The sequence below is a fragment of the Epinephelus fuscoguttatus genome, linkage group LG15 (assembly GCF_011397635.1).
Source record: "Epinephelus fuscoguttatus linkage group LG15, E.fuscoguttatus.final_Chr_v1".
NCBI classification, from domain to species: domain Eukaryota; kingdom Metazoa; phylum Chordata; class Actinopteri; order Perciformes; family Serranidae; genus Epinephelus; species Epinephelus fuscoguttatus.
Window position 1 is genome coordinate 30,539,935 of NC_064766.1, and position 144,179 is coordinate 30,684,113.

At 41.5% G+C, this 144,179-nt stretch overlaps 4 protein-coding genes and 1 long non-coding RNA gene across 6 annotated transcripts in view; 4 read left to right on the plus strand and 1 right to left on the minus strand.

Annotated features, from left to right (window-relative positions):
* Positions 1 to 10,159: 10,159 nt before the first annotated feature.
* LOC125902179 (neurocan core protein-like) lies at positions 10,160 to 73,609 on the plus strand. The gene is made up of 20 exons (XM_049598342.1): positions 10,160 to 10,581; positions 25,444 to 25,523; positions 31,942 to 32,145; positions 34,571 to 34,753; positions 35,353 to 35,527; positions 37,539 to 37,666; positions 39,233 to 39,517; positions 40,043 to 40,186; positions 40,311 to 40,397; positions 40,490 to 40,647; positions 40,726 to 40,888; positions 48,547 to 49,680; positions 54,077 to 54,193; positions 63,602 to 63,715; positions 65,380 to 65,431; positions 65,635 to 65,741; positions 66,141 to 66,223; positions 67,782 to 67,926; positions 70,277 to 70,459; positions 72,427 to 73,609. The coding sequence occupies exons 2-20, from the start codon at positions 25,451 to 25,453 to the stop codon at positions 72,543 to 72,545; spliced, it is 3,654 nt and encodes a 1,217-aa protein (XP_049454299.1). The 5' UTR covers positions 10,160 to 10,581; positions 25,444 to 25,450; the 3' UTR covers positions 72,546 to 73,609.
* A 2,652-nt stretch (positions 73,610 to 76,261) lies between these two features.
* tm6sf2a (transmembrane 6 superfamily member 2a) lies at positions 76,262 to 83,560 on the minus strand. The gene is made up of 10 exons (XM_049599094.1): positions 83,099 to 83,560; positions 81,719 to 81,822; positions 81,535 to 81,632; positions 80,121 to 80,224; positions 79,945 to 80,027; positions 79,736 to 79,860; positions 78,045 to 78,146; positions 77,825 to 77,917; positions 77,611 to 77,730; positions 76,262 to 77,524 (listed from the first exon to the last, which is right to left on the minus strand). Exons 1-10 carry the CDS (start codon positions 83,188 to 83,190, stop codon positions 77,315 to 77,317), a joined length of 1,131 nt encoding a protein of 376 aa, XP_049455051.1. The 5' UTR covers positions 83,191 to 83,560; the 3' UTR covers positions 76,262 to 77,314.
* A 1,062-nt stretch (positions 83,561 to 84,622) lies between these two features.
* Positions 84,623 to 89,649, plus strand: LOC125902612 (uncharacterized). The gene is made up of 3 exons (XR_007451117.1): positions 84,623 to 85,120; positions 85,910 to 86,003; positions 88,862 to 89,649. It is a non-coding gene; the product is annotated as an uncharacterized LOC125902612 (long non-coding RNA).
* An 879-nt stretch (positions 89,650 to 90,528) lies between these two features.
* LOC125902226 (uncharacterized) lies at positions 90,529 to 92,436 on the plus strand. Its single transcript, XM_049598420.1, has 2 exons — positions 90,529 to 90,664; positions 91,914 to 92,436. Exons 1-2 carry the CDS (start codon positions 90,586 to 90,588, stop codon positions 92,144 to 92,146), a joined length of 312 nt encoding a protein of 103 aa, XP_049454377.1. The 5' UTR covers positions 90,529 to 90,585; the 3' UTR covers positions 92,147 to 92,436.
* A 3,473-nt stretch (positions 92,437 to 95,909) lies between these two features.
* The window catches only part of LOC125901558 (myomegalin-like), a 63,091-nt gene continuing 14,821 nt past the window's right edge, over positions 95,910 to 144,179 (plus strand). The window contains exons 1-33 of one of the 2 annotated variants that reach the window (XM_049597244.1): positions 95,910 to 96,129; positions 98,667 to 98,713; positions 98,819 to 98,886; positions 105,720 to 105,830; positions 116,031 to 116,107; positions 119,725 to 119,848; positions 119,941 to 120,098; positions 120,184 to 120,340; positions 121,086 to 121,139; positions 132,449 to 132,586; positions 132,675 to 132,794; positions 132,882 to 132,974; positions 133,071 to 133,295; positions 133,386 to 133,544; positions 133,628 to 133,729; positions 134,280 to 134,417; positions 134,618 to 134,797; positions 135,018 to 135,212; positions 135,294 to 135,476; positions 135,561 to 135,677; positions 135,764 to 135,832; positions 135,952 to 136,058; positions 136,415 to 136,554; positions 139,696 to 139,817; positions 139,973 to 140,124; positions 141,386 to 141,710; positions 142,390 to 142,585; positions 142,701 to 142,817; positions 142,914 to 143,173; positions 143,269 to 143,483; positions 143,638 to 143,755; positions 143,903 to 144,020; positions 144,162 to 144,179. The exon at positions 144,162 to 144,179 is cut by the window's right edge and continues 37 nt beyond it. In XM_049597244.1, coding sequence (XP_049453201.1) covers positions 96,080 to 96,129; positions 98,667 to 98,713; positions 98,819 to 98,886; positions 105,720 to 105,830; positions 116,031 to 116,107; positions 119,725 to 119,848; positions 119,941 to 120,098; positions 120,184 to 120,340; positions 121,086 to 121,139; positions 132,449 to 132,586; positions 132,675 to 132,794; positions 132,882 to 132,974; positions 133,071 to 133,295; positions 133,386 to 133,544; positions 133,628 to 133,729; positions 134,280 to 134,417; positions 134,618 to 134,797; positions 135,018 to 135,212; positions 135,294 to 135,476; positions 135,561 to 135,677; positions 135,764 to 135,832; positions 135,952 to 136,058; positions 136,415 to 136,554; positions 139,696 to 139,817; positions 139,973 to 140,124; positions 141,386 to 141,710; positions 142,390 to 142,585; positions 142,701 to 142,817; positions 142,914 to 143,173; positions 143,269 to 143,483; positions 143,638 to 143,755; positions 143,903 to 144,020; positions 144,162 to 144,179 — 4,453 coding nt within the window. In that variant the 5' untranslated portion in view covers positions 95,910 to 96,079. Of the gene's footprint in view, positions 96,130 to 98,666; positions 98,714 to 98,818; positions 98,887 to 105,719; positions 105,831 to 116,030; positions 116,108 to 119,724; positions 119,849 to 119,940; positions 120,099 to 120,183; positions 120,341 to 121,085; positions 121,140 to 128,806; positions 130,284 to 132,448; positions 132,587 to 132,674; positions 132,795 to 132,881; positions 132,975 to 133,070; positions 133,296 to 133,385; positions 133,545 to 133,627; positions 133,730 to 134,279; positions 134,418 to 134,617; positions 134,798 to 135,017; positions 135,213 to 135,293; positions 135,477 to 135,560; positions 135,678 to 135,763; positions 135,833 to 135,951; positions 136,059 to 136,414; positions 136,555 to 139,695; positions 139,818 to 139,972; positions 140,125 to 141,385; positions 141,711 to 142,389; positions 142,586 to 142,700; positions 142,818 to 142,913; positions 143,174 to 143,268; positions 143,484 to 143,637; positions 143,756 to 143,902; positions 144,021 to 144,161 lie in introns of those variants that run through there. The other variant, XM_049597243.1, reaches the window with a different exon arrangement.

The window sequence follows — 144,179 nt, forward strand, 5'->3', positions numbered from 1 at the left end:
ACAGCAAACTAGCTCAACAACATGGCCAAACACAAGCATGGCACTAAATATTTTAAACTGTGTGGACGGTGTATAAATGAAAGAAGAGGAGAAATCTGGACCCTGTGGCTGGACCAGTTGGGAACCACTACAGTAAGTCACCTGATTTTCTCCTTTGCTCCTGTCATATGAGGGAGAACAGCCTGCAATGCGTAGGTCACATGATTGCAGCCTCCTGGCTCCTGATTACATGGATTATATACAAATCATATTGCATTACTTTTCGTATTGTAGGTATGAGTACAAACAGTGAATGAGAACAGCCTGCTGACAGCAGTAATGAACGCTCACAGTAAAATTTCCACTTATTCAGTGAAATACAAGCCTTTCCACTAACACAGAACACAGAACAGGCTTCAAACCTTGAAAGGAAAATCTCACTACTGCTACTATGTAACCACCAAAAATAACTGAATATGTATATATATGAAAATTATGTCGTATGTAATGGCGATCTACGTGGTCCCACAAATCTATATATAAGCCAAAGCAAACATTAACTAGTCGGCTTGTGGTTAGGCCGTATGAAAGTCTACCATGTGGTTATCATCGGTGCCCCCACGTCTCCCCAACTTCCTCCATGACTGCTCTGCTGCCGCCCAGATGGGGCCTCTTGGCTCACAAACACTTAAACGCAGCATGGTGGCTCAACCAAGTCTGAGCAACTGCTGAGTTTATAAAAACCCAGTTTAGTTTAGACTTCTCTCTACTGGGACATATCCTGTTTCCTCTCTTTTTATGTGGCTTGGTTACTGGCCTGTTTGATCTCCTCCCATTAACAGCATCACCATAAAAGCAAACCCATGAACAAGAAGTCTGCCCAGCAAATTATAAGCAAACACGGGAGCCTAAACACACCACACATCTCTATCTGTGTGAGGAAAATCACGACGCTACTGAAAGCCTCATTACGCTCCCTGTTTCCCACCGAGGGCAGCGTGTATTACTTGGCTGTGTTATTTTGCACCCGTTAAGATGCTATAATAGCTTTCCAGAAGTCATTTTTGTGTCATCATCCTCATCCTGCCTCCCTTGTGTATTGTGTGTTCTCCATTGTGCGTGGATGGCTGCTCCCTTGCTGGAGAGTGATTGACATTGTTTGTCTCTTTGGCGAGGCGCCTGACATTTCTAAAAGTCACAGCTCACATTAAGGCTGAGCCAAGCCGCCTTGCATGTGTGTGCATGTGTGTGCATGTGTGTGCGTGTGTGTGCATGTGTGTGTGTGTGTGTGTTGGTGCATGAATTAGTGACTATGAGCAGAGTATGTGCAGTATGTACATGTTGTAAAACTGTGTAATTCAGAATTTAGTCTTTTAAATGTTGAGCATAAACATGCTCAGTTAGCCACTTCCTGCTGTGAATGTTTGATATTCAGAGTTTAGAATATTTTGCAAATGCTCTGCTGAAACTTCTAATATTTCTCTCAAACATCATACAGCTTTAATGCAGAGCTGGACAAAAACAAACTCCTACAAAGTATATATAATAATGCCAGACTGGATAAAATTAGATAATTTCTCTGACCTTAAAGCTGCATAAAGCTGCATTAATTAATTTTGTTGACTACTTGGGGGAAGCAAAAAGCTATTAACACAACACTTACATATTATTATGTTATAAAGTTATGCAAAATGTACACATCCAGCAGAGACATGGAGCAACATCAGCATTCATTTCATATTCTCAGGCACGTGGTCAATATGGGTCTGATATTAACTGTCGTTTTAGCTTTGTTTTGGTCACCACCAACTCCTGAGGGAAATATCTGCCTCTTAAGCCGCTAAATGCGTCACTATTGGCATTTTCCCACAAATGTGCTGGCTTAGCTCGACTCGATTTGATTCTGCGCGTCAGCCCAGTATGGCAGGGATCTTTAATTGATAATCTACTTGTCTTGAGTCGATGATGTTTAAAAGCAGCGGGCTGACACATGACTCAAGTCCCTCTTATTTTGCTCCTAGTGTTTTTCAATCACAGCACAGCAGTAAAAGAAAAGTTTACCTGTTGGAAGTAAGCTGTTTGCACAAAGACAGCACTTTCTCTAACATCCCACTGTGGCTGTTTCTAGATGTACTCTTCTCCCCTGCAGCAGGCTGTTAGTGGACTTGTTTTTATAGAAGAATAGCTGTTAAAAAAGTTCCACTAGCTAAACACATTTAATTTCCTATAAATTCTTCACAATAAACCCCCTCTCGTTTTTTTGTTACGTACAAGCTTTTATTGTGAGGTAGCAAAATAAGAAAATGTTAGGCTTAGCTGTTTTCCACTAGAAAGCGAATGAGAGACAATAAAATAAAGCAGATATCTGTAGTGCAAACAGGAACGCAAGAGAGAAACTAAACTCCAAAACACAGAGGTTCAGTTAGACTCTACAAAAGTACTGAGAGCTGAACACACAGACATTTTTAAAAAATCTCTCTGGTGTCCTGCACAGACAGACGCAAGTTGAGTCTTGCAACACATGCTTGGGGGTTGACAGGATTTGGCTACAGTTGGCAAGATGTCAGCGTCACCCACCTCAAGGCTTTTGGCCCGACTCCAGTGATGGACAATCTCAGGCACGCCTTATCGTGTATAAACTGATAATGGAAACATGATGGTTTGTGGCCAAAAGTATCAACAGAAAAGCTTGTAATGGTTTTAAGCTAGTAGCTACCTTTGTCTGTCAGCCTTGGTTTTATCAACAGCTGCTTGCTACATTTGGCAATGATGTTGCCGTGAGTTGTGAAACTGAAACAGTAAAGCAGTAACAGTAACAGTAAAGCTGCAGGCTGTAAAACCAAAACAATAAGATGAAAGACGCTAAAATCTCTGTAGAGCTGAGCGGAACTGTGCAGTAAAGGCCTTTGCACAACAAGTCTATATTTTTCTTCTGAAAAAATAAAAAATGCAATCGTGCGTTTTGCAATCTGACTCTGAAACGTTCAGAGCAGGTTCGATAATAATCTGTCATAAGCCTTTCAAGAGTTGTTTGACCAACATACAGTAAAGAATATTTGGCATAACTTGCAGGGCGCATACATCTGCAACACGAGAGAGGAACAAGGCAGAAGTGAACAGGGAGTCAGTGAGAAAATGAATGAAATATATGGAAGCAATATCCATCTTGGAATCTTTCAAGACGAAGAGAAGGTAATCTTAGCCTATCCAGAAATGCACAACAGCAATGATAATGCTTACAGCAGAGTGCAGTTTAATAGCTGCACAGTATCGTTTCATAACTCAAGTAGCCGTGGTGCCAAATGCAAGACACGGGTAGAGAGTGGCAACGGCCTAGGGAGGAATAAAGCAAGGAAGAAAGTGTGTCTTTCCATTTTGCATTGTATTGCGAACAAATAAAAGCATCTGACTGTGTGCAAGGTTTGTGTGTGTAGCAATTTGCAGATCATCTTTTCATCCATTGTTAATATTGTAAGGCAGGTGTCTCTCTCGTATCTTACCTATAAACTTACTAATTACTGAATTAACTATTAAAGGGCTGTGGGTGAAGTAAGAGCACGGGATGGCTTCTCTGGGTAACTTGATCCACTTTAATGTCTGAAAAAGAACGTAGGACAATTATAGTGGCATCTCACCTCTTATATATCACTCCGCCAAACTTAATCATAACTTTAATCACCTGAAGGTAAGGTGTACGATATTAAATAGTTCCATATTTAATGCAAAGAGCAAAATAAATTAATTAGAGTATCTTTATGGGAAATGATGGTAAAATTGGATGTTAGGGGATAAAACAGTCATGTGAAGCTTTAAAAAGTGCTGACAGTGTTTCCTGAATGTTTAGAGACATCTAAAGGCATTGAGACTGTGCTGAAACACTCCACACAGGTTTGAAATGTGATGCACTGTTTCTTTTATAAACTCAGAAAGTGGAGACACTTCAGACAAAGTGAAGACACCAGCATATATATGACACAAATTTATACAGTTTGTTTTCTGGTACTCGTAGTTCTAACACCGAGCTGACTGGAAAGGGTGCGGATAAACAAGGTCGACTGCACGGGGAAAGACTTGTTATATATCATCCGGAAATTGATCCCCTGGAATTGAAGCAGAGGGCAGATTGTCTTTCCACAGTGGCACTGATCTGTTTCCAGTCCACAGAGGTATGAGAGTTTCCAATAACACGTATCGATCCAGTCCATTACTGTTATTGAACGGTGTAGACTTACAGTTTGTGGCCTTCTGACATAAATATTACAGAGATTGATGGACATTGTCTCTTTCTCTGTTCAGGGCTGCAGAATTGACAATGAGGTGCAAATATGGATAAGTGCACCTTAACACAAAAGCTTTTTCTTGCTGTCAGCACATAAATCTACAGGATGGTGGGTGCAGTGCTGAGTGACTCGACGAGACACACTATTTGTGACAACAAAGTACGAGCCAGCCAGCTGAACATCTTCTAAGCAAATGTTAGTTCATTCAACCGTCTAAATACCTAATCATGCACTCTTGGTGTTTATACTTTGTTGCAAATACAACAAAAAAAAATTCTTCCAAAAAATCTCCATTTCAAATGCATAAATTCAGATTAAACAAAGCTGTTTGATGTCTTAGAGAACATATTTTAGTCATATTTAATCGTATTTGGTGTGTAAACATAGTTGCATTTGGGTTTGCCTCTAATCCCGTCGCAACCATCAGCTCTTGGCTTTGCTTTTCTTGGCACCCAAGAAACAATGGTGTATTTTGTCAGACTTTTGTGGGACGGAAGGAGAAAATGTATGCAAATTGCAGTCGCAGACACTTCGGGATCAGAAATACTAACATGGGTTAAAGCCTACCACTGATGCTGCTGATCCAGTCAGTGTGTTTGTTTTACAAGCGGACACAGTTACAGGCCCTCATCGCCGCTGTGAGAGAGTGATGGGGAAAACAGACACAAACAGGGCAGTGGGGGATTCATCCGGCTCTGACTGTGTCTCTGTTTCCCTCTGAACACAACAGGAAGAGGACTGTAAGGAGATGCAGAAGAGCTAAACTGAGAAAGTTTTACTGCAAAGGCCCCTGGGAGCTCTACCTGAACAAAACACCCCTGTATTTATTGCTGAACCATCATATGGAAGTATTCTAAACGTCCTTTTTTTTCTTTACACACCTTCCTCAAAATTCAGCCTGGTACCTTTGGAAACTAGATCTCCACTAGAATATGAAATACAGTGGAACAAAGTTCGCTGTACAGTGTGAGTTTCTCATGACTGACCCACTGGCAGGTCAGTTGGGTTAAAGGTGCAATATGTAATGTGTGGCTACATGCTCCAAACTAATGGTGGGGGCAGTTTTTAACATCCAAGCTGACTAGTGCAAGCTCTCGTAGCTTTTTCAGTCTTATAAATGAACAAAACAAACTCACAAAATGTAAAGGAATAAATATTATTACACATATTTTCCTTATTAAACAGAAAAATCAAAAAAAAAAAAGTCAGTGGCCCTAAACGTCAAATTATAAGGCTCTGGGTACCCTCCTGCATCAGTTTCAGATGCTTAAGGATGGTATTCACGTTTACACTTGTTACATGCATTGTGGCTTTAAAAATAAAACTTCCATTTTCACATTTACAGTTTCCACTCATTAAATCTTTTCCAAATGAATTTAGAATAAACAGAAAACAGCTTCATTTTTAGGTTTACCTCCTTAGCTTAAGGCAACAAGTGCATGGGGTTAGGTTAAAAAAAAACCCTCATGGTTTGGCTTAAAATAAATGGAGCACAACTGCAAGCTAGTTCAGGCAGTCAGCCCGAGCTGCACTGATTGATACACACACACGTCATACAGTACGTCACTCCCCATATGTCATCTACAAAACACACCCTCCCAATATGGCGGTCTATTTAGGCTGCAAAATTTTCCCTACTCTATCTTTGTCTTGTCTATGCTGCTGCTGCTGCTGCCCTGCAACAGTCCTGCTGCTCGCTCTTTCAGCCCCACCTCCACCCCAGCATCCACCTGCAGACTCCAGCTAACGGGGGTAAATATTTAATCATCACTCCCCAATACTCCCTAATATCTCATGTAAACATACAGTATGTGTAGTGAGCGATGATGCCTTAGTCTAGATGCCAAACGCTGTAAACTATATACTGCTGTTTAAATAAAGATTTTAAACGTGAGTTGTCTGATTGAAATACGTTTGTTCCTAACGTAATGTAACATCAGGTGACATACATCAATACCTCAGTATGCTTAGCATACTAGCACACTACATTGATATTAACTGGTTGACTTTTGGTTTCATATGCGGGCGCAACTAGCAGGTGAAAGTCCGGAGTTTGTTTGACACATCCGCCTCCTCTCCCTCCCACTCGATGTGGACTTCTTCACTCCTACTACAGTAGGTGCTCAGAGAATCAAAAAATGCCACTGTGCAGTGCATCTCATACTGCCACCAAAGGGTGCCTTGGTGTGTTTGTATCTAATGCCAAGGGCCCCTGACTAAGCGTCGGTATTTCATGAGTTGGCAGTCAAAAAGGGTTGTTTATTCAAACTCACAAAAACAAATAATACTCACCAAAACTGTGCTTCCACTGTTCCAACAATCCACAACTCTGGTTGGTTGAAGTAAACCCTTCATTCATTGAGTTAGATGAGACAATATTCTGGTTCTATATGCTGTTTCTCCACTGCAGTCTCTCACTGCCCACAGCGGCAGCAGCTCTCGCTCGTTCTTTGAAGGCAGAAAATTATTCATTTTCCGTAACCGCTTATCCTGTTAGGGGTGACGGGGGTGCTGGAGCCTATCCCAGCTGACACTGGGCGAAAGGCGGGGTACACCCTGGACAGGTCGCCAGACTATCACAGGGCTGACACATAGAGACAGACAACCATTCACACTCACATTCACACCTATGGACAATTTAGAGTCACCAATTAACCTGCATGTCTTTGGACTGTGGGATAATGCTAACCACTGCACCATCATGCCTCCCAGTGCAAAATAAAATGTCAAAAATCACCCCAAAAACAAACAACCAATGATTTATACAGCCAGTTGCTGATAGCTAATATATTCATCCAATCATCCAATTGACACACCTTCGGGGCAACTCTACTTCTCTGTCCTTTCACATGTTGGACTGAGGCAGACTGGACGCTACGATGACTCAGTATTGGCTCTCGAGGTACAAGTGGCATTGCAACACAAGATTTCAGTGGATAGCTCTGCAACAAAATACAAAGACATCCTTGACATGACGTCAAAACTGATACTTCTTCACATTCTGTTGATAATCTTAGTTCATTTTTTGAATGTTTTAAATCCTTTAAAGAGAGGTTAAAATTAATGTTGCAAAAAAACCTCAAAACCAATGCTTCATCACTCGTCTGAATGCCTCAGAAGAGCTCTCTCTGACTTTATTTCTTATCACTGGAGACCTTGTGTCTACACTGATAAATCTAGAGTCTGAAAAAACGTTTGAAAGAAACACTTCACAGTTATTCATTCAAACACTGGCTCTCTGAAAGGCCCCCAATTCTCCAAATAAACATAATATTTCAATGAGTGAAATGGAGGCATTTTCCTCAAATAAAGATGTTAACTTAGAAGTCATTGTGATTATCACGATTAGTGGCTCTATTAAGATTCCAAAAACCAACTCCTGCCTCCATTACACAAGGGAAGATGCATAATTCAAAACCATCTTGAGGAACAGACTGCAGATCTACAGTATGATGAATAACAAGGAGTCAGCTGCTCTCCTGCTCACTTTATCATTGAGAGAAATCAGTGTAGGAGCTGAACCCGCGGTCAGAACTGCCACCAGCGACAAACAGGCTTTCCTTTATAATGTGCTGATGAAGACTGACTGTTTGGTGTGTATTGACCTCGCTGCAGTGATGAGATGTTGGCTGTTGCCAGGTTGTGAGATGCATCTGAGGCAGCTGTGTTTTCACTCAGCAGTTGTCACCATGAATTCTGCTCAGCATCAGTCAAATGTTATTCCTGCTTGCATATATTAATAGGGTAGATAGAGTATGATCTTAATTTCGTCTCAATAATGCAGAAGGCCTGAAGGTTATATGTAATTGTTACACACAAGGGCGTAGGTTTTATTTCATCATTGGAGAGGACATATTTGAAACGGGGAGTTTTGGGGTATTCCACATGAAAATTTTGAGCATCAAATACTTAATTTCCAGAGCTGGCCACCGATGTTGTTACTCATTGATATTTAGTTGAATTTAGGTTGTGACATCAGGTGTCTATAATTCAGTGTCAAATCATCTAATGCCAATGACACATGGCAGATGATGTTTCATTCAACGTCCAATCCAACGTCTTCCAGACATCTCAAACAGCAACCTCAAGGGCTGAAAAATGAAGCCAAAGCAGAAGTGCCCAAACCTACACTTCTACAAATGGCCTCTTGAGGCTGGCTCCAGAAGCAAACCAATCCCCATGGACCCCAGCTCGTCAAATACTGCCCCTTCGTCAGTGGACATATCCCTCCTGTGTCTGTTTGTGTTACATGCATTGTGTCTTTTCAAAATACACCTCTATTTTTACAGGAGATGTAGTTTCTGTTTGTTACATGCATAAAGGCTTTTTCAAAATAAACTTACAATGTAGGTGAAACACTTCATTTTTTGGATAGTTTCAGGTGTATGCAACAAAAGCAGGTGGTAGGGTTAAACAAAACATAATGGTTTGGCTTAAAATTCACATGTAAACCAAACAGTGGGTTCCTGGGTGAAAGTCCCGAGTGTGTTTGACCCATGTGCCTCCCCTTCCCTTGGTTGCTGCCCATTGCATTTAAAACTGATGCACCCAGTGTATATCATACTGCCGCAAAAGATGCCTCTCTGCGTCGGTTTCTGACAGCAAGATCACTGACAAAGTGGCAGTATTTGATGAGTTAGGAGGGGGAACAGGCTGTCACAACAGTCTATGTGTCGGACCCACCCCTCACTCCTCCACAGCTCCACTCTCTCCTCCACATATGGTCACTTCTGGCTCCAGAAAACCAAGATGATGAAGGTCAAAATGCCGAGCTTGAGGCTTCAGAATGGGAGTCCACAAACCAATGGGTGATTTCACGGTAGCTATGGACATTATTTTATACAATCTATGGTATCATGCCAACATCAACTTGATGTAGAGTAACAAAATTTAGTCATAAGGTTTGGAGAATAAAACCCAACCTCTGCTAAAGATCATAATGTTAACATCCACTCAACGTGAAATTCTAATGCTGTTAGACACAGTCCAACATCTTTTTGACGACATATTGCAGGCTGTTCGTACGTTTTCCAATGTAAAGTAATGCACCAAAATTCATACATATTCCACGTAATGATGAGCCAGTAATTTGAATAAAGAAGGAAGTGGTCCCGAGCATCCCAGTTAAGGGGTAGGTTTGCATGGTAGATGGGTCAGAAAACACAGGACTTTCCCCAGGAGATTGGTGTTTGGAACTGTGTGAACTTTGAGTCATTTTAAGGTACGTTCTCAACACGTTTCTTTACCTAAACCTAACCACGGTAGCTTTACGTTAATTATTTAATTCTATGTTAAGGACTTAACATCATTTGTGGGGCGTTAATTTGTAAGATATCGTTCAAAATGTTGTGTGTACATTTTCATAGGATATCGTACCATTGAATTGTTGTATGTGGATGTGTTTGTACCGGTGCCAGCTGGGTCCTGCATTCTGACAAATTTTTAAGCAAATTGATGCTTTGTCTGGATCAATTTATGGTGGAAATATCTTTTTTTTGCCAAAATAAAAGTCATCTGCTAGTTTCATGTTTTATTGGGAGGGGCAACTGTCTAAATATTGAGGGGAACATGTCCCCTGCATCCCCCCAAAAAATCTACACCTATGAATACACAAGTTGTGTTGCCTCATGTGAGGCTGTGACATGAGGATATGGGGGGTTTAGCTGATGGTCAGACTGTCATTGTAAGCTCATGGGTAAATTTGAATTAAATTCACAGACACCGGATCAACCTTTGAGGTTTATGTAGGAATCGGATTATGGTCACATATAAAGTGCACCCCCCTTCTCTCTCTCTCTGTCTCCCTCGCTCGCTCTCTCTGACACCCCCCACCCTCCCTCTCCCACCCACACCACCACCCTCTGTTTCCCCCTCTTTGAATGGGGGCGCTGGAGCCGTCTGCCTGTCACCGCTTGCCTCTTTGTTCAAACTGATCTTGCTTCTCTCCCTCAGCGTTGCTGCTGGCGAGGAGGGGGACGGACGGAGGCAGCACCTTGCTCTGTGTGTGTGTGTGTGTGTGAATGTGTGTGTGCATCCATTCCGATCTATCAGTGTGCGAGGATGAACGGCGCATAGTGCTGCTGCTCAGCGAGGAGAGGATAGCGTTGGAGAGGGAGTGAAAAGTCCAAGACGTGGAGCGCTTGTGCACACACTCACCCCGGTCGCTTCTGTCTCTGCAAAGTGCTGTTTCACCCTTGTTTCGTCGTTTTGCCGTCTCTGCACCCTGTGGGGGCTTTGGAGAGCACCTGCACTGAGGCGCAAAGCTCACATTCCTGAGGATTGCACCACTGAGACGCGTCTGGTTTTTGTCAGGAAAAAAAAGGTAAGAGTGAAAAGCACGGGAATGATTTGCTTCGCATGCACGCTTTATGAAATCAATCATTTGGTCAGTGTGTGATATCTCAAGTCACCGGGTCGCAGGAGGCGCCTGAGACCGCTCAGCTGCTGGAAGAGGATTTAAAGTGGTTTCATTGCTTGGATAGAATATAAAAACGCACTTTCACAAACACAGCTTGAAAATTATGGAAATTGTAGAGTTCCCTTCACATCGCCCATCCATGCATTAATTCTATGCATATGCAATAACTACTTCCTGTGGACCAATCAGCGCCTCTCCTCTGGAACGATCACAGACGCACACAAATCGCACCCGTTTGGGATATCTTTAATTATTTACAGGTCAAAGCTTTTAATATTGGTCTATATTTACGAGCCATGTAGAGGCATGCATAAATCATCAACTCACCAAGTAACCTTGTTAGCGTGCCCTTTACACGATTTCCTCTCAGGAAATGTCTTCATAGGAACTTTGGTTTACATGCACGTATACATCTTTTAAATCTTCCTGCCTAAAGAAATCAAAGGGGGAGGATTCCTTCTGCTGAGTGATGCAATTGTGGAAGCAGATCTGAACACTTGAACAGGTGTTTGCCAAACGTATTATGTAAATCAGAGTCCATTGGTGAACAACATGTGTTGAACAACTGCCAAATTCACATCTTATATTGGTCCACCTCCAGAGCTGACACCCAGGCATGACATCAAAGATTGTGTTATGTATAGAAACTGGATTATCAGTGATCACACAGTGTTTTATCTCTGCACTAAAGTCTTTTTTGTCTTGTAAACTAACTCTGCTGTGGTCCTGAAAAAAGAAAATGGCACCAAAGGCGACCAAAAAATGCAAAAATGAGTGATTGCCTGCTGCCAAGCAGGTGAATGGATCCCTGGAAGTCTTGTATTTATGACTGCCTGCTCTGTAAACAAGCGCTGGCATGTACAAATCACAGTGAAGGAGGAGAACAGTTTGGGTCACCTTGACAAATGAGCTGTATTGTCTGAGAATATGAGAGCCCCTGCAGCCCAATAAAGCCCATTCTGTTTCTATTCACCGGCTCCAAGTCTTTTCTTCTTTGGCCTTGTTAGAGCGTCCACCACCAGCTGTGTGTCAGTGCCACAAAGCAGGACGTGGTTAACCAGGAAACGCCACGCTATAGACAAGCCCGAGCTGAGGAGATGTATGTGTGTGAGAGATAACGGAGAAGTAGTGCCTGTGGGATGAGGAGAGAAGAGGAGAATAGTGAGGAATGAGGCTAAGAGACCCAGCTGAAAGTTTACAGCATGCATTTTTCATTCTGTCCGGATGTGTGCAAGTGTGTAGCCTGTTTGAAAGGGCATCCATGAGCCCCGGCACGCATACAGTAGAGTTGTGTGTATGTAAATGACTGCACTCACACGAGCAGAGGGATCAGAGAGCGGTGTTGAGGGGAAATAAAAGGTTTGACTAAAATAGACGAGCTCAGTTCGGCTGCCTTGCTGTCTGTTGCTGCACACTTTGCACTCAATCAGCCTCAGTGTTGTTTATCATGTCTGGGCTCTGAGACGTCTGCAATTCCAGGAGTCACTTTGCTTCGGTGGAAGATGGAAAAAAGAGTAATGTATGAAGCTTTCAGGTGGATGAAATACTGTAGAAGTGGAATGATGAGACGATTTATTGATACGGTGATCGACAGAAAGAACTGGGACTTTTTGAAGTCATAGTTCGAGCAAAGATGTCAAACATTCCCTTGTTTCTCCGCGTTAGTTGTGAGGATTTGCTTTTCTTTGTCTTATTTGATAGCATGGACGACAAATATTCATGTTCTAAATGTTGAGGGGGACATGTCCCTTGTGTCCCACCTGAAATCTACGCCTATATTTGATAGCAAACAGATTTGGGAGGTTTGCTTCATCAAATTAAGTAATTTGATGAGGTTCATTCATTTCAACACTGGGGCAGAGGGATATGTGAAAATGGGGGTTTGCGGTCCTACCCCAGGAAATTCTGAGGGTAAAACACTTTATTTCTCACATTCTGGTCAATTTTTATGCATCAATTTATGGAGGAAATGTTATTTTGTCAAAATAAAAGCCCTTGCTGCGGTCATGTTTATATTGGGGGGGAACAAACACACTTTCCAAATATTGAGGGGTACGTGTCCCCTGTGTTCCCCTCGAAAACTACCCCTTTTTTGATAGCAAATTGATTATGTTTTGGATTTGCTTGAACAAATCCAGCAATTTGATGATGTTTTTCCACAATTTTCTTGCGTTCTATTCACCAAACCAGACAAATGAGCAGCAGCGACTGCTTTGATGTCAGTAATTTCAGTTATTTTTCAAGCAAAAAAGGCAAACATTTGCTTCTCAAATGTGATGATTTGCTGCTTTTTTAATCACTGAAAACTGAATGGCTTTGTGCTTTGTACTGTTGGTCCAACAAGATTTTTCACAATTTTCTGACAATTTATAGACTTCGACAGAGAAAATCATCTGCAGAATAATTGGTAATGAAAATAACACTAAAGTAATGTCATTTTTCAGAAAAAAAGAAATAAAGGAGTTTATCCCTGCTGGTTTTAAGTGGGCTGTTTTGTCACAAATCTTGCCGGGGGTGTATTTTCAGTAGAAGCTAAAGGTAAATCACAGTCAGGGTTTGATATTATTCTCTATGGTATGTAAGTGCCCACTCTAATATGTCACTTGGGTGATTATGGGGTCTGTTCCCCTCTAATACAGTGCTAATAGCTAACAGAATAGTGCTATAAAAATGCAAATCAGCAGCAGCGCTCGCACATAGTGACGATCAAAATAAGCTTCACCTCTGAGTCAGCCACAGGCTTGTTGGTTGTGCTGTCCTGAAAATGTGTTGACTGTGTTTGGCTCAGAATGGGTTGTACAATGCAGCAAATGTATGAGACTTCTTTGTTGCAGCAGTAATTCAGGAACAGCAGATCCGACCAGATTGTGAACAGAAGTGGAGATTTTATGATCTCTTTGAACTTTGTGGTGCGTTTACAGGCAGGAGGGGAATAGACTTTAGACTAACAATGACTTCACAGCGACTAGAGCTAAAACTGTCCACCTTTTCAGCACTGGACAGCTCCCAAATCTCAGAGCCCAACAGTCCGACCAAAAACATTTGTGAAATAGAAAAAGAGCAGTGAGTAGTTGTGTTTTGAGCTGCGGGATGGAATAATGTCTCCCTCTCTCCCTGGAAAATTGAAATCCAAGTGAGTCCCCAACCGCCAAAACCCAAAAGGGATTGGACAAACCAATCTATCAATCAACTCTAGTCTTTAGCCTGGGAGGGACTTAAGCAGCCCACCAGGCCAATCGTTACAAGCGTAGATGAGACCACAGCTGAATGGCTCACCCACACAAAGAGAAAGGTCCCTCTCTTTGTCTTTGGCCAGAGGCTCTCCTCTAAGGTAGTGACTGGTGGAAGACAAATGTTTGGCTTTGCAGCACGTCTCTGAGGCAGCACCAAAGTTTTATCCGCCTCTGCAACAGAGATTAGAATGATTAGTCACTTTCAAAGAGGTAGTTAAGAGTCATCGCAGTTACTTTTTGATATATTTTTTCCTAATGTCACACTGTTTGAAAGACTCAGCACTTCTTTCTTGTTATTGTTACACGCTGATGTGAGGAGGAGGAGATAGCTTCTGGCGCTGGAGATAAATACCTGAAAGACAGAGCTCTGTGTTTTTCATCTTTCCTCACCTTGTTGATATTCCACAGCTCATCGTTAAAGATGAGGAATCTTTGCATGAAGTCCCTCCACTACGTCCGTGTTTGTGTCTATGATTCATTTCACTTCCGACCACCTTTCCCCTGTGGATGAAAATGTGGTTGGTATCCTGGTTATGGAAGCCTTTATGATCCAGTGTGTGTGGAGCCATTTACTAATATACTCAAGATGATGGCTGCGTCTCATGCACCTGATCCTTTATTGACTTTGTTACCGAGAGCTAACCTCAGAACCTTCACCTTTGACCTCTGGTGCTTCCCAGACACAGCTGGTGTAGAGGCTACTTAAACAGTCCCTACCTGCATATATTTGATCTTTGACCCTAAAATCATTATCCCCGTCAATATTGCTAGTTACTTAAACAAACATCTACATAACGGTCACAGGGTTCATCATAAAGAGCCTTAATTTTAAATTTGACTTAAGATTAAAACAGCGTTTGATCACTGTCCAGTAAATACTGTCAAGCATCAACCACATTTAACAACAGCCTCCCAGACGCAGGCGCAGCATGCAACGTGGGTTTGTTTTGCTATTCCCTTGTTTACAGAGTGGGCGTGCAGCAGGCAAACCCAGTGATGCTAATGGTCGCCTGTCCTCATCTACAGTGACACAGACACTCAAGACAGCATTTTAAAGACAGGCTATCTTTAACTTTAACTCTTTACATGGTTTTCATGTGTTGACACACATTATTGGCTGTGTTATTATTTTAATATTTATGCAAACAAAACATGCATAGTGCTGCTAATTTGTGTTTTTTTTTTTGAAACTTGGTGAAATGAGTTCACATTTTATCAATACCGTGCTGATACTGATAACCGTGACTGAGCCAAGCCTTCTTTGAGAATCTTCCAAATTAGCTGTATTTCTCTAACCTCTGGAAGATAAGCAATAAACTGCTGTGGACACCATGTTAGTTCAGATCCAGAAGTCACACAATAACACAAACTAACTGGTTGAGGCAGCAGCAGACCAGCAACTCCCTCATTCTGCCTTGTAATATTACTGTTTTTGTCAAAGGAGTGGCTTTGAAGAGAGCAATTGACCCCGTCCCTTCGTGATTGTCCGACAAGCTGTCAGAGTAAACATGGAGCCCACACTGTAACTAACTGCGCTCCCTGAAGAAATACTATCATATTTTTGAAAAATGAAACAGTGATTCCAGAGAGCAGCAGACAGAGGGGTCTACAGTCTGTGTTTGAAGGATATATCCAGGATGTCAAACTGACTCAGCAGCAACAACAGGTTAAAAAGACAAAGATAGTTAGAAGCTAAAGCCGAACTATAGGCTACAGATCACAGTGTAAAAGTGAATCACCACATCACTGCTGATCGCCACACAAGACAATGAATATAAAGGGAAACTTTGCTGATATTGAACCAGCTGTGTGGCATCGCAGTGTGTGCAGATGAACGGTGTTTGGCTTCACCCCCTACACTTTTCAGGGTTTGATTTTGGTTTTGGAACAGGGAAGAAACGTATATCTTTTTCCAACCTCTCAAGGTAACGAGTATCATTAATACACGACGTGCCCCAGACACAACATTTAGCTCCAAATCCACAAAACCAGCCTGAAAATGAAGGAAATCTGAAACAACTGCATTAGAGTCAATGGAGCACAGTGTGTTGTTGTCGGACCCTGGTCTGAGCCGGCCTGATGCTAAGTTATAATTGGTCAGTCTGCGTCCAGGGGAAATTTAAGACATAATTTAGACATAATACCTTGTACAATCTCACTTCAGAAAATCCAAACTGAGCAGTTTAGTCATTATTTATCAGTGATCGTCGCTCTAACCTGGGTCACTGCTTTTTGCTAACAGCTGAGTGGGTGTATCCATTTGAAAAACCTGGAGAAGAACGCAGATGGACCCACTGTTTATTAATTTAGTACCAGCAAGTTTGTTTGTTTTTTATATCAATACTTACTTTTCATCAGTTTATTTATCCCCACAAAAAATGGCCCAACGTAGAGTCTTCAGAATAGAATCACCTCAAGGACATATTCTTGACAATTTTACACACAAACAAATCAGCTTGATTTTCCTCTGTCTTCCTTTAAGTACAATAAGAAAAAAAAAAACTCTGTTCCAGTAAAAGGTTCACTGGTAACAAATCAATTGATGTGGGTGTGATTTGATCCTTTTTGATGCATTACAGAAAAGAGCGATGATTGATTCCACAGAGGTCGCTGTCTGGCTCTCCCTGGTTTCTATTTCCTCTAAAAGCTGCTACAATACTCCATCCTCACATATTTATGTGCACACTTATAAATAGAGTGGCTCCCTCATATGTTAATCAAATGCATTCAAATTGATTTTTTTGGTCCGACTCACAGTTGGATAACATACACAGTATCCTACACTTTTTGCACATGCACACACAACAAAAACAGACATAGGCCGGTGCCAGAGAATGAATGTGAGTGTGGCTGAGAATCAAAAGGTGGAGGGAGAAAATGAGCATATCTGAGATCATCTGCTGCAGGTCTGTTGAGTGTCGCTCCGCAGCAGCTTAACAGCTCTACAGGAAGCTCGGTAACAGATGGATGTTATAAGAGCTGTCAGTCTCTCACAGGTATGCACAAATTGGTGATACATGCATTAAACATTACATCAGTTTATTTCCTCCTGGGCCACTGTTCAACACTGAATAATTAACGCAAAGAACAGAAAAGTTGTAACTACCTACTTACAGTCACTACAAGTCTCTTTTTTCACTCGACTTGTCTGTTGAGGATCCTTCAGAGTGATCTAAATTGCCTCCTCTCTGCGCTTTACTGCACACACATATAGCCAAATCTTAACTTGGCCTCTCCTAAGCGAGCTGGTTTAAATAACCTCTGTCGCCATGCCCAGTGAGATCAATGGTGTCAGTGTGAGAGGAAGGAGTGTGTAATCTTGAATCGGAGGGACCAGCTTTCCAGAGTCCTCTCTCCATCTGAAGCCAGGGCCAGAGCTGCATGAGTCATTAGTTGCTTTGAGTGTGATTAGTCACCACACAGGCACACCGAACACAATCGGTGTCTGTGTGTGTGTTTGTGTGTGTGTGTGAGAGAGTGCACGATGCATGAAGGGAGCAGGAAGTGAATACCTGATTCAGCTAAGCACTTTCCTCTCAGAGCGTTCCTTTTTCTGTTTTTAATTTCTTCAGCAATTAATGATCATGCACTCTGGTTTAATATCTCTTTTATGGCACCAAATCACCACTGCAACACACCACCACTGTAATTTCTTCTGTCTTTACAGTACATTAAAGAAAATCGCGTCTGCGTAAGAGCACAGAAGTTCAAATTTCAGCCACAAATCTATTCAAGTTGCAGCATTTTTGCAAACAGCAAATTAAGAAGAATTATGGAGCTCTTCTGAAGAGCTTTCATCATGGTAGTGTAGTATTATTACAACGGTGATAAAATGACCTTCCTTTCATTTCTCTTCCTTCATCTTCTTCCTCTCCCAGCTCACCACTTTGTCTGTCACTCATCTGGAGCTGTTATTCTGCTGTTCATGCCGTTGCTCTCTGGAGGTAATAGTTTTGTGAGACATGATTAAAGAAAAAGCGACGGTGAGAAATCACCTTCTCCTGTCAGGCCCCTGGAGGGGGATACAAGACTGACAGTTTGACTCCTTACTGTAAAACTGGCCCTGTTTCTGTCCTGAAGTCTAATAATACAGATTTATCTGAAGTCCTCAGCCTCTCCTCTTATTACGTTTTATTTTTAGACATTTATTCTGTTGCTTCCTCTTGTCATCATGCTGTTGCCCAAGAAAGGTTTTGGAACTTCCTGTAAAGATACGAAAGAAACTCTTGGATTTTTCCTCCATCGGAAATTCGTTTTCCCATGGGGCAAAGAGAGCTCAGACTCTTTTCTGGTGGGTAGAGAACAATATTCTTTATTCTTTTTTTTATTGTAAAAAGGAAAATATTGCATATAAACAAAATCTTGAGAGTTTCAGCCTTTCCAAAACCAAAAACACAAGAGTGCAAGCTTACTTACTCCTTTGTAGAGTGGTAGTCTGACGTGACAGAGCGTAACCTCCAAAGCTAACTGCAATTATAGTCAGTAACTAACTCCAGTACCCTTAAAGTGATACTGATACTAATAGAGTGCTTCATGCAACATCCATATTTTGAATGGAGGGGCGTGTAGTATAGCTATACTTTAAAACATTTTGGTGGCCTCTCAGCACGCTGACTCACCAACTCTGTCAATGCACTGAGACTGACTATACCACACTACAGACTGTATGGGTTGAAGGTGCTGCTGTGGGAGTCTGAGCTCCACGCTGGGACAGTTGTGAGAGTCTGCTGGGCTGCAAACACACAGTGACAGGCCTACTTTTAGCATCACACAGCTAATGTTACTTAATGGTTATTTAATGGTTTTAACAACAGAGTTGAGCTGTTTTGTGTTGGTGTGGGTTTGTTGGGACTGTTTATCGGCTCAGTGTTGGATTTTAGCGCTAATGCAATGTCAGCTGGTGCTACACGGGCAGATTCCCCGGGAGGAGAGCACCTCTGGAGAACGCCTCCAGAGCTGGCAGCAACAGAAAGTTTGCTGATCCGAGTCAGGATGGTGTGGGATCAAACCCCTGATGCAATGCAAGTATTGTTTGACTGGAGACGTTTCAATGCTACTTGGTAGGGAGTTATTTCAGCAGATACCTTAAAGGTATTGAGTACAGATACCCAGATCTAGTTGGAAGTTATGTTCCAAAAAGTCATGTTCATGACTGACACCCTTACTGTCAGAATTTAGGCTAATGTTAGCAGCTCTGTCTTGCTCTTGTAGAATTTGGTTTGGGGGGTTTTGCAGGAAGGTCTGAGGGAGTTTTTCCTCAAATTTGGCACAAAATTCCTCTTGGACTCAAGAATAAATTTGTCCATAACTCAAGAATTCCTCCACTAAATATGACAAAACTTCACACAAATGTCTGATAAAATGATGAAAAAGATGGCGTGATGACATTTTATATCCAAAAGGTCAAAGGTCAGCTTCACTGTGGCATCATAATATTCTGCAAAAACACTTTTCTGACCATACTCAATGTCATATCTCAGGAACAGATGGGGAGGCATTTGACCTTGTGTCAGTTGGTGACACATGATTGGTTTGTGGAGGCATACAACCACAAGGAGGTCATTATAGTTATGTATAATACTGGGGCTAACCTGCTCTACCCTGCAAGAACAATGCCATTCCTTTATTTGTTATCTACATGGATTATCAGCTCATGAGGATGCTGACTTTTTGCCAGGAACATAGCATTTTCACGCCAAACGACTGTTTTTGCAGCATGGATGTATTAGTAGGGGATGCTGAATACTAGGGGGGTAATGATCCTTTGATCTGCACTGATGTATCGATTCAATGATCAGCGATCCAATATCATTACTGCAAAGTAAAAACATTGATCTATATCATCTTTAGGATACGCTTTTATTTTGAAAGTCTGTGTCACAGTCAACCAGTGGCAGGCAGATGGCAAGCAGCCAAGAGAAAGACGATGAGGATGAAGTTATTTACTCAGGAATAAATCAGCTGTGTGGAAATATTTTGGATTTTGGAGAAAATACAGGCAACAGACAAGGCACATGTCGTATGTAAACAATGGGTATGCGGCCCACTAAATATGCGCAGCAGTGTTTCTTCCACTGGCTTTGCCCATGAGTTCCCACTTGGCCCATAAACTTAACATTCTGATGATGTTACAGATTTTTAAATTCGCTTTTCTTTGCTTGAGGAAAGTTTTACAAATAGAAATGGATCAAAAATTCATGATAGAAAGAGTCAAGTCAGACAATTTAAGGTGCCCTTTTAACAGTTTTACAGACATCTCTTTTACAGTGGTGGTCTATGGGGGAAATGCTTTTAGAGCCACAGGGGATGTTTTTGCTACAATGTCATGAGTGGCCACTGGGACAAATTAGAAGCAAGGCTGAGCGGCGTTCCTGTGGGTCTGTGTGTACTATAATGTGTGCATACTGCAGCCATCACATGCAAACAGTAAAAACGGAAAAATTAAGAAGTCAGCTGGAGAACACAACTCATGGATTTAGCTGTAAAGTTAGCTTTTAAAACAGGAGAAAAATCTACACTTAGATCTGAGAAGTCTACTTCTGTCTGCAATCCAGGCCTCATTGTATAAAACATTACTTACCCGTGTTACATGAGATTTGTTTACTTGACTTCAACAGATGAGATGCCAGCTGCCAGTGTGTGTTTGTGTTGGCTTGTGTGTTTTAATATGTGTAGCCGATTTGTTTGTGTACATGCTGTGTGCACATAATGCAGAAGGTGAGATTCAGTGACCTACCTTGTGAATTGGCTGGGGTTTGATGTAGAGCTTTATAGTAGCTGTACCATTACAGCGGCATGTGTGTGTGTCATGAATCAACATGGGACCCAACCTGGCCTGATTAAGTAAACCTTTGCAGTCTGTGAACACACTCACACAATTCAGTGTAGCATGATGGAGGCATTGTAAGCATAAAGCTGTCGTGCTGTGCTCACAAACACAATTTATCCTAGAACCACAGCAGCAGCTGACATGATGTGTTCCATACTTTTCACGTTGTTTTTTTCTTTAAGCAATTTTCCCACCAACTGAAGGAGATTTGGGTCGAGGGGCCCGTCTTCTCTCCTGCGTCATGATGAACATGAGGCCAGTTGGTCTCCTGCTTCAACAGATTGACAGCTCAGTGCTGAGCTGTGATGTAGGTCTGCCAGCATCGTCTGTTAGCTCTCTTTGGATCTCTGTCACTCCGCTCGTCGGCTCTTACAATGAGCTGAGAATGCGTCCTATTCAGACAACATCGTGAAAATGTGTCGGATGGACATCCACATTGAAGTCCACTGAAGCATTTTAGAGACTTCTGGCTCTTTTCTCCTGAAGACACAGCTGTGCCTGTGAAAGTGAAGAGGGGCGATTTAGAGGGAGGCGTTCACGACATCTGATGTCTCCTCCTTAACAAAAGGTGGTGCTGGTTAGTATGCGGCTGGTGTGATTGGATGGTCAGTGCACTGTATGTCGTAAATCCCCTCTGGTAAAACTTTGAAAGGCGGCTGTCTATAGGCACACAGCGTTGTATGTTGTATAGCATCCATAGAGATGTCCACAGGCTGAACTCTGTATTCTGTTGCTGTGGATAGTGGCTGCTGGGCCCCTGCCAGTCCCAGGCCCTTCATAACAACACTCTCTAACACTCTCCGCTTACAAGACTGGGCAAACTTCTCGGTGTCATGACCCTCTCCAAGCCTTTAGAAATCTCTTGTCACCCACCCAGCTAGCTCAACCAATGGTTCAGGCCTTCAACATGCAAAAAGTCCAACGGCTCGACCCCAATCTGTCACAGCCCATCACAAGGTCCTAACCCACCTTCAGAGATGGCATGCCTCAAAGTGTGTGGCACAGCAGGGTCCAACCCGCACCAGAACCCCCTTTTTCCAACAGTCCAGACACCAACTTCTTCTTTGCCTATCATTGAAAATCACTCAACAAATTGTTGTTTAATGACAGTATAGTTTGGCCGAGTGCTTAACTTATCTGAGAGGAATGTTTCTGGTTGCCTCACACACTCCAGTTTTATACGGTTGAAGGTTTTACTGAGCTTTCACATGGTCGGAGAAGAGAGCGACCATTATTCCTGTTATTTATAAAGGGTTGAACTGGTGTTGCATAATCTTCTTTCTAAGCATCAAGGATGCTGGGGCCATGAGTTGCTGTTACCTTGGTGAATGCAAAGAGGTCTTTTGCTTTCCTGGATAAATTATTTACTTTATGTAACTGAAATCCAAACAGGTTGGACTAATTTCTGCTCACACTATTTTAAATCCTTCAAATGATCTGTTGTAAGCCCCTGTTGGTAACGCCTGTGTAGTCAGGAAAGTATAAAGAACCAATATTTTGAGTTATTTGTGTTGCCTCTAAAACCAGCATTATAAAACAAAGCGTGTTGTCTTCAAACAGCATACTTTTCTCTTTGTCTTCATTTCAGACCAGTGTGGGGCAATAAAGCTCCTTCTCAGGCATCTCTCCATTGAGCTGAGAAGCTTCGGGCCCCAAGCCAAATCCTCTGGCAAAGTCAGCAGCTCATTTCTGATGTGTGGTAGGATTTCCTATGTTGTGCAGTAGGAATGCACCAGAATCACTTTTTCACTGCAGTGTACTAAAAGTTAATCCAATCTTTTAGTCTGGAGTGGTTGTCATGGGATCCAATCATGTCTCTTGATTAGATGTGTCACTCTGTGTATGGTTTAACATCAGGTCCGACCTAACAATGTCTGATGGCCAGTTTTGAGACCAGGATGACAATATTGGTATTAGTAAACAGCAGCTGCAGCTCAGGTGGCAGAGAGGGTGAAAAATGTAAACGGCCAGGGACAAAGGCATCTGCTAAATGGAAAGCAGAGCTTGAATACAAGCCAGTGAACTGTGTCTGGGCCTTTAAATGCCCTTACAGATGCAATATTGTTTATTTCTTATTACATTATAACACCAATAAATAAAATGGACATGAGACATTATCCGTCCCTGTCTGTGATAGGCTACTGTGTGCATGCTGTGCTACTAAATCACCTCATTTGCCTGAGACTGGCTTTTCAAGGATTCAATGTTCAAGGCCATTTTGGTGTATTTTATTTTATAGGTGTGGCCACAATGCAATAACTCACAATAAATGAGAGAAAAACAAAGTATGAGTCATTTGCTTATTCAAAAACCTTGTGAAGGTCAGCGTTAGTTTTTGTGTTGTTGAGATTTCATGCTGCTGCGTGAACACCTGTAGATGCCGACTACCTCGGCTTGTGAGAGCTGCTTTCATGGTAGACAGCTCTTCAAGATGATTGACATGTGTTGGCATGTGTGTGAGTGAACATCACCAACAGAGTTAGGAGAGAATGGGGCTTTGGATTTGAGTTGGTTTAATTAGTTTTGAAAGGGTTTTTGCAAACCAGACAGCTGTGGAGAGTTTTTTTTCCAGCACACACAGGAACAAGCTGCCCTTCATCTGTTGAAACACGAAAACCACTGAAACGGTTTCACCTGGCAGGAAAACTGAATTAATTTATATCATACTTTTGCTTAAAGCGCTTTCCAATTTGCCTCTCATTCCAGCCTGTTCTCATTCAGAAATCGTTATATACCGCCACTTTGACAGTGATTTTGGAGTCAGACACCTGCCGCCAAAAGCCACCTTTCGCAGCAGAATGATACACGGCCAGGCGGCATCAGTATGTAACGTGGTTGGACGTAACCTTTCATGTTGTTAAGATACATCACCGGACGGCACCTGTTGTGGTGGTATGATACACCATTCGATGGCGTCAGGTTAAAATGCTGGCTATAATGATGTAATAAAGGGAGCTGGAAAGTCCCTATAGCGTGGGCAGGAGGGGTGGTTGATGGGTCCAACAAAAACAGGGCTTATATCCGGGAGCCTGAAGTTTGCTTCCTAAATGCCAAACTAAGATGTTTTTTCTAAACCTAACCATGTGCTTTTGTTGATGTCCCGGTGTTGGTAACGCATCCTGGAATGTCAACAGCAGATGCAGCAGGATACCTAGGGGGTAATATGTAGACATGAAAAGCCACTGACTAAACAGCAATACAGCATGTGGCAATTTGGCATGAGAATGTGTTGCTCATTCACAATTTTGGTCTTCCAGAAATATGTGAAATGGCCCCAATATGTGTTGGACTAAAATTATGTGCCTGCATCACGGAATCAATGCCAATCTAAAGTCAGTTAGAATCCTTTGTCGTGGCGGACATATATATTCCCTGGTTCAATGTCATGCAATAGATGGTGGTTACTGTTATAACCAAATAAGTAATATAAAGAGCAAGAAAATCTGCCTAGTGGTGGATGGGTCAAACAAGCACAGGACTTTTACCCAGGAGATTGCTGTTCGTGCCCCATGTGAAACTAAGTGTTAACACTGACTTCTTTTACCTTTACATATGTATGTCATTTACGTACGTAGTAACATTGCAACATTGTACATGATGTACTTACGCCACTTTATGTCATACTTAACATTCCATATGTAACAAACGTTTTGCCTAAACCCATTGTGCCATCACCACGTACATTTAACATGTTACATGCCACCACCACATAAGGTTGTGTTAAGAGGTTGTGGTCATTTCATGTATTTCTGTGAGATAATGTTGACTCACGCACCAATGGCAGCAAACTAACACGCAAGGTGAATGAAATTAAAAATTGTACCTTTAAAGGGCAGAAATTTAAATACTCACACACAATATTAGTTACATCAAATTCAGGACATAACATATCCTTAAACTACGATTTGTATGCTATGTTACGATAATGCACATACAGCGGTTTATATGATATTTCACTTATTAGTGCCCCAGAAATGGCATCGCACTTTACATAAAGTTACGTATTTAACATAAAGTTACTTTGGTTTGGTTTAGGTAAAGAGCGACATATATGGTGACGATGTACGTTGAAATAAGTCAAAGTTCATTTGGTTTCACACTGGACATGAGCATCGGTCTCCTTGGGGAAAGTCCTGTGTTTGTTTGACCATCCACCACCCCAACCTTTGCTCTTTATACTACCTTCTTTACTCCCATCAGTGTCCTGTTCACATGATCACAGCCTTCCTGATTGCGTGGATTATGTACTGTATAAATTACTGGCTCATGATTAAATGTTATATATATGAATTCTCCTGCATTACCTTTTGCAGGTATACATACGAACAGTGCATGAGAACAGCCTGCAGGTCAATTCTGGCACACAAACAAACACAATGTTTAATTTTGTCTTCAAGGGCGAAGCACGTTAACAATTAGGGTGACAACACTTGATGGGGATACATTCAGAATTTATCATCTTATTGTACGACTATGGATAAATAAATGTTTATTGTGATAATAGTGCACGTTTGAGAAGCTCAAATAGCTACAACTAAACTGAAAGATAAAAATATTTACAGAACATAAAAAACATGAACTGTATTGTCGAGAAGTGTCTGGGGCACTGTGTGTAAAGTACCGGTATTTGTTTTATTCATGTATATAAAACTTTACTATGAGTTTCATCCTCTTCTGGTTTCTCTCCCTCCTCTCTCTCTGCAGGCCCAGGATGGCGCTCACTCTGTCTGCAGCTGGGCGACAGATCCTCTTTGCTCTGATGCTGCTGCTCTATTTAGACTTGGGTAAGTTGTCTTTCTCCTACAGTGCCTCCACTCTTTGTTTCTGCTGCATCTCCAGGTGCTGTGGAAATTAACCAGCAGCTTCTGATCTAAAGAAAAAATAGCAACAAATAATACCAGCACATACGGAGGCTCAGGAAGAAGAAAGAAGGTAGGAGCAGCTGGACCAGGATAAAGGGAAAAAAATAGTTTCTAAATACATTTTTCTATAGACATGAATACACAAGACAGGTCTGTGCTAATTTGAGTGTTGTTAAGTGAGAGCTGACATGCTGAGGATGTTTGCAGACATGCTCGGTGGGACTGAGCTGGAACACCTCCAACCCATTTATGCAAGTTTAGTCGACCATCTGTTCCATTACAACTATGCATAAAATTCACAATTATGGAACAAAAAGACAAAACATCTCAGAGCTGCAGGTCTCTGGTGGATAGTATCGCAGGTTTGAGGCCCCACATGCAGCCTGCTGACTGCCTGTAGTAAAGATAAGTTTCTCTCCTTAATTACTTTTCTTGCAATTGGCATGCATGACAGTAGCTGGTCAGCCTGGATTTTCATTAAAAGGAGAAACTGCATGAGTCATTTGCAAAATTAAAACATTACCTTACAAGTCATTATGCTCTGACAGCAGAAAGTTATTACTCAACGTTCAATCATGTCTTTGTCTGCGTTTGCTGCACAATCCAGCATACAGTAGTAAACAAATGGATCTACTTATACTACTAAAATACAATTAAAGATTGGAACCTGCAAGTACTGGACAGCAAGTCTATGTTTTAAGTTGTTGTAAAAGCTGTTAAAGCATTTATATTTTTAGTCAGTAATTTGTAGGTTTATCCTCACAAAGTTGACAGTTGACAGTACAGTGCCAGGTTAATGGTAGATACTGTTTATCCATCTCTGGTGCTCAACATGTTCAGCCTGCTAAAGAACAAGTGAAAATTGAAGCTGTTTGTTTTGGATATAACCATTTTTTGACCTTGACGTTACTGTTAGTGATGGTATCTTGACTGTGTATTTCATGACTTTATAAGTTGATATAAATCACCTGAATGATTTCAGTAAACCTTAAAATGTTGCATAGTGGAATGTGGGACACAAAATGCTGCAAGAGATACAACACACCAGTTGTGTAAGGTTGCATCTCTTGAAGTTGGAGGAAGCTCTGAAATGGGATCGTATTATGAGCCTGACGATGTACATATTTCTTCTTGAAGGTGTTGTTTCACATTCTTGCAGCAGCCCAGTCACCAAAATAAAATGCTGGCATTGTACATATCTGCAAACCATCGATGTGTTACATTACATTTCATACATATGATATAGTTCAGATTACATATATGAGGTGAGTTTCTGACCAGGAGGAGTGGGGGATGGTGGATGATATGACACCCTAAGTGAGATGGCTACCAAGCAACAGACAGCAGCAGACCGTTGTACGAGACCAGTAAAAGCGAGTGTTTTTTAACAACAGTTAGGGATATATCCAGCAATGATTGTAGCCACAGATCAGGTTTTTTAATGACATGTCCTGCTGTGTTTGTAGCAACAAGAGCGGAGGACACGGCCACCAATTTTTATTAGCACCAAAACCATTTATTTTAACAACAGTTTGGGACATGTCAGGTAGGGCGGTTGAGCTTGGGCAAACCCATCAAACCCATCACCATCATTTCTCTGATTTTGTAAAATAGCAAAAAACAAAACAAAACATGATATACTTATTATACATAAAACTATGAGAAAAAAAACATTTAAGTTAAACTAAAAATGTTCTGTTTTCTCTGTAGTTCTTGTCATATACAGATATGTAATTATGTTTGCTGGGTAATATGTATGTTCATGTTGTCCACTTTCAAGTATCAAGTGTTCAGTCATGTAATGAGACAATACCATTTACAGTTGCTAGTTTAGGTGCAAAATCTCCTGACAAGTCGGGCACGTCTGCAAGCTGATATAACATAAAAGCAGCAGCAAGACACACTGCTGGTAAAATAAATATACATATATTTACTCTGTGTATGTGTATGTGTGTGTATGCGCTTCATACTAAGTAGTAACTAGGGGGCACGAGGGCCCATCATAATAGCATGCACTGGGACCCATTCTAACTACCTTACGCCACTGCTGCCGTGTTTGTAGCAAAAAAAACCCGGTGTGTTTTTTTTTTAAGTCAAAACATGATTTTTTTCCCCTAACTCTACCTAAACGTTTTTGTGCTTAAACCTAACCACACATTAACCACGGCACTGTCACAACATAAAATTAATGCGAAGTGAAGTTTTTACATATTCACTTGTACAAAAATGTACAAATTAAACATTTCTGTGGTTTGCAGAAATGTACAATGCCAACATTTATACATGCGATTGGTTGCTTGCAGAGAGTACAATGAATATGAAATGACTACTAGTTAGCTTAGCTTAACATAAAGACCGGACCGGTGTACTCTAAACTAAAGGTCGACTTGGCTTTTTCTAGAGCTTTGAACCAAATAACATGTGGAACACTATTGTTTACTTCACGTGAGAATGAAATACTTGTTTTACCTGCTTTCAACAACTTGGCAACTGAGCAAACCGCTAAGGAAGACTGTGAGATGAAGTTAAAAGCTCTAGGAAAAGCTTGTAAGAAGACCTTTAGTTCAGATTTTTATCAAATGATGGATTCCAAAGTCAAAAGTGAACATTTATGGTCAGCATATGAAATACATAGCAGTATTTAATTTGTTGCTGTGGTGTTAGTGTGTTCTTATTTTGTTTGTGAGCAACATAATTTAGCATGAAATGATCAAATTCAGTTAGTCTGCACCATCAGTTCAGTTTAAGAAGCACTGATATCGGCCTTGAAAGCCCTCTTGCAGTGCACCTCACTGGACAGCTCACTGAACTCTCCAAGAGGGCTGACAGGAATAAGAGATGGCATCTGTTATTGATAGAGAGTGTCCTTTCATGTCACTTCCAGCTCCATCTTCCTCTTTATAGGCTGTTTTCTTTTATCCCATCTGTCACCACCATGCTACAGGCTGCACTTGTCACCCAAAGTCTCTTAATTTCCTCCATTCAGTTTCTTACACTCCTTCCTTTCCTCCATCTTCATCTCTGGATTTTCCTCTCTTATACTCTCCATCACACTCTCGTTCCTGCTCTCTGTCTCCTTCAGGCTCTCATGCTTTTCCCTGGTAGCTGTGATTCTGTGATTACATCTGATTTGGGGGAAGGCAGCGGAGGCGTTCTTCAGCACAGAGAGATGCTCTCAGGGGGTTCAGCTTGTGAAAGCCGTCCAATCTAAATGCAGATGGAAATATCTTTTGGGGATTCAATTCTACCTTGTGCAATATTCCAAATAAGGCTTTTTGTTGTTTGTTTTGGTTTTTGTTGTTGTTATTGTTTTTAACACAGGTTCTCTTGTTCTGCTCGTATCAGTTTTCTACAAACTGGTGCATTTGACTAATGTTGAGAATTTGAATGAAGGGGACCAGACAAGAAAACAATGCAAAAATCCTTGAGCAAATTTGCTTTAAGCTTATTAAAGCTTTGTAATTATGTTTTCTGCCTTATTGTTGTTATGTTGCCAGGGACGGTAGCGCCCCACAGTCCATATTACTTTTAGATTTTGTGAGCAGAAACAGCTCATTAACTTATTGTGGATTGTTAACGAGTATATAGTAGTTTGTTTTTGATCATTTTTCAACAAAGAAATTTAACTCAAGGTCATTTAACCAGCGGTTTCTGCAGATTTCAACCCCATCTCGCAGCCTTCATTAATGGATGGAGTATGCTCAGTTGTCATGGTGATAGCTGAGTTGTCATTATGATATGCAAATAAATTACATTTTAAGGAAATCAACTTGGATGGTTGGAAAAGTCTTCTTATGTGTAAGAGAAATACAATGTCAGCTTGCTACTAAATAAAGTATGCTAAAATAAAATAAAATAAAATAAAGTGAAATAAAATAAAATAAAATAATCGTTCTTGGTATGTTACAGCAGGTGCACGGAGGATAAAGCAACAAAGAGGCAGGAGTGTTTTTGTCTGTATAGGTGACACTGTTGTCATGGTTACATTGAACCTGTATGTCATGGCAACCAGACAGAGTTGCTGATATCAATCTGCAGCACCATGGACCTAACTCTCCCGTTGACATTGGATTTACATTGATGCTTCCCTCTGCGTGAAATAACTCACAATTAATTAGTCCGAGTGACAGTCAGAGTCATTTGTGTGAACACAGAGAGAGTAGGTTAGAGATTAAAAGAAATAATTAATTGAAGCCTGTGAGCTGCTGTGGTCACTCGTGTGCGTGTTTCTACTCGTGTGTGTGTGTGTGTGTGTGTGTGTGTGTGTGTGTGTGTGTGTGTGTGTATCTAATTGTGTGTGAGTGGCTGGGATCCTTATAATGGGTCAGCATTATGTTCTTTTGCTGTAATGATAAAACCGGTTCCTTGTTCTCGTGTGGAAACATGAGTGTGAAATTGCTAATGAATCCCTGAGGTCTTGTTACTGTAGCAGACACCTTGGTTAGAAGCTACAGTACAGCCTACACTTTCTACAGTATATATATATCTCCTCTACTACGTAGAGTGGAGAGTACTGTACAGGATTTAATCAAACAGTGGACTTATTACAGAGTGCAGTGATGACGTTTAGTTGTAGGCCAACACTGAAGTTAGCTTCACCCTTGTTCCCCAGCCCGTACTCATTACCTACTTGTCAGTGTTTACGGCCTCAGATGCCGATGCAATAAAGCTTTCACTGTAGTATGATTCTACACCGGGCGGTGGCAGGACAGCATCAGGTTGTAATGCCACCGGACCACGTCAGGTTGTAACACAGCCAGCAGCAACATAATATAAAGAGCTCCTGTAGGGCAGGAGGGGAGATAGATGGGTCCAGCAAACCCCAGACTTTCACCCAGGAGGCAGCTGTTGGCTCCCCATGTGAGTGTTGAGCCAAACCATGATGTTTTTTTCCAGTTTTTACCTATTTTCCTATGTTCTAAGTGTATTTTGAAAACGACTGCATGCATCTAACAAGCAGAAAATGAATATTTCCTGTGAAAACAGAAGTGTACTTTGAGAAGACACAGTGCATATAACATTTGTAAATTGACACGTGGTCACAGAATGTCAACAACAGACACAGGAGGATACCTACCGCATCATATTTAGACGCTAAAGTCCACTGACAACGTGGCGATATTTGAAGAGCTGGGATGAAAACTCGTTGACAAAAAAACAATAGGATTTTTCCATTGGATTTTGGATTATTGCAGACAAGAAGCTCTGTGGCAAATAAATGTTAATGATATTCATTCGGCAAGATAATCATCACAAATTAACACCACTTTTATGATTTTTGAAGCCTAAATGTAATCACCATAAGTAAAAAGTTAACATTAAGCTGAAAACGAACTACACCACGGTTGCATGACTTCAGCATCGCCACCACAATGATGCTGTGTTCAGTGTGATGATGTTCTGTAATCTCTTTTTTTAGACATCTAACCAAAAATCCATTCAAAAAATCCACTGACTTTAAGACAATGGAACCAGGAGTGCTAAAATGCTAACTCATTTTGGGGTTTTAGGACTCATTCCTGCACCACTCTGTCCTTTAAGCGAAGTAGTTTGTTTTCTTGACAACTTATAATGAGGTATTTGATGCTATAAAAAGGGGATTTGAGGTCATGATTGACAGCTGTGTGTGTCAGTTGGTATCAGTGGCACTAATCACAATTGGTCTGAGTGGGAACTTGACACTGCAGAGATCGCTACAGTGCTGACTCTCCGAATGATGTCACCAGCCAAGATGGCAGCAGCTGTCAGGATATTTTGGCTTCATTTTTGTACACTCGAGGGAAGTGGAAATGCATTGTCCATCTTTATATACAATCACTGAGTGAGTTCTTCCAGAGCTTAAGTATAGTCATGCTTTACCTCGAGGGCCCTAAATATCGAATTATGTTTGTCTCTTTTATAAATAAAAATTGAATCACATTGTTGACATATGTCTGTAAGGCCTACTATTTTTTGTAGTGTGGGTTTTTTTTGTGGAGAATCAGTCATATTAATGACTCGCCTCCTCATGTGCAAATGTTCCACCAAGCAAAGTTCCCCTCTGACAGTATTTTGCAAAAGCACCATCACTGCATCCTGGGCCAAGACAATTGTGATTGGTTTAACAAAATATAAACAAGCCAGAGCATTTTTTCCCTACAGCAGAAAGATAATGTGTGCTTCCAGACCTTCTCTAGCACTGACACATTGCTGTGGAGATACATTGCATTGCAAGACTAGTCCAAAGGTAGATACATGCAATACACTGTCAATTGTTTTCCTTTCTTGTAAACAAAATGTCCTCCAATATTTTTAATTGCATATTCTAATTATGTCTTGTTCTTTTGTCTGTCCTCTCTAGGCGCAGCCTCCTCCGTAGTGAACATGCGTAGGATCACCCATCCCACAGTACAACAAACGCTGGCAGGCAAAGCCGTCCTCCCCTGTGTCTTCACCCTCCAGACCAGCTCCTCCAGCCAGCCTCCCCACCTCCTGTGGACCCGCATCAGGGTACCAGCAAAAGGAGAGGGCGCTCCTCTGGAGCAGATTGTGCTTTCTGCTAAAGGTAAGACAAAGACATGATGAACTAGTTTAGCTGCTGATCAGACCTACATAACTCTACTTTGCTCAGTCAGATAACATTTCTACTAGTGCTTAGAGGGTACACCGAAAAGATGCTCTAATGAATATGTTTATATTAATACTGGATCAAATGATGATGGTCAAGGTCAAAGTGTTTATTGTCATATCCACAGTTTGAAACAAGTTTCTCTGTACAATGAAATGCTTTGACGTCCTCTCTGAATGCAGTTTTAAAGACACAGTGAAATGGAAAATACATTTTACCAGTTTTAAAATCTGTTTCCTTGGTTAATTGATCATTTATCTCTTGTTATATGCCAAATATATGTCAGAAAATCAGTATCAGTGTATTGTGACATCAAAATCCCTGTCTTCTCTCTGTCTGTGAAATGGTTTCATATATTTGATGACTCATTCTGCACTCAGGGGTTTTCACAAAAGTTCATCCACTAGTTGGGCAACTAGTGAGACACACCAGTCACTTAACTGTTTGAGGGTTGTAGCCGCAAATAGAGCAATATGGAGAGAGACAGGAAGAAATGTGCCTTTGGATATCAGTGGGCAAAACTTTTCATTTCCACCACAATGTGGCTGATGTCCATTATGTTCACATCTATCTCATCTCTCTGCTGATCTATCAGTTCAATCAATTTTATTTTTATAAAGCCCAATATTACAAATCACAATTTGCCTCACAGGACTTTACAGCATAAAACATCCCTCTGTCCTTTGGACCCTCACAGCGGATAAGGAAAAACTCATCCAAAAAAAACCTTAAACGGGAGGCCTTAAACGGGAGGCGCATGTGGAGCCAACAGTCGTCTCTGCTGGCTCTGCTGTAGCTCAGATTAACTCTAAGCCCACCCACTTTTAAGCAGTCCAATCAGATGTGAAGGATTTGATTTAAATCCCTCTTGTAAATGCACACTGCTCAAATATTCCATTTCACAGTGTCAAAGTACAGAAGCTAAAGACGCTCTTAACTTCCGTTTTAGAGGGACTTTGACAATGAAACACGAGGTATTAAAAGTGAAAAATATGAATACAAGAATATAAGGAAATTAATAAGATAAAAGATAAAAAGGTTTCACAAGAGATAAAGATGTATGCCCCAAAAATACACAATATAAATGCAGGTATACAGTGTGGATATAAATGTGTATGTTCACAGATAATTATCACTCTGCAGCTCTCCTCAGCTTGAGGTATTTAACCCTTTGAAACCCTTTGATTTCTTTCAAAAACATGGGAAGAAGGCAATAAGCAACAAAAGAAGAAATGACCTAAAACATTTGCAAGAAATTAGTAACAAGAGGTATTTAAAAACAAATAAATAGTGAAAAAAGAAAGCTAAAAACAAATAATTAAACAAGAAAATGTTTTCATTATTATTTTCATTACACTTTTTTTATTCCATTCATTTTTTGCAATTTGTGGAACTCTTCATTCAAAGCTACTCTTCTCCTTGTTCCCAATGTTTTGTAAGAAAAGCCAATGTGCTCAGTGTTAAAAGGATTAAATACACGTGAAAGGTGTCTGAAAGCAGCACAAGAACAGTGATGTCGCTCCAGGTTTCAAAGGGTTAATGAAGGCCTCATAAATGAAGCAATGACTGAGAACTCAACAAGCTGACAAGAGCAGCTGCTGGAATTCATAGGAGATAAATTCTCACATACAGTAGAGGTTTTCCACTGTACATGTAAAAGCTCCAAACCTTCCTGAGTGGAAGGATTTTTAGCAAAGTCAAGGCAAGGTACAGATTGAATTCTTCTATCAAGGACCCCTTTAAAGTTTTGATGCATTTCAGTTTACTGTTTTGGTTCAGTCTCACTGCTCTTATCAGCCTGGGATTCAGATGCAGCAGACTGCTGTTTTTAGTAAAAATAAAAGCTCTAAAAAATTGCATTTGGAAGTTGGAGTGAGTGTGCAGTCACTCTAAAGTTAAATATTAATGACTGTATGAGAAGCAATTAAATTTAACATTAGAAATAAAAATTTAATTTGTGTATAATTTAATTTAATTCTCAAGTACAAATGTGCTTCGTCAGGACTGTGTGGATGTAGTTTGAGCACACATTTAGTATTGCTAAATCCTGATTGGCCCACAGAAGTACGTGCTTAACGTTGTTCCAACTGAGTCCTGCCCACTTCCAACCAGTGGGAAAAGTAAAGACAAAAACACAAATACAAAAGTCGATCGTGGGAAATGACCCAAACTGTGTTTGGCAGACAACTGTGTGTTTACATAGGACCCAATCACTAATCGTAAGAGGCCCATTGATAAGTTTTCCAGGCCTTTAACTCAATCTGTGCATTTAGGGCCTCTTATAAGTTTATGTTTTATCTTTAAAATCTGCAGAGTGCCAATAGACACTCATAATGAAGAAACCTCTGTCTCTGTGCCAAAGGTGATGTAATCAAGGTGAATAAGGCTTTCAGTGGCCGCGTCATGCTGCCAGGATACACTGCCAATCCTCTGAATGCTACCATGGAGATCTCCAGTCTGCGTACCAACGACTCAGCCACTTACCACTGTCAGGTTGTCATGGGCAACGACTATGAGAGAGACTCTGTGCCCCTGGTGGTCTCCGGTAAGAGCAGCAGCCACTGACGGGAGATTTCACTGTGAGAAAAGTTTAGTGCCACAGCTCCCCAAAGGAAACAGTTAAACTAAGATGAGACACTGCTGACGGACTGAGCAGTGTTAACTTGAAAGACTTTAAAAATTCTTTTTCTAGCTTCATAGATTTTTAGTTTTTGCACTTCAGGCTTGTTGTGCTAATGTAAGATAGATAAACCTGAGAACAGGAGCACTGCCAACCCTTTTCAGCTTTTCTATTTAATTAAACATTAATAACATTGATTCACCATATCAATATCATAATGACTGACTTAATTAATGTCGCTCACTGCTCTGTTGTTTTTGTTATCTAGTTTTCCACTTGACTAATTGTGTAATTCTTTTAATTAAAGAGTCTGAACTGAATACCAATGCTAATTTTTCTGTGTGCCCATCTGTGAAATTTCAGCTCAGACTCACATCATGTTAGATTGATCTGTTTGTGGCCACATTAACATGCTTATTGATCACATCCCGCTGATTTATTGATTTTAAACTTGGCGGTGTTGGTTTACCCCTCTAATAAATTCACAATCACCTCACTACCTGTCCTTGTGTCTACACGTGTAGGTGTGGTGTTTCACTATCAGGCTCCCAGCACCCGATACGCCCTCACATTTGCTGATGCCCAGCGAGCCTGCCAGGAGAACTCCGCTCAGATGGCCACGCCGGCCCAGCTGTGGGCAACGTACTATGATGGCTTTGCCAGCTGTGCAGCTGGCTGGTTGGACGATCAGACTGTTCGGTGAGGAGATGTTCAATATCTTCCTTCAGCTTGTTGCACCCATGTAGAGTTGCTCACTAGTCGCAGTGAGTCAGGCAGTGCTTTGAAGCAGGGTAAAGATTATGTGTATTATTAATTAATCTGCAGATTAATTTTCTTATTGAATTGATTAGCCCAGATTTTTATATTCAAATTGCTTGTTTTGCTAGATTCACAGTCCCAAACCCAAAGATTTATAATTGGCTATCAAGGAAGCCAAGTGATTTTCACATTAGAAATCTGGAACTTAATAGTAATTTTTGCTCAAAAGAGTTGTTCAACATTTTGGGAAATATGCTTGTTTGCTTTCTTGCTGCGATTTCAGTGAAAGGATTGATACTACTGTCATGTCTGTATGGTCAGTGTAAAGCTACTATTAGCAGCCTGTTAGCTTAGCTTAGCAAAAATACTGGCTGGAAATAGGAGGAAACAGCGAGCCTGGCTCTTACAATTTGTTTTCAGGTTGTCTGTCTGTCCTTCCCATTCTCTTGATCACCATATCTTAAAAACTCCTTGAGGGAATTTTCTCAAAAATAGCACAAACATCCACAAGGACTCAAGGATGAACTGATCAGATGTTGGTGGTCAAAGGTCAAAGTCACTGTAACCTCTCTAAAATGTTTTTGGCCATAACTAAATAATTCATATGCTAATTATGACAAAATTTGGTACAAATGCCTAATAGGGTAAAATGATCACATTTTATATCCAAAAAGGTCAAAGGTCAACTTCACTGTGACATCATAATGTTCAGCAAAAACACTTTTCTGGCCATCATTTAATGCTATATCTCAGGAACAGAAGAGGAGACATTTGATTGAATACTGAATTTGTGACACTAATATTGGATGTACACCTCAAAACTGTGCTGACTGTATAATATTGTATTGTATAAAGATGTGTGTGAAGCATCCATTTTTTAGAATTTGTAGCTTCTTTGCAGCCACATCCATATTTGAAGCATTGTCTACTGTTATGGTTACACATGAATCTGGGCTAGAGCTATACCCAAAGATTGCTGATTAATTTAAAAGCACATGCCCCGTGCACTGTGCTGTCAGTCCTTATAACTTGGTGTAGGTGATGGCAGGACACACTAGATATATAGTAAATAAATTCAGCACACAAGAGAGCTGAATCTCTCTTTTCTTGATTAATCAATTAATAGTTTGGTCAGTGAAAAAAATCAGAAAATGGTGAAAAATGGTGATCACTGTTTTCTAAAGCTCAAGATGATATCCTCAAATCTCTTGTTTGTCTACAACCCAAAGATTTTCAGTTTGCTGTCATAGTGCAGTAAAAAAACAAGAACAAAAAAACAGAAAATACTCACATTTGAGAAGCTAGAATCAGATACTTTTTACCTTTCCTCCTAAAAAACATACACAAATTAATCAAATATCAGATTATTAAATTAGTGGGAAATCAGCTAAGCTAAACTAACTGGCTGCTGCAATCTTCTGTAACGCTCAACAAGAAAAGAGAATATTTGTATTTCCAAAGTTGTCAAACTATAAAAAACACTTGAATGACTTAATTATCCATCAGAATGATGAATCAGTGAATCAACTGCTTGTTTCAGCTCAGTTTTGAATACTACTGTATTTATTGATACAACCGCTAATTCTCCAATTTGAATTTGCTTTGTTTTGTGTACAGTTTGTTCTCTCTCTCCTTGGATCATCATGCTGCCTCAATTAATATTCAGTTCTTCTGTTTTGTCACCTCATCAGCCTCAGATTCATGTTCTTTTTACCGCTGTTGTTTCTTTGCTGTTAATTGTATTTTAATTTATTCTAATTTCTTAACCTTTACAAGAGAATGCAAATAAGAATTTATGCTGAAGTGACATTTAAACTCTTTATGAGAATTAACGCCTTGATATGTGAGCTGAGATAATGCTCATATGGCTAAATGTTCACGAGACTTATTTCCTGTGATTAGTGAAAAAGAGGTTCATTCCCATTATGACTCCGCGTGGTTGTCTCCACAGCTATTCCGTCCAGTTGCCAGAGCTTGGTTGCTATGGACACAAGGAGTACTCAGCTGGAGTGAGGAATTATGGGAAGAGGGACCCGAAAGAGCTGTTTGATGTGTACTGTTTTGCAAAAGAACTGGATGGTATACACACACACACACACACACACAAAACACATCAAAACCTGTCACATCTTTTGGCTTTTACACTGATGTTTGCATCATACTCTGCTACAATATTAAAGGCAATATTCTTTTTGTTAAAGGAGCTGTATGCAACATTCAGAGCGCTCATATTGCAGTAACCCACTCTTTGCTATGTAAAAATAAAATATATAGTAGAGTAATGGCATCCTGAGTAGAGAATGAAGTCACGCTCCCTCTGTGTGTCTTGTAATCTGAGTTTCTCTGTTCTTTGTTGTGGTACAGCCATGTGTACATGTCAGTGAATGCTGGCTCATTGCCACTGCTTTGCACTGCACTCATACGGAAGTTACTGCTGATATTAGGACATCCCTGACACAGAAACGTAGCACCAACCTTCCGGTTCCCCCTGGTTAACACTGTTAGCTCTGTCAGCTGTTGTTTAAGAAAAGATAAGATAGAAATACTGATATACAACTAAAAACAAATGGCACAGATAGAAAAGCAGGTTGAATGGCAATAGAATACTTAAAGATAAAATACAAAAACATACATATCTGAATTAGAAAAGTATAAAATACTTAACTGAGACACAACTGCACACTCAATACTATTTACACTATATACACCATTCACTTATGTACATATGGAAAAAAGTATATGTATATGAATATATGTATGGGTATAGACAAAGACATTTTGCAGTGAGGTTAACATGGGGGAATAAATAAATATTGCACAGAGTTTAGTGCTGTTTGTGGAGTTAGCACCATTAGCTGACGGCCACCAGCTCAACCACCTCCATGTTGAGAACCATGTGGAAACAATACATATACTCTGAATTTTGCATTGAGCCCCTTTAAATCTTACTTACTTACTTAAGCCTCTGGTGGCGAGGGCCAGTTCTTCGGAAACGTAGCAAGCTGATATCTGGGACAAGACTTCCTCTTACATGCAACAGTCATTTCGGCTAATCTCTATAAACAGATATCTGTATATGAATTCAGATACATTTCCAAAAAAGCAAATAAAATGCTAAATTGTCATTAAATCATAGTCGACGGGATGCAAAACTGCATTTCTGCCAATGCGTTCAGCTCAAATGTGATTGGGAAATACTACAAATATGCTGATGATACCAAACTCTTGTCATGTTGCCCACAGATTCTGTATACATATGCAGATATATGTTTGTAGAGATTATTGTTTGAGTAACCCTTGCTAAAAAATTGCTGTTTTAGCAAATTACTGAACCTTTTTAAAAATGAAACTATACATTTGTTCAGTCTGTTTTTAAAGATTTATGACTTCATTAGCAAACAATAGACTGAGTGCTACACAGGGCAGGGAACCACATTGTTGGTTTTGGTCTATTTGTTGGTCCAGATTATCAAAAATATAGACTATAACCAGCCTTATCCCTTAGGTACCAATATAATTAGACATATTATGTGTGATTTTTAAGCCCACAAATGTAGATACAGTATTTAACCCTGGTGTCTCCCTGCTGGAAATCCAACAGACATCATCTGCTTCTTGACAAGTTCTCATGTCTCCATCCTCCAGGTGAAGTGTTTCACTCCTCGGTCCCAGGCAGGCTGTCTCTGTCGTCAGCCTCAGACCGCTGCGTGTCCCTCGGGGGCCAGCTGGCCACAGTGGGGCAGCTTTATCTGGCCTGGAAGTCCGGCCTGGACAGCTGCGCCCCGGGCTGGTTGTCTGACGGCAGTGTCCGCTACCCGGTGACCTGGCCTCGCCCGGACTGTGGAGGGAACCGGTCAGGAGTCCACACCGTCCCACCGAACAGCACCACTGACAACACCACAGCCCTATATGATGCTTACTGCTACAGAGGTACTGAACCATAATAGGAATAGCACTGACTGCATTTTTGTGATATTTTTGATGATGGAAAAATGAGTTACAGCACTAAACGAGAATACAGTGAAACTACAGCATAACCTCAATAATGTTTCATTATAATATGAAATGTCTAAAAGTCAAATATTTATATCACTGCCACCTCACTCATAACAGAAGTGTGTATGTTGCTGTGGAAGCCCTCAGTCCTATTAATGTTGTTACAATGACAATAAATGTCATTCCCACTGTTGTAACTATGGCAACGCTGATTTCTGATCCACATTATCCATCCCACTGTCATATATCTGTGAAACTAGATTGACAGCAGCCGTGGGAGAGAGGGAGAAAGAAAACAGTGTTGGGGTTAAATATCGAGATGCTCAGCCTTTGTTCTCTGTGTTGACTGATGTCGGCCAACTGCTGCAAAATTAAAACACAGCAAATCTCCGACACAAACCAGATAGAATCCGTCAGAGTTGCCATGTGAACAGCAAATCTCTTCAACTTGTTTCCCAGGTAAAGTGAAGAATTCGGGCTCTATCTCTCAGATCTACACCTCCCTGTGGAAGCCCTGGAGCTACCTCACAGGCTCAAGTGATGCAGACTCCGCAGGGACCGGCAGTCCTGACGTGACTACACAGCAAAGCACCACTACCAGAGGTTTTATATTTGTCTACGATTAACAGATCTGTAGAGGCATGAACCAGCTGATTAATCAAAGAATCAGCCATCTAACTGGTAAATACATATACAGCAAGGTTGAATTTGAAACACATCATTGCAGGGTCCTTGGATGAAAGAGATGCTTCACCTTCAAACTGGACAGGACTGGTTGACCTTGAAGAGGAGGACCTTCACAGCACCGATCCATGTAAGGCTGACCTCTAAGATTGAATTAATTATGTGTATTGATCACTAAAGAATGTGGATCTGTGACATTAATCAAACTGATTGTGTCCTCAGCCTCAGACCCCTGGTCTTCAGAGTCTTCAGGGTCATTTGTGACCCTTCAGATAATGCCAGGACAGAGCCTCTTAGACTGGGGAGAGCCGCTGGAGCCTGGCCCCGACTCAGATGAGTTTCTCCGCCCGCCTGTCCACCCTACTCCTGCTGAAAAGAAGGTCAGTCTGGGTTTAAGCTTATTAAATTTATTCTGAGATTTGAGGCAGCATCACTGAGCCAACTGTTTGCTATTTTAGGTGATCTCAAAGATCGTCAAATCCATTTGGAAGCCTTGGAACTACCTGGCAGGGACTGAAGATGAGGAGGGAACCCAAGCACCAAGTGCACAGGCAGGGGGAGAGGAGAAGACTACGAAAAAGACAGATGAAAGGTCAGATCCATCCAGTGTAGCAACACCAGGTGAGTGGATTGATAGTGCCTCAAATGTGTGAATTAATATAGCCTATCATGTGAGGTTAGCCTGGGTTTGGTTTGAAAATCTCTGAACTTTTCAGAAAGGTGCTGGTGTCACTACTGTCACTCCTTTACTGTCTATCCCAAGCTGTATGATATGCCAGTTGGAAACGATCACAACAAAAATAGAAAAGCCCATTTGTGAAGGCAGATTTGCTGGACACTGTATGTTGCTGTTGAGCAAATTGTTAAGTGTGTAGTCAACCCTTTGTTAACCTTGCATTTCGTTGGCTAACTACCTAATATTAATGTCAAGATATTGTTGTCATAGAAACAAAATGGGATGGAGTGCTCCCCTGCCACCACTTTTCAGCCCCCCCCCCCCCAAAAAAAACAAACAAAAAAAAAAACACGAAATGAAACTTAGGGGAAAAAAACTAAGTCCTTGAGCTCAGAGTATGTCATTTCTTCCTATGCTCTAATACAACCCACAGGAGTGTTTCCAAAATTAGTGCTCATACCAGTTAGGTTAGGTTTAGCAAAAATAATTTTTAATTTTTGTTTAAAATAGGTACGACTGCTAACTTACGTACATATATTACGTCACATTACTGACTGAACGTAATGTGATGACATGACGTTACTGACGACGTGATATTAAGTACGAAACATGGCATAATGTATGTACCGTAGTTAAATAATTTAATATTGAATTTTAGTCTTACACAGGACGTGAACAACAGTCCCCTAGATCAAAGTCCTGTGCTTGTTTGACCCATCCATCCACCTCAATTGCCTCCCTTTGCGGACTTTGTCTCTCTTTATACCACATCACCAGACTTCCTCCTTTGCTCCTTTCATAATTACTATGGATATCAGAGGTCGCTGCCTACACTAAACATATATACAGGTCGAAATAAGCTGCTTGTACAAATAACCAATCATGTTGTTCAAAAACAGGCAGAAACAGGAAACAGGAGAAAGCAAAAGATTTTAAGATTTAAAACTTTATTTTTACTTTCTGGCATGTGTCTGGCACCATCTCACCTCCATCCACTATTAGCTCATGTGTGTGCTTCACTGTGGAACAGTGTCCATCAACAGTATTCAATGACATCTTCTAGCGTATTAACTTTTCCAGTGTTAACACATTACAGTACGCGTTACTGTCAGCATAGTATATAGTCTGGAATAGTGGCACAGCTGCAGGATTTGTGTTACAAAGCAACCAAACTCAGAATTTAGGTGAAAAGCCTCTGAGGGCAACGGGCAGTACTTTGGGGGTTCTGGTGTAGCCGGCGATATTCGGGCCAAGACTTCCTCTTTGTGTGCCGCTCATTGTTTACAGTTGGATAAGCAACTTGAGACAACAGCTATCTGCATGTGAAAGCACAAAAATTTGAATAAAGCAAATAACAAGATGGGCGGTATGGTGGACTAGTGGTTAGCGCTGTCACCTCACAGCAAGAAAGTTCCAAGTTTGAACCAGCTGGCTGGCTGGGGCCCTTTTGTGTGGAGTTTGCATGTTCTTTCCATGTCAGGGTGGGTTTTGTCCAGGTTCTCCAGTTTCCTCCCACAGTCCAAAGAAAGCAGGTCAACTGGTGACTCTAAATTGCCCGTGGGTGTGAACAGGAGCATGAATAGTTGTCTGTCTCTATGTGTCAGCCCTGTGATGGTCTGGCGACCTGTCTAGCCCAGCACCGATTGTTTACCTGCATGCAGCCAAAGCCCGCTCAGATGTGATTGGTCATTACCACTAGGACTACATGGAAACCAGAACGCTGATACCAAACTCTTGTCTCATTGCCTACAGATATCTACATCCATATTGTGAGATAATAAAGCAACCAGAAGGCTTGATGACAGTGTATATTTATGAGCACGTACATTATTCTGAACATACTGCTGTTGAGGCACTAATTGGCTCAGGTCTGTGATGTTGGGGAAACATCAGTTGGGCAACACAACAGGATGGCACATTAATTACACTACAAAGAAGCCCCAGGAATGAAGTTCATTAGAGAAACACAGAATTAATAAGGGGTAACTGGGAGAGCAGAGGCCTCGGAGCCCCGGTGTGTGTTGAGGAGAGCAGAGGGAGTGTGTCCAGCACCAACCTTCCCTTCTGCAAAAACTGGCTGGCAGTTTCTCTGCAGCTCAGGCTGGCTCATCTGCAGGCTCACTAATGAGCTGTGATTGACACCAGGTGTGACAGCTGATGAGCTCCAGCTGTGATTCCCTCACTTTGGGATATGGTGTAACTGAATAAGAATCTGTCCTTTTATTTGTGACTGGTCAGTGACCTGCATGGAAAATGTTGCAATAATGATTTTATAATTAAAAATATGAAGGTTAAAATAAACTAAAAGCATTCCTTAAAGCTACGGTTGATAACTTAAAAATATAATATAAAAACAACTTGATGAAATCAACTTTGATGAAACTGTCACTAACTATATCTTTAAGGCTTTGATAAAGAATAGACAAGGTGAATTGTGTCTTATCTATACTGAGCAGCCACAGATCTGCCACACAAGCACTTAAGTCAGTGCCTTGAAAACGAATTAAAATTTTAATTAGATAAGTCTGAGGTCTGCTTCAATTAAACAGAACAAAGTCAGATGAAATCAAATGGTAACACAAGCAAACGCTGGAGGTTAACACTGATGTTTTTAAGAAAGGTCATATTTGCTTTCATTTATTGTGGAACTTCAGTCTGCAGCTGAAAGAGGAGTGTTTATAACTCTACCCATGCCCAAATGAGCAAGACGTCTATTAAAAAGTCTTTCAACAGGGCCTCAGGTGTGACGTTAATATAATCCTGTACACACTCATGAATTAATTTCATAAAATGTGAGAAGAATTTATGCTTTATGCGTTTTTAACTGGCCATTACTGAGCAACACGGCTAGAAGTTTGAGGGAAGAGGTAGCATTTTACAAGTCTGCTGGAAATTAGAGAGATGTACACAAGAGAGGTACAGATGATAACAAAATCAGGATAGGCTGACTACATAGTTTCTAAATAACTCTAGCTATGTTTCCATCCAAAAGTGATTCGAATCATTGGGAAATGCGCATTAAAAGAAATATGAATCCTGTGTGTTTCCATTAAATGTATGGACTTTGGTGAAAACTACGAACTCGCACGAGTTTTCTGCAGAACCGGAAACAAAACAAGTCTGGCATTCTTCTTCTTCTACGTTTTCTGGCGGTTGGCAACCAGCTTGTAAATGCATTACCGCCTTCCCGACCCGGAGTGTGGATATCACCATGGAGCATATTTTAGTTTGTGTGAATCAGGGGATTTTAATTCGAATTTTGGCGTTTCCATCATAATTTTCCGATGCAATACTTCTAGATGCGCATCTAAACAGGCTGATGGAAACATGGCTTATGAGGTACATATGTGTTTTAACTTTGGGACAAACAAAGCTCCTGGGAAAAGAGTAGGACTATTGTATTGGACATACTATAGGCCTATAATCTATGTGTTACTATTGTCAGTGCATATCAACACTCATATGCGCTGACGATAGTCCCTTGAGGACTGAAATGTTTGCTGCTTGTGAAGATCCCCAGTAAAATGATCTTTCATTAAGACTCTTAGTCTATATTTGTTTTCTGTGTGTGAGTCCTTTTCCACTTTTTGACTTTCATCTCTGACTACCACACCAGAATTAAGAAGATTTTGGACTGATGTCAAGTGCGCAGCTCTTTTCTTGCTCATTACTGTGTGTGTTTTGACGTAGGCCTACTTACAGTATTAGGTACAACATTGTACTAAGGTGGCACCATAGACTGTAAAAATAATGGACATAGTTAGTGTGACATCACCCATTGGTTTGTGAACTCCTCGCTTCAAATTCGGCACTTCGACTGTCGCCATTTTGGTGTTTTGGAGCCAGAAGTGACCATATTTGGGCAAGAGGCTGGCACTATGGAGGAGCAAGGGGGGGATCTGACTGAGGAGCCAAGGACACTATCGGCAGACAGACTGCCACTCAAACCAACCTGCACTTAATTATGCATAACTTTAAGCCTTAATAAAATGTAAACAGGTGAGTTATATAAAAATGCACAGTTGGGCATTTTGACATCAGGTTCTATGCAGATTGACTGGCTTTTGGAGCCATTCTCAAACAGCCATTCAAAGATCTGCAGTTTTTGGCACTTCCATGTTCATTTTTCAGCCTCTGAGACCACCGTTTGTGTGATATGGGATATGATACTGTTGTTACACAAGGTGTAGAGCTTTGATTCTCTGCCCGAGCCCAATTTGGCCTGACCTGATCCTTCAGGTTTGGACTGGACTGGGCTGTAATTTTTCAAAATTAAGTTAAGGCAACCCATCCAGACTCTCATTAATAAGGAGAAATGTTATACTATCTATATTTAATATATATGATAGATTTTTGGCTCTGCCATCTGGTAGGAGAAGGCGCCTGTTGGAGATCGTGTCACAAACGTCTGTTACTGCACTGAACTTAACGTGACTTAAATTTATATTAGATATTTAATGTGAAGAAATGACAGCGGAAACTTGGTTCTGGACCAAAACTGCTGCCGTGGTACAAGCTCGGGTCGGGCTTGGATGGAAACTACGTATGTGGGTTCATGTAGGGTTCGGCCTGATTTTTCGGGGCTGATCATAGCTCCAGTGTGTTGTTCGTTGTTGTTACAGTACAGTTGTTATGAAGTCTCTGCAGTCAATACAGCTGAAGTAAAAATCAGGGGTGTCCATCTCAAAGCCAGGGCAACTGTAGGAGATGATCGATTTTATGTCAGTGTAACTGTCATACACAGTGAGGAGCACAAACACTGCAGTCATTGAAAAACTTTACCGAGAGTAAGTCAACAATATGATGATTTCATAACTTTCACACTCAGCACGTCTCCTCTAACAGCAAATTAAACACTTTCAACTTGCATCCAAAACTGAGCAGACGCAATGCCAAACCGCAGGCAACAGCTAAACAAAACATCTCTTCAGCATAAGTGGTGGTAGGATACTGGTATATCCATGCAGGGAAACCATCATGTCGCCTGCTGAGCTGGATGTCCATTAGACACAGGCATCATGGTTAAAAACATCAGGTTTCCTTCAAACATGGATGTGGGCAGATGATTAAAAAAGAGTGAAATCTCATCAGCCTGTACGCTTCTTTCCTGTCTCAGCGGTTCAGCAGGTTCACACGTTTAATGTGGATGAAAGTGGTTACGAAATGGCAGGCAAACTGTGTTAAAGAGTTGTTGATTTAATTCTAAGGCTGCAAAGTTTCATTTTGTTTTGCCTGACTGTGTATGGGTGCGTCTTTGTCTTTATGTGTGTCTAGAGAGGTTTTAGACCTTCACCCATTTTGCTTTCATTTATTTAGTTGTTGTAGTTAACAGAGGCTGTTTTCAAGGAATACTTTACCCACAAAATGACCACAATTTGTAAAGCAATTAGTCATGCTGTGTTACCTTAAATTTGTGAAGAAAACTTTGTTTTTCTCACATGCCTGCACAGAAAAGACAAACATATCGATTCACTGATTGAGTGGAGACCGTGTTTGACAACAGCGAAACTACTTCTAAACATTCATTTACGAACTCCCAAAAAGCTCATGCAGTCGTACATCCAGTACTAAAGTTTTTCAGCAACAATGCATTTCAATCAGGAGAGACAGAAGAATGAAGTAAAGATAATACTTGATACAGAATATGAGTGTACAGATTAACAGATGATTTGTTCTGGTTAACATTTAACAGAAGTCTTTGGTGCTTGGACACCAGAGGGAGATATTTTGTGATTGAGGGACATCTGAGCAATAGCAAGATAAATCCCCCCCATGGAGTCCAGACACTGGTGGTGGTGGTGGTGGTGGCTGATGACTCTGAGGCTGATGAGGCTGATGAATCTGTAAAGACTAGGTGGTGATGGAGAGGTGGAGGGTGTGTTAATACTGCAGAGAAAGAACCATATTTAAAATGAGGACCAGCAAGATTATAGGCTGACAGAGAAGGTGTGTCGCTGTGCTATTGGTTGTTTGTGAATCAACTGAAAACAGCTGATGATCCAATTTACCTACCCAGACAATGACACCGAGAGATAGTGGGTGAGCATGAGCACAAAGAGTGCATACAGTAGCAGGTTGAGAAAGAAACTTACAGCCTGAGCATGAAGAGTATTGTCTTCCTGACTGAACTGTTTTCTAGAGCTCCATGTGTTTGGGAAATACTGATCAAACGACTGGATAAATAAGATTTTATTTTACTGCACAAGTTGCATGAGAGTTTGTTAACCAATCAGGCCTCACTCCAAAATTCAAAATCTGGCACTTGGGGAGTGACTTTTGGCGCCAGACACTGACGAAAAAAGCTGTCCTTTAATGTCGGCATGATACATGGCTGGTCGCTGTTATAGTTTAATGGCTCTTGGCAATGTCAGGGGGAAACTTCAGGGGACTTTCATCTGGGAGAGCGGATCTTCTTTTTTCCGTAACATAACCACATGCTTTTGTTGCCTAAACCTAACCACGTGCGTTAGTTGTTGAAGGGAAAAAAACATCAATTCACTTATGTTCACTTACCATAATGAGTTTATTTTGAAAGACACTGTATGTAAACGTTAAATTTCCTGTGAAAACGCAAGTGTATTTTGAAAGAAGACAATGCATGTAACAGGCAGGACATAACAATCTGGGAGCTGTAAACTGAACTGCCCACACGGGATAGATAAAGTTTTCTGAACTGAACTGAACTAACACGGCGTCCCAGAGCGTCAACTACCAACACAACAGGGGCACCTTTCACATCGTATCTAGACGCGGAAGGTCCATGACCAAACGTTGATTTGTGACGAGGTTGGGGTGAAAATGTGTTGCATGAACAGATGTTTGGAAGTAGATTTGCTGTTGTTAAATGTGGTCCCCCAATCAGTCAGACAAGACAAAATTTTCTTCATGGATTTAAGGTAACACGGTATAACGAACTGATTTACAAATGGTCACCTTGTGGCTGAAGTAATCCTTTAAATGAGTAGTTCCATACAGCTGAGCATTAAGTCCTACGTATTTGGGCTTTGAGCAGAAGTGGCAGTTAATTAGCTGTAATTACAACTTCGATGTTGACATGAACGGCATTTGCAAGTCAGAAACTGGTCGTTACGGTAACTCCGATATGACATGAGCGGGGTGTAATATTGTTTTGAAAGCTCTGTACTGAATGTTAGACCTTTCAAACAAGCACACTCTGCTAATTGGCAAACAATAGAGCTCACCTGTCTCACTGCCTTTGTTTTCCCATCCCTTATATACACTGCTCTCTGGTTATATTTATCCCTGTCACAATGATGTTAAACATACTGTAGAGGGAAATGTTTCTGTAAATGTTTTTCTTCACAGTGTCCACAGAGGTTTGCGTGCTGACGTTGATCATATTGAAGTGTAGACGGTGCCTGTACAGTGAAAGAGAAAAACAGCTGACGGACAGCTCAGACAGCTTAGAAGTGTTTGTTTTGTCTCCCTTGGCAAAACAGAGAGAATCCATAAGATGATTTTTTGCTTTGTTCGTCACTCTTGGCTCTGTCTTTCGCACTTTTCTCTCTGTCTGCAATAATTGCACCACTGACTTCACTCATTCTTTTCTCTTTTTCTGTTGTTTGTTTTGTGCCCTCTGCAGGTCTGTTTTCTTGGGGAAGTTCATGGTTCGACAGTCCCTCGAGGGAAAACTCGAGTGAAGAATCACCCACTCGTCTGGCTTCTACTTTGGCCGCCTCCAGTAGCGCTATGACTACAGAGAGCACCAAGCGCTTGGTGGAGACTTCAGAGATGCACACATCCACTGCTTCCAGCTCTGCACCTGGAAACACCTCATCCAGTGGGGAGACCTGGGTCCGTGTTGAATCAGAGACCACAACCCAGCCGGGTGATAAGAGGGAGGAGACGGTGACCTCCAGAGGCAGCGGTAGAGGAGGCAGAGGAAGGGGGAAGAAGAACAGAGGGGAGGACAGGAGCAGAGGAGAGGAAAAGAGTAGAGGAGAGGAGAAGGGGAAAGGAGAAGATGAGGGGAGCGGAGAAATCACTGGTGTGGAAGCAAAAGGGGAGATACAAGTTTCACGTCGACCAGTTGGGACAAGCAAACCAAGAGAACGATCCAGAGAAAGATCTAGAGAGAGGGGTCACAGGAGGGGACAGTCCACCACGACCACGACTACCACTGCCACTTCTAGTCCTCTGGAACTCACAGTGATGACCACAACTGCGTCAGAAAGCACTGACTTATCCACATCTGAATCCCCATCCACCTCACCAGTAGAAACCCCATCACCATCAAGCTCACCGGAGTCCCTCCCCTCATCTCCAGCGCCATCGCCGTCTGCTACTGCGTCCCCATCGCCTTCCTCTTCTCAACCAAGCCCATCTCAGTCCGTGTTTAAACCCGACTCTCCCCCCTCATCTTCCTCCTCCCCATCGTCAACCACTTCCTCCCCTCCATCCAATTCCCAAACTCCATCCCTGTCAACCTCGCCATCATCACCCCGTTCCCCATTTCAGAGCGCTGGATCAGGAGACCCAGCTCCATCTTCTCACTCAGACAACCGGGGCAGCTCCACTAACCCCCTGACATCGCCTCACTGGGTCCCAGTGGAGAAGGCAGTTGTGAACAGCTCTCTGGATTATCCTCCATTACAGTCAGGACCCTCAGAGCTGGAGGAGCCTGCTTGGTCTCATGCTGTGGGGTCAGGGGCTCTGTTACCTGGCAACATTGAGGAGGAGAGCAACAGAGGGGGAGTCAACATCAGTACCATGACAGGTTAGCATTGTATGCCTGTTTCAGAGGTGTTATTGTTCTGTTGTGAGGCTTTTCTTTATTTGATAAGTGCATCTATGTATTTGTGTATTCATTGTAATTAAGTGATATTATCTACAAAAAGCACTATTTTGATTTGAGAGCCTTGGCGGATCATTCTCATTTATTACAATTTGGGTCTTATTTTTGTTGTTTTGGCCATCATTTCTATTGGCAGTAATAAGAATGTGTGAACCTCACTGCTTCACTGTGAGGACTCAAGCTGGCTGTTGATGATCGAAAGTATCATATCACAGGCACTTGGACTCGCTTGAGTTTCTTGAAGACGTTTCACCTCTAATCGAAGAGGGTCTTCAGTTCTGAACTGAAGAAACCTCTGACTTGGCTGACTGAGAATCTTTACCAACATCTACAGTAGCTGTTGATGGTGAAAATATTTCAAAATCAGAAGTTGGCTGCTTGTAGTAAGTAAAAGTTTGACATTTTGATAACAGGATAACAGATGACAGGAACAAATTTACCTACCAGGCGTCCAACTGAGGCTCCAGAAGGCTCTCCTGGCCAAGAAATCGTTGGGCATGTAACCCCACTAAAGCCCCTTTATACCCACTAACATCTGGCTTTTGTCTTGATTGGGAAAGGTTGGCATTTATTCCTGGGACAAATGACAAATGATGGCAGTATTTATGGGAATTTAATGGCTCCAGCTCTGATCGGCATTTATGAAAACATCACAGTTGGGTCAGCACGCTAATTTTCACCCCATTTCCACCATGACTATTGTTAACTTCTGCAACTCTCATCCACATGTCTGTCTCTATCCAAGCAGCGCTCAGACTTTGTTCCATATTAGTCAGCACCCAGGGAGACTGAGTGAGTAACCATTTTCCCAAAGCCCCATGCTGCTTTCTGCTGTTTACTAATTCCAGCACATTTGTGATGTTGAACCTGACACACCAGAAACAGAAAGACAGGCATACCTGTCTACTGGCAATGGGAAAGTAGACTATCGCCCATTTTGAGCAGGTTTCCCCACATTTAGAAAATCTGTACATACACGCTAATTTGGGTGGAAAAAGGGTACAAGTAGTAATATGATGAGTAGTTTAACAATTGCTTCTGCTTTTAAGTAATTCAGATAACTTTCCCTGCCCAGTCTAAAGGCCTTTACCGGCAAGGTCTCATTCTGAAGTCATCAAATACCGCCACTGTCAGTGATTTCGGCGCCAGACTGTAATGCCACAAGTCACCTTCTGCAGCAGTATGATGCAACACAATGCATTTAACAGGTCTAAATTCACACGTCGTCCTGGACTGTTAACAGCAAATGCAAAATGATACCTAGTGCTTAATATGTAGACGTGAACGGTGCTGACCAAGTGGCGATATGTGACGTAAGGATGAGAATGGGTTGCCTTTACACAGGGCATTTTTTCATGCGATCAATGTGCACATCAGTGTATTTTTTCGCACTGTTGTTTTTGTCATTTCATACAGAATATTATGTAGTGAAAAAACAACTTGATTTTTTTTTCCGGAATGAGTTATCAAAAAAGGCATCAACCAATCAAGTTGTACAGAACGGAAATCACAATTTCATGACAATGGCGGACCCATTGAACTGATGCAATTTCCCATCGCTGCCAGTGTGAATAATTTTGATATGAAATATTAGTTATTTTGGTGGGTAAAGGTCTTAAGTCTGATAGACTGACTGCATGTCTCAGGAATTACTTCGTAGATACGCTGTTATCATACCGATAAGAACAAAAGCAGATGAAAATAAGACCCAAGTTGTAAATAAATAGAACTATCCTTTAAGGTTGCCTTTTCATTTCCTACCCTGACCTTGCCACCGGCTTATTTATTCAAAAACCTCAGTGTGTATTCCCTCGGCTACACACCTTTTATTCCCACCAGGAGCAGAGACCACATTCCCGCCACCATGCACAATCTGTTGATTAAGTCTGCAGCACGGTAAATCTCAGTGAAGCTCCTGGCTGGCCACCTGGTTTACTTATTTTTCGCTTGATAATGAGAGCTCATACAGGGAACATCCTATCACCCCGGCGTTTGAAAGCCCCGTGGGCATCATGCTATCACACATTTCTATGGTGATTTATTTTGCTTCCTTTGAAAGCCGCTCATGTCTACGGCAGACATGGCTGAGCTGCCTGCTCGGGGTGTGAGAAGTCTGCGGATGGAAAACAGCTGTAAACTGTATCGACAAGAAGCCGAGGGCAACCATCTGGGCTTCTGGTGTACAGTACGAGGGTTGATTGATTGACTGACACCCTGGAGTCATGCAGGCAGAAGGCCATAAACACACAAACACACTGTGATATCTTTGCTACACAAACAGGAGAGGTGGATGGATGCGCTCGCAGGAGATTGGAGCTGAGTAATGGCTTGCACCTCTCGCTGTCTTTCGTGCACACACTCTCGTCTCCAGTTCAGTCCCTTGTGGTTTGGTTTCATGGTGGTGGTCAGTGTTTTCTCTCCTGACTGGATCATGGAGCACTTCATCAGTCAGTTCAATCAATGAGAGAGGAGAGAAAAAAGAGGAGCCTCAGGTTAGATTCAGCGACCTTCAGTAGCAAAGCACATTATTCTCACACAGGAGGATTCAGCACACGATGCCATCAACTTTCATTCCATTGTCTGATCTGTTTAAACAGATTTTTATCACACCATCTTTCCCTAACATTTAAATTGCAGCCGATTTCTTTGTTTCCACCTTCTTCTCCGTGCTCATCTGCCCTCATAGAAATGTCAGTGCTGCCTCTGAGGTCTAAAGCGCTTATCCAAAAAAAAAAAAATCATATTTCCAAAGTAAATCGTATTTCCACCGTGGCTGTTATTACTCAAAGCAATGTGTGATGTGTGGATTAATACTCTGAGGTATCACAGCGTTGTCGCTGCCATGTATTATCAGCTCACTGTCCTGTATCTGTAAACTTATTAGTTGGATTTTGCTGTTGCCAGCTTATTGTTGTTGTTTGTGCCGGTGGTGTCGGCTGCTGTGCAGAGCGAGGGACAGTCCACTCTGTCAGCTCCTTCTACAGACTATTGATTTTTCTGCACCGCTCACTTTAATGAACGGCCGATCGCACAGGGTTTATCTTTCACACACACATGGGCACACACACACACACACATGCTGTAGTAAATCTACTTGTCATAACTGTTGGTATTTGTCAAGGCGTGCCATGACCTTGACTGATGCAGAGGGTGCAAGTGCACTTCGGCCCGGACTGATGTACATTAAATGAAACGCATGGCTGGTTTTAGCACCTGACTTCAGCAGAATTCAAACCGTGAGCAGAGGATTAGCTCGCAAAACTTAACATAAATCTGTGGAGCTGACGCTATTGAGAAATCTGGCTCTTGGGATTGAAAACCCTCAGTCTTTTATTTTTTGATCCTTGAACATTTATTTTGCCCAACACAGCAGCCAGCATCATGATGATTCAGAGGATGTGAGTGTGAGATGTCTGCCTCTGGGTAGTTATTGGACGGGATCAGCCTCAAGGCTAATCATAGCTAAGGTATTGATTTTCGCTCATTGTACCGTGTAAACACAAACACACAAACCTACACACACACGCTGTCAACCTCACACACCACCCCCTCCTAAGCAGTCCTCGGTGTCAGAGAAAGAGCTGGCAGAACAAAGACTCCCACAGCCGAGCTTTTGCGGCCACGATGAACGAGTGGTGGTTTTCAAAGACCTTAAGTTGCTATAATGAGCGGCTCAGGGGAGAAACACGTGGTGGTGTGTCAATTGATATGGAAATTTCTAGTTGTGGAAGGAGACCACACACACGCACACATTTAGGGGGTGAATAGCAGGGCAGAGGCGCTCAGCGGGAGGTCTGCTCATTTCTGTTGAGGGTGGCTAATGTCTGAAGTTCTCACGCTGCCCACTACGCTCGCTGGAGTGAGCCAAGGCCTCGCTTTCCATATGGTAACCATGACAACTGTGGCTGTGAGTGGATGGCGAGGTTGAGGCGCTCTGGCTTCTGATCCCTTTGAAAAGAGACAGAGTGTGAAATGGATATGCGTGTGTTGTAACTGCTGGTTCTGGCTGAGCTGCAATGATGGAAAATTAGGATGGCGTGTTTGTTTCTCTGAGTCATGCCTTTATTTTATTTTTATTCGAAATCAAAGCAGCAGTGAGGGAAATTGTGTTCAAGCCGTCCAACTTTAGAGGATCACCATGGAAATAAATACTTGAAGCTTTATTCAGCCGGTGAGCTTAGATACACCTGTTCTGTCCTTGCCAAAGTAAATCACATTTACAAACAAACAGAGCATTCTCCTTTACAGTTTCACTAATTAACTCCCTTATTTTGAATCCCAAAATCTCCCCTCCACCCCCCAACCGTCTGTCTCTTAGACGAGGTGGAGCCCTGCGTGACAAACCCGTGTCTGCACGGAGGAAAGTGCCTTCCGCAGGGAACGGGCTACAGCTGCTACTGCCCACAAGGATACACTGGGGAGAACTGTGAGATTGGTGAGTGATGCTTACACATACACCCACATCCCACACAAGCACACACACACATGCATCCACACAGCGGCATGATCGTCAGCCCTGCTTTAGTACATATTGACGTAAGGCTTTCCATCGGCCCATTGGCAGGTCAAAGGTGGAGCTGTCCATCATATTGAAGGAGGAGGTGAATGGAGGCTGGGGTCAAAGATTAGGATCAGACCCGCAGAGGAGAGTGATGATATGGCTCCCTCAAGGTCAATCTATCAGAGGATCTTACTTTTTTTTTTTTTTTTTTTTTTTTTTTTCCCACAAACAAAATTCCTGTAGTGTTAGTGTCATGTAGCCAGTGGTGGGTAGAGTACTGAAAGTCTACACTCAAGTAAAAGTGCAATTACTCCTATAAAAATGACAGTGCAAGCTAAAAAGTACATGGTTGATAAAACACAAAATGAAACAAAATAAGACAATCACTCAAAGTGTAAGTTACCAGAGGTGGTAGCAAGAAAGTCTCAAGTCTTTGCACACATGTCCCAAGCCCTAAACTTTGAGTTTCAAGTCCTTAACTAGTCAGAATGCACATTTCACCATATGTAGTAATATATAAGATTTAAAAAAAATCATAAATACTTTTTAAAATTGTTATTAATTTGGTAAAATAAGTGTGTTGGAAGTTGTTGTGTCTCTGTATAGAGAAAAAAAATATATAATATACTTTGGTATTTTTTTTTCCAGCTGGCATTCGACATTAGTTTTCCATTACTCTCTCCTGCAGCTTGACAGGATCGGTTGAAACACATTTGATCGATGGAATTAAATGTCTGCTGGGAAAAACAGCGTCAATGTTAGTTGCCAAAGGAAAAGAAAGTAAATGGTAAATAGACTTGCACAGCTCCTTTCTAGTCTTCCGACTGCTCAAAGCGCTTTTTACACTACGAGTCACATTCACCCATTCACACACACATTCATACACTGGTGGCCAAGGCTACCGTCTTTAACACACTCACACACAGATGGAACAGCCACCAAGAGCAAATTGAGGTTCAGTATCTTGCTCAAGGATGCTTCGACATGTGGGCCGAAGGGGCCAGGGATCAGACCACTGATCTTCTAATAAGTGGATGACCCACTCTACCTCTGAGCCACAGGTGCCCTGAAAGGATATTAGTTAATTTGTGGCACATCTTCGGGCTGGGAGGAAGGTATCAAGTATTTTCAAGTCAAAAGGTTCAAGTCCAAGTAAAGTAATGAGTCACTGGTGTTAAAGTCCAGGTGAAGTTGCAAGTCTCTTTGATTCTGTTGTGTCAAAAGCCATCAAATTTGTGAGCCTGATTTGAATGCAATCATGTGACTCAGGTCCACAGTGCTGTGAATTTCTTTATATTGCAAAATAATAGACAAAAAAACAGCACTCTGCCAACCTCTTACTCATCATAACAAAGTTAACATTAGTTATTATTTACTACATTTACCTACAGTATGTGCAGCTTACTTCAACGAGCTTGCAAAGGTATAAAGAGGATTTTTGAAAAGCAGAGATTTCAGTGTTCTTGGGGAGGCACAGCGAGCACATCATGTACTGTAGGTGTTGTCTTTTTCAGATTTTGGCTAAAAAAACTTGGCCAGATGTGGTTGGGCATTGTGGCTGAAAGCCGCCTCTCGTTCTGGGTTTTGCTCCGTCATTCTGGCGTTGTGGTCAGAAGACAGGTGGTGCTTTTCTTTCAGGCAGCTGGCAACTTGGCATCTGCAGTAGAGGTCCTTCTCACGTGTTCTCCCCCCTACACTCAATCCCCATATTCAGAGCAGATTACTTGTAACACAGGCGGGAATGGCAAGTAAAGAGTAGAAGAACAGTAAAAAAAAAAAAAAGAAAAAAAAAGGTGTTAATAAAAATGATGACATTACACATGCAGTACCCTGCATGTAGTGAATTAAAAAAAAGATCTGCTTGAATTTTTAAGATGAATTGATTTCTTGTTCCTGCAACAATACCTGAAGGAACCAACTGAAGGCCTCTCAAAGTTTCGTCATCGGCTGAAAAAATCATTTAATGGCGGAAATCCCAGATTCGGATCAGCACCAAAAAACAAATCAATTGTTCCTCACCCGAAGGGCTCTTCACCCAGCAAGCTTCACAGTAAATCCATTCATAGACCCTGATGATATGCTGCTGACAGAGGGAGCAACCAACAGCAGAGAAGACATAACCTTCTTGTGCAGCTATAAAGACAGCAGAGCGGTGGTGATCACTGTTGTGTGTGATGACACCTGTAGAGATTAGATACATTTCACTGCAGGAGGTCAGGGCCAACAGGCTGCCATGTTTCACAGAGCCAATTGTGACCTGCATGAGTTGCAAGACAAAGAGGGAGTGACAGTATCTAGATTCAGAATCTTCCTTCCTGAATACTTCTTTATCTACGTGCAATTTCCTTTCTTTGTCTCCCTCTTTCTTCACGCTGATTGCTCTTTTGTTTTTCCTATCTGTTCAGCTGTAGCACGGTAAGGACTGAATTATGCATCTGCATAACTATATTATGCTGTAGTCGTATCACAGAGCCAGATGTGATCCTGTTTCTTCAAGGTGAGAATAAACATTTGCAGATAACCAGCGGACACTGTGGTTATCAGGTGCACTCCAAAACAGGCTGATGCCACTCATGCTGTCTGTAATCGATAGCTTCATGCAGCATGTAAACAAAATAATATGTGTACCAACAGCACTGTAAACAACACAGACTTATAAACACGCTTAACATGGCTTACTCTACTGTCTATGACAACACATGAAATCTGTAAAAAGCATCTCAACTACGTGCTGCAGTTTGATGTTTGATCACTGATGATGGTGACTCAGTGTCGTACCTGCTGCCTCATGAGCTGCTTGTACTTCTATTTTTTCATTTTTGCCTTTTATTAGATAGTTATTAATGTAGAGCCAGACAGGAAATGAGGGACGAGAGAGTCTGGTATGACAAACACCAAAGGTCCTTGGCCAGAATTGAATAACAGGCGTTGGCGTTTCTATGATTTGCACCTTAACCATTCAGCTACCACCAGTGAACCCACTGCGCTCCGCCTGAGTGCCACAAATTCTACTGCTCACATAACTCCACCCACAGACTGTCAAGCTGTTCCCATTGCAGTTTTATTTGCAGTTTGTTAAAATGACTGAGCCTGATCTACACACACATGCACACACACACACACTCAGGTGTTTTCACTCACTTCTCCTGATAAGACTTCTTCTCAGGTTATGCTTCATTGGCCTTTTTCAATGAAGACATTGTTGATTTTTATTTTTAAAATGTCTGCTGTGAAAAAAAGACCAATTGACCTAACACTTTTTTCTCCCATTGCACCTGTTTGGGTGGTAAAACTTACAACTTTAACGTCAGTCACAAGTTAGGGAATGCAGGCAAGTGACCATCACCTGCCGAGAAAATGTTTATGCTGGACTCCTGGATGTGACATACATGGAAAGCTAGCATGCTAGCTTAGGGTGACCATATTTTGATTTCCAAAAAAGAGGACACTCAGCCGGCCGCAACATAGCCTACTTAAATGATACCCGCAGCTTACTCAAAGATGCCTTATAATTTTAATATATTTAAAATGTATATGTATGGATAGAAAATTCAGTTATATTACAAAATAATATCTCTCAAAGACAGAAATTCAGATAGGCCCCAATAGGGGACACATACACACACTAGAGTGTGGCGATCCGAGCCCGATGGTACCCGACGGGTCGGCCGGGTTTGGTCAAAAATGTAGCTATAAATTGTATTCGGGCTTGGGTCGGATTCGGTCAGCTTTCAGTGAAAATGTAGTGTAAAAATAAATAAAATCCTATTGTCTGTCCTGTTTATTGCTTGGGCATTGTTATTTACGTGACAACACCTGAACATAACACACAGAGACACACATTGGCTGTTTGTTTCTGTCTCTCCCCTCTCTAGAAGTCTCGGACCTCCAGCTGCCCGCCTCCGCCTTGATTAAACGCTGAAAATAAAACAATAATAATTGTTTTGTTTTATTTCTCCCTCTCCTCTCGCTGGAAGCGTCAGACTTCCCGCCGCCTGCTCCTGTCTCAAACATGGGGGTCTCCCTCTCTGCTGAGCACGCCCGGCCTGTTAAATAGCCTGTAACCGTAACAACTGCGTGACACAAACTCAGTGCTTTGGTCATTAAATAATGTCGGGCTCGGTTCGGGTTCGGACAGAAATACACGGCCTGTGCCGCGCTCTAACACACACATACAAACACACGGAAAATTGGACATTATCATCAGTTTATAAAAGACGTGAAAAGTGGACATGTCCGGGCAAAAGAGGACGTTTGGTCAGCCTATGCTAGCTAACAAATAAATGCTAGCCAGCTTGCTAATAAAGACAGTGAAATAATATGTTTTTAGTACATTTTCCAGTTTCTTTTGTTCTCTGCCTCTGTGTAAACTGTTTGTATTTTTGGTGGTCAATATCATAAAATACTGGCTGGTTAGACGTGGCAACGATCGATGTCTCCTCATCTTAGCTCACTCCAAAAACAACAGCCAGTTAAAGTCAAACAGGGTCAACCAAATATATAATACTGCTTTGTTATGCCTCCATGTCTTTGATAGCCTTAGGCGTTACGTTTTGAGGTTGTTCGTCCATCTGTATGATTCTCATAAACGCAATATCTCAAAAATGCCTTGAAGGAATTTCCTGTAATTTGGCAGAAATGTCTCCTTGGACTTAAGGATTTCTTACACTAATTACGACAAAATTTCACACAAAAGTCCAACAGGATTTAATGATGAAGTGACGATATTTTAATACAGAAGGTCAAAGGTCAACTTCACTGAGACATCACAATGTTCTGTGATAACATCTCACTTTCCTGTCCATTATTCAACGTCATAACTCAGGAACAGAAGGGGAGACATTTGGTCAGATGCTGAATTGGTGAATCTTGGTTGTCCACCTTGAAACTGATTGTGTAGATTTTCTGTGCTGGTGGGAGGAAGATGTATGGGAGGCATTTATGTTTTTACACTGGTGCAACTCACCAAACTTTAACTGCACATGATGTGAAGAAGCAAATTTACTTTGCCACTGAAAGTGAATGTTTTATTTGCCCAGTCGCTCGCATTGAATGGAAGTGAATATTCGCACATGTTGAATTTGCACGTGTGTGACTGTACCCCTATTGGTACATGCAGTTTGGTAATATAATGTACTGTACTTGTGCAGCTCTGCCCAACTATAACTTGAGCAGAGGTTGCATTGAAATAAAAATACCTTTGCAGGTGTGCAGGGGCTTTAAGTCCCTGGACTGGTATAAAAATGTCTAATTTGATGTAATGGTTAATTGTATTGGGTCATATTTAAATCCCTATTTAATTCATACAGTTATTCTGTCAAACACATTAAAGGTCACAATGATAAACTGTGACGGAGATCGCTATCCTCTCAATATCTGCATTTGTAGACCATCACATGTGTTGGAATTCAAAGAGCATATCTTTGCACTAATGTAAAGTATACATTGTTTTTCTGGGTTTATACATTACGTACCCATGATTACTTATACTGTGATTAAAGACTTTATCTATTCATATGTATTTCTGATTTTAAAACCAAACCATGCCTCTAATACAGTGACGCTTTTGTAGAGCACACTTGTACTGCAACACCTGCACACAGAGGTGCTGTGACACTTTGACATGAAGGTATTAATCTGCTTTAAGAATCCCAATTTGTTCCTTAACATATGCTCGGCTCATTAGGCTGCCATTCCTGGAAGAAGTGATCACTTTATTAATAAGTGTACAGTAACACACTGGTGAACACCTTAATACTTCCTGAGTGCCAAGTTTTGTGTGTTCAGTGTCACAGAAAGACAGACGGACAGACAAACAGACAATCAAACTGACAGCCAGCAGCTGATGCGTGGGTATGCTGGAGGGCTTAGTTATGGATTTGCAGAATTTGCAGTATTATCTCTCTGAGGAGCAGCTTCCCCTCTGCATAATGGATGAGAGGGACGAGGGGATCAGACTTTTTATGTCGAACAACAAAGAGCTGGACGGATTTTAATGGGGAGAGAGAGATGGTGGTGTGTGTTTAACTATGAGCTTACACATCCAGGGGTCATTGAAGGTCACGCTAGGCATAAGTAGCCAGGGGGCATTTCATGTATATATGACATATTTTAAATCATATGTTTGGTTTGTGGTATTATACAAACAAAAAAACTTCCTAATCACTTTGCAGAAAATCTAGCCTCCGCACTTTTTGGTGAAACACACTCATGTGTGATTTTCAGATTAATTTTCTTTTGCCTTGAACATTTGGAGATAAGGTAGCATCACTGTGCCCAAAATTTCATCTCTAATGAATGATTTATGTACAAATCAAATTTAAATCCACAAAGCCTTGATTCAAGTTATCAGAGTTGTTGTGCAGTGTCACCATAGTTTGGTAAATCTATGAAAAATTAAACTGCGCTGTTACTGTATCGTTCCTCATAGTGCAAAACTAGGACATTTTCAAATTCTCCACAGAGCGGCTTTAAGTGATTTAAACCAGTGAACCGAGCTGTCAAAGAAGGCTATTTCTTCAATAAGAAAAGTGACATTTGAGAAACTCTGCAGCTACTTATGCTCTTAAATTGCTATTTGATCTTACAGACAAACAACATTGTTTGATGGATCACACAGCTTCGAGCTTGTTGGAAGAGAAAAAGCATTAGCATAAATCTCTGGTTTCACTTCCTATATTTGTCCTCAAAAAACCGCCTCGGCTGCCATTTTTATAAACAGACAGACAGCCTCTGCTGTCAGATTAAAGTTAGATCAAACCTTAAACATTTTGAAGCCACAGCAAAAATGGGACTGATGCAAAAAAAAGTCCCACACTACAGCACCAGCCTGCAACTTGCTTTATTGATAAACCTCGATTTAGTCCAGAGTAGAAATGAATGTTTGCTTTTGCAGCCACTCCTCAGTCTGTCAAGTGAAACCAAGGTGAGCAGCACTGTCTCCTGAAAATTCTGTTTGTATACAACTAATGTAAAACAGCAAATACTTTGTGAGGGAAACGCATCAACGTATCTGGCAAGTCGCAAAAATGTTGATACTGAATGTATCTGTAAAATGTTCACTGACTAGATATTGTTTTCTGCCAAAATAGGGAAAGCTGCAGCACTGTAAATACACTAACTTTTTTATGAACATTTAACTGAAATTACTATCTTTCTCTTACCTCAACTTTGTTCCTGAAACCTAAGACAACCATTATCACAGTCTCACCGTAACCTAACTCCCTAACCGCACCCAAAGTGTGTTTGTTGCCAATACCTAAGACAGGTGTCTCGGCATGAATCCAAAGTTCTGGAGCCAAGGTCTTTCACTGTGTGCGCCCACCATCCTCCCCAACCACCTCCTGGCTGGATCCCACCTATCCCAGCTGACACTGGCCGAGAGGCAGGGTTCACCCTGGACAAGTCACTGGACTATCACAGGGCTGACACATAGAGACAGACAACCATTCACACTCACATTCACACCTACGGACAATTTAGAGTCACCAATTAACCTGCATGTCTTTGGACTGTGGGAGGAAGCTGGAGTACCTGGAGAAAACACACACTGACACAGGGAGTAGAAGCAGACTCCACATGGAGGGGCTCCCCCACCCTGGGAGGGAGGAACCCTCTTGCTGTGATCTGACAGTGCTAATCACTGCATCACAGTGCCGCCACAGTTTAACATACAAATAGAACTTCTACTGTAGGAGACAGGGTTATGTCACAATAATACAATATTCACTTTTCGTGGTCAGCAGTGATACCCCTTTATTCAACGTCATCGAAAAGGTTTCTCTCCTTGTTCCTGCACCTTACTTTGAAATATTTGGAGAATTTCAACCAAAAAATGACTTGGTTCAAAACCGAAAAGTTTGTTAGCTGTAATGAAAAATAAAAAGCAGATTTTTCTTGACCCGAAATGTGACGACATGTTACATTCGGCGGATTAGAAAGTCATCTACGTGGGGCACGGGTGGCTTAGTGGTAGAGCAGGTGCCCCATGTACATGGACTCCAGCCTGTGGCCCTTCGCTGCATGTCACTCCCTCTCTCTCTCCCCCCTTCACGCTTGTCTGTCCTATACATTAAAGGCTAAAAAGCCCCAAAAAAAATCTTAAAAAAAAAGAAAGTCGTCTACGTCTTCTTATCATTAATAGTTGGTCCATGCTTGTTTTTTGATAAAAACAAATATCTGGTAATCAGTGCGTTCTGCCATCTTGCACCAAAGTATTTTGAGCATTATACCAGTGGCATAAAATGGTCCTAAAATGACAATAGCTTTTATCATAATCATTTTTGGGACAATATATCATCCACCAAAAGTAGCTATGAGGCCTCGACGACAGTCTGAAATGAACGTTTTGTATAAGACCAAAGGTCATTTGAGTTTGATCTGTCTGACACATTTCGCTCTTTACAGCCACTGACCTTTTTCAGTGTTTTCAGCGTTTTGCTTTGAACTAAGTAGCCGTAAAGATTTGAGCAAATAGTTTGAGGTGAGTTTAAACTTAAAAGGAGCTTTCTTTGTGCTCCCTTGCTGTGAGTTTTAATAGATTTCTGCAGTCCTGAGGTATATCTGTTACTCCGGGTCCAGAAACCCCCCACAGTGGTGAAAGAAGATTACATGCCCTCCATTTACAATGATAAAGTGATATTTCATTGATCCCTGTGGAGAAATGTTCCTTTTGCTTGCTTTTTTTCCCCACAGAGAGGTTAGAGAGCACAGCAGCTCAGCAGCCCTGGAGCTGGTAGGGTATCTGTTGTTACTTAAGGCTTCTTCAGCAGGGTGGACAGCTGCCAAAATGAGGGCTTGAACCCAGATCCTCCGGTCAGGTCCATCCTCTCTGCTGACTACTCCACCAAATTTATGTCTATACTTAAACTGCTTTGAAGGAAAAGCAATGCAACGTGCTATTTCTCCCTCATGCAGCCTTTTTGTAAATGGAGACAATGGAAGAGAGACAAAAGAAGAGATTAGACGCATATCAAGCTAACCTTACATTCTGCAAATGCATAGAGAAGGATGTAATAACACTCAAAGGGCTTTTAGCGTGTCTCCCTCAGTGAGAGAATGAGGACAAATAGGGAATGTAAAGGGGATAAGACTGTGTGTATTCTGCTCACACCGTTTGAATTACGATACTATACTCACCAACATGGACGCACATCACTGTGTAAACCAGGACTAATGACCAGCTCATCTTGTGTTCACATTTGAATGGCAGCAGACGCCCACACACTTTCTTTATGAACAACACGTCTTCAGCAGAATGCATCCTTTCAATCTGAACTCTAATGAGATCTGCAACCCTCCTGCTCTTGCTGCCTCTTTTCTTTTTTTTCTCGCTCCTCACAGATGTTGATGACTGCCAGTCCGAGCCATGTGAAAATGGAGGCACTTGCATTGACAAGATTGATTCATTCCTCTGCCTTTGCCTGCCCAGTTATGGAGGAGACACATGTGAGAAAGGTGAGAGTGAGCATACTGCATCAGAGCACCGCCGTGTGTGCAACCACAGCAGTGAACTTGCTAAGGTTCTCGGTCATCTGATACTTGCAGGAAAAGGTTTGTCGCAAGCTGTGCTGTGTGTGGAAATAATCCTGATCAGTGTGCAGCATCTGTTACAGCTGTATGTCATAACACTGTATCACAGAGATGCATCTCTTGGCAGCTATCAGACACAGTGTATCTGTGTGTGTCACAGGGCTGCAGGGTGACAGATACTGACTGAAACTCCTGCAGGCACGACAATAGACACACTGTTTTCCAGGCATCAGTTTTCAGTCAGTATCCTGCATACAGTGCACGCACACAGGCTCATATGTTCAAGATATGTGTTTGGTGTTTTTGTGGTTCAAGAAAATTGCTGTGACTGTATAATGCATTGTACGAAGTTTAAAGCTGTTCTGTGGATTTTTGTTCAGGGTTGGGTGTTGTTTGAGTTTTTTCCTGATGCTGGTGCTAAAACAACACTTTAAAAAGGGTACCAGTACCACAACAGTGCCTAAGCTGAAAATTTAAACAAAGTAGAGCACAAAATGACGGTGAATTTATTGCAAAAGCAAATTCATCCTTGAAGTTTTATTTATACAACACTTTCCGAAACTGAATATAAAAAGTGTTCTGTAGGATACAGAAAATGGGAAAGAGGGAAATAAGACAATACATAAAAACAAGCAGGGTTAAAGGGACAACCCACAAATAAAATGTGTAAAATTAAGACATCAAGTCAAATAAAGCGTGCTTTGGAGGTGCTGGTTGGCAGATTTTGTGAACGTTGGATTGAGCCAGGCCAGTTGTTTCCCCCTGTTTCCAGTCTTAATGCTAAGCTTAAGTATATTAAATAAGTGAGTAAATAAAAGTCACAACCAAAGATGGGAGGGCACAGAAACAAGCCAGGGAAAACACGCAGGCAGATGGCAGTGTTGTTAAATACAGTACAAAATAGTTAAATGGAAGTGATCTGATATCAAAGACAATCAGATCAGGATTAGCATGAGGTAATCAAAGAGGCCTGCGACAGCAATCAACCCACCAATATGGGGCCGGCAGCCCATAATATGCATACATAGCATGAGGCAAAACACACGTGTGTCTGTTTGGTAGGTGGCGCTTATCACGTCCCATACCACACACTCACACCAACGTGCACACATGCGCTGATTCATCACCTCACTGGTTTCAGCCATCTCCAGCTCCAGATATGTCCTCCTTATGTGTGTGTGTGTGTGTGTGTGTGTGTGTGTGTGTGTGTCCCTGCCTTGCACTAGTAGTAATGAGAATTAATGAATATCTAACCTTTCCAGTTATAAATGAATCCACAGGCTTTGGTGTTATTAATGAATACTAATAGTGCAGGGAGAGGGCCACATGTGCTGTGAATTGAAAACGAGCCTGTGTAATTACAGTTCATGTATTTAGCTTCTCAAGATGCCAGAGTCATATATTTTAGTCTTTATTTGCCAAATGGGATGCAACGCTCGGTTTAAAAAAAGCTTCTTCTCTCCTCCCATCTTATACAGACCATTTTATCTTACTTGGTGTTCCCGCACTTAACTGCGCTTTCATGTGCCCTTCAAGAAATTATTTCAGCTTCTCTTACTTCCCCTCCTCTTTTCTCTTCATCTTCACAGACGTAGAAGGTTGTGAGCACGGTTGGCGAAAGTTCCACGGCCACTGCTACAGGTAGAAATGATGAAAAACTGTGCTGTTGAAATAAATATATTTACCTGCAACCACAGGTGCCTCATCTCTCTGCATTACTCTTTTATACCCTGGAGTTATCTGTGATATACTCTCCGCAGTGCTCTGTACCATTTAAAGTTGTCTTGCTGCGTAATGCATGAAATATGTATTTTTATATCCACTTTCACTGCGCTGTCCCACAGGTACTTCACCCACAGACACACCTGGGAGGACGCAGAGAAAGACTGCAGAGAGCACAGTGCCCACCTCAGTAGCATCATCTCGGCTACTGAGCAGGAGTTTATCAATGGTATGTGTGTATTTCTTTATTAAACAGCCTCCACATAACACACTTGTACAAATATTCACAAAGCAAAACCAGCATAAAAGACACAAATTCAGTCAAGGTTTCTGAATGTAGCTGAATCTTGATCTATTCAAAGCAAAGACAAGGTGTTGTGCATGAAACTGAGGCAGGAAACAGAATAAAAACTAAGAGTTAATTTATCTTATTTCCATAGTCCTGTGGATTTGTTATTCTACTGTTTGATGCAGGGAAGACAAAGCAAGACGAGGAAGTGAGTCACAGTAACATTATGCACAAATGGAGAGATACAGACATAGAAGGTGGAATAATGAAGAGGGCGAAGAACAGGTTCAAACAGATGGAGACAAGAGCGAGAACATGTTGTCTTGTTGTTTTTTACAGGTCTTGGTCATGACAACGCCTGGATCGGTCTGAATGACCGCACAGTGGAGGAGGACTTTCAGTGGACTGACAGCAACGATCTGGTCAGTGATCGGTTTTGAATTAAGCCGTCAACTCCAGTTACAAAGACTTGAAGGATTACTTCACCCCCCAACTGAGTATTTGAATATCAGTTGCTCACCACATGTTACACTGAATTCAGGAAGAAACCTTTTCTTGCATACCTCCACAGTGAAAGAAGAATCCAAAAATGGAGAGAATTGTTGATGAATTGAAGTCATAGGGGGCCGAAAGCAAGACTCCATTGACAAAAACAATCATTTTAACTCACAGAACACGGGAGCTGGTGGTCTACGGCTGCCTCGATTATTGTGTGACCTTGATAAATCTAAATCAGTGGTTCCCAACTGGTGGGCCGCAGTCCAAAAGTGGGTCTTGGGTGCATTCTGAATGGACTGCAAGTGACTCACGAATATGTCAAGTTTGAAATACAACGAATTTTTGGTGCATAGCTTTAATTTTGAAGTGCCTGAATTTCCTGCTGTAGAGTGAGTGACTAAAAGACAGCTACTTGACAGAGGCACCAAATTAGCTAACCACGACATGGCCAAATGCAAGTAAGACACTGAATATATTAAACTGTGTGGACCTTGGACTAATGACTAAGGAGAAATCTGGATCCTGTGACTGGACCAGTTGGGAACCACTGATCTAAACTATCCCTTTAAAACACTTTGGTCACATAATAACTCAAACAAACTAACTGATCGGGCATTCATAGACTAGCAGCTCCTGTGTTTAGCGATGTAAAATTGCAGTTTTTGTCAATGGAGTCTGGCTTTGAAGAGTTTTAGATAGTGAGGTTTTAACAAAAATGCATCTGTTTGAGTAGTACTGAGCGTAAGACTGGATAAATGAGACTTGGATCGTACTGCATGAGTTGTGTGAGAATTTGTAAAAGGCTTTTTTGATATATTTTTGCTGTTGTTAAACGTGAACCCCTATGACTTCAATTTATCAAGGATTTTCTGTTTTGGATTCTTCATTCACTGTGGAGGCATGCAAGAAAATCAAAGTTTGTAAGCTTTGATTGATTACCTTAATGACTAAATTAGTAATAATCAAAGCTAAAGTATTGAGAAAAAACATCCTTAGTTATAATTATTATTGATTAAATTATAACACTCAAGAATGATTGATCGGATTTGATAGACAGCCTTCCAACATCAGCAGACAACCCCACAAATGGCACCAGATTTGTGACTAAAATGTTGCTAAATCCTGAGCTGGGCAGAAGTACTTCAAACCATTGAGAAGAGCACATAGAAAAACACAAATTAAGAATCTCTTGTGGAATAGCCAAAACTGCTCTTACATTGGCACAAAGTTTTGTATTCACAGAGGACCCAATTGCTCATAGTAAGAAACTGAAAGAGAAAATTTGTTTTCAAGGCCTTCAAAGCTTTTCATTTTTAGCATTTTAATTTAAGCTCTGTCCCCATTTATGTGCAAGATTTCATGTTTCATATTTCCTCTTAAAATGTTCATCTCTGCTTTAAACAAGATTGGAGCCTCCCAGTCTGATGGTGCTGACAAATGAAAGCAACTGCAGCTGAATTCTGTTGTTTTCCTGTCGTGCAGGTATATGAGAACTGGAGGGAGAGCCAGCCGGATAACTTCTTTGCGGGTGGGGAGGACTGTGTGGTGACCATTGCCCATGAGGACGGCAAGTGGAACGACGTGCCCTGCAACTACAACCTGCCCTACATCTGCAAGAAAGGCACAGGTACTGAAATACTGCCGGACTCAGTGTAACCAAACAGCACACCAAAAGCTTGTTTGACACGTTCAGGTCCAGTGTGACTTTGTCAGCAAATCAAAGCCCAATCATTTCACGAGGAAAGATTTTTTTTTTGCTGTCCTTATACAATGTGGTTGCGTGTGTGTTATTTCTGACCAGCTGGCCACCTGTTAGTCATCACTGCTCATCATCAGTTTTTGTGCTCTTAATGCAGAACAGATTGGTCAGACTTCAGTAGTCGTTTCATATCACTTGCACCCTTTCTGCATTACAGAAGTATTTCACTGCTAGAAACAGTTTTCATAAAACTGAACTGTCTATGCAGCAGAAGGACACAAATACTTATGAAACTGGTGCTACATGACCAGAGGAAACAGAGAAAAGGGCTGTGGCAGCCGCTTCTGTTCAAGAGGTAGAAAACCTGCAGCTACCAGAATGCACTGTGCTGCACTGAACCAATAAACTCTTGTGCAGGTGGGTGACGTAATGCCATTTGGTTTTGGCTTGTCCGAAAAACAATATGGCAGCCAGCTGGTAACAAATGATCTCATATTATAGTTAAAGAATATGCTAAAATGTGTTTCTGAAAATATTTAGGTGAGAAAACACCTTAAGAGGTCATACACATGATCGCCAGCTTTCAAGAGTGCAGCAGCAGGTTGCATCTGAGGTTGCTAAGCAACCTTAACAAGCACCATATCATAGCCTGTTTACCTGAAATCCTGAGTGCAGAGCTGATCTTCCTCCAGGCGCTGTTAATTAGTGTGTAGGCATATCATCCGAGGGACAGATGAAAAGCTCTGAGGACTCTGCATCAAAATGATCAACATTTTCATATTTACCACAGACTGAATATTTACAGATGAAGGGAAAGATATCTGGCTGTGATTGGTTGTTTCTCATCACATGACATGCAGTGTATGCTGCTGTGTTCCAAAAGTTGAACTCTGTTTATCTCAGGGCGCAGCCATCTCACCCTGAGAAACAGGCACTCTCCCCTAAAAGAATCTTGCTTTATATTTGATCAGTGCTGGCTAGTTTCAGTGTTCGACCTCATTTTTTTCAGCCTCCGCTTTTACAGTATGGTACCCACTTCCTGTTCACAGATTCTCATAATACAGCTAAACAGTGCACTAACATGTGTTTCCAAAAACAATTTAGATGAGAAATAGGCAATACAGTTACAGGATCTTGGTTTATGTTTGATCAGTGCTGCCTAGTCTTACAGTTAGATCTGAGTTTGAGAGAGACAGAGGGGGATGGCTCTCCCTCAATCTGCTTCTATACTCTTTGTGTCTGTGGTGGTGGCAGGCGTACATGAAACAGCCCTAAACAACCCTAGAGCCAGCTAAAATCTGCCAGATGACGCAGGGAGATCTGAGTCTTGGCAAGATGGAGGGAAGTTTACCCTAGTTCATTTCAACATACTACCCACATTGGTATGATACAAAGCTGGTTGAAAATCGGCAAGATATCTCTTTAAAGGCCACAGCTGCAGATGCTCCAAAAAAAAAGAAAAAAAAGAAAAAGACGACGAACACAATCTTAAGTGAAGATTGTGATTCAGTCTCAAACCTGTATTGATTTCTGAGAGCAATATCAATCTCAATCTTCCTCTTATTGCCGTCTCCCTCCTCGGGGCTCACTTACACTTGTCCAGACAGCAGAAGCGTTAGTTGCAGTTATTGCCAATTACCGTCTTGTTCACAAATATGATCTGAAATTCCTCTCCTAACACTCTCCCACACCTTCCCTCTGTGACCCGACTCAGACAGCCTCAGTGTGAGGGCAGTGAGCTTGTAGGATGCAAAGAAAAGCTAAAGACCAGGATGCACTGCAGAGACGGAGAATGGTCAGGAGGAATTAGATAAAGATGGAAGAGGACATGGAGAAAAGGATTAAGTAGTTTAAGAGTGTTTGTTTGTCTGGCTGTGGGCTCGTGGCTCTGTGGTTTGGCTGTACTCCCTGTCTACTGCAGAGACCCATTACCTCCTTCTGGCCTCAGCACAGCTATGCTCAACATTCAGACACAGCAACAAGGCTGCCATCTACAGGTCAAACACATCCACAATATTGTGCCTTGAAAATTTAATTTGGTCAGAACAGAGCAATATGGACAGCGTACAAATATTTGTCTCTTTTGCTGTAGTCTATTTATATAACAGATGCATAATAAGTGGACAGCTATGATACGGGGATTTTCAATACCGAGGGTCATACAAATTTTAGATTTTTGACACCATATACATCTCAGGATTTATGTGAGATAGAAGCTGAATATATACCAACCTTCATCTGTATGATTTATACAGTTTGATCTGATGATTTTCTGCAGTGTTGTGTGGGACCCCGCCCGCAGTGGAGAACGCCCATTTGATAGGTCGGCGGAGATCTCACTATGACATCCATGCAGTGGTACGCTACCAGTGCTCTGAGGGCTTCTTTCAGCGCCACATCCCCACCGCTCGCTGCCGGGCTGACGGGAGCTGGGAGAGACCCAGGATCATCTGCACAAAGTGTAAGTGTTAAGTGTCCATTTTGATCCTTTGTCATGTGTCATGCATGTAAACGCTCTTTTTTTACAAAGTGGTTGGAGGTTAAAAATTATCAGTATTCGTTTTTTAATCAGTTGTAATCAATTAATTGCTCATCTGATAACCTTTTAAACCCTTTGCAAAGTTGTCATTGTAAATAATTTGTTTATGTTGGCTTTGTGGTTGTATGTAGCCCCATTACTGGTCTTTAGGTGTTATGATGCTCATATTCAGAGCAGTGTACAATACAGTTAGTGTAGCAGTAAAATGTGATTCATTCCTTTGAGTCACTGAAATTAGAATTAACTAAACTCACTTGTCACTACATACTGGCCACAATTCTTTATAAATGTTATAAAAAAGATTTAAAGGGTAACTTAGTATTTTTCAAAGTGGCCCCTATATACATGTTTTTGTGTCTAAGTGACTATTGGAGACAACGATTTTTTAAATTGGTCCAATCTGGACAAATGAAACAGGCTGCAGTGTATCCACTCGGGGCATTTGTGCATTGGCTTTTACGTCCACTAAAAGTTATTATTATAAGTGTCTGACACCATTATGGAAAGGACCCTACAGAGAGTAAGATTGTGTCTTTTCAGCTGAGAAACAGCCCCAAAATCACTACCGTCAAACCCACCAGACTCCATTTAAATAAACAGGAATTTTAGCTTATATAGAACCAGCATGATTTCACATCTGACTGGGCGAATTTAAGATTTATTTTAACCAAACTAGAGTTGGTGATTGTTGGAACAATGGAAATACAAACCAAGATGGTTCGGTGAGTTTTATTTTGTTTCTTTTGAGGTTGAATGAAGTGAGTTTTGTGATGATAAAATTACTGTTTATTTAAATGGAGTCTGGTGGGTTTTGACGATGGCGAATTTGAGGCACTTTCTAGTTAGACGACAAGGATCATACTCTTTAACAAGACATCTATCTCTGTGGGGTCCTTTCCATAATATTGTCAGATACTTAAAATAATCATCTGAGCCTGTCAGCAGCAAAAACAGGCACTTTAAGTGGATGTAAACTGACAGTGCACATTTGAATTTATTGAAAGGATAACCCCTTGAACTGTAGCTTCTCATTTCCAAGGACAGACACAGACACAAAAACATACAGACAAAACTGCATTACATCACAAACATACACTACAAATACAGACATCTTGCTCACCATCTTCCACCCACACCCCCTGCCCTCAGCTGGTGTACATAAAATTAGAATTGGACATCATGACCTCTAATAGTTACATAGCAGTTTTCAGTATGACATTTTAAAAACATGAGCAGGTTGTTTTGAGATATGAATATAAGGAAGTCCTGAGGCAGCGGAAAGAGGTAGCAGATCTGAAGAAAAGAAGATTATTAAACCAGTCAGATGGAGCTTTGTATTGGAAAGACCTTCGTCCAACTTCTTTGAAAATACCGGGGACAAAGGTAAAGGGTTATTGCGTATGTCTGAGTGGATATGAGGAATTACATGGAGTCAAAAACTGTTTCAAATACGAGGGGCAATCGAAATGAACACATTTGCAAATGAATTGAATCCAGTGAAATTGCCATCTATATTTAGGCTGCAGCCAGTTCACTGATTCATACATGAAGCAATGATGAGCTCAACATGGACACCTAACAGCGTAGCGATGTAGAGAATTATACATTAAAGGGTTTAAGATGAGTGTCAAATGTGTTTTGATAGACAATGTCAGTATAACCAATGATAGGTAACTGTGAAATTATTCTTTTCCTGATCTGAAATGTGAAACAATTAATTGATCGATAGAGTGACTCAGACAACCAGACACTCTTTTAATAATAAAGTGAATATGGGGCTTAAAAGAGAGTTCTGGGTCGATCCAAAGTCCAAGATATTTGAACGAACCTAGTTGTGTATCTACCACAGTATATGTACAACATAAAACCCATTTGTTTCCCTCCTTTAGCCCGGCGATCACACCGGTACCGACGCCACCACCACAATCAGCACAACGAACGCCGCGGCCACAGGAGACACGGAGGAGAGGGACACAAGGCCAGAGAGGACACACACAGCTACTACTGAACCAAATAATATAACATCTGCAATGCCTAGGTGCTAACCATGGCCCATAAATAAAGACAGTAGTTCACATCACCCTCATTTCCTTTCCTGCTTCTACAGTTTATCTCCATAACCTCTATATCCCCGAGTTTGGGTGTTTTGATGCTTCTTTTTGTTTTCCTGCTTCCTTTAACCGAGGTCCATGCGAACACTAACTATAACACTAACTCTTATTAACGCCCTCCCTCCATAACATCTCAGTACAGTAAATCCTCCTCCTGTATATGAACTAAAACCCTCCCTCGGTCTGTCAGACTGACAGCAGTGTGTGAGCGTGTGTGAGCGTATGCATGTAAGAGAGAAACTTAGAAAAGTGTGGAGTCACTTTTTTTTGCAAAGGTCTGCTTGTTCTACATGAAAAATGACTCTCATCCTAGTATTCTGTTTACAAAGCACAGATGTAATTGATGCAAGATAGCATTCAGTCCCTGGTGACCCTGAGCTTTTTGTATGTGTACTGTAGCTGTTACTTTTTTCCATAGAGCACCTGAATAGCTGGTCTGTTTTATTCTACTGACATGCTTTTTTCTAATATTTGCTATGTTTTTGTGTTATGTTACTATTTATTATGAATTGTTTGCTAGTGAAGATGCTTTCTTTTTTTACTTATACTGCAGAGAGCCGATGTAACATCATTTTTCTATACCAGTATATAAGTCCAACAACGAACAATAAACTAAATTAATCATTTGATTGCCACTAATCTCTGTATTGTAAATATTGTGGTGTTTGTTATTGGCTGATCCCTGATCAATAGCTGGACCTTGTCTAATCAAATAGATCCCCCCTCCCAACCTCATAAGCACTCTCAGCTAATGAATATGTCCCGTTGGCATAGATAGTGTGGATGGGATTATACAATACTTTCTGAGATAACCACTTGATTGTATCTGAATTGCTAAATCTTTCAATCTTTGCACGGCTATATATTTACATGATGGGTAGAATGTCACTATTTTTTGTCTTTGGTCCCTTTGATATTTGATCGGTCATCCACTTTTTTGGTGTTCTTATGACTTTTTGTCCTGCTGTTGTATTCCATTCTTAATAAAGTGAAAAAAATGAACAACAGCACTTCTGATTGTTTTTATTTGATTTTTCAATTCAAGCATTTATCATGCGCATTTTTTTTTAGCACTACAATATTTTGGATGGATTACCATGAAATGTGGTAGATATTCATGGTCCCCAGAGGGTGCTGCAGTCCTTAAACTTAGAAAATATTCAATGCTTCTAGACTTTTGGTTCCCTCGTGCTAAACACGGAAACTCCTTCACCTCCATTACAGTTTTGTTGTGTCCATACTCACACTCTCATAAACTATATTCAAACTTTCCAAATTGTAGATAGGCTATTTTTCAGTTGTAGTTAAATTGGAAGCTTCGTGTTGGTGATGAAGTCATGCGATCATGGTCTACATCTTGTTCGTTTATAGCCTAACATTAGCTTTTCTGGCAATTGCATCTTCGCAGTGATGATCCCAGTCAAAGACGCTCATTAAGGCCCAAGCTGTCCTACAGTAGCTGGAAGGGGCCCCACCAAGGGAAGGTTTGGGGCAGCAGTAGTGGACTGCAGTGGTTCCCAACTGGTCCAGCAACGGGGTCCAGACTTCTCCTTAGTCATTAGTCCATCTTAGTCTAATACATTCAGCATCATACTTGTGTTTGGACATGTTGTCAGGCTAGTTTACTGCCTCTCTCAAGTAGCTGTCTGTTAATCACTCACTATATACCAGGAAATGGCACTTCAAAATAAAAGCTCTGTGCTGGAAATTCAGTGTACTTAAAAACTTTTTACAAACATGACATGTTTGCAGGTCACTTGCAATCCATTCAGAATGGACCTGTGACCCACTTTTGGACCATGACCCACCAGCTGGGAACCCCTGGTGTGCTTTATAGTGACTTATGGGACAGTTGTCATTGCAAAATGTGCCAATATCAGAGGCAATCAGGGGCCCCGTTTCCTAATTGTTGTCTTTTTGCATCTATTCTTAAAACCTTTTTTAAAAAAGTTGTGTTCATCTGTAAAAAAAAAAAAAAATGTTGCTGTACAAACAGTGTAGGTCAAGTTTCATAAACTTTAGTTTGCCATAGAGCTTATTTTCTACAATTAAAAAAACAAAAAACGTTGGGGCATCCAGTAGGCTAGTTTACCTGGTAGATTGGGCACCCCATGTACGAAGGCTATGTCCTTGCCGCAGCAGCCATTGGTTCAATTCCAACCTTTGGTACTTTGCTGCATGTTGTCCCCTCCCTCTTTCCCACTCACACTCATCCTGTCCTATCTAAAAAAAAAAAGGCAAAAAAGCTAAGCTAAAAAAGTTAAAGTCATTGCTGCAGTACTCTGACTTTGGTGATACCTGGCTGACCACTATGAGGAAATATGTTATTTTGAGTATAAGATCTCAACAATACTGAATGGATTGTCATAAAATTTGGTACAAAGATTAATTGCCCTTACAGTATGAATTATTACATATGTGATTCCCCCATTTTCCCAACCATAGCGTCACCATCAGGTCAAAACTTTAATTTGTCCAACATAACAGCATTCAGGTAGCTGAATGTAGCTTATGTTTGGTGCCGCTTAGCAAATGTTAGCAACCTAAAACAAATATGGTGAACAAGATATAAGCTGATAAACATCAGTGTGTTAGCATAATCATGTTAGCATTAGCATTTAGCTAAAACACCACCTCCTAGCCTCACACAGAGCCAGCAGCATGGCTGTGGACTTTAGTTCTGCTGTAGTGGAGTGTGTACAGGTCCCATAATCCATTACTTTGAGACAGGAAAGTGCTGTTGTGTTTAGAGATTGTTTCTATCGTGTCACCTTGGTACCCCAGCAGATGAAACTTGATCAAACCCCTTTATTTTGGCTTTATCTTTCCGAGCTTTGCTGCTCACTTCATATTGCACTCTACACAGCCAGCAATAGTTTCATCCTGTTTGCTTCACAAGGCAATTTTCTCATCTCTGTTGTGTCTGTGAGCAGAATATTTTAAGAGAGAAGGATGGCCCACCAGGTGAGTAGGACATAGAAGACTGTTTGCCAGAATGACTCACAAACCAACAGAAACCCTGCTGTCAAAATAACCATCCAGTTTTCTTCTGGTGAATTACAGTTTGATTTGAATCTGATATTGCAGCCACAGAAGTCAATCTAAGGTTCCTCCCTCTGTGGTTCTTTGCTTATCTCTGAACGGGATTAATTTAGGGCGATATCTTGGATTTAATAACACTTTTAATAAGTCCAGGCAGCCCCTCTGGCCCCGTATGAGAAACAAGAAACTCATTAACATTTTCTGTTATCTTGGTTTTTTGTTTGTTTTTCATTTAAAACCACTTGGATGCCTAGTGTTTTTCTACTTGTCTAAAAGCTGATTTTCTGTTACTTTCCTCTCCTCTGCCATATTGCAAAAACGTGTTAAATTGCTTTATTCATTCATGTATTTCCTAATGTCGCAATTGCCAAAGCCATGGACGGCTGACTGACATGTCTCGTGATCATTCGTGCTGCTGCTGTGTGTGACAGTTCACCTAAATCCAGGGTTCACCTCTTATCAGCAGCCTCAGCAGAGTTAAGTGGGCCGGCAGTTCACCCTAAGGGTTCACCGCACATAGGGCACGATGACATCACCATCCAGAGACAATATTGACAATGACAACTTTATTATTTTAAAGTGCAGACAAACATCAGCTAAGGCACTCACAGATAATACTCAAATAATCTGTACCCCATACAAAAACAAGCCCAATTCAGTGCTCCGTTTGTTTTTATTGTACAAAATAAAGTGGGTTATGAAACATGGAAACTTCTCTAAGATTCAGTTACAACTAGAGCTGATAGCGAATAATTTATTAGTTGATACACACGACTGCTTTGAACTGTTTCAGCTTCTCCAGTGAGGGGATCTGCAGCTTTTTTTCCCCATTTCATATAATTGTAAACTGAATATCTTTGGGTTTGAGCTGTTGGGTCAGACAAAACAATCTGAATATGTCACCTTTGGCTTTTGGAAATTGTGATGGATATTCTTCATTATTTTCTAGACTAAATTAATCAAACAATTAATCAGAAAGTAAGTAGGTAGTTGCGGCAGCGGTGACATAATGTAGGATCGTCAAATATTTTGCACAATATAAAGGCACCAGGTGGTGTATTTCCTTCATTAAATTCTCCACTTAAATAACATTTGCTATTATTTCCCCTAACAGAAACTCTTCAGCCTTCACAGCATTCAGTGTATCTTCTTCTTACATTCAGCTGAACAATGAAAACTCTGATCGTTTCCACCGACTGTCGATATTAGATCAGTAAAAATAAACTTCAAGCTGTGAGATGTGATGTGGATTTCTGCTCAGAAACAAGAATAATGAGGACTGTCGCTCTCCAGTCGTGTGTTGCCAAACTGTGATCCAGTTACAAGATTCCAACTGGGTATCTACATGAGTCACCTGAAAGCTGATCACAGTCCTCAACTCCCATCAACAGCCTTCTTATCAGGGTCCAATAGTCCATGCAGGGAGTGCTGTTGCAGCTGCTGCTGTGCGAGGTGACTGATTCTGAACAGTTGACTCAGAGAGTAACGTTTTTAGATTTCCTCTGGGTTAAAGCTTGAAAAATTGTGTGTTTAATGCAGTTTGTGCGCCAAAGAGAGTCCCCAGAAAACATTAGCCTTGTCACAGCGTGAAGTATTCCTCGACAGTCTGTGGCTGGTGTGTGGTCTAGTTTTTCTTCTTCTCGTTGTTGCTCTGTCCCTTGGGAATAGGTTTCATAAAATAAGCGGGGTTAGTGCGGCAGCGTAGGGCCAGAAGAGCCGGCACAGAAGCCAGCAGCACATTGAGGGTGATAACAGGCCACCATTTGTCTGCTGGGACTCGGTACGTGAAGGGAGTGCGGGAGTGCAGAGATGCTCCGATATGGCACCACTGGGTCTGAGAGAACAGCAGGAGGAAGTCAGCTTTATGCTGTATTTTGCTTTTTCAAGGAATATTAATAACAGCAAAGACGTAACAGTTACCTGGGACATGGCCCCAGCGAAGAAGATGGTCCAGTCCAGCATCCAGGTGCAACCAGGTGTTTTCAGACCATAGATAAAGACAGTGAGCAGGGGCAGAGCATAGAACAAATACACCAGCATCTGCAGGAGAGGTACACAAAAAGATCACTCAGCATTTTGAACAAAAGCATTTAGTATGTTTAGTTTAATTTGGTGTATTTCTCTCCAGACTGACCATAACCCTGGGAAAGCCAACTGGGTCTTTGAGGTAAGGCTCATACTGGTAAATGTAGGTGAAACAGGTGTCCAGAGGACAGTCCAACACCACCTGGAGCAGAGCAGGAGGAGCGAGTTATACTAGCAATACTGCACATGTGACCCAATGTCTCGCTGAGTTCATTCAGAAGCAGTAATGCTGGATATAAATACAAAAGCTCACAGGTAGTTTTACTCACAAAGCCTCTGAAGACAGAGAAGGCCATTGCTCCGAGTAACACAAGAGACAGAAGCAGGTCAACAGGTCGAGACAGCAGGCTTTTCTTCTGCTCCATTGAAATCTAGTCAACAAAGGAAAAATTTCGGTGCATGTACCATACATTCAGTCACTTAAAGATTCTGTATATGACATTCAGAACACTAATAAAGCAGAAAACAAGCATTTGCTATGTAAGGATACAGTGGAGTAATAGTGTCCTGACCAGAGAATGAAGTTGCGCTCCCTCTGATTGTGCTGTGATCTGAGCTTCTCTGTTCTTTGTTGTGATAGACGGTCCATGTTAGTGCATGGGAGTGTGTATCCCAGTGGCTAGCTAATCCCCGCCACTTTGCACTATATTCATATGGAGGTGATAGCGGCGATAGTGTTGTCACAAAGCTGTATGGTCTATGTGTTGGTCAAGAAAAATCTTTATCACAGCTCTTTTAAAAGGGAAATTTCAGGTTATTTCAACCTGTCTCCTATCATCCTAAATTTGTTTCAAGTGACTAGTGACATAAAAATAATAGTTAGCATGTTAGCCGTTAGCCTAGATACAGCCGGGGCGCATTAGTAGCGTCAGACCTGTTAAAATTTAAGTGAACGGGCATACTTAAAGTGCAAAGTTAGTCCACTGAACAAGCTTTTTTTCCACAAAGACCACCTCATATCGTTAGGATAAATGTCAGAGAACATATAGAAAACGACATCTAAACGTGTTGTCTTACCTTACCGGTGTGCTGCTATGTCGCTATGACGCTACTATGCGCCCCTAGGCTAACGGCTAACATGCTAACTATTATTTCTATGTCACTAGTCACTTGAAACAAATTTAGGACGATAGGAGACGGGTTGAAATAAACCGAAATTTCCCTTTAAGGCCCAGACTGGCAAAAAAGGCAGACTGTTGAGTCGCCTCATGTTGCCAAAAAGTTGCACTCAAACACATGGCAAAGACTGCAGCTAATGGCCAACTAGCACGTACATTCTGCGCCTGCATAAGAGGAAATAACTATCCATTCAAGATGCTTGTTTGCTAGTTAGCACATTAACAACACAACCCAGCATTGAAATAATAAATGATATGTACCGTGAGCTAGCGAGCAATAACAAACAATTACGAACCATTTCTGCTAACGAGCTCAGTGACTAAAAAATAAATAAATAAATATCGATATCAAACAACAGCTGACCGTTGACTGATGTTTCAGGGCCCTTTTACGTCCTCGTGTGGGACAAAATGCGTTTAGGTTAAAAAAAACAAAAAAACAACCAATAATATATTTGGCTACTCTATTTTTATTGCTCACAAATTCAGGCCAATATTGGCATCAGCCTCAGAAATCCATCATTAGTCAGGTTGTGATATAATCATGCAAGCAAATAAGCACATATTTGTCATTCTTCTATGGCAGAGGTTCTCAAACTGGAGGCTGGTACCCAGACAAGGGGGCTAAAAATAACAAATGTCTGCTTCACAACATGCGGTTTTATTTCTTGTACGTTTGTACCTTTGCTTTTTTCCGACTGTAAAGATTAATGCTGCACAGTTCTACCTCTTCAGTCTGCTGACAATAGCTCAAATAAAACAATCCGATAAGGAAAAGGGTTGGACGCCACCACTCTATAGATATACAAAATGTCACAAAAGTCTTAACAGCTGAGATTTACCTTGTCTGCAGTGACAAGTGGCATCTCTCTGGGTCTGCTAAAGAGCACCGAGGCCGCCCAGAAAGGCAACACAAAGAAGGGGATGTTCCTCCAAAAGGCTGGTTGAATGTTTGATCCATATTTACCTGCACAAACAGACACATCAATAACAAAAAACAGACACAAACCCACTCAAATGATGTGATGAATCAAACGCAGGCAGCTCTCACCAATAACCACTCCTGGGATGTGAACAATTTGATGGGCGATCGCGGAGCCCGCCCACAGCAGCCCCAGGCTACGATAGGACTTCCTGCATGGACAGAAAATCAACAGCTCTCATTAGAGGGCTCAACGAACACAAAGTGGATGGGTTTCTGATGGTGATGGTGATGCTGCAGCTTACCCTTTGAACATGCGGTGGATGATGGTGAAGAAGAGGGCCAAGTGAAAGATGCCCTCCCAGTAAGACATCATCACAGCATAGGCGGTACTTAGATGAGGCTCACCCTGAGGGGATGGCATCACATGATGAATTTCAATGGTGAACTCTTATGCTTATTCTAGGTTTATATTTCTATTTCAGGCTTCTACTAGAACATGTTTACACGCTTTAATGTTACAAAAACACTGAAACACTATAGCGCCTGTCTCCTTAAGCCAACCTCCAAAAAAGCCCAGTCTGCTCTAACTGGTCCACTGTTCTGGGTCTTCAATATCAGCGCTCTCTGCATCTCTGCACTGTCATAGCAACCATTGTCATTGACTGTAAAGGAGAATAACAGCACTCTCTATGGTGAAAAATCACCAATAAAAGCTTCTAAACTCAACTGGACATGTTTTGGCAGGAATATAGGATCCTAGTAGCATAGGCTGCCAGATAAAGCAGGGGTTCTCAAAGTTTTGATGACTAAATGCCAATTTAGGGAGCCAGCATATGACGGTGGGTCACACAGCCATGCAGCATTTTTTCCATGATGGCTTTGCCATCTTACTTCCACAAAACTGCAGAGTTGTCCCAAATCGCTAAATCAGGGTATATGCAGGAATCCTGAGGTTAATTTCAATACCTTTTAAAGACTTTTTTAAGACCTTCCAAAAAAAACCTTAAAAAAACCTCATCACCACTTCAAGCTGTCATTAGCAGAAACGCATCTTTAACTCACTAAACAGTTGTAGTTTGCAATTAAATCTATGGAGCACAAACATACAACAGAACTCAGATAAGATGAGAAGGATTTTTTATTGTCTGTTGCTCCTCTGTTTGGCACCTGGAGGTGCGCCATTGCGTGATGTCACACAGGTACGTGCACGACCCCGAGTGGCAGTCCGAGTGTGCCTACCTACACATCGTTGTTTGTAATAGTCGCGAGGAGGAAAATAAATTATACATTCATGGATACTTTTTGTCAGAGCTTGAATGCCAAGAAAATTTAATACTACATAAAAATATAAAATCGCAATTAAGACTTTTTAATACTTGTTAAGGGCCTTAATTTTCCGACTTTTGATTCATCAACTTTTAATACTTTTTAAGACCCCGTGGGCACCCTGTAAATAAAGCTAACAGCACTAGCGCTGATGACCGAACGTAATTCCTGTGACAGTCATGCGATGCCACAAGTTGCCATGCAACCAAAGGCTTACTACAAGTTCAGCCCTAACTAAACAAATGCTTGTTAGGAGGGCACAGAAAACATGAAAAAGCATAAAAAGGTCCCCTTTAACTTATGACATTTAAAGGCCTGAAATCCATACCATCATTAAGAAGTCATCTGAGACGAGAGAGGAAAGGTGTAGCTCAGTGTGAGTCATTTTACCTTCTTCAGGTAGAAGCCCATGAAGCCAGAGATGAACCCATCATGCTCTAAAGCATTAATCAGACCCACCATGCAGGTAAAGCAAAACTCTGCAAACACTGCACAGATGCAAAGAGGCACAGTTAAAAAACAACCTTCATATCACTGATGGTGGATGTTGAAGTGTGTGTTTGTCTGGTTGTACCGTAGAATAAGGGGTCCACTTTCATCTTGTCTGGCACAGTGAAGGGGAGGAGGGCAAGAACTAATCCCAGGACGACTATTTCCATTCCCAGGATAGGAAGAGGTCTGAAAATAAAGGTGAGAGGTCATACATCAATTTGCATCAATTTTGAAGGAATTTCCATTTCTGACATTTTATTCATCAAGTGATTACGGAATTAATCCAGAACATTAAAAATAATTAGTTTCAAAATGCTAGCCGTGCTTTGATATAATTCAAAGTTGTTCATAGATTGCACTACTCTCCCACTGGACTTCAAAACATATTCAAAGATGTTTCACCCCTCTGTGTGAAATGTTCGAAAGATCAACAAACTCGGTCTCAATAATTCATGCAATGCCATGGGCTGCAAACTTTTGTGGGCATTTATTTGCCTTTTTGGCTATGGCCTTCATGAAGTAGTTTCTCCCTGCCTCTAACCGCACTATTTGGTCATCTGTCTGTCCACACTGCTAGCAAGAAAACTGATGCTTCAGTTTTGGAAATCTGAGAGGCTTGATATGTAGCCGAATGTATTAGATCATGATTTACATTTAGTGAAAATTAGATTCACCCTGTCAAACAGAGAGGGACTGTGTAAGAAAATCTGGCGACAGGTCGTTAGTTTGACTGAAGAATTAAAGTGAATGGATAATGGTTTAACAGGTCACTGTACCCTGGTGTCATATCAATACCCTTCCACTTGACACAATGACTTATGTGGAATCTTCTACCACCAATGCTCCATTTTGCTTTGTTGGTTGGGATGTTGATAACCATAGACACCATTTCATCAACTCCATAACCTAAAACTTTCCACGATTTTCTTTTGGGAAAAATCTCAAAAGGGCCCAAACTGCTCTGCTTATTTGCAAAATCCCACCCACTCTCACTTAGACATCAAAGTCAAAGACTTTTCACTGACTTTAAGGTTTTCTTTGGTGAAATTCAGGTTCCCAGTTTTGTTAAACACAGGTCAAGTTCTGTACACCTTTCAAGATCTTAAGTAAAGAAACCATAGTGAAGTCATCACTTAGAAGTGCACTCTTAAGGGACCAATAGGAAACACTGATGAATTTTAAAAGCTTCACACTCACTGCAGTTTACTTTCAAGAGTTCCTTAAATTCCCCAAACGTTGTGCCGAAAGGATTAAATGATTCTTGTTTTCTGTGTTGGTTTAAGAATCTCAACAGTGACTTTAAACGAGGTTACCTCGGGATAAACACGCCCTCGCTAAACCTCCTTTTCCCTCGGGCTGTGGGCCGCTTCATAAGCCTATTAATATCACCGTGCGATGCCTCCATACAGCAGGCCGAGATCAGAGTGAAATTATCAAGTCAGTGCATGGCAAGCACACTTACTCCTGAAGAGCTGGGATGTTGTTCATGGCGTACAAAATTCCAGGAGCGCAGAGAGACAGGATCAACACGCAGACTTCCACCGGCGGCCTCATTGTTGAAAAACGTGTTGTTTGACCTGTTTCTAGAAAGAAATGTCCGCTAAACGCTAAACACGCTTGGATGTGAAGCGAGGCATGTTAGAAGCCAATGTCCTCTCCGCTGCCACCGAGGGAATGAGGTAATTAAAAGGAGTGTCACCTTCGATGCCTTTTGATCTGTGATGAAACATCTGCTGCTCCAGTAAGTCTGCTATCTGATGGGTCTCAAAGTTCAGCTCAGGGCAGGTGTCGCGTCTAATGAGTGAGTTTAAAGTGAGAGCGGTGCAAAGTGCACCAAATTGACTCCTGGGTTGTGCGTAATGCGTAAAATACGCATTTGTCTTAATGAAAACAAGCACTTTGGTGTTACAGGTTGCAACTGATTGCTGCTAAACTGTCTGCTGTGCAGTTCCACATGGCACTGGGAAACCATTTAAACCATTCGACTGCTCATTCACCATTCAGTGTATGCTTGTACAGACTGCCACCTGGTGGAAGAGCGCAGTGCTGACCTTTATTTTCTTAAATGGCTTTTTTTTTCAGGACACTGAATTTCACCTGTGTGCTTTGGCTTTCTAATTCCACCCTGTTTATACATTCTAGGTAAATGAGATGAGTGCGTAATGGGAAAAAAAAATCCCGGCCATGCTGCACATGTTGAAGTATTGTCTGGGCTCCTGTGGCCCCTGGGGTTCCATTAAGGAGCCATCTGTCCTGTTTGGTGTAAGATTAAGAACTCCTCCATCTGATGTCTCCAGTCTTGATTAGTTTCTGGATTATATCTAAGAGAGAGCATAAAGTTCAGAACAAAGATTATGTTTGTTTATCGGTCACTCGGGTTGTTTAAATCTTTTCCACCCACCCAATATTCAGGTAGGCCCAAAATGCCACGCTGAAAATTGAAACTCATGTTGGATGTGATGCATACAAAATGAGGAAAAGTGTTTTTTTCCACAAACTGACCAATTTGATTTTTGTGGACATGATTGACACTAAAAATGTCCTCTGTGTCGCTGTTTCTCAGTGACTTTTTTTCTTATTTCTCCCCTTTGCATCCTACTATTTTGTGGACTTAAATTGACTCTTGGTTTTTCTATGTTTGATCAACTGGAAGTCCATTGTATTTAAATACTTGAAAATGTATCAAAAAATGTGTTGGAGGGGGACGCTGTGCAGATTTGGTCCCCCCCAGTGTTGACTCCATGGCTACGGCCTTGTCTCGAGCAGTTTCTTTACATAACACAGTTTCACACCACACTAAATTCTGCACACTGTAAAGAATGAACATATGCATTACGCAACAACATCTTACGGATGAACGTTTGTAAAGCAGGCCTTCATCTAATGCAACCTCATCTTCTGTAACAAAGCGGCTGAAGAGGATTATACTGCTGCTGCTACAGAAACTTAGTGGCCAGTGGAAAGAGAGAGTGGAGAGGGGTGGGGAGTCCAGAGTAGAAGCGGACAGGGAGGTGATTAAAGCACAGAGACAACCTTTGGCCCACGCAGCAGACGCTCGGTTTTTTGAGGTGACACAGATTCTTAAAAAGAGTCCACCCAGTCTGCCACAATGCTGCATCCTTTAATCATTGGCATCATGACCGTCAACACCTCTCTAACCGTCGTTTATTGGGCCTTCCTCCTGAGCGATGCATACTTCAGTTGGCTGATGGAGCCAGAAGACAAACCCAAGAAGGTGGTCACCCCGGCCTGAGAGTCACAGCTGATATGGACTGACTGAAAGACGGGGCTTTTTTTGTTTTTGTTTGCTTAGGACTAGTTAGAACAAGTAGTTCAGCTTGTAGTCCTTTCTGTGGAGGCTGATTTTGCAATTGATCTGCTTCCTGTTTCACCTGGAGAAGACTTGGAAACCCTTCTCTTAACAAAATTTTTTCACTGAACTGAATGGATCCTGCAAGTAAATGAGAAAGGAGTCATTCTTAAGGTAATTCCAGACATTTATCTAAAACTTTAGCGAAGGAAAATAATACATTAAATTGCTCATTTTTATTATCTTGTAGTATTCTCATAGTATTCTTGTAGTATTTGTGGCTGTGAATCAGCTGTTGAAACTGCACCACACTTGAATGTCAACAGGTACTTCAGGTGATGCCAAATGAGCCCCTGTCTTCTGTTTTGCTGTCTGCTGACTCAGTTAAAAGGTGTTGCTGGTGACAGTGGTGACATGTGTCAGCCAAATCCTGTCATGGATTACTAAAGAACACCTTGACACTGACACAGACAGCCTGTGTCTCCTGACAGCCTCATCCCGAGACACATTCAGAGACCCCACGCTGCCTTTCTTGTCTCTTTTTCACCTGGGTCCCTTTTTTATGAGAAGATTTGATTTTTATTCAACTTTATCATCCTTTTAAATCTTTTTTTTTTCTTATCTTTGGGCTTCCTCACAGCATGTCGCAGCACGTCTTCTACTTCGGTCTGCACCCGGTCTCTTGGTTCATCCTCATTGCGAATATTGCCGTCACCTTCATAGAATGGCAATTTCTCATTTCTCAGTTTTGCAAAGTTCCTGAGCCACAAAAAGAAAATGAAACTAAACCATCTACATCCTGATGCTCTACCAAGAAGATCTGAGTGGATAAAAATGAAATTCTGGATTGCTGTTTGCCCGCCCACTTATTCAATGATGGTGGGTTTTTGTAGCAGCCACTGTGGTGAGCCTTTTTATTTGCATGACCTTAACTTTCTGTCATATGTTTGTGATTATTTACAGACCCGTCTGTGTAGGACACATGCTAATTTGGAAGTCCTTTCATTCACAAGCCAAAGAGAAGAACTGAGGGGCCGTTACAGGTCTTAATAACAAGGTAAGGAATCTTTAAACTTCACGAAAACATCTTAAACTCCTTCATTTCATCAAAATTTGTTCCTTTTCATCTTTAAGGTCATCTCAATATTTATATTAGAAAGTGGGCTGATCTGTTGTTCCTTATCAAATTTCATAAGTTACATTGGACGATGTTCAGTTTTCCTGTTGGTACATTTTGAAATATCACCATCTGTTCTGTTATCAAGCAAGAAATGAGCCATGAAAATAAAGTGTCATTTCAGTGAATTATGTGACAAGACATTTATAGAATATAAGAGGTGGACCGGCTGTGCTGAAGATGAATTCAAAGCAGGGGATATCCATGAAGTGATGCCATCTTAAACCAGTGAGAAAGTGCATTTACTGTAACATATATCTATATATATATAGAAATATATATCTGCAACATGGTCATGGAGAACCATAAGCTTCTTTGCTGTATTACTGTCCACCTCTCCTCGCTCATATCTCTAATCCCTACAGATGGAAAGCTGATATTGCTCTGTGACAGACTCAATCCTATTAACTCTGTCTGTCCTATATTCACCTCTCCTCCGTCTCACACTCCTCGCTCCCCTGGAAATTTGACCCAGGGCCCCTCTCCAAAACACTAGAAGGAGGAACGCTTGGATTTAAGTCTAGACGAAAGATTAGGAAAGTTGGCACACTTATGGTATCACATTTTTCTTGTCTGGTGAGCTACTTTTTCTGAGGCACTGTTTTGTGACAGCGAGCCGTCACTCATAAGAAGCTGTGTTCTTATTTCTGAATCATCCTGACATTTCCATCTGTCATCGGTCCTGCCATTCTCCCCAGCTTCAGAAAATATAAAAATGTTTAAGATTTTCTTTTTACTCTCCTTCCTTGGATCTGATGCACCTTTATCACCTGTTTCCCAAGTTTTCACAGTGACGTTAAGGAGCTTGGATCTGCAACAAGGCAATAACCCACCCAAAAAAACAGCCAAAAAGGTTTCACCACCGTCCTTGAGCAGACCATCATATACAGACAGTATTAACCAAAGCCACCAAAGCAACTATAACCATGAACCAACAACCAGTTGTGTCCTTAAACGCCTCAGGAGGAGCTCTTCTTATGAACCTCGCACCTGTGGGGTTTGAGCACCGACAGCTCCTCCAGCTGTCCTCCAGGAGAAGGGAGGAGGAGGAGGCATATTTCGTCGACTACATACCGCCAGCGAGAGATGCTATAACTCTGCCGCGCAACGTAGTCTATGTCCTAGTCGGGGTGGTGTTGGTTATACTGGCCACTTACGCCATAGTGGGACATCTGATTAAAGATCTGATGCATGACCTAGCAGGTAACCCCTGGCTGGTGTCGTCTCCTTCCCGTCGTTGTCTCCACTCCAGTGTCTTTGAGTCCTTTTTCCTCCCTGAACTCATGGGCCAAGACTGTATCAGTGTCTTTCCCTTTTTTCCCCTTGTGGGTGACCGTGTTATCTGATGACTCTCCTTTACTTTTACCCTGAGGTTTGTGTGCACAGGTCAACCTTCTCCACAGTTTCCTTTGTTGTACCATTAAAGGAATGTGTCACCCTCCAAATGACCATTTGTACGTCAGTTACTCACCCCCTTAACATTGAATTCGTGAAGATTTTCTCACACGCATCCACGAAGAACGAAGAATTCAAATACGGAGAAAATTCTGCATGAATACAAGTCAAAGAGGTTTGGATGTAACAACAGAAAAACTATACCAAAACTTTAGTTTACAAACTCTCCAACAACTTTTGCAGTATAATCCAAGTCTCATATTTATCCAGTCGTATGATCAGCATTTCCCAAATACATGCATTTTCGCTATAATGTTACTATTTACAACACTTATGCACAAACAGTCTCACACAGGGACAAGTAATAATAAACTTTATTTATATAGCACCTTTCAAAACAAAGTTACAAAGTGCTGTACAATAAAACTAAAAACAATTAAAACACAAGAAGAATAAAATAAATACCATGTCATAAAATGTTATCTAGTAAAAGATAAAATAAGGAAGGCCAAGGTTAAAATCAAGATAAGAAATGGTCATTAAAATCAGTAAGATAGCAATAAAATAAACAGCTCAGATAAAGTCGGGATATGCTTTCCGACTCAGACAACTTTATAGTAGCACACCTGCGCTGTTTATGCGGAAGTGTTTTAGCAAGTAAGGTTTTAGCGCAAATGCATGTGTTTGGGAAGTACTGAGCGTACGACTGGATAAATGAGACTTACTTAATGAGATTATACTACATGAGTCGTGTGAGAGTTTGTAAACGGATTTTTTGATGTAGTTTTGCTGTTGTTAAATGTGGACCCCTATGACTTCAATTCATCAAGAATTCCCCCAGTTTTTGGATTCTTCGCTCACTGCGAGGTGTGCAAGAAAAACAATGTTTTCTTCATGAATTCAAGGTAACATGTAGTGAGTAACTGATATACAAATAGTCATTTGGGTGGGGTGAAGTTTGCCTTTAAGATGATTTCCAAGAAATAATTAAAATCTGAGTGAATGACTGCTGCTAAAGTAACACTTTACAGGGGCACTCTTGTCATTTTCGACTGCACTTCCACAAAGTTAGGAGGTCAAGATATCCAGAAACACTGAATCCTTTATATAATGCAACTCATTGAATTTGAAGACACAATTTATGACATCATCGGGGTAACTGGAGTGCTCCCTTCAGAGCAACAGATAATTGTATAACTTCTTCAAAGGCTCCATGAGGAGTTATCTGAACTTCATATGTACAGTTTGTGGAATGCCCCTTTAAAAGACACTCAGAAATCACAGAAAATCATTTCATTCTCACAAGTTTTTTTTTTTCTTCTCTGCTCTATTTCACCTCACAGACTGGATTCTTGGCCCCAAACCAGTGGAGGATGATTCAGAGGAAGGGAGAGCAGAAATAGAAGAAGAGCGGCGGCTGAGCATTTGCAGTAAGCTGATGGAGAAAGACATGCTGATGATGGAGAAGGAAAAGGACGGCCCGCTGCCCGGTTTCTACTGGTTAGACGGAGGCTGCCACCACCCATCTACCCCTCCTCCTCCTCTGAAAAGCGCCATGGCTTCATCATACCCTGGAGAAAAAAGGATATCTACTCATAGTGTGACCTTCGCCAGCCCCGTGACCCCTTACGCCACTTCCCTTTGAGTTTTCACTTTGTCACAGCAGTGGTTCAGATCAGTTTTTGTCACGTCATATCTTAGTGTTGTCTCTTTGCTGTAGTGACGCGTAAGCTAAAGCATTTTTTTTTTGTTTTATATAAAACATGTTGTTATAGTTTGTACTCATTTTGCTAAGATTACTTATTAAAGATGGATGTAAACATGGCTTTTATTGTCAGTCATTCCAAATACAGTGCTCTATATTGTTGTAGGCTGCAAAGAATGTAAATTATGAACCATGTAAACTTCAAAGCTGTAAAAATACACATTTTATTTCAGTTGTTGACATATAAATCCAAAGACTGTATAACTTGAAATCACTTTCCAATTAAAATGTTAAATTTCCTGAAGAAAGTTTAGTAAAACTACAGATGAATTGCAGTTTCTGTGCATTTTTTTTCACCGACCAGTCAAACTGTCCTGTTGTGGTGTTGGACCAAGCTTCTCTCCAGTAAACAACTGAATAATACAAGAGTGCTGTCGTGTCTTATCTGTGTCCTTTAATCCATCTTACCTTCCTCTAATACCTGGATATACCTGGGCCAATGACCTTATTTGTCAATGCTGAGGATTACTGTACATTAGCCATATTAAATACTGTTTGATAATGTCATCAGCAGAAATTGATAGATAGATAGATAGATAGATAGATAGATAGATAGATAGATAGATAGATAGATAAACAGACAGACAGAGACAGACAGACAGAGACAGACAGACATAGATTTGAATGTCTTCCTTTGCATCAGGTAAATTCTCTCTGCCTCATTAGCAAACTGCTCGCAGCATCATTCCTCTGACCTTGAGTACCTCAAGCTGCTGCAGCTAATCTAGTTTCCATCTGCGTAGCTCCACAGGCGGACAGATAGGGAGTTTGAACAGGGAGCCCAAATAAAGAACTTGTCAGGGTGAGAGATATAGTTGTACTTTTAATTTAAGTCTTACTTGCTCAGTGTGGCCAGGAGTGTGAAGACGCCTGGTGAATTGAAGGACCACTGCCTGCTTCTTGGCTGTATGTAGAAGTTTTTTCATTCACATTGTGGCTGTTGAACTTTTGTTGGAAGCATATTTATTGTGTTACATTATGAAACAATGTGGTTGTATCTGCAGAAATATAAATTTGATTTTAAAGTTTGAGAGTTTCCTTCTGATCTCTTTGTGATTTGCATACAAAGATGTGAAAGATGAAACCTTTGTGCCGCCTCATTTCGATACAGCGATGACTCTGAGATATTAAGTGGATTCCCAGGCTGACAGCAGCTTTGAAGACTCTCAGACAGCAATGGAGATGACGGAGGACAGCTTACGTGTTCGTTTCAAGGAAGACGATGGGACGGTGTTGTTTGAGAGCTACATACCCCCATCTCGGGATGCTGTCCACCTGCCTACCTATGTCCTTTACCTGATCATGGCAGTCTTTGTCGTGTTGGGTGTTCTCTACGCTATCATCGGTCACCTCATCAAGGACCTCATCCATGACTTTGCAGGTTTGTTACCAGACTGCATCCATAATTATGTTTTCATTGGTGTCTAATCACCTGAAACTAAGAATTGATGTGTTTTTCTTGGTTTAGAATGAGCCCTTTATAGCTACATTGGGAGTGGATCCTCTGTACAGATGTAAAGAGATCTGGATACAGTGTTCGAGGCAGGGCCCTGCTCATTCCTATTAAAATTGCTTAGGTTTGCATGAAATTTGACTTCACAGGTATAAATTTACCCAGATATCCCATATCTTAGGGCCCATAGAGCAGGAGCACTAGCGACTAACTTCAGATTTAGCACTCTGCTAACTTTTATAAGGATAAAATTATTGAATTTTCCAGCTCTTCTAGACTTTCAAATGTTATCGGACCAAATGGATCAAATCCTGATAGTAAAACAAGTCATTTCACAGCAGTTGTGACGCTCAAAAAAGGTATCCACTGATTTACAGGCATATCTTTCACAATGTGAGTCTATGGGAAAGACATTTTGGGCCACATGGCATCATGTGACGGGCCTGAAAGTTTTAATTCCATGTCAACATATGTCAAATTGAGCCCACGATGTTGCACCGCCATTTCTACAGCAGGCCTAGTCTCACTCACCAGAATCTCAAGAAAAGAAAGGTCTGGCTGGGCCGACTCTCACTTTAAGATTGGAGAAAAAAAACGCCCCAGCTGCTTGTATTTCTTTCAACCAATCACAATTGTTCTTGGCTGTGCCACAGCAATGGTGCGCTTACAAAAATATTGCCGGGGGGAAACAGGTTTTGGTGTAACATGCCCACAAAAATATCGCCTACAGGATGCGAACCATGGCAGAAAAATGGCTCCATCCCTGCGAGATCAAACACCGCAAAAGTTAGTAAAGGACGTGTTGAAAACTGCAACTGGAGGTGGTAGGGCGGACTTCAGCAGGTGGCTCGTTCCGCCCAATGAGAGGCTGATCTGTGCAGCGAACTTCCGCCCACTCAGACTACAGCAGGCCCAAACGGACAAATGATACACTGGCTGTAGAGAAACCCTCTTGCCTTTTTACATTACCTGAAGGCCACCGTAGGTTTCCCTACATGCTTTGAAAGATGGGTGAGGGCTAGTGTATTCATTTGTTTGATATTTGCAACCTCATCTCTAGATGTCACTAAATCATAAAACTGCTCCTTTAAAACAGAAGTGTGTGTCTCCACTATTAAATGTCATCACTCACAGCTTTTCTTTTATATCCACTCTGTTCCCTCTCTTTCTGTTCCAGATTGGGTGTTAGGGGAGCAACCTGAGGAGGTGGTGGTGAATTACTGTGAGGCAAAGGATAAGTTCATGGCAGACTGGTGCCCAGAAACCTCCCCTGAACTCGAGGCAATGGCCCGGGCTGAGGAGAACAAGGTGATTGACAGGGATTTCATGAAGGCCCCCGCCATCTGGGTCATCTCTGAACCTCGGGGGAGCAAGTCGGGACCCCGTGTGGTCTTTGAGAGGAGGTCATAGGAGAGAGAAGATGCCATCAGATTATAGACTTGATGTTGATGAAGATCATCTGAACTGAAATGAGTGAGAGGTGAAGTGAGTGGCTGTAATGAAGCATTACTGTGTACGGCTAAGGATGTGCTGCCATATTGTGGACACAGGAGGGGATCTCTTGCTGGCAATGCCCAATGCTTTAGTGCACAGTTGTCCTATGAGGACATCTAGTGTCTGTTGAGGTCACTGCAGTTGATGATGATGTCAGCACAAGTTTGTCTGAGATCAAAATGGAACTAAAAAACTATAATATGCCTTAAGAGATTACTTAAAAAGCTTAAGATACTATTTTTTCTGGGATGATCGAAGACAGAAAATGTAAATATTTGTGTCTCTGTAGTGCATCTATTAGAGGTGTCAATCTAAAGTCAAGTGTATCAAGAGTACATGTTAAATGACATGCAGAGTAGCATAATTTTAATAAACACAAGTGGAATATAACATCTTTGGGTCATTTTTGAATGTTAAATTTCCTTGTTACCAGTGTATTCATTTATATTAAAGCTCTATGTACTCAGAAGTGAGGTGGTAGTCCATGTATCTAGAGGTATATAAACAAGGAAAACTATAACTGTCCACTTGAAAATGTTTCATATTGATTAAATAATTATATTGGAATGTATGCAAAAACATAAATCTATGGCATCTACAGCGGCCCAACTTACTGTTAGTGAGTTTCAGATAGCCATGACATTAAAGTATGACGTATGACGACAAAAAATAAACGATCAAAAATACCACTAATAATAAATCAGTAATATACAATATACCAAATACAGAAATTATGGCATGTGAAATGAAAAACATAGGATGATTTATCAAATTTATGACACACAAAAATGTGAACAACCTCCATCTTGTGTTAAAAAGTAAACCCAAGCATCTCTGAACAATTCTGTTTAAATTGACACTAGAGGCATTGAAAATAATTATATTGGAATGTATGCAAAAACATAAATCTATGGCATCTACAGCGGCCCAACTTACTGTTAGTGAGTTTCAGATAGCCATGACATTAAAGTATGACGTATGACGACAAAAAATAAACGATCAAAAATACCACTAATAATAAATCAGTAATATACAATATACCAAATACAGAAATTATGGCATGTGAAATGAAAAACATAGGATGATTTATCAAATTTATGACACACAAAAATGTGAACAACCTCCATCTTGTGTTAAAAAGTAAACCCAAGCATCTCTGAACAATTCTGTTTAAATTGACACTAGAGGCATTAAAATGGTCTGCAACCACAGTACTTTAGCTGACATAACAAAGAACACATATTTCTGCTCAGATTCAGAGGCACCATCACCATGACAAATATTTTATTCTGACCTTAACCACGTCCACGCTAACACAACTCTTAAAGGGTCAGTTCATCCAAATAAAAAAGGGCATATTTTCTAATTTACACCTGTATTAACAAGTATCTGAATTTTCCTATATATAGATACAATATGAAAGTTAACTTATAGTTTGTTCTCCACCTTTAATTACTGCATAAGCAGGAATCAGCAAGTTCAGTAATTACCTGCACTCACAAAGGTCAAAGCTTGGGTTGAACTTACAGCACTAACACACATAAGGTGAAGTCTACCACAGCTCCAGGAGAGGGCGCCATGGTAAAAAAATATCCCCATAGGCTACATACCACTACACCTATACTGTCCAGTCAGCACATGGAAAAAGTTATTCTTCTAACAGAGGTCTTTTCATTTCAAGCCAAGCTGTGATTTTTTTCCCTAAACCTAACCAAGAAAGGACTTCCTGACAGAGCGCCCTGAAGGCAAATTTCTTGGACCAGCACATCGGGCCTACTGTCAAAGAAAGCTGATCTGAATGTGATGGTTTCAGAGGAGACAAGAAACCAGGCTTCCAGTAAAGAAAGAAATGGGAAGCAGAACCTCTTTGCTCTGATATTTTTGTACTTTTATTAGCTCACAGTAATGATTTTTCCTCCTTCAGGCACATGTGTGTTGCCTCATGCCCAGCTGAGGACTCACTCTGCTCATCCAAAACAGTTTCTGTTGCATCTGTTTTATTTCCAGGGGAAATTACACTCTGGTTCTGTTGCCTTTAACAGGACAGTTCACCCCCAAATCAAAAACATATTTTTCCTCTTACCTGTAGTGCTGCTTATCAGTCTAGGTTGTTTTGGTGTGGGTTGTAGAGTGTTGTAGGCTGTAGAGATGTCTGCTCTCTCTGGAATATAATGGAATTAAATGGCACTGTAACCAGCTCATGATTTCTGGAAAGAAACATTGCTGTTTAGTTTTTCAAATGTATTTTATGGCACTTTCACATCTCATTGGCTGATATTTCCAACAGCACAACAATCTAGACTGATAAATAGCACCACAGGTAATGAGGGTGAGGGTGGGGTGAACTGTCCCTCTAACTAGACATACCAAAGCTGTGTCCCTCTTCACATACTCATCCTGTTACTGACTGCTAAAGCAAACAATGTCATAAGCTCATTAACTCTGTTCCCCCCAATCCTCGTACTCTCTCTGAGCAGAACCCCAGAGTCAGTTTGCAAATAGATAAGACAATCAGCAGTCAGTGCAGCTTGGTATAAATAAAGCCTGAGTGGGATCTCACAGAACTTTACGGTGTCGAGATGAATGTTTTCACTGGGGAAAGATGTTTGGTTTCAGTAAAATGCATTCTTAAAACATGAGTGTAGTGCTTTTGTTTTTGGGGAAAAAAATCAAGTCCAGACAATAATTTTGAAAGATGTAGAAAAGCAAAGTTAGTGTTGAAACATGTTTCCAAGCATGTTGCAATAATTTTGTGAAGTATGTAGAGGAGAGATCATGTCACAGAATTTAAATGTTCTGCAACCTTACAAGGCTTTTCTGATTGCAAGTAGAACAAATGCTACTGCTCTCAGATGTCAGTGGTGTTTATAAATTGTGTCCTTGTCCTCAAGTATAATTTTGTGTACTTTCCATTTGCCATTTTGGTTACTTTAAAGGCCACTTGTACTACTACATTTAACATGGAAATACTGCATTTAACCTCACTTCCACCAGCTTTTGAAATGCTTCTCACATGTTAAATCATCCATAATAAAATCAAATACATAAAAAAATAATGCTGTCAGGAACAATTCAGCTTTAACTTTGGATACTTCAGGTACATTTTGCTTGATAATACCTCCCTACTTTTACATGCATGACTATTAAAATACTATTTTTATGGGGTGGTGTTGCTGCTTCTATGTACTAGATCTAAACACTTCTTCCACCACTGCTGTGCTGAATGCTTATGTATCATGTTTGTATCTGAATGATGTATTAAGCTTCTGGAAATTGCAATTTAATGAGATCCACCCAGAGAAAATGGAAGAATGTGGACCTTTTACTAAGATCTCTGTCACAGTTGAGTCTAGAAATACATGAAGAAGAGTACTATAATAAAAGTATAGGTGCTGTATAATGAGCAGGACTACATGATAACTGTTTGATGCTCTCTCTCAGTGAAAACTGGACTTTTATTTTCAAAAAATCAGCTATTTTCAATTAAATTAGGGAATAATCAGATGATTATTTTGAAGGATGCATCCTTAGAGAGCATCTTTACTTTCAAACAGCATATTCTTCCTCTCAGATCATCTGGTGGTGGGCTGGTTGAACAGCAGGGGCTCTGCTCTGTGGGATGGGGCTCTGTACCATCCCTGCTTTCATTTCTCAGGGCGCGCATCCACTCACTCACACACACACACACACGCACATACACACACCCTCCAAACCTGAGCGGTGTGCTGCGCGTCGACCGCGCACATTGACATGTTCCTGTGTGGTTTTGTTTTATCTCAAATTGAATAATGGACGGATGATTTGAAGGCTCACCGGCATGGATGCCCGTTGACTGAAGGAGCAGGCTTTATGGATTGGAGCTCATCGTCGCCGGAGCAAATCTGGGGAGAGTCTGAGAGGTGAGGCGGCGTTTGGCTGATTGTGTGCGGGGGGACACCGCAGCGGAAGACAACAGCGCTCATTGGGTATTTTAACAAAACACGACCCGAGCTTATAAACCGCTGTTTGGGCGAATTAAACCCTCATTTCGCTTTATTTGCCGTTTTTTCGATCATATGTTGTTTTCAGTCTCCTATAATAAAGCAGTCGAGCATCCTCCGGTGTAATAAAGGCCGTGGCTGTGTCACATACGGTAGCCATCTGCATGCTTTATCTATTGAGGCCACTGGCGATACAAATTTTGACTTTGATTGCCATATTGCATTAGATATCTGTATTTTTCCCCACAATATAATTCTCTAATAAAATAGACTTTGGATAAGGACGCGCTTCAGGGGCTAATTTAGGCCCAATTTGCACAATTCAACTTACATTGCGATACAGAAGCAAATATTTCAAGGGCTCAGTTGTGAAATGGGGCAATAGGGCCCGGGAGACACTTTCTGCTGCAGGCCCACATGTAATAACTAAGATTATATCATTTTATATACTCAGGTAGGCTGCTATAGGCTATACAGGACAGAATAAAGGTGAATGCATGCATGTTTTGACAGGCACTCATCACAGCCCACGTTAAGGGTTGCTTATTAATTCAGAGTGATTGCAGTCCCACACAGATCAATTCCTCCATGCACTGTGTGGTGTTGTATGTAGGTTACTGCATCACCAAATCCCTCCCACATACACACACTGTAACTATAAATGGACCATCCCACTGATATTTGCACAATGCTGAGGAAAACAGTAGTGGAGAAGTCGTGATGCCCTGCCCACCACAGTGATGCAGCATGTAGACTATTTGTTCACCTGGTAAACTTTTAAACCTCGGGCATGCACCAACTGTCTTTACATTTTACTGTGGAGCAGCTGCCAGTGGAATTTACACGGGAGAGACTGGAAGAGGGAGTATTAATGGACAGTATGCAGCGCTGTCTGAGTAGTGGTAATAGATAGTAAAGTAGTGGGCTCATAGTGCTATTGTTACACTGTGGTCGGTGCACACAGTGTTTCATTGTAGTGGCGTAGTCCCCCCCCCTAACATTTGGGGAGACAGACACACATTAGTCAAGGGGTATGGGGGTTCTTCCCCAAGAAATGCTGAGCGTCAGCACTTTCTGACATTTCACGATACAACTGCTTCCATTGCACATAGTTGCCTCATCTTCATTGCAACCATTGCATTTGAGGTTGCATACTGCCACCTCCTCCTTCAACCGAGGCAGTAGCCCCTTTTAAACTGCCTGTTAAAGGCGGGAATGTTGCACCGTTTTTCCACCTCACCGCTTTGTATAAAGATTGCATCATGGTGGGACAGAGTTGCCTCGCCTTTAAGCCAATGTTTGAGGTAGTAACAACACCAAATCGATGTCTTTGTAAAAACTATGAGCCAGCAGGACAGGACTATCGTGACATTTTGATGACATGTTATGTGTGCGACCCACCACTGGGACATTTAAAAAGCAGAAAGCAATGAAAAAGCAGCTAGGAGCAGTTAGCAGCTAACTCAAGACAGAACAGTAAAAGAAAATGTCTGCATATTGGGGAGACAATGGGGCGTGGAAGCTCTTTCACATCAGAGCAGAAGACAAGATCACCCTCCATATAACAGGGACATTAAATGATTGTGCAATGCCATACTATGCCATTGTTAGTGTTTAGAAAATGCTTCTCGATGCATATGTTATATGTCACACTAGAGGCTGATGCTATGGTGTTACAAATCATGCCCATCATGCCTCTTTTGCTTCTGGGTTGGCTGCATGCTTTATAAAATCAAACACTGGAGTCGTACATTCCCGCTGTTTGGTTCATGTAAAAATGCAAAGCTGGCATAAAGACGAGACTTCATAGCGGCCCTGTAGAGCTGTCTCTGTGTAAAAAGGGCTATTGGTGAGACACAAGCAAAGATGGCATAATGAATGCTCTTCGTCACGGTAGTATTGCAGGATTTCTGTGTATTAAAAGTCCTATTAGGGGGATGTGTCCCCTGCGTCGCACCCAAAATCTACGCCTGTGCTTGTTCATCACTTGTGCAAATTATTCAAGGTGTTTTTTTTGCATGCACTCTAATCATTTGAGTATAACCAGATTAAGGGAGGAATTATTCCACTGACAGTGTAAGCATCCCCTGTTTCAGTTAACAGCAGATACTTGGGAGTGCTTAAGGCCTGAGAGGCTCAGTTAAACTTTGACCCTCCTCCTATCTCCACTCTCCCCTGCTGAGACTCCCTGATGACCCCCAATTCCCCACAGAGGTGCAAATGAGATCATGCTGACATGGTGAAAAGATTTTAGTGGCTTTTTCATTTCCAGAAGAGCTCTCTGCTACAGTAACTGGTTTACTAGGCTTATCATGTGTGATATTGACTCCTCTATAAATGTCATTACTGATGTGCTGCTGTAGCTTTTTGATTTCACAGGTTTATCTAACACCTTCTTTTGTTCTCATGTGTTATGTGTGATTTGACAATGCAACTTTTTTGGTTTCTCCGGACAGTGCTGCGGAAGAGCAGACTTCATCCAAGATCACAGGTCACATGACAGGTACGTAGCTCTTAAGCTTGTGTGAAAACATAAACTGCTCATATGGCTTGTCAATTCAATGATTTCTGGTGATTTAAAAACAAATGTTTTTTTCCTTTTGCTTAGATTTGTGTAGCGATGAAACAGACAACTCTCCTCCTCTTCAGCTTCACACACTCAAGCAATTTGAACAGGTGAGAGCCTTTATTTTGAATTGTTATGGAGCTTGATGTGAGTGTGTCACTTCCTTCCTTGTCCTTCAGCACAATGAACAGTACTCTGGTTATATGCCCGGTGATAATATGCTCCACAGTGCCATCTTGTGGCTTCATGTCTTCCTACAAGATGTAATGAGCTGATGTGGTTTACTCTGATACACTCTCCTCTCTGTGGGATCAGATGTTGAGAAAATCAGATGACTAATAAAAAAAAAAATCATGTTCATATCCAACCTGGAACATTTTGTTATTAAACTACTGCACAGAAAAGGAGAACACCTGCCGCTGATGAGATCAGATGGAAAACACCCTGAACCCTCCTGGTGGTGAAAGTCTGCCTCTGGGTGCAGCATGGCCCACTTTAGGATTTCTTATCTGTCTCTGCTGCACTATTTTTGGGCACTGTATCAGTCACACTGTACAAAAAGACTATATTAAATATTCCTTTTGATGTTTGGCAGCAGGGTATTGTAAAAATGGCCATGGAGAACATGACTGACCCAAACCCATATACAGTATGACCGTAATCATTTATCCTGCTAAAGTGTACTTTAACAAGGCACCGGTTCCCTACAAGCTGCAGGATCCTTGTGTCTGATGCAACTCTTGCTAAGTTTAACTTGAAACTAAATATGACGTGGATGTCTTTAAGTTAAAGAATATACATTTGAAAAAAATCACTCACTAATTAGTAATCTGAAACTGTAAAGACTTATTTGCACTCGTCTGGATGTTATCAGCCCATAAAATGGACAATATCTGTAGTTAAAGTTAACATATATGGATTATCAGGGACCTGTTACACCCACTGGTAGGTTCAAAAGCCTGTTATTATCAGCCCATGTCATGACTGTTATCAGTTTGTTAGGTTTTAGCCCTTTCTGGCAGAAAGTTTCATATCATGGCCAGATAATGACCTCCTCAACCTAAGGTAATAATAATAGGTGTAGCAGGCCTGCACTAACCCTGTCAATTTTTGTAGAATACTGACGGCAGATGATGTTATGTTGTTAGGTAATCAAAATCCACACATCAAATACCAACGTTATCTTGATGTAGAATACCAACATTTAGTTGTAAGGTGTGGAGAACAAAACCCAATGTCTGCAAGACATCATATGTTGACGTCCACACAATGTGAGATAGGTCATTTAAAAATATTGTCAGCCTGATTTTCATTCCAACCAAAATCCAACATCTGTTTGATGTAAGAGTCCATGTCATTTTGACATCCGTTGCCAGCGGGCTATCCTGTTGGGAAGAGGCTAAATAATGCTCCAAAGTTAGGCCAAATTTTGGCAAAGGGAAAAGTGACATTGACATTTTTCAAAATGGTGTATCTGACTATTTCTAGATACTGGATTCATTTTCAAAATTGCATAAATGAACACATTATAAACACTGGATTTGGAAATGGTGACAGATGAAGAGTAAATTTAGGCCTTTTTGTTCACTCATGATTTAATCTTATGATTGGATGTCTTGCAGTAGTTTCTTCAATTAATGTTTGATTTTACTTTTCTCTCATCAATCATTTGAGGGCTTTTTCCCTCCTATTTTGTTTTAAGGTAAAAGGAGAAATAAAACTGGCACAGTCATTTTTGGTATGAAAATTTCTTTTTGTGTTGAAATAGATGGCTTGACCCTTTGTGCTTTGTAATCATATTGAGTATGTATGCAAAAGAGCAGAGCATGGACTGAATGGGTCTATAACACTTGTCTGGGAAATGGTTGATAGTCCATGTCTGTCACTACAAGGCTATTGACCAAGAGCTTTTTGAAATTGCTTGTGTTGGTATTGAGGCTAAGGGTGGGTGGGCGTGGGTAGTGGTAGCTGGAGTGGGTGTGAATAAGGGCCCAACATGGAAAATGTGGTCCCCCTGTCCACAATTATCATTAGCTAGCCTGATCTACAATTTATTTTTAAATCAGTTTATACAGTTATAGCTGATTATCCTCTGAAATACTCTCCTCTCCAAAACTGTCAGTGTTTCAGACACATACCAGATCAGAAAGTACTTTCACTGATACTGAAGAACTCACCGCCAGTGGTAGTCCTTTAATGTTAATCTGAAGGTGCTGCTGCTGCGCCCTGTTTAAACGAGAGGTGTCACCAATTAGTCACGAAAGCTGAAGTTACTTTCCGAGAGGACTCAGAGCTGGAGTCATTTACATGGCTGCCAATTCTTGGATGTGTCACTTTTACACAGAAATAAACACATACTGCGCTGACATATTTACACACACTCCCATGTACTTGTCTTTGAAGAGGAGATAAAAAGAGCGTGTTGCGAGTTGTGTCGTGTGGAGTTTAAAAGCACACACTATGCACATGATGTCATCCCTAATGTTGTGTGGAGACTCCACTTGGCGCCTGTCCTATCTTTGTTCAGAATTATTTAGCAACAGCACGTAATGTGACACTTTAATGGGCACACTCACTGAATTCATTAAGAGCTCATAATGACGTAACTGCATGTGTTGGTAACACGTCTCAGCCACTTCATTATTTATGCCCTTTGCACTGGACATTGTCTTAAAACATGATTTTAGCCAAGCTTTTTATTATGAGCTCAAAAAGTTAGGCGGAGGCTGTCTTCCTTTCTGTTATTTCCTTTCTGTTCACTCATCTCTCTGCGGGACTTTCAGGGATTCACCGCTCTGTGAGATTCAGGACACCTCTCTATTTATAGCACTGTGTCCAACAGCTCCCAGGTCTCCTATTTCATCCAGCTTCTTTCCACTCACCTGTCTGTCCCGCTCCCATCAGCTCCTCTGCCTTCCCATGCTGGTTAGCCTTTGCCAGGGGAGTTTCTGAATTTTAGCAAAACTGTTAAAAACTATCATAGGCATATTATAAAGTCATTGTCAGGTGTAGAAGTGAGTTTATCTTTTAAATGTCAGATGATATTGACTCATGCCCTTCAATAATACTGTGCTAGTAACCAAGGAAAAGTCATATCAATGTGTGTCAGGGACTTTCCTATGTGCGTACATTAGTTTCCCTTTCAAAAGGGAGCACAGAATCACTATAAGCTGTTAGTTCTGACATCATCACCTTTTCAAGGTCCAGTGAGTAAGATTTAGTGGCATAGCAATAAGGTTGCAGATCTGAAATTGTTTGTTCCCATGTGCTAAACATGGATAACTTCAGTGGCCAACGCAAAAACACAAATGGCCCTATCTAGAGCCAATGTGTTGTTTGTCCGTTCTGGGCTGCTGTAGAACAAAATGGCGGACTCCATAGAAGAATATCTGCTTTGTATGTAGCTATGACCCAGTCATTCCAAGGTAACAAAGACAATATTTCTTATTATCAGGTGATTATAAACTAATAAAAAAATTATGAATATTATATACAATTTCTGCGAACAGATATCCTCACATCATATACACTGGGCCTTTATGCTAACATGTTAGCAAACAACTCTAGTTTCACATCTAGCAGATACAACCAACATTAGCGTTAATGTGGACTCATGTTTCTCGCCACCAAATTAGTATAAGTTCAACATGTATTCTCTTTTTTGTTCTGTTTTGGTCTCTATTAACTTCAGAGAAAAACTTTTGGGCATTTATCTCACTGTTAACTTTCTTCACTAGCTAACGTTTGCTTTAGCTAGTTGCTAACTTTATCTGTCTGTTGAGGTGCTGGGCAGGTAACGTTAGCGCTGTTACGGTGGATTTGTTTTGTCATATTTTTCTGTCTCTCTCTGAAATGGTTGCCTGCTACTGCTAGAAACAGAAACTAGTGAGGCTGGTGAGACTGTACCATAGTTCCTAATTTTTCTACTAAATCAGTTATTACAGCTTAAGTCACAAATGTTAGCTAAAAGAGACAACCAGTTCTGTTGAGGTGCTTAGCTGGCTGTTAATTTTGTGTTGAGTCATCACTACATGTAATCTCCTTTTACATTAGACTTTGTCTTTTTGACTTGGTTATATAGAAAATATTAGTTTGTGTAAAGGTAAGACTCTAATGCCTTGGCTCTGACTGAACCTGTTTACCTCTTGAACCTGATTTTGAGGCATTGTTTACTGTCAGTCACATCACATACTACATATTCTTATTTTCCAGTGGAAGAAAGTAACTAGGTACATTTACTTCAGTACTGGGAACAGAGCTATATTCCCAGTGTCCTATATTTCTATATTAAGGAGACTTTAAAAGGGTTTTATGTACTCTGCAATGTTTTTCCCTGTCTTAAATGTGCAGTTAGCCTACTCCTGCTCAACTTGATTAGTCAGCTAGCTTTTATTAATATTGTTATAATTTGTAATATTCAGGCACATTTCCTAGAGATTATTTTCCTAAAGAGTATTGTTTTCAATAAATGTTGTTATCTTTTATTTAGTAAAAGTTGTAGCGTTTTATAGTTTAATGTGTAATGTTCTTAATGCACAGTGCAAACTGCTGCACTTTTCAGCAGCATTTAAAATGCAATAGGGTTATTGAAAAATGTAATTAACAATTTCAGATGGCTCTGTGATGCAACATTTTCTTCGACAATGTTTTACCATTATAGATTCAATTGTGCTCAAGTCTGACTTTTCTTTTGAGTGTTTTCGTACGTTTGACCTCTGTTAAAACGTCAGGCAAATTAGTTGTTAGGAACATCCCTTCTTAAAATCTGCTGTCAAATTTGTGGGTATGACAGTTTTCTTGACTCTAGACAATTACATCCCCACATGGGCTGAATGAATTTTTACCATTCAAACTGCATTCTAAAGGTCCCTTTCTCTGAAGGTCCCAATCTCTTACCATGCTAGCTTATAACAAGAGGCATACGACCCAGAGAAGATAGGGATGGCCCCTACTTGTGAACAGTTTGGAGATACTTGTACTTTACTTTAGTATTTTTGATTTTTCATTTTTCATATTGTACTTTTTACTGTGCTTATCTGACAGTCAGCCAAAACATCAAAATCACTGACAGTTGAAGTGATTAACATTGATCACCTTGTTAAAGTGCAATGAAACCTTGGGTCCTATTATTCGCACAGATGCCAGTTAAAGTGCTCCACTCACCCAAACACCGTTGCAGACAAAGTACCCCACACTTCCCGATGACAGTTGCCCCCTTGCAGGACAATACACTATGTCACACTGCAAAAACTGTTCAGGAATGGCCAGAGAAACTTGACAAAGAGCTCAAGGCATCGATCTGGCCTTCAGTTCCTCAGATCCCAATCCATTGGAGCATCTGTTGGATGTGCTGGTAGCCCACTTCACAACCCACAAAACTCACAGATGCTGCAGCTAACGCTCCAGTGCCAGACACCACAGGACACCTCCCAGATGTCCTGTGTCCATGCCTTGACTGGTCAGGGTCGGATCCAGGAGGGTCCCACTGTGAACTGGGGTTGCCTCTGGGGAACCGGTACACCCCACAAATCCTAGATCAGATTTGGGGAATTTTGGGGAGTTTTTGCGGTGTAGCATGGCGCATTGTTCTGCTGGTGGGCCACTGTCCAGGGAGTGCAGTTGCCATGAGGGAGGTGTACTTAGTCTGCAACTGTGTTTAGGGGTGAGGAGCATGACAGGTGGCATCCACATGAATGCCAGGACCCAAGGTTTCCTATCAGGACACTGCATTGTAACAAGATGATGAATGTTATTCACTTTACCTGTTGGTAGTTTTAATGTTTTGGCTGATCGATTTGGTCAGACTTTTAGTTACTGTGAAGATCAAGGGCTCACATATAAAACCATATGATGAGTTTTTATAGATATGATGCATTGTTACACTGTACAGTATTCTACAGCATATGAAACAGTTTTAACCAGCTACAAAATAAAATGCTGCATAAAGAGAGACAGTGGTTTGCATCTTAGTGAAAACTCGTAATGTGTAGTGTAGTGTCTCCCCTAAGAAACACTTCGTAATAAATATGTGAAAAGCAAAATAAAATTATTGAGTTTGCTGTATTGTTGATTCAGTAGAAACTAAATAGAGGTGAGTCATTGTTGTGATTATATAACATACAGGCTCGTGTGGACAGTTTCAGCTGTTCTCTGAATGGGGATTAACGTCCACCCTCACAAATATAAAATCAGATAGGAAAGTGGTTAAACGGGGAAAATTAAATGTACTTTTAATACATCTGAAAAGAGGAAGGAAGACAAAGTGAAAAGAAGGGGACTCACATCTAACTCCCTCCCTTCTCTTCATGTCCCTGTCTGTTCCTTTTGGTGCTCCTGTTTTGCCGTGGGGTGAGATTTCTCCTCATATCACAACTGCCTGTGAGCCCTGAGCCTCTTACCTCCCCCCTCCACTCTCCTCCTGCCCTCATCTCCCCTTCCACCCACCTCCCCCTGGCAGTCTGGGATTCCAGGGATGTCTCCTCCTGTAAAATAAGCTCCTGTCCCATCCCCTTACAGACCAGAACTCACCATGGAGCTGACATGGCTACACCTCTGACCGGCCGGGCTGCAGAGCCGCCCTCTGCACTGCAAACACCCCTATAGATTCTAGTGTGTGTGTGTGTGTGTGTGTGTGTGTTTGTGTGAGTGAATGTGTTAATTGTAGTGTGTGTTTGTCGATGTTTAGAAGCTAGGATGCCACTTTGTAAATAATTTGTTTATTGTGACATGCTCTTTTGGAAAAGGAGGTAGCATGTCTGACGGTTACCGGACTCTAACACATGGACATGCCATGACAGTCGCTGTCCTTTAAAATGGACTCCGTATTTCCCCATGATACGGAGAGGTGGAAGACGGCTGTTCATTTCTGACCTATAACGGACATGTCAAGCTGTGACGGTGCTATTTGACGGTCATGTCTAACGGTTACCGTACTTTGTCACAGCACCTGAATGACCTGAAGAAGGAGAACTTCAGCCTCAAGCTCCGCATCTACTTCCTGGAGGAGAGGATACAGCAGAAGTACGAGGAGAGTAGTGAGGATGTCTATCGTACGGTGAGTAAGGCACCTCTTATGAAGTGTTGAGAAATTAGCGTAAACCAGTTTGACTGGGGATAAATGGGGCTATAAATGGTGTGGGTGTCACTATTCAGGTGAGACACCACAGGTGGAAACGTACACTCCACACTTTCGTACACTTGAGATTTTGGGCTATATTGCCTCCACAACATGTCTTCTTTTAGACTTGTGAAAAGAAAACATCCAAAATACACATTTCAGTATGTATTTTATTCTAGAAAACTTGACAAAAGAAAAAAATAATTGTCCTAGTGTAAAAAAAAATCAACTGGGGAAATTCCATGGAAATAGCTACTAATTCAAATTTTAAAATCATCTGAAATATCTGAGTTTTTGTCTAAAGATGTATGGCTATTTTCATAAAACGCGATTTTTCTTATACCCTGAGCCAAAAATCGAAACTTCAGTAGCACTTAAACACACAAAACTCTCCAATCTATATCTTGAAGGGTTTTTTTTTTTACAGGTTTTGCTCATAATTCATTCATAGCCTGATTTACATCAAATTTTATTCCAAGAAATGTAGCGAAAATTGATTTTTTTTAAATGGCTGTTGACAGTATTTTCTGATTGAGTCAGAGATAGATCCAAAATCCCTGCTTTAAAGCCTTTGACTCTTAAATGTCAAAACAATACAAGAATTTTGAACCTGGCTTTATCCAGTGTTTGGATTTCTGTTTTGGAAGTGTATGCAAATTAGTACATTAGATAATCGTTTGCATATTTAAACATAACATTTCTGAAATCTTGTAACACAAAAAGTAATTGCCTTCATGTCATGGTGACATCTATGAATTAAAAGTTTGACCTTATTCACCTGGGGTGTCTCCCTTTAAGGGGCCAAGGGATATTTCACTTACAACAAAATGGTTGAAAATAAAATTGATTTTGCTTTATTTGGGTATCTGGCACTGAGTAGATAATCAATAGATTTGATTTGTGCCTTTATCAAATCAGTCTGAGTAGGTAATTATTATCATGACAGCACACGTGTGTTATCCTAAAGAGTTGCCTAACTGAGCCACTTCCACTGTTTGTTGACCCAGCTGTTGCACTGATGTGGTTGACGTGGTGGTTTTAAGTCATGGCTGCCCTGTGAAGGACGACACATCAGCTACATCTTTGCTCAGGATCTTATATCTGATACAGTTTGTGTGTACGTTGCTGACATCTGTCCAGGAGGACCTCTGTTTTGCTTAGCATTGTGTCTGTGTCTCACACAGGATTTTTGTCATGACTTTAAGTTAACCAGTGGACATTTAACTTTACCCCACAGCCCAGAGACACTAAACTAGATTTACTACAACTCTGGATGTAAATGGTGAGCTACACCTTTAAATCATGAAAGGAATCTCAGCAATAGAAAATAATAGTTTGTCATGATCATCATTTATCATTAGCAGGGATGGGTATTGAGCTTAACTGACCCTTTGCTATGTCCTGCCCTTGAACGCAGACTGGCAAATCATAGCTTTCGGTCAACTCCAACCAGGATCAGACAACCAATGTGGCTCTGCTTCATAGACTTTAACGCAACTGTTAAAGTTGTTTTTCTTCGTTTTCAGACTGGTTTTGTGGATTTAGAGCTTGTCATGGTTAAACATTGTGCCGTGGGGACGTGTAGTAGTGATACTTGTTAACTGGAGAGGTTGAAAGAAGATTTATGTTGCTAAGTTAGCAATTAAGTGCTATACTACTGAAGGTATACTGAATGTATACACATGCTACTTTTGCTGTGTATGAATAAAGACCTACCCTGCGTTACAGGAACAGTGTTGCTCCCACAGCCATTGGTTGCTCTTTGATTTCATTGTCTTCTGTCTCAGTCACCAGGTGTTGTGGTGGTTCACCTTACACTGTGATCTGTAGGTTTTAGCTTCTGTCTTTAACATTTTAACCTGTTTCTGCTGCTGAGCCAGTCTGACATCCTGAATATATCCTTCAAATGCATATTGTTAACCCTTCTGTCTGCGTCACTCTGAAACTGCTTTTTTGTTATTCCAAAAATGTAGATAATATTTCTTCAGGTAGTGCAGTTAGTGAAGTGCAAAAGTAGTAAAAGTTGACAATAAAATCCCAGTCAGATTGGTATTCTTGTTTACTTTATCTTTTACCTAAGGATGTACCAACCTCATACGCTAAGTCAGTGTTACTGCTGACCTTGCTAAGCAGATTGGGTGTCGGCCAGGACACGAACAATCCACATTTATTGCAGTTTATTTGTCAATGCGATTATTAAAATATGTGTGTTAGCTATCAGGTACATGCTACTTGTTTGCTTATTTGTAATTGTTTTCTTTTGTTTCTGTGGCGTCATGTGATGTTATGTTGTATGCTGTATGTACACTAACAAAAATGTATATGTGTGATGGCTGTGGACCCTAGGAAGAATAGCTACGGCTTCCGTGCTAATGGGGATCCAAATAAACCTTAAACCTTATTCATTCAGTCATGGTGGGCCCACTAACTCAATCTTCAATGTCACAGCAGTTGTCATTTAAAGATAAGTTCCACGTTTTTTTTTAAAAAAGGCCAGTTGTATTTTATCTAATCAAAGTTCTTGAGTGGCTGCTTGTGTTCTTTTGTTAAATTAAAAAATGTTGTGTTCCTTAAAGTAAGCTGCAGTCCCATAGGTGACCTCAGCGTTCAATCCATAAATCAGTCACGTAACCCATGGGAAAAACCTTTATCTGTGTTTTGGCAGTAAGTTGCAGCTTCGATTGTATTTTTGTGATTGCAACGATGTCTGTTTTTTGGCCAGAATAGCAAAATGTTCGGGCAAAACCAGTGTTAACATCTAGCTCTTTGCTGCAGTAGCTATGACAGGTCTGTTCTTTTCTATTGGCCTGTAAGAGTCTTTTTCTTAAAACAAAAAACAAATCATGCACTTTATTTGTGATAGAAAATGTGATACTGTTAGATTGTTTGGACATTAAAATGCATTTAGGTAACATTTCTAGAGAGAAATGTACATTTTATTTTCATTATATTCGTTCAGTAAATGCACTTTTATGATCCTAAGTTTGCTATGTTTTATAAAGATTATTTCAGGTCTCCCTAGAAAACTGTAGAGACATTTTTCTCGTTGATATTTTGGTTGCTATGCTAAACCTATGTACCTTGCATGTTGTTTGAGTCATTGTCTGTGCAGTGTTGCTGCCTTTCTCAACAGAAAAACATGAAAATGTCATTGATAATTTAACAATACTATGGTTTTAATAGCAGAAAGCTTCATTACCTGCTGCGGACCAACATAGCTATTACACGTTTCTATGCAAGACTGGGTTGATTTAAATCTTAGCAAAAGATTGATCATTTCCTTTCAAGATACAGTCCGCTGCTATGTAACAGGTATAAAAAGACTTGGATATTTTCCTCAAGGTTTGCGTAGGGAACACTATGTGACTGAATCAGGAGTGCTGAGGTCACAATGTGAATAAGTGAGGTATTGAGAATGTATTGTGATTTGATATTGACACTGAAACACAATGATACTATGCTCTGCTGCCTGGCTTTAGTGCTGAATTAATTGATTAATTAGTCTATTGACAGAAGAGTGACAACATGTGATTATTTATTAAGTGTTCAAGTCCTTCATCAGGCAAAAAATACCAACAATATCTTGTTTCAGCTTATCACATGTGAGGATGTGATGCTTTTTATTTGATTTTTTTGTCTTTATAAATTGTATATCTTTTGGACTTTATAGACAAAACAAGGAGTATTAAATTGTTATTCCAGGCCTTGGGAATCTGTTGGGAATTTTCCCCATTTTTTTTGGTTAAACAATGGACTAATTAATCGAAGACACAATAGGAAAATAGATAATGAAAACAGATAATTTCTTGCAGTCCTAAAAATGGCAACATTTACCTCTGTGTTTGCATGTGTTCATATTTGTTGGTTTGTGCACTGTTGTTTGTTTCTATGTGTGTGCGTCCCTCTGTGTGCGTATTAAGTGTGCACCTACAAAAGGTGACCCGGTTCAGCTGTTCTCTGTTTACACGAGCCAGTCGGCATTTAAAACTTTCCTTCTCCCGTCATTCCAAATCCCCTCAGATCATCAGCAGCTCTTTGATATGAGACAAACTAAATGGCGGTTTGGTCCAGGCGAACAAGACCTGAGCGTCCTGCAACTTATCCTTCACAATTACTGCATACCAGCAGTGATTGAGTAAACTGATCCCACATCATCCAACTTGATTTTAATCTTCATGCTTCACAATCTCTCACTCTGTGTGGCTGAAGGTTAATCAGTCTAGTCACTGTTTGATTGGACACTAAATCTTTGTTCCGTAGTATCCGAGCTGAGCTGCTCATCGCTCTGTTGGAGTATCAGTGTTTCTATCCGCTCTCCAAAGCATTTCAGTGTAATACAGTACAGACTAGGTGTGTTGGTCCTAGGCACATAGTGATCTCTCTCAGAGCTCCAGAGACTTCTATTTATAGAGCAGGCTTGAGTGCACTGATTTATTTATCACATGCATTCACATGAGCGTTCCCATGAAAAAACTCATGCACCATAACGTATGTTTGTGGGTGTTGTTATGTTTATTTATTTGGAACATCGGTGCACAAAAAGAAGGGTGCTCAAAGTGCAGAAAATAATAAAAAGTAAATGGAAACAGCAGCAAACATTTCAGCCCTTCACTGTCATCAGTGCTACTGACATGAGTGCACCACAGTCACCACACCTGGCAGTAATCTGTCTGTGTCTATATCTGTTCTGTGAAGCACAAGTCAGTAGCACTGATGATAAGGACTGAAACGTTTGCTGCTGTTTTTATTCACTTTTTATGATCTTTGGCATTGTGAGCACCCTTCTTTTTGTACATGGACGATCTAAATAAATTGACTTTTTTTTGTATTGATCTCAGCCTGTGAGACCTCTGCTGTCCTTTCTTGGTCATCCATTGTTCCGTTACACCAGAGATAAACTCTTTTGTTGCCTTAAGTGGGCGCAGTTTCACAGCAGCCCTTAGAATATGCAGTGTGTGTTTATGTTTGTCTTTACCATATTATGTGTTGCATGGGTGTGAATTTGTAATGCATTTACATTAGGTCATGTCAGTTCATCAAAATGCAGAGATTAATTTGAATGTTGAGATTTATTTGATATGAATTTCAAGTATAAGATAACTTCTGCATCTCATTTTGCAAGACTGACCTGTTCGCTGTTCATTATCCCACATTTGACACAAAATATTGAATTAAAAATGATTTCATTGATTCAAAACTTAATTTTATTGTATCCGCTAAACATCTATGACCAGAACCACATCCATAATGGTCTGAAATTCAAAGCGGTGGTCTTTTCTGCAGAAATAACAGACCATAAAATGCCATAATCGACCAATCAGAATTGAGCATTCAGAGACAACTGAACAGCAACTATTTTGATAACCTTTCATTTATTTTTTCAAACAACAATGCCATATATTCCCTCGCATCAGCTTCTCAATAGAGAGGATTTTCTGCTTTTCCTAATCTTACCGCATAGTAACCAGATTTTTTTTTTATTTCAGATTTTTCAGTATTCTATGAACTTTTATAGACAAAATGAATGCTAAAAAGGTAAATGCACTGCAATTGTATAGTGCCTTTCTAGTCTTCCGACCACGTAAAACCCTTTTACACTACGTCACATTCACCTATTCACACACACACACACACTGGCGGCCGAGGCTACCATACATGGTGCCACCTGCTACTTAGTAACCATTCACACACTCTCACACATCGATGGAACAGCCATCAGGAGCAATTTGGGGTTCGGTAACTTGCCCAAGGATACTTTAACATGCAGATTAGAGGAGTAGCGGATCGAATCACCAATCTTTTGATTAGTGGATGACCCGCTCTACCTCTCAGCCACAGCCACCCCAATTAATAATCAATTAATTAAGATAATAATCTGCAAATTAATAATGAAAATAATCTCTTAAAGTGGTCCTACCAGAGCATGTAAATGGTTTAGTATGGAATATGGTAAAATGAGCAGCGTCATTAGCGAATTAAGAGTAAATTATAATATCTGTTAATGTGTGGTCAGTCACAGTGTTGCAGATGTGTTTGGTTTATGAGTGTCAGTGTTCCTACGTGCAGCCGTCTCCCTCCTCTTGCACAGTTTGGTTATTAGGGGATCTGTTGCTGAGGGCCGGCGGGCCAGGAGGGGCCAGAATAGCAGGTGCACTGTGATGGGGTGTCTATATATAGAGCTGTTTTCAAGATGGGAATATATCCCTCTTACTGTAAGCCAAGTTGTTGAAACACACACACACACACACACACACACACACACACAGGAAAACGTGTTCCTCTTAGTGGGTGTTACATTATTTATTATTAGAGCCTTAAGGTGAATCATTTACTGTCATTAGTTATTCAGAGCACATGTCCAGTCATATGTTGCATAACTTCTATTTGCTGCTGGATTACTTTACTTATTGAGTCTCGAAGAGATTTATCGGTCTAAAGAAAATGAATTATCAATGTGAGCTTTGCGTCTGTGTCCTTAAAGAGCTTTAATAAAACCTGAGAAAAAATGTTTAAATTTAAGACTTTAAAGCATATTAAACATTGTGTAAAGTTGTTAAAAGCATTATTAACTGTGTAAAGGCAGGTATATTTGCAAGGCACATGCACTCTTAGATTAATACAGAAACAGATTATTAATAAAATATGCACCTTTTCTGCTTTACTAAACACAATTTCTGCCATCCTTTCTTACTGCACACGTGTACTTTAACAACAGTGATGAATTATACTATGATCTTTAAAAAGGTTGGGGTTTTTTTCTGCCTTTAAAGGAGCTCTATGACATTCAGAGATTAATGAAGTAGCAAAGCAATGCTTGTTATATAAGGATATAGCAGAGCAGAGAAATCACACTACCACTGTGTGTGTTTTAATATGAGCCTCTCTATTTATTATTGTGGTGTGGTCCAGCAGCACTTGTGAGTCAGGTTGCAACGGTATGAGATCTTCACGGTACGATAACGATGTCAGAAAATATTGCAGTTTTACAGTATCACGGTTTTACAGAATTAATAATATTATCAGTCAGAACATGTATACCCTACATGTGTATCCCTGTGTGCGTATCCCACTGGCTAGCTAGTTGCCACCACTCTGCACTGTGTTGATACAGTAAAAGCAGCGTATTGACCCACAGCATCATTGCTGAAGCGTAGTGCCTACCCTCTAGATCCACCAGAATAATAACGTTAGTTCTGTCATTATTTGTTGCCGATGTTTGCGCTCTTTGCTGTTAGCATCTCTATAGCTAGCCGCCAGGTCAGCCACCTCCATGTTAGCAACCGTGTGTAGACAAACTGAATCAGACTCTGAATCATTGTACACAGCTCCTTTAAATAACCTAAAATGTGTAATTTCAGTCTGTGTTTTTGTTCTTGGATATTCGTCACTTTCTGATTTGACGTGACCAGTTTATGTCAAAGTACTAAGTATGTGCACGTGTCACATGTGCAGACTGAAGTAGTGAGCAGCAGTATGTGCATGTGTGAGCACTCGTGGTGCCTCTCAGGAACATGTTTGTGAGTCGGTCTCAGGATGAGTGTTGGTGCACGTGTAGCAGCTCTCTGGCAGGGACAGGATAAGGTCAGCAGACTTGGATATGCTTAAAGAGGTGGTACAAGAAAGAAAGAGGGAAGAGAGGAGTGACACAGGGACAGAGAAGCAGCTGAATAAGAAATGATGGACAAGGGAAAGTGGACAGTCAGTTCAAGCTGTAGTGATAGAACCAGCTCTCTGATGAATCCAGCAGACAGACAAACAGACAGACAGATAAACTGTCCTCTCGCTCTTCTCTAAGGTCGGAATGGAAAGAATGAGCTCTACCAGTCCCGCTGTTTAAATTCTCTCCCCCCTAATGTAAGAGCTCTGATTGGCCCTAAAATGTCCCCTGTGGACCCCAGCAGGTAAATAAACAGTGGAGATTACCCTGTGGCCCCTGGGGTGAATATCTGAGCTGCCCTGAGTTCTGAAAGTCTAAATATACCGGTCATGACAGCACTGTCAGATGTTCTGTACTGATGATACACAACACTCACCAGCCCTGATTCACACAGCAGAGACGCACAGCTAAGTGTGTGATGAAGAGATGTAAGAAACAAAAAGTAGATTGAGGTGTGAGAACAGGAGGAACACTTTATCCCATCATAAGGCAACCTTCGACTCGTATTTTGTTATTTCCATCATAAAAACTAAAGACTTACCTCCAGTGGAGAAAAGTTACTTAGTACATTTATTCAAGTACTGTACTTTAGCACAATTTTGAGGCATTGTAGTTTAAGTATTTCCAATTTATGAGGCAAATACTGTACTTTCCAATCCACTACATTTATTTTTATTAATTATACAAAATCTAAATCAACTAGTGAATTGGGATATATTATCAAGCCAGTGTTTCTCAAATGGTGTGCTGTGTTGCCATTCCAGGTGTACCGTGGGATTTTGTGATAACCACACATCATAACTGCAATATTCAACTGGGCCTATACAAAAAGTCATGAATTAATTTTCAATTGACTGTATCAGTATGTTGTGCGCCCCCATTTCCTAATGAAGAGGCAAACTCTAGCTAAAAATGTAATATAATTTAGTTTAATTTGAAAAACCTTCACAGGGAACCTATTTGTTGCCGTTCCTGCGGGGGAATTATAAGTGTGTGACACATCAAAAGCCCTGATTGGCAGCCAGTGTGAGGGATTCATTTAAAAGGAGAAAGTCGTGAGTGAGACAATGGATCGCTTTGTTATTCGGAGCAAATTGCACAAAGCACCAGCGAAGAAGACCTACCACCAAAAGAAAAGAGAAAAAAAATACCAGCTACCTGTCTTTTTTTTTCTATTGTCTTATGTCATGATAAGAGTGATAACACATGTTATAGCAGCTATGGTGAACAGATATAAACACAGGTACGCCTCGAGATTTTAGCTTACCCTTTTGGTGTGCCTAGGGCACAAAAAGTTTGAAAACCACTGGGTGAAGCTACCCCACAATATATCTGTAAAATATATAAATAAAGTTACCAGCTGCAACCATAATGCATCACTGATTGTAATCCAATGACATAATATATGTTATTCTGAAATGGGCCTTTCTGCATATTGAGTACTTACACTTTTGGTACTTTAAGTATATTTTGATGATTATATTTTTGCACTTTAACTCGAGTAACATTTTGAATGCAGGATCTTTACTTGTAACATAGTATTTCTACACTGTAGTATTAACATGTTCATTTAAGTACAAGATCTGAGTACTTCTTCCAACACTCCCTATTTCACAGCAGACATTTTGACTTTTTACTGCAAGAAGAGCACAGGTGAAACTGATTTTGTTAACGATGGCTCTCTTCCATCAGGTCAGCCACGCCAATGAGTCAACATGCACAGTACCAGGACCATAGAACTAATTCAGTTTATGATGTTATCAATGACACCTGTGCTTTTCCTGTTATGACAAATCAAAATGTCTGCCATGAAAAAAGTATGTTAGTAAATACCTTTGTTATAGGCCACACCCACATGGGTGTTTTCAGTTATTCTGGTTGATTACAGCTCACACAGTCCTGAGAGGAGGACTAATCGACCAATTAAGTGACAACACCTGTGTGGGTGAATCATGGGTGTGTTGCACATTTTTAAATTGATTATTTGACAATACTGTACAGCCCATCCTTGTCAATTTTACAGTTTCAGCATCTGAATTTTAAATTTCTGTCCTATTTTTCTACATGAAAGACATTTTGAAAACTAGATGATGCAAAGAATGAGCAAGTCTTTTTGAATTACCAACCGTTTCTGTAAAAAAATTCCAGGCCAAATGTACTGGCTACATGGACAGGCATGTGTTTTTTGTATTTCTGCAAGTATGATGTTGTAAAACAATATATATTTTTAGTCCTTTTTATGCAATTGTAAGGAATTGCAGATTTTATAGATTTAAAAAAATACATCTTAAATATTATGCCAATCACTGTCACAGGCATATTATAGTAACTAGCTTTCATCTACTGTTACTGATACTGTGGTATAGTTCCTAATTGTCATTTATCTGTTGCAAGATTTTCTGCTGGTTTCGAAGGAGATGATGAATTAATGATGTGTAATTATGAATGATGACTGACCCTCCTACTTTCATCTGTTGCAGAACATCGAGCTGAAGGTGGAAGTAGAGAGCTTGAAGCAGGAGCTCCAAGAGAAACAGCAGCTTCTGGACAAAGCACTGTAAGTCCATAAATACTATTCATTATTCATAATTATTGATTAATGTGCAAACTTGGGACCCATCAGCTGTCAGTGTGCCAACATTTTACCCTCTGTGGGCAACGGCCAATATTTTCGGGGTTCCAGTGTAGCCAGCAGATATCAGTTTAATGAATATCCCAGCCAAGTCCCACTCAACCCATCAATAATGTGATGACAAACGGAAACTGGAACTAAAATCTTGTACTGTAGCCAACAGATTCCGCGTGCATAAGCAAATATGTACTTATGGAGATTAAGTTTCCCAGCCTCTAAGAGTAAATATTTGTATCGAAAACAACACATACAGATACATAACCCCAAAGAGAACATTACACTTGAACGAGAAGTTAAAATGAATGGCTATCTTTGAAAGTGTCACAATGTAAAAGGTCCGCTCTGCACTTTTAAACGTCAGTCATGAATCCCAGACTAGACAGGCAGCTATCGACTGCCTAGCTTTATTCAAATACCCTTCATTAACAGACTGTTTAACGTAATGGGATCTAATTACATTGATGTTTTTTTTTTGGTGGAATTCACTTTGATAATATAGTACATAATGTGTACCGCTGGGCAGAACCACAAGTGCTCCAGTAATTAATTCAGAGCTTCAACACTTTGAAGCTTGTTTGACTCAAAGGCTCTGATAACAAAGATGAATCCTCATTTATGCTCAACAGTCATCTGTCAGCCCATTTAACCTAGGAGTGTGTGTGTGTGTGTGTGTGTGCACCTCCATCTATGGGTGTTGGCTTCGTAGTCCTGTCTTGACTGCGGTAACACCTCACATCCCTCACAGCTCATATGTCATGCAGCAGCTGATAGAGATAACACACACACGCACACACGCACATGGCATTGTGGACACAAAAACCCTTCATGGGTAGGCGAATGAAACCCACACCTTAAACCCCTGACACGTTACAAAAGTCTTGTTCAGGATTATTGTCGACAGGCTGCAACAACTGCTGGTTTTGTAAATGTGACATGATGATGAACCAGAGGATTCAGCTCAGGGGCGTCCATGAAAGCAAGTATCCACCCCTGTTTCTGTTTAGAATATACTGGTGTTTGAAGAGTTGTGTCAAGTCATATTAATAGTGATTATGTTTATCGGTAATTAAAGACAGGGAAGAGCCGTTAACGTTATTTAAAGACAATTGATAATCCCTTTTTGACACTGTTGATTCCTTAAAACAGATGTCCTCCTCTCCGTGTGGGGCTTATCTTGCTCCAGGATGGAGTCTGAACCTGCTGCAAAAGTGCAGTAGATTGCCTGGGTAATGTAGACATCAGCGGAGCTCTTTCTGGTTATTAGCCTGGTGGCATATCATCTTCCACTCTATATTGCTTTCATAATAGTTGGCACTGTGCTACTGCTGAAATCGACAGAGATGCTGCTTAAAGGTCAGGACTGGCGACCTTTAAATCGGTGTAGTTCATCATCGGCCAACTGTTGATGCTCTTGGAAAGGATGAATTGTCTCTAATTACGGGTCTCTATTTTTGTTGCTGTTGTCACTCCCTCTCCTTATATTCAGCAGCATTGTCTGACCAACACTTGTTCTTGCCCCATTCTGAAGCACAGTCTTATCCCACAGTGTCTTAATTCTCAACCGCATAACTCCAGGCCTCACAGCATTTCTCCGTAAATTGTTTGCATTGTTGACACACCAAGATTACTGAGGTCTCGCAGAAAGGCGGGCCCTAAACACTCAGGTCTTGTCCACTACACATAAAGCACATTTGTCCATGAGACAGACATTTGCATTACTCAGACTGGTTCAAAATATCCCAGTTATTTGAGCTGTTGCATGCGGTGGACAGAGTTAAAAACGTATGTAGAGAGGGTCCAGGACGGGACTCATGGCGACAGAGTGGCGTGTGCCATTCTGGGAGCAGAAATTCTGGGATAGTGTTGTTGACTAAGTGATATAGACAGATGCTTGCACAGTTGGGGTCCAAAGGAGTGAGAGGAGCACTTACGTCATGAACTGGGAATGCAAAGAAACAGGATGTGTGGGGGGAATCACACATTTCAGAGAGTTTAAAATTTGCATGTGCATATAAATATAGCTTTCACAGTGTGTATCAATTGCGTGTGACACCGTAAAGTGCAGGTTACCAACAACTGAAAGAAGGACCCAGATTGCATCCACTACTGTATCTGCGTCTTTCACCACTTTCAGACCATGTGAACATCACTAACCATCATAATAAAAGCCTACACCATGGGTGGGGCAACTTACTAAATCTCTGCTATAAGTGGGAGGGTATTGGGTTTCCCATGAGCACCGTAGCAGACAGGAAAGTGATGACATCATTGCTTCTTGGCTCTCCATCATGTTCTAATGCCGACCCCTCGGACTGCATTTATTGGAAATTCTCCATTGGGAATAATCCCTTAAGATGTATCAGGGGGTCCTCAATGAAAATAATACAATATAAGCACAGTTAGACAAAACATTTAAAAAGAAAAAGTAACAAGATAATTTAATAAATATGACCAAAAAAACCCAAATATTAATAATAAAAAACACAAAATTTCAGAGGCAGCAGTAAGTAATAAAGTTATAAAACATAATTAAAACTGCAAGCAGTGATAAACGGGCCTTCACACGTGTCAGGCCTGAACTCTTATCCAGCATGAGAAACTTGGGGTAGATTGGATAATGTACAATTGCATTACAATAACTCCCATTTTCATGGCGAAACACACAAAATGGCTGCAACGTCACTTCAGCGTATCCAGAAAAACTCAATCATCTGAATAAGCATCATCAAGATTTCAAGGTTTTTCAGACTCTTTAACTCTCAAACTTTATTGTCCATTCAATTTACATGAGATGGAAAATCTTGTTTGGTACTGGCAAAAAGACAAACACCTCACACAAAACAGTGACAGACAGACTGTTATATTAAGAGGCAGGTAATTAGTTTTGGATGCAGCCTGAATTGCAACATACGTATAATCCATTCATTCATTCGTTCATTTTCTGTAAACCATCTGACACTGGACGAGAGGTGGAGTACACCCTGGACAGGTCACCAGACTGACACATAGAGACAGACAACCATTCACGCTCACATTCACACCTATGGACAATTTAGAGTCACCAATTAACCTGCATGTCTTTGGACTATGGGAGGAAGCCAGGGTACCTGGAGAAAAACCCACGCTGACACAGGGAGAACATGCAGACTTCACACAGAGGGGCTCCGCTACCTGGGGTTCGAGTGACCCTGTTGCTGTAAGGTGACAATGCTAACCACTGCACCACTGTGCCACCCTCGGTATCATCCAGTGTCGGTTACATGAGTTGTATTGCAAGCTTCTTTCTTACAGTCAGTGAAAAGCAGTATCTGTTAAGTATATATACAGTATATAGTATACATATATTATAGTGAAAATGAAACATCAGAGTCAAGCCGTGGGTCCAGGTATTTGGTGTGTTTAACTCTTGGCTGTGATGTACCATCAAGACAGGTGATAACAATGAACAAGCTTTAGATGTGTGTGTGCGCATAGTTGATTTGGGAAATATTCAGTGCAATACCTCTGATCATTGCTGACTTGCCTCTTTCCCTGTTCAACAGCACAACAGCGGAGAGCTTGACCAATAACAATGAGGCAGAGCTGCAAAGAAGGTGTCGGGAGAGACAGCAAGAAATCGACCACATGGAGCAAGTGCTTGAGACCAAGATTCAGCTCCTGCAGGAGGTTTGTCCATTCACACCTTCCACTGTAGTTGATCTGACGTATAAATGTCCCAGATTTACAAACCATAACTGTTTATCTGTGTGTAATTGCAGGAGGCCCAGCTAGCACGCAGCGAGGCTGAGCGGATGGCCTCGCTGGCTGGATCACACTCCCATGCCTCCCTGCTCTCCCTAGACACCCCCATGGAGGACATCCCAGAGGACGAGAGGCCTCCGAGCATCCTGTCCCCACCCAGCACCAACAAAGACAGGTGCAAACCACTAACAGATCTCCTCAACCTCCACCAATGTCAAACAAACAACAAAGCCATATCTCATATCTCTGTCTGTGTTCAGGGTGATAGAGGAGCTGACGAAAGAGCTTTGCTCCAAGGAGGCGCTCATCACAGAGCTGAGCGGAGAGAAGACGACTCTCACGCGCAGGGTGGGAGAGCTGGAGGGACAGGTCAAGGAGCTGTCTTCATCTCTGCTGCAGAAGGACAAGGATGTGGATGTAAGTACACATTTTAGTCCTGTTTTGGAAGACACCTAACATCAAAAACCCTCACTGGAAATGGTCTTAACAAATAGATACTAACAACTGAAGTGATGGAACCCTTCGGGAGATGTATGGGCTAGTTATCCCATGTATGTAGAGCATATCAATCCATCCCTGCACAATTTATAAGAGCCTTCTAATATTACTGCATTCCTCTGGACCACCATGTCTCCTCTGGCCAGACTTCTATTCTAGAAAGAGGCTCCTGAAGCAGCATATGTGACATTCCTAAACCCTATTTTAACAGCTACTAATGTGGGTCACAAGACCTATTTGCACGCACAAACTACTACTTGAACAAACACACAGCTGCAGCCCAGAAAACATCGGTAGGACACTGACGTTGTGTCCCCGGCCAAAAATGGTCCTGGTGAAATGCCAAAAACTGCGAGGTGGTTACGAGGTGCACAGCCAGATAGTGACGTTGTTTCCATGTCTAATAATGCTCCAGTCAGACCCTCTTTTAGCAACCAGAAAATATTGATCATATTATTGCTTTTAAAAAGCAAATGCACAGGTGCAAGTTTTGACACCCGTGACGTATGATGTTATCTACAGAGAACAACAATTTGATATCTCTGTGGCTCATTTACTCACTTTCCTGACCTGTTTGTGTTCTCTTATTCTTGGGTTTGTAATTTTCTTTAATTCTTAGATTAGTACATACAGTCAGTTAAATATTCTGTCTCCTCTGTTACAGTATTATCAGGAGGAACTTGGTCGAGAGAGGCTGCGCATCGAACAGGAGATGCAGGTACGTGGAGCTCTGGCTGGTTCATTAGTCTTCACGTGTTATTATAAGGTTCTCCACTAAGGGTCAGAGCAGTATCACAGTTCTCATTGTCTGATGTCAGACAGACTCTGCCTCCCTATGGAGAAGTGACACATAACATTTTCATACAGCAGTTGACTGCAGATAAAACATGACACATATTTAAATAATCTGGAAATTTCCAATAATATTTCAAATGGGAGGGGATCAGATCATTTGCAATGCAGAATTTAAGAGGTTTTGGTACAGGACCAACAAACTGCATCCAAGTTTGTCCTTTTTTTCAAATTTTTCCACTGAAGAAAAGTGCAGTGTTTCCAAATACATAATACTGTCTCTGCAGAATGTTTTATGCAGAAATCAGCATGATAAAATAAATACAACTACTTTCTGTAATACAATGTCAAGGTAAAAAGTACGTAAACATCCTGTGAAACATCCTGTGAAACATCCTGTGAAACATCCTGTGGTGAGCTGAAACTTTGCTCGTCGTTGTGCAATTGAACCCTGAATGTTTCACGAGTCATCCACAGTGGTTTGTTCCTCTAAAGCAAGCAGAGGAGAGCAGCGTGACGTTAAGAGAAAGTGCTGAGTGCCGTAATACTGCAATGCATTCATTAGGCATCATGTGAAAGATCTTTGAGAGGATTCATCTCATCACACAAAGTGCCAGAATCTCATTACGCTTACAGGCTTAAGCTGCATTGACGTCCCCAAGGACACATTTCCTTGTCCTGATGTCTAATGACACTGCACATGGAGGGGGACCATTACCCTCACGTCAACTCCCTCTATCCAGAGGGAATATTTACCATCAATTTGCAGTTCTATAAATTAATAATCACAATTAGCTTTATTATTCATCTTTCTGGCTGCGCAGTGTTGCTTCATGTTATTTAGCTACAGCCTGAGTGACACAGTGTTTGTTCCAAACATATTTGTTGTTGGGTGAGGCGCTTTAACTTGTAAATCAGTTGTGAGTGAAAGATGCAAATGTACTCACCAGGCAGGCTCTCTGCTCAGATTTCACAGTGGATGCATGTGTGCGTAGCAATTTGCATATGAGAGTGTGCGCCTTGTGGTGGCCGATAAGGGCAAATGCACTACAACAGCCCAGAATATTTCCAGGAGGAGAAATGGGCTGCAGCTTCAGAAATGATGCCAATTCTATATGAAAATCCAAAACAAATACAACAAAAATGTGCTGCAAATGAAAAAATGTACTGCAGAGAGCCAAAACTAATAGACTGTTCAAATAATTAAGGAAACGCTTAAATGACACATCAGGTATTGATGTACAAATTATTGATGTTAAAAATCTTTACTGATGTACATTGTATAATTTGTTGAGAGAGAACGGGGCACTCATAACGGACCTGCCAGTTTTCATCTTCTGTTAAAGCTGCATGGTGCCGGGCTGTGAGCACAGGTCCCACTAGAGGACGTCGGGCCTTTTGCCACCATCATGGTGTCTTACAGTGTGGTCAGAGACATTTGCACCAGTAGCCCACTGGAGGTCATTTTGTAGGGCTCTGGCAGTGCTTCTCCTGTTCCTCCTCGCACAAAGGAGCAGATACCGGTCCTGCTGCTGGGTTGATGCCCTTCTACAACCCTGTCCAGCTCTCCTTGTGTAATGGCTGGTCTCCTGGTATCTCCTCCATGCTCTTGAGGCTGTGCTCGGAGACACAGCAAACCTTCTTGTGACCGCATGTATGGATGTGCCATCCTGGAGGAGCTGGACAAGGACAAGGACACTAGCAGAACACAAAGCTAGAGAAGAATCAGTCAGGAAGAATAAGGAGAGAGTAACTGTCTGTGGAAACCAGGTGGAAAACCATTGTCTTTTTGGAGGTTGTCTTGCTTTTGCCTCTCCATTGAATCTGTTGTCAAGACATAAACACACAAACCCCAAAATAAACGCAACAGAAAAATGCTACATATCCAGTCAATACAACAGAGGTTCTTCTAGCCTAGTGGGCCTAGGGGGAGCGCTAATTAGAAGCCTAGCGTGACACTAACAACATATATCTGTTACCTTTTTATGATATTGTTAAAGACCACTTGCAGGATGTTTGCTGCTCATGTAGTTGTTTTGGATTTTTCTGTGTGTTTTTAATTGGCATTGCCTCTTGAGCTGCAGCACTTTTCTTTGAATAGAAGTGTTTTTTGGCTTTTTATAGTACGATTTCCCTTGTTGGCCAGTGTAGTGCATCGATTAGCGTGCACTAAAAAATTAAACAAAGCTGCATAGTGTGTTCGATGATGGATGACTACACCATGTGCAGAACATTTAGTCACCAAAGGAACAGTGGGCTAGTGTCTTAGAGTGTGAAAGGCCAATAATTTACATATGATATGCAACTTTTTGTGTCTGAGTGTTTATGTAGATAAGAAAAGACAAAACCTTGATGTGAGTACGATGAGGAGAGGAGCTTTGCTTTTCTGAGGGCTGAAGTTGAACTGTTGTTTGTTTGTTGGTGCATGTGTGTTTGGGCAAGAATGAGACAGCGTGTAGAGTTAAAAATATGTATGGATACAACAGTGATTCCATATTATACAGTATACACATATTTTTGCATTTTAAGAATTTAAGGAAACACCATTGCAAACAAAAATTGTTTGCCATATTCTGTAGCTTTAAATGACGTGTGTCTTTTACTGCGGTTAAATTATTCTAAATGTGGGCTTCAGTTAGTTTTTAGCAATATTAGTTCTGCAGCAGTGACAGAAACTGTTTATACGTCTACTCACAGAGATCATGTGAGGGTCAGTGTGATAGGGGTCTTGGGTCTGTGTGTGTGTGTGTGCACATTCCCATGAGGCGCCTTCTTTTCATACATGCGTGTGTGCATGCAGGCATCTCGCTGGTTAGCAGTTTAGCGGCTCTGGTTTCAGCCGGGTTGTCGATAGGTCAGGTTGACCTTTGAGTGCTCAGCAACCCCGACACTGATATCAAGTTGTGTTGTTTCAGACAGACCCTCGGAATAAGAGCTCTTAATTAGTTCCCCAGACGACACAGCCATTTACATCAAATCTATGTCTGGAGTGAGAGGAAGAGGCACGGAAGAAATATCATCTGAAACCTCTTATGACAGTTAGTTATTTCCAGGGTTTACTTCAAAAAAATAATTTGTGGTAATTGGTACACTGTGAACAACTGAACTCTTTATACATTTGCTTTACATATACAAAGTTGTGAACATCACATTTCATAAAACATCTGATCAAAAAGAAAAAGCAAACGTTATTTTCCGGCTGTCTGTGACCTCCTTCAGGCAAATTCTAACAAACACCCGATTTAGAGAAAATGACTCAGGCCCAGTAATTAACTTTCAAATAATCAGCAATCAAGGATCTTGAAGCAGACACAAGGTCCCACGCCTTTGACTCACACATTACCGAGGACGCACAGGATCTGTACCCTAACCTGTCTGCAACAGAAGTGCTTTGAGGATGAAAGTATATGGACGGTCGACAGGAGATTTTGCACTGCATTATCTGCATGGAAGTCACAGCGTGACAGCATGACCATCTGTTTGCGTGCCCTTGGGAAAAACAAAATTGTGGTCACTGCAGAGATGCACAGTCAAATTCAGGAGAAAGGCCCGCTTGTTTGAACATAACAGTCCAATCATTGTTGAAATATCTGCACCACGGCAACAAGGAATACAAATAAGACTAATTTTGAGGCAATAGCATGTTTTAACACAAGTCATGCTGGTCCGATGAGGTCATTATTAAAGGTCCAAAACCACCTCACCAATATGATTTAGTAAGATCAAGAAAATGCTAGCAAGTCAACTTAGTGAGCTTTGTAAACATGCAACATTTCTCACACTAACAAATGTATGTATTTATTTATTTATTGATTGATTTAGCATTAACCTTTTATAATGACAAATGCACAAGAAAGCAAATCTCAAAGTGATGTCTTAAAACTTTTTAGAGGTCCAGTGTGTAGGATTTAGTGGCATCTAGCGGTGAAGCTGCAGATTGCAAACCAGCTAAAACATCTCCCGTGTGCCAAGCGCACAAGGGACCAACGGGAAAACAAGAATAGCCCCATCTAGAGCCAGTCAGTACCTTACATGCACAGTTAGGTTGAGCTACAGTTGTAGTGCAACAAGGCCATTTAACTGTCCTACAGTCCTTTTCCCAGTATCGAAGCGTGAGAGGGGAATTGATCAAAAGTATGTCAGACTCTGCTACAATTGGTGGCGATATGCCCTTTTTCAGTTTGTTAGTACTGGACCCTTTTCTGGTTGACCTATTACGTCAAAGACCAAACAAGTGAGCTACAGTTGGCTAGCAGCAAAGCGGTATCATGGTGGACAACTTTACAGCTCTGTACATTTCATCTTTCCAAAAAATGCAAAGCACTAGATGTAGATTTTGCCATGCTGTTAGTGGCTCCTTCTTCTGTTATGCATTTAATGCTTTTGACCTCCAGGTCAAAGCCTGGGGCAGATATTGTGGAGAGTAACTCCGAATTGCATTATCTGGGTGTTAGTCCGACTTTGAGAAATTCGATTTAATACGATTTCAGTCAAACTACTGTAACATGTTTACATGTATTTTAAAAGTCCAGTTTTAGTTGAACTGACACAATAAATTGATTTTCTCTAATATCATGTAAACGCACTGAGTGTTTGGTTTGTCCATACCTGTGGAAACAACACGGTGGACTCCGTGGAACAGGATCCACTCCATGAATGGCTCATTCTAAGGCAAGGAAAATGCAACAATTCTTATTATCAATTCTTTATGAAGTAATGAAAACATAATCATGAATATTATATACCATTCCTGCCATTAGATGACCCTAAATCCCACACACTGGACCTTTAATTCAGCTACTATGAATACCTTAATAGACAGCACTTGTAGCAGCAGTTATGTAGCTGTGACCCAAACTGACATTTATATTGAAAACTGACTCTGAAATTATAATGTTGTGAAGCACTGACTGTTTTGCTGCCAGTATGATAATAACCTCTATTCAGAGTTTGCCATCATAAATAACCTCAGGCAAGCTTTACCTCACCACACAGCAGCCATCTTTAACTGCTGATACGTGTTGTCTTGGTAACTGGTTTCAGTGCTCACTGATGATTATTTTTGCGGTAGAGAAAACATGATTTGATCTTGACTTTGCAGAGCCTCTTGTCTGATAAAATACCAATGAATAACCAAATGTGAGGCAACTGATCCTGAATACATGAATAGAAACTGAATAGACAATGAAAATCATTAGTTTCATTGGTCTGTTCTGTAGTTTGGAGCTACTAGTTTACATACACGTTCCCAGTATAATAATAAAGGGTAAATCAGGGAGTGTTTATACTAACTCTTAATTTATACAGCAAAAGTTTTGTCTTATCTTTGAGTTCATGCCTCCAATATGGCCTAAAATGCTACATTGGGTATCGGTAAGTATGAACCTATCTAATACCATGTCAATTCTTATTCATAAACTTAAAAGTAGTTTCACACCCAGTTTTTAAATCGTGTAGTGTTAGCCATTAGCAAAGTGACAGAAATTTGGCGATATTTTACACTGGAAGGTTCCACCAGTTAAGGGTTTAACTCGAGCAGCAAACTCCGGGGCTGACAAAAATGACAAAAGAATATATATATATATATATATATATCTCACCTATCTGCATTTTATTAAGGCTTATAGTTACACATAATTAAGAGCGGGTCGCTTTGAATGACAGACTGTCTGCCGATAGTGTCCTTGGATTCTCAGTCAGATATTCCCTTCACCCACCCACCCAAATGATAAGCGCAAACATTTCATATCAATACAGAGTCAATAATGAACTTGGTTTCAAGGTATCAGAATCAGTATCTAGAAGGAAAAAAAGGTATTGCAGCATTTCTCGTTTTTTTTCTGTTTTATTTCATATGTATTTATTTCTCTTTATTCAACCTTAATTTAACCAGATTGAGATTAAAAATGTCGTTTTCAGGAGTGTCCTGGCAAAGACAGGCAGCAGCATAAGTTAGAGACAACACAGAACAAAAATACAAAATAAAACAAGCAATATTAAACACAAAATGAGTGCAACTTTAAGTCCTTCTGCAGAAGATACATTTAAGGAGCTGCATACATAAATCCTTCTTCGCCAAACTCTGTGCCTACCCTAGGTAAAGACAGAAAAATGTCATGTGAATGGAGAGCATAGCCATTTTCAGAGTATGCAGTACAATTTGAAGGAAAATACTGGAAAGTGGAAACTGGTTCTAGTCAACCCTTAGGCCGTGCGTGCCTGTGTGTGTGTGTGTGTGTGTGTGTGTGTGTGTGTGTGTGTGTGTGTGTGTGTGTGTGTGTGAGAGAGAGACAGAGAGAGACTCCATTAGTAAGAATGGACAAGACATTGTGCTTGTATATGTGGCTGTCCATTTGATTTTCTTAATCAAAGAACAGACTGTAATAGAAGAGTCTACAATTGAATAGAAAAAATAATCACATGGCAACACGTACAGCATTTTGTACAGTGCATCTAGTGTGGTAATGTGTAAATTTTGTACATATATATAATATCTTATAAGAAGTATTAGGCTTACATTGTAAACCTTGTACGACATGCTGTGGTAAAACTGGACATACCAATTAAAAAAATAGACAAAAACACATTAGAATAGAATTGAATAGAAAGAATAGAGTCTATCTCTACTCTTTAATTTTACAGAGCGTCACTAATGTTACCATGTTAACTGAGCATTTCACCTGTTCAGTCAGGCGCACAGAGCTTAGTAACCCGGGCAGGAGGAAGTAACCGACTCCCAGGGGAGCATCACTTTGTCTCCTCACCAATAAACCCCAAATAAAAATAATATTCGCTGATTTTACATTTTATTGTGTGTTTTAAAGTCACAATGGTCGTTTTAAATGTGAATCATTTTAGATATTAATTCATGGACATCTCTGCATGGCTGCACCCTGCTTCTCCACCCCCGTACTCTCTGAATGGTGCGCTCCACCGCTGCAGGTCTGGTTCAGGCAGACACATCGTTATCAGCCCGGAGGATCTCCGACCGCACGAAGCACGGACCCCGGTGAGCGCGTGTTTGCCTCTCTGGCTGTCGGTAACGGCTCTGAAATGAATGAAGAGTCCCTTCTTCAGACGCAGACACCGGGGAAAGACTCAGAGGACTGTCCCGGGACGCCTGTAACCGCTCCGTGTCAGTGTCCGGATTATTACCGATCCCCGGTCATTATTAACCTGACGGCGCGAGGTGCGGCTCGTGTGTCCGTGACAGCCGGCTGATGGTGCAGAGGCGCGTGCGGTGGGGCTGGGGACTGCGAAACACCGGCTTGGTGACAGCGCGAGGACGATATCCAGATAAATGCTGCATCTGATTGAAGAGACATTCACATGACTTGGCTGTGGGAGTATGCGCCATAGCCCCGATGCACCTGCTCCTCCAGCTCCTGCAAATTAATCAGTGATCCCGGGCTGATGGATATTTTTTAATGAAACTCACAATATCTGTTAATTTATTGTTACCTCGTGGTTTTCAGTTCTGCCAAAAACCTCATGTGCAACCATTTTCTACAAGCTTCTCCTCGTCTACCTCATTTAATTTATTGTTAAGCCATTGAATTTAATGCCACTGCAAGAACTGATGTCACAAGGAGCTTTACACTATTTCAGATTTAAAAGAAGGCTATTATCACGCACTGAACGCATGTGTTCACTCTGATGCAGCTTTTGTGGCATCAAATTCATCACAGGGATTCAGGTGTCCTCAGATTATAGTAAATAGGGTTCATTATAAACCTGTGGAATGCTCGATCTCAAGATGAAGGAGACGTGTCGCATCTGTGGAAGGGAGCTCTGCGGTAACCAGCGGCGATGGCTCTTCCACCCCGCCCCCAAGCTCAACCTGCAGGTGCTGCTGTCTCACGCGCTTGGACGAGAGGTGACCCGGGATGGCAGGGGAGAGTTCGCCTGCTCCAAGTGCACCTTCATGCTGGACCGCATGTACCGCTTTGACACAGTGATCGCGCGTGTCGAGGCCCTGTCCATCGAGAGGCTGCAGCGGCTCCTGCAGGAGAAACACCGGCTGAGGCAGTGCATCGGTGGGCTCTACCGGAAAACTAACTCAGAGGAGGGTGCTGTGACGTCACTTGGAGGTAATGAAGGACCAGGAGATGGGATGGTGGACATTTCGGGTCTCACTCATGCAAAATACTGCGCCCTGCTCCAGGATGATCTGGTCTACTCTTTGTACGAGTCCTGGGCTGATGACAGCCTGGACTGTCCACATCACCAGCACCACCACCCTCAGTGTCCTGCTGGTCCAGGGTCAGAGGTCACAGTTGCAGGCTCACATCGTGTTCACAGCACTCCCAGGAGATGTCGGGGATGTTCCTATTGGCGGGTGGCGGACTCTGACTATGAAGCAGTTTGTAAGGTGCCCAGGAAGCTGGCACGGAGTATTTCCTGTGGGCCATCAACCAGATATTCAGCCAGTGTTATTGGAGGGAGTGTGACTGGAGGAGTGGGAGGTGTTGGAGGAGAAAGAAACAATGTGCAGGATTCAGAAGAACCCCCCTCCTCTTTAACACTGGTCCCTGGTTCTCAGGACCCCTCAAAGACGTCAGACAGTGATCGCACCCTGGCTGGACGAGCCAGCTCCAGCCCCTCTATCACATCCTTAGAGACAACTGAAGACTACAATCAGCCTGGGGCCATAACAGATGGGCCGCTGAGCTCCCCCAGGGAACTAATAGATGACCCGATATCCGACTCCCTCTCTGAGGAGCACATGGGAGCCCCACATGGCCAAGCCTCACCTGCACCCAGCCTCTCTCTGGCCCTCTGTTTGTTGCAGAGCTACGCTGTGTACCGGCCAGTCCTGAGCTTGAAGGGGAGCAAGCTGCCAGTGCTGCGCCGACAGAGCTCCAGCAATGGAGGTTCAAGGCTTAGCTTCCCTGATCCTGTTCTGGGAATGTCTTATGGAACTCCAGTGGGAGAAAGAGAAAACCACATGCCAACACCTGAGCTGGGGACGCCTCTGATCAGCGTGATGGATCAAGATCTGAACCTGGCTTACATGGAAGAGTTATTGGAAGATTTGTACAGAGAGTATCCTACCCCACGCCCTCACCAGGTATAAACCCTCCATAGGGATGGTGGTGGTGATGAATACAAGGATTTTACTACTGCAGGATGATGGCACATTTTTGCTTATGCACTGCAAATTTGCAGTATCTGCAGCAACCCAACAGGCTTTGATGCTTGATGTGCAGCCTGCCGACAAATCCAGCATCCTCACCATTTTTTTATACCTCAATTAGCCTCATAATCCCACTGTCAGTCACTTAAATCCTGCCCGCAGCTTCTCTACCAAGCTTTTACCCAGGAGGATGTGAGCTCCAGTGCTGTGTGTGTATGTTTGTGTGTGTGCACTCAGTTGCCTGTGTGTGGGAATACATTACATGAGCAGTCAGGTGAGGGTAAGCTGTGACACTCGACATGCCCTAATTACCTAGTGTTTGTGTGCATGGGAGTCAGCACGCACAAAGAGATCATGAGTCATGTCAATGAAGAAGAAAGCATCTAGTGAAAGCACAGGTATTTTGACATTGAAGTATAAATATCTACAGCCAATATATTTAAAAGGTTTTAAATTAAGATTTCAAAGGATCCACAGTGACTTCAATCACAGCTGCCAAATTCTCTAAAGCATGAACACACCCTGCACACAAATGAGTCTCCCAGTTTTTCCAGTCAGAAACTGGTATGTTTCAGCGCAGGATTTTCTGCTCAACTATGCCAAGTGTGCAATACTTAAATTCCTCAGACAGAAATTCTCAGCAAAAGTATTTGCAGGGTGAGTATTTGTCTCTGTGTGATCTTCGGGGCCGGGGCTGCTGACTGAAGTAGGTTACATGTGGGGAGACATTAAGACAAAGTGGCTCCACTACTGGCCTATTTTTACTCAGAACCCTTGAGGCAAAGTGATCCACGCAATGTCAGACCATCCTATCATCTCAGCTCTGGTTGGCTAGTACAGTACCCCTATTTATGATATGTTAATGTAATCATTTCTATAAGAAAAAGAAAGTGTTAATTTAATCTCAGCTATATGATGACGAATCAATTTTGGTGTATCACAGTTAAAGTAAGTGTGTTGTAATGGCATCCTTCCTCTGGCAAGTGAAATTTGGAAACAAGGTTATGTAAAGATAATGTGGCACAGGGCACTTAGAGCACGCTCACTTGTGCCAACTCATGCATGCAGACACTCTCACACTGCTCCAGAGGCTCTTTCCCTGTCATGGCTTTTTACAAAGTACACACATGAATGAGCAGAGTTTGTGAATGTTGTACACATATTACACAATCCACTGTGGAAGCTATGTAGCCCACAGCCTCTGTATTTCTCATTAATTTGAAACAAAAGATCCTCCTCACAGATAATTCAGCTGCTGGATTCAGTCGGGGGAGCTGTATTTTTTAACCTGGACCCTATTTTCACAGGTTTTTGTGTCGAAGTGACTAAAGGGAAGAGCAGTTTTTGAAATAGGTCCAGTATTGAGCCAGGGCGCTGTGCCATCAATGTACATCCACTAAAGTGCTTGTTTTTACCACCAACAGGCACAGATTATTACTTTCAATGTCTGACAACATTATGGAAAGGATCCCCACAGAGAAAAAGCTTTTTATTAGCTTTTTGTCAAACTAGAAACAGCCACAAAATTGCTATCACCAAACCCACCAGACTCCATTCAAATAAAGAGTAATTTTAGCTCTGTAAAGTCCACTTTATTTAAAATCAACAGAAACAAAATAAAACTCACAAAAACCATCTTGATTCATTTGTCCACTGTTCCAACCATCACCAACTCTAGTTTGGTTGAAATAAACCCTTAATTCACCCAGTTAGATTTGAAAATGTGCTGGCTCTACACCTGCTTAAATTACTGTTTATTTAAATGGACTCTGGTGAGGTTGATGATGGCAATTTCAGGGTTGTTTCTGGTTAAACAAAACGGCTCTTACTTCTTCTCTCTCTGTAGGGATCCTCTCCATAATGTTATCAGACACTTAGAATAACAATCTGAGTCTATTAGTGGCAAAACAAACACTTTTAGTAGTAGAGTGGTTTCATTGCAGCCTGTTTCATCACATCCTGCAGCGCTCTTTCTCAGTGGACCATTTTCAAATCTTGCTGTCTCCATTAGTCACTTAGACACAAAAACCAAAAACATGCACAGTGAGTTCTTATATAACCTGAAACCCTGACATCTTACCTTATTCTCTTCATCACAGAGCCTTGTCGAGGAGCAGCAAAGTCAGCTGAACCAGTATGAGTGTGCAGCTGGTCAGTGTGTCAGTGAGCTGCAGAAAGCCCAGCTCCAGGTCCAATCCCTGCAGGCCAAGATCCAGGAAAGCGAGGCCAATAATATGGTATGCCTTATTACAGTTAGATTTGTTTAATAAACTCACATCTGAGAGCTGACAGCAGGTTAACAGTGCTACCTGTTTCCGTCTTTAGAAGCTGCAGGAGAAGCTGAATGAGATGGAGTGTGAGCTGCGTTCAATCCGCCAGGCTGCTCAGAGTCAGGAAAGGACCATTCAGGGTCTCACAGAGTCCATCAGCACCAAAGACAGTGAGGTGAGTGTTTGTGTTTGTTTGTCAACCCGTGTGAGATGATACCTGCATTTGAGAAGGTACTCATACCCATGATTATTCTGCCTCAAGGCCCAGGAGCTGTACCGGTTGATGGACGAGCAGAACACCACACTGTGTAAGCTGAGAGAAATGGTCCACCGCCATCAGCTTGCTCAACACAAGGTGAGACATGGTGCAAACCCTGATCCAGAATCATTCCTTACAGGTAGAAATCTTGTCTCCAGGCAGATTACATACTGGTCTGTGGTCAATCTTTAGGCTCCAGAGGGGGTCAGCGAGTCCTTGACGCTCGCCCAGCTGCAGGGAGAGCTGGTTGGAGTGCAGAGCTCCCTGTTCTCCCTTGGTCTGGAGCTGGAGGCCAGCCAAAGGAGTCTGAGACAGAGCCAGAGGCAAGGAGATGACCTGTCGAGGTTTAAGGACAGACTTAACTCTGATCTACAGGAGGTGCAGCAGCACAGGGAGGTCACTGAAAAGCACAACCAGGTTAGTGCCTTTGTGAATGTGTGAGTGCAAAAGAAAGTCTTTGAAGTATAAAGAGTGCAGCGTGTACAACCTCTCGTCTCCGTGCCGCAGGACCTGCGCTGTGCCCTTCAGAAAACTCGCACTGAGCTCCAGGCTAAAGAAGCAGCTCTGAAGGAGGCCGAGGCAGAGCGACACACTGTGGTGCAGGAAAAAGACAGGAGCATCACACAGCTCAGACGCTCTCTGCAGGATAAGGAGCAGCAGTTAAAGGTAACTTGCACAAAGCCAGTTGCAGTTAGGTGCACACACATGCACACACTTCTGACCCTGTTTAAAAACCTTTGTATCCGTAGGAGTACTCAGAGATGCTGGAGTCAACAGGAAGCTCCAAACCAAGAGATGCTCTGCTGGAGAAACTGAGAGAGCGTATTAAAGACAGAGACAGAGCTTTGGAGGTAAACACACACACACACATTTATAGTATATACACACCAGGGACTTAAATTGATGTCAGCTTGGTGGAAATAGTGAAACGACCCCAGCTACTGTTCCAAGTGTACCATATACTGTGTGATTAATGCAACAGACCTCCGTAGTGTACACTCAGTGCAGGGGAAAAACCAGTGTATGCATCTTGCAGCAGTTAAACGAGCCAGTGGTAGACAGCATTGCAAACTCCTCCTAAATCAGTAGGTCAGCAAACAACTAACAGCCAGCGTAGAAAAAAATCTTGGTGGGAATAGTTAGGGAGAAATAGGAGAGAAAACCTCACCATCTTTTTTAAGTCAGACCGTACAGAAGTGGAACATTTACCCTAAAAGGATCACAGTTTTAGATGATGGTGTTGCTCCCTAACAATGTTAATTTCATGCCCTGCCTGTTTGATTTAAGTGGTTTGTAAGGAACATGAGCTTACAGCACACCTTCTCAGGACATGATGAATATCACAGTTCAGGGCGCCCAGAATAGCAGTGGTGTGATTTTCTCCCCCTCTGCCATCTGCAGCGCTCCATCGATGACAAGTTCCGCTGTGTGGAGGAGCGCGAGGGCCAGGTGAGGAGGCTGCAGCTGGCCCTCAGGGAGAAGGAGCGAGACCTGGAGAGACTCCGCTGCATCCTGTCCAACAACGAGGAGACCATCACGGTACGCTCATCAAACATGTCAGACCTGCCATGGAGACTGTCCTTTAGAAAGTACCTTTATTGAATCGAAAGATCTAGTGCTGATATAAAATGAGTATGCATTTTTTTGCTACCAACTATTATACTGTTTAAAGGACTACTTCACCCCCGGGTATTATATATTCCTTTCTGTGTGGTTACATCTGTGATTGTGATCATCAGAGTCTGGACGCCATGGTGCGTGGCAAAGAGCTGGAGCTAGAGCAGGCGGCAGAGGCCTACAGGAACCTGCAGTGGCTGAAGCAACAGAGCGAGGAGAAGGAGAGAAATACTCTGAGGGAGAAAGACACCATCATCAACCAGCTACAGGCAGCTCTACAGACGCACAGCCAGGAGGCACAGGTAATACACCAGCACACACACATTCATTTATTACCTTTATTGTCATGGCTTCCAATTGTTTGCTGTGGTATTTTTTAAAGCTTTGGAAAACAGCCTATGTAGACAGACCTGGGCTGCTTGTTTTCACTTTCACAAATACAGCAGGTGTGCTGAAACAGGCTTTTCTGGGTGTATGTTGTTCTGCGGTTATGTGTGTGTGTGTGTGTGTGTGTGTGTACAGGATCTGACAGCCGCCCTTGTTGCCAGAGTTCAGGCTGGTCCCACTGAAGTTGTAGAGGAGTTGAAGGCTCGGCTGGCACTGAAAGAAAAACTCTTCCAGGAGCTGCTGTCAGACCGCAGTCGCCAGTCTAATGAACACCAAGCGCAGGTCCAGGACATGCTGAACACTCTCAGCTCCAAAGACCAGTATCTACAGGTGTGGTTAATGGTTACTGAAATGCATAGTTATATAGTGCCCAACATAAAGCTTTTAACCTCTTCACTGTCTCTGTCTCAGGACTACTCCTACAGGCTCTCCCTTGTGATTAGTGAGCGGACCAACCAGCTGCAGGAGCTACGTAGACATCTGTCGTCAAGGGAGCAAGAGCTGTCTGAGCTGAAACAGGACAAGGAGAGAGAGATGGGAGGAGAGACGGAGCATCTGAGGAGTCTGCTCAAAGAGAAAGAAGCCTTCATCAAGGTACCCGCTCATTCATTTCCACCTGGACTGTCTCCCTCAGTCATCTCCTGTACACCTGATCTTAACGTACACTTCCTTCGTCAGGAGCTGATGCAGAGCCATGAGGAGGCGATGCAGCCATCCTCTAAAGGGAGTGAGGCAGAGATGAGGGCTGTCCAGGAGGAGCTGCAGCTGGTACTGAAGAAGGAGAGGGAGGCTCAGGTACCTGTGTGGACTTTATGATGATGCACAAGAACAATCCTTTTTGTAAATCTCATGAGTCATATCTTTGTGGCCTCTCCCTGCAGAAGGAGCTCTCTGCTCTGCGTTTATCTTTGGCTCACCAGCAGGACACCAAGGACAGCACAGATCATCAAGTAGGATTTTGTTTCATTCTCAGCCAGTAAGAAAAGTATTTGGCTGTTTGTGCTGCTTAATAGCATGCATTTATTATGTCTCTCCTTCCTCTTCTACCCTGCCTTCCACTCTGATCTAGTGTGTGCTGGGGCAGCTTGTGTCAGAGTACAACAAGCTGAATGACGCCCTGAGGGCAGAGAAGAGATTATACCAAAATCTCACGCACATTCACACCAGGAGTGACAGGTAGGGAAGCTGCACCCAGGTCTTGTAACAGGACGGTTACTGTGAATACAGTGAAGGCCCAGACACACCAAACCGACATCAAAGAACTAGTGGCCAACAGCCAACTTGGACACATGTTCTGTGCCTGTATGAGAGGAAACAACTCTTCGTACCAGCAGTAGTCTGGATTCAGCATTAAAAATGGGAAACTGGAAGACTGACAGGATGATTTGAAGATGCTAGTTAGCCATTAGCCAGTGTTGAAAGGACAAAGGATATTTTCTGTATGCTAGCGAATTGACGGCCAAATGTCGGCTTGGTGTGTCAGGGCCCCAAGTTACAGGTCTAAATCTAAAACCCATTTTCCTTTTCCTCAGCTCTGAGAAGATCCAGGCCCTCCACACCGAGCTAGACTCAGTTCAGGCACTGCGCAGACAGCTGGAGGAGGTCCTGGCCAGGACCCGTAACATGGCCCTGGTGCTGGAACGGGCAGCTAAAAGGCAGCCTGACTTTGGAGGTGGGGATGAGCAGGGTCCAGCCTCCAGGGCTGCAGGGGGCACTGTCACTAACGCTCTGTGATGCTCTGTCTAACCACAGCACTGATGAGTGACACTCTTCATGTGAGATGGAGCTGTCTGGAGCCACTGATGGTCAGTTTTATGAGGGAAAAAAATGTGGAAAAAGTGATTATATTCAGGAAAATTAAGCGTGAATCAGAATCTGGCTGTCAGTCTTCAGGCAGCTTCATCCAGATAGCACAAGCACTACTCACAGTAGCAGAAGCCTGTTCAGATTAACCTCAATGGTATGAAGTGGCAACGTGCAACCCAGAGTCTTATTTATTAATCTAATTTGTGAGTGTGGTGTGAATATGTTTTTGTATCGTTCCTGAAAACGGCCTGCGTATTGCTTTGCAGTGCGATTGTTCTGTATTGCCATTTCTGTGTACTGTCTCTCACCGATGTCACTCTTCCAGCCTTACTGTCACAGTGAAGTTACGTCTTGTGGAGAAACTCAAGCTCATGCCTTACAGTGAAGCGTCTCACCATCCATCATTTGTTTTTATATCATCTGTTTGTGGACCGGATGTGCACACCTAACTTAAGGCCCAAGATGCAAATCCCAAAAGATGGCCGACTAGTTTCCTTCAGTTCAGCTCAACCTTGACTTGCTTTCATAGACAGTTAAAACGTTAACCTGCTCCACACTAGTTACAATATAGTCCGACAGATATGCATGAAACATAAGTTCAGCCGCGTTAGACACTTTAAAGGACAGTTCACCCCAAAATCTAAAATACATATTTTTCCTCTTACCTGTAGTGCTATTTATCAGTCTAGACTGTTTGGTGTCAGTTGCCAAATGTTGGAGATATCGTTTACCTTCTCTTAAGTATAATGAAACTAGATGGCACTCTGCTTGTAGTGCTCAAAGCTAGCAATAGATGCATGCTTCCTTCTGCACTGTGATTTGATTGGCGGGTGTAGTTTGGTAGAAAGAACATAGTTCCTAGACATCTCTAGGGCCGATATCTCTGACACCAACTCACACCCAAACAATTTAGACTGATACACAGCTCTACAGGTAAGAGGAAAAACATGTATTTTTGATTTTGATTTTGGGGTGAACTGTCCCTTTATGGTAATATAATGTGTTTTTAGTTGATCTGCTTGTTGAACCTAAGTTCAGCTTTGTATCAAGAAAGCAAGAAAAAAAATCAGTTAATTTTACTGTCTGCACTGTGCTCTCTATAAATCACATGAGATGTGAATGCCAGAACGTACGCATTAAATATTTATATTAGCTAGAGTACATTTTCTTGGGATTTGTGCCCTGATCTCTCATCTAGCCTCCGAGATGGAATCCTTGTCAACACTTCTTTTTGTATTTTTAATGCAACAGAAATAAAAATGTGCTGGCTTTTTGTCAAAAGCACTTCTGTTTGTTGTGTTTAATTGGGAAATTGTCGTAAGAATATCCCAAACCTGATATCCCCCACTTGGTCCTGGATATACCTTCCTTCTTTCCCCAGAAATCAACCCACAGTCTGAACAATTCTGTCATCCTCACCCTACTAGTTTTACCTAGTATGTAGTTTTATAACTGTAAGAACAAATGTATAAATGTGTTAAAATATGGTTAAAACATCTGAAATAGTCAACTGATTTCTGTAGATAATTGAGCTTTTATTTATAGATATACACTATACTTTGTACTGCCAGACATTTCCAATTCAAATAAGTGTTTCCTCCTTCATGTTCTCCCTCATGCATGATATTGTGGCATGGTTTTCATGTTTGCATGGCTGTTCTGCTGTAATACCTACTCTAAACTGCCACATTCACCAAATAAGGGAAGCTCATGTGAGCCCTTTACTCAACATCCCTGATATCAAATAAAGAAAACATGAATTCCAAAGTACTTTAAAGGTATACTATGCAGAATTGTTGGTTACTGTTTTTAAACAGGCTCACTAGCAGAAATGAAGGTAAAAGCCAACCCCAGATTCACTCTCTTTGGCATTTTGCCTGCTTTTATTTACGTCAGCGCTGTGTCTCCTGGATGCCTGCTGTTTACAGTCTGGCACTTGGTTGCCACCTTTTTATAGAGCCCTGACCTCACCTGACTCACCTATAAATGTCCCAAACACAGAGAATAAGAGGAAAACACAAGCAGAGGAAGAGTCTCTGCAGAAAAATACACCACCACACCCCTCTATAGGTGATGTTCAAGAGGGATTACTTTTACACTTGTTAGGAAAATCCTGCATAGTATATCTTTAAATCATCAACACACCCAACAACACACAGTTTGAAGGAGTGTCCCTTTCTATATGTTCCCAGAATGAGAGCGGTGACAATATGTAGTGTCACAGTGTGTAAACAGGGCCCCACATTCAGTCAGTTCGGCTTACAAAGCACATTGTTCAGTATATAATAACCCAGCAGTGTGCTCCATGAACTTTGTGCCCTCTCACCTGCAGCACAAAGACGTTTCATATATTAATACTCGTTTCAGGGTGGAGACATTTGTAGTAATTAAGTGCCTTTGAACTTTCCCTGATTATATGAAGTAATCCCATAATAAGTCCCAAAAATGTACGGGCTAACTGTGGATAGATACACACCCATACACATGATGCGCATCTACAGCTACACAGTGAATGTGAAGCATGTGTGTGTGTCTGTTTTGTATCATCAGGGCCTATTATGTAAAACTATTTTCCTTTGAAGTTCCTGCCAGTCTCTTTCCTCTGAACCTCTGCGACCTGTGTGTGTGTGTGTGTGTGTGTGTGTGTACAAAACTTGAATAACACACAACAAAAACATGCTGCATACAGATCCAGTTTGAGTTTGAGTTTCATGTGAGTGACTATTTGTCTCAGCCTCTCATACACACTCCCTGTACCAGGCTGCACTGCCTTGAGTGTGTTTTTGGCTGGCAGGCACTGTATGACATAACATTTCCCTTTAGTCTCATGACTTCCAAAGAGGTGATTCAGCGAACAAAAAGTTCTGGAAAGAATGGGACAGAGAGGGGATGCTAAAGAGGGAGAGACGGGGATAAAGAAAGAAGAGGAGGAATAACAGAGGATTAACAAACAAACAAACAAAAAGGGAATAAAGCAAGTGTCCTTATATGGTTGTTGTGTTTCCAGAGCTCAGCACAGAGGACGAGGAGGAGGAGGGAGACGATGAAGACGGCAGCAGTGACGAGTTCACGGACAGCATAGAGGATAATGATGATAAAGTGACGGCCAGGAGTTTAGCTTCCCTTAAGGTAAAATACTTTTTATGTTTCATTGTTTAATCCCTTTAAATTCAGGCCATTTGTAACCACAGATTTATGGGTCTCTGACTCATATAAACCTTGGAGAAAACCCTTTACTTTGTAGCACAATAACAAACGTCAGCTCTTTTCTGACTTCTGCTCAGGCTTGTGGAGCTGAAGGAGCACCTGGGCCACTGGTGTCCCAGAGAGCTGATATAAAGCAGCTTGAGGAAGCAAAGAAGACACTTGAAGTGCAGCTTGAAGAAATAAGGTCACAACTTGAAAGGGATGGATACACCTCCGTGACTCAGATGAGGTGCGTATTTGTCTCTGAGATCCTCTGGAAACTGTTGGTTTTGACTGTCTGAGAGGACATCAATGCATGTATGGAGCAAAAAATTGTTCACTATTAATGTTGCTGGTATTGAAGCCGATTTTACCTCGACACCCACCCCGATACTTACGTGTAAGATTATGGAACGCCATGACTGCTTCAGCTTTCGTCAATATGGACATGCTATACATCCCTAGAAAGGTTAGAAGCTCCGCAATTCAACCATTCAGTTGATTTTACAGAAATCACCAGCACCAAACCATAAAGCATTCATATTTACCGGCACTGTAAACGTGAGGTACATGAAACAGACAGCGACTCCGTGAATGGCCAGACTGGTTCAAGATGATAGAAAGGCAACAGGAAGTCAAATAACCACTGGTTACAACCAAGGTGTGCAGAAGACCATCTCTGAACCAACAACACGTCCAACCTTGAAGCAGATGGGCTACAGCAGCAGAAGACCACACCAGGTGCCACTCCTGTCAGCTAACAACAGGAAGCTGAGACTACAGTTCACACAGGCTCACCAAAACTGGACAATAGAAGATTGGAAAAACGTTGCCTGGTCTGATGAGTCTGGATTTCTGCTGCCACATTCAGATGGTAGGGTCAGAATTTGGTGTCGACAACATGAAAGCATGGATCCATGCTGCCTTGTATCAACGGTTCAGGCTGGTGATGGTGGTGTAATGGTGTGGGGGAGATTTTCTTGGCACACTTTGAGCCCCTTAGTACCAGCTGAGCATGGTTTAAACACCACAGCCTACCTGAGTATTGTTGCTGACCGTGTCCATCCCTTTATGACCACAGTGTACCCATCTTCTGATGGCTACTTCCAGCAGGATAACGCACCATGTCACAAAGCTCAAATCATCTCAAACTGGGTTCTTGAACATGACATTGAGTTCACTGTACTCCAATGGCCTCCACAGTCACCAGATTTCAATCCAATAGAGCACCTTTGGGATAAAATAATGACTCAGTATCTCAACATAATGGCTTAATTTTTTTTTTTTTTTTTTAAAAATAAGGATTTAGTATCTCAAAATAATGAAAAATTTTAATAACTTATTATTTTGAGCTACTAAGTCATTATTTTTGAAGGTTTCTCATCATAACGACTCACAGGATCTTTTTATTTTTCATCACATTGGTCTGAATAGGCTTCCAAAGGCTCTCCGAGCTGTAGGAGAAGTTTATATAACTGACACCTTTGTCTTTTCTTTCCGTCGTCTGCCAGGAGTGCACTGCAGAGGCTGCAGCAGGAGAACCAGGCTCTGACAGAAAGCCGACACAGATCAGGAGTGTTGGGCCTGAGGACAAACCCAGAGAGGAGCCACGGGGGTCTGAACCCGGAGGAGGAAGAAGAAGAAGAGGACGAGGAGTCCGAGGAGGAAGAGGAGGAGGAGGATATTGAGGAGGAAGATGAAGAGGAGGAAACATCTCCAGTGCCGGTGGGGAAGCGAGGTCATCCGTGTGTTAGTCTGAGCGAGGAGCGAGGGGAGAGAGACTGCAAGAGGCCACGCTGTCTGACGTCCCATCATCACACACACCAGCCTGACACGGTAACACTTTGTATATTTAAATAGGAATTTAGCTTTGAATGATGTACATGTATCTCAGATTATTTTATGAAGCTGCTGCAAATCTGTTACAGCAATTTTAACTCTGAGGCGTTAAATATTTTCTTTTAATCCTGCTTAAATTAATCTTAGAGTGTTTTCAAATGTATGAACACCCCTCTGTTATAACCTGTAGAAAATACATAGTTTTGAATAATTAATGCACTGAACTGTTAGAAATATATTGTCAGTAATCCAGGTTGTAGTAACTTCTATATTGAGTGATTTAAAAATGAATCGTGTTTTTAAGCTTGTCATACATCTTGCACGTGAAACTATATTTTGGAAAAAACTGCTGCCAGCAAATGAATGTAACAGAAGTGCTTTGTTACGTTCCACCTCTGTGAATAAAGCATAGTCTTTGCTAAGTGCAGAGCAGATTTCAGTTAACTGTGCTGGAGCAGCGTTTCCTCCAGGCTCTGCCCCCTTGTCTCATCACCGGGTCTCCATATGCAGTCTCTATGTACAGGTGTTTTGTTCTTTTAGTCCTGTGATTGTTTATAGAAGGAATGGAGCCTTCACTGCTGGTAGTGTCCTGTTATACGTGATAATAAGAAGATCAACTCAACATTGTTCTCATATGTTAAAATGATGAAAGTTACTTAAACACTGCTGGTTGCAGGAGGTGGAGCCTGCTGGTGACAGCAGTGTTCTCTGGCAGGATATAGAGGAAGGTCTCCGTGAGCAGGCGGCCCGCCTCAGCTCCGATCTGGCTCTGAGCCACCAGGAGAACAGAGAGCTGCAGGAGAGGCTGATGGTGTCTGAGGCCACGGTGCACGCTCAGGCTGAACAACTGAAGGACTACAGAGATCTGCTCAGTGAGTCACTCTCAGGAGCATGCACATGCAGACATGTTATTAGAGACATGTAACAACTTAAAAAGAAACACTAGCATGCAAGATTCAAGTCATTTTTTTCCTCGTATCTCTGCAGCAGAGACATCAGTCCAGCAGGCCAGTAAGCAGGTGCAGGTGGATCTCCAGGATCTGGGTTATGAGACTTGTGGTCGCAGTGAGAACGAAGCTGAGAGAGAAGACGCCAGCAGTCCAGGTGACAAACAAATTTCTCTCAGATTTTAACAACCTATATCAACTCTTTGTACACTTTAATCCTCATCAGTATGTCTCTTCATCTCTGCTCCTTTAGAGTTTGACGACCTGGAGATGTGCACGTCACTGTCCCATCAACAGGACTATGAGGGTGCGGGTCATAGCTGGTACACTGGCAGCAGCAACAGAGGTGCTTATGAAATGGCGGATGAGTCGGCCTCGCTCCAGCATCTGGTACAGGATCTCCGCTCGCAGCTGACCCGCTGTCACAAGGTGATACGTGGGCTGCAGCTGCGTGTCCGCTCCCTGTCTACCACCAGCGACTACGCCTCCAGCCTGGAGCGAACCCCACGCAAGGTGCCCCAACATTAACCAGCTACTTTTAAGTTAATTTAAGTTAATAATGATGCACCGTATAACATTTTTTTTGACATTTTATCCTCACCTTCTAGGTAAACTGGGCATTTGAGACATCACCAGCCCCCAGTGCTGTGGAAGAGGATGAAGGCTGGATGTCTGACACCCAGGGAATCCGCTCAGGCTGCAAGCCCAGCAGGGAGCTGCAAGAATTGATGGCACGAGTTGCATCACTGGAGGCGCAGCTGAAGAGCTCCAGACTGGAGGGCAAAGGCCAAGCAGAGGAGGGGAAATGTGCCACCTGGCCTGGGTGAGTCGACACAGACAGAGAGACAATAGTATAAACCTGTCCCTGCGTACCTGCAGGCACCTTGTTTTAAATCTAGAATCAGTTAACAGATGCACATGAGCGTGATTAGTCATCTGACTTACAGCCCTCTATTAATACTGTGGTCCCTTCGCAGGAAATACAACTCTCTGATCCAGGCACAAGCTCGTGAGCTGTCCCACCTGAGGCAGAGGATGAGAGAGGGGCAAGGAATCTGCCATATCCTCACCCAGCACCTTGGTGACACCACCAAAGTACTGCAAACCCCCTGCACTCACTAAATTACTCATTCAACCGCATTCAATCACATTTCTACATGTTAGAAATGTGATAATGATATGATATAATGATAATTTTGAGTTATTATCCTCATACCTGCTAATATTCTCCGCACCTTACAGGCCTTTGAGGAGCTGCTGAGGGCCAATGATATTGATTACTACATGGGTCAGAGCTTCAGAGAGCAGCTGGCACAGAACTCCGCGCTGGCACAAAGAGTGGTCGCCAAGATCAGTGGACGTAAGCAGCATCTTTCCATATCTTCCATCGAACAGCAACACAATTCGTGTGTTACAGTTTTTTATTCTTGTGGCCCACACTGTAATTTCGAACGACATTTCCTCTCTCCTGTGCTCCGTCTTTTCTGTTTTATTTCCGTAGGCGATCATGCAGAGAGCC

Excerpts from the sequence above, each read along its gene's own strand:
- LOC125902226 (XM_049598420.1), top strand. The coding sequence starts at position 90,586 with ATGGCAGTCTTTGTCGTGTTGGGTGTTCTCTACGCTATCATCGGTCAC. Across the intron at positions 90,665-91,913 it reads CCTCATCCATGACTTTGCAG|ATTGGGTGTTAGGGGAGCAA; the intron begins GTTTGTTACCAG and ends TTTCTGTTCCAG.
- LOC125902179 (XM_049598342.1), top strand. The coding sequence starts at position 25,451 with ATGGCGCTCACTCTGTCTGCAGCTGGGCGACAGATCCTCTTTGCTCTG. Across the intron at positions 32,146-34,570 it reads GATTGTGCTTTCTGCTAAAG|GTGATGTAATCAAGGTGAAT; the intron begins GTAAGACAAAGA and ends TCTGTGCCAAAG. Across the intron at positions 66,224-67,781 it reads GGACTGACAGCAACGATCTG|GTATATGAGAACTGGAGGGA; the intron begins GTCAGTGATCGG and ends CCTGTCGTGCAG.
- tm6sf2a (XM_049599094.1), bottom strand. The coding sequence starts at position 83,190 with ATGAGGCCGCCGGTGGAAGTCTGCGTGTTGATCCTGTCTCTCTGCGCT. Across the intron at positions 79,861-79,944 it reads CATCCCAGGAGTGGTTATTG|GTAAATATGGATCAAACATT; the intron begins GTGAGAGCTGCC and ends CTGTTTGTGCAG. Across the intron at positions 77,525-77,610 it reads TCGCTGGGGCCATGTCCCAG|ACCCAGTGGTGCCATATCGG; the intron begins GTAACTGTTACG and ends CTGTTCTCTCAG.